Genomic DNA, 130153 nt, shown 5'->3' with positions numbered 1-130153 from the left:
CTCATCTCACCTCTGAACAGGAGCTGCCCATTTAGTCTCATGTATCTACTTGAGCTAAGAAGCACACTCTTCACAAGTATCATTTTATGTCCCATAGTCCAGTCTAATCTTTGACTGAAGAGTTGGCCTCAGGAATGCTTTTAGTGCTGGGTTGACAGAGAGTCTGGGGGCCATGCTCTCTAGGGTTCCTCCAGTCTCAGTCAGACCATTAAGTCTGGTCTTTTCCTAGAATTTGAGTTCTGCACCCCCCTCTTCTCCTGCTCCAACAAAGACTCTATTGTGTTCCCCGTCAGGGTAGTCATTGGTGGTAGCTGGGCACCATCTAGTTCTTCTGGTCTCAGGCTATTGCAGACTCCAGTTTATGTGGCCCTTTCTGTCTCTTGGGCTAATACTTTCCTTGTAACTTTGGTATTTTTCATTCTCCTTTACTCCAGGTGAGTTGGGACCAATTGATGCATATTAGATGGCTGCTCACTAGCTTTTAAGACCCCAGACACAACTCACCAAAGTAGGATGCAGAACATATTCTTAATAAACTTTGTTATGCCAATTGACCTAGATGTCCCCTGAAAGCAATAGTCCTCAGACCAGTAGGATGTAATTTTTAATACAAGGGTCCTATGGGCTCAGATGTCCCTAGGCTGTGGATTAAGGCAAGGGGAAATAATTGTTTTGACAAAGTCTAAAACTGTTCTCAGATGTATGTTTGTTTTTCACTCAGAGCACCTTTTGACAAATATTCTCACCAGTCAATTGAATTTGTTAAATTTTATTTTCTAGAGTTTAAATCTACTAAAAAAAAAAAATTAGAAGTTTTCTTTTCTATTTTAAATCTCTTCTGACTTCATCTTATGTGCAGATCTAACCCCCCCTTTAAACAACTTTCAGTAGACTTTTTCTTTACTAGCAAATGTTCCTTCTTGTCTTCTCAGTTAAGAATTTTGAATGAACTCCCATAACAGCCATATTTTTTCATCACCAATTCTCTCCAAAATTCCTTGCACTTTAAATTCTGTTCCTATCCCTTTACTGAAATACTACTGCCAAAATGTCCTCCATGATATCCTAACTATCTAATCCAAAAGCACATTTTCAACCTTCAGTTTTCTTGACCTCTCTTTTACACTGTTGAACACACTCCTTACTAAAAGAGTTCAACTCAAAGACCTGTTAATTCTTCATTCTAAATATTTCTTCTCTCAAAACCTTCCTTCCCATTTTTACTATCAGTATTTCAGTCCAACAGCTCTCAACTGAATTATTGCAGGTGTTTCCACACTCCCTGTCTCTCTCTTTCAATCCACCTTTTAGGCCACCATAAAATGAACTATCCTAAGAGATCCCTCTCATATATAACTACTGTTTAAAAAAATTCCAAGGCTCTCTTCATTTGTTCCCACTTAAATTATTTAACTGCAAAGAATAGTGTTTCTCAATACTGGGAGCTTTAAAATCTTACAGATTCCTGAATCCCACACCAGAGCAGGTAAATCAGAATCTCTCAGAGTGGGGCCCAGCCATCAATATTTTTTTTAAAAGCTCGTCATGTTAATCTAATTGCAGCTGAGGTTGAAAAGCATTGATACAGAACTAGATGAAGTCGAAGTTGGGAAATATTGTCCTAGGCCTAGGGCTATGATACAATGATACATCAAAATCACCTAGGGGAGCTTATTGACATTCATGGAATCTCTGGTGCAGGGTGCTGAGAATTTCTGTGTGTGGGTGTGTGTTTTTTTTTTTCAGTAAGTCATATTTTTATTTTTCAGAAGCGAAAATGACAAGTGGCAACTTGTCTTTGGAAAAGACATTAAAGAATATCAGGGTAATAAGCTATCTCATAGAGATAGTAGCCTCAGAAAGACTTAATTATACAACCCTCAAAAAACGTCCTATTAAATAAATCTCAGAATATGTTTTTAACTGAAATAACAAAAAAATTATCAATAAGAAAAAATATTTAGTACCTATAAAGTGGCATGTGAAGAAAGAAAAAGGAAAATTTGGAAATTGATGCACGAAGTTCTCTATTGAAATCAAAGAAGCTCAAATCTGTTCATTTTTTAAAATATTCACAGATAAAAGTGTTTTTCTAAACATTTCATTAGTAATACTCAATCTTATAAATCTGGTTCCATGGTAATCGATAATGTAACTATTTCCATCTGAAGGTCCAACAATCTGCAGTGAAATAAGAATGAAATCAACTAGGCTCCCAATTCTACAAAACCCTGTAGTACAAAACTTTAACAAACTCAAGGCAGGGCATCCAAGGTAAAATAGATCTACTCCCAACCATCCAAGAAAAAGAGACAGAGCAACTGCCATTTTGTACGAATAGCCATTTACATGTCCACAAGATATGGGCTTGAGAAAACCAACTTCACTTCCAGTAAAATGTGTTTCATTGCCACTGAAATCCTTACAAGCTATGTTGAGTGCTGGAAAACATGGAATATGAGCTGTGTAGTCTGTACAGTTAAATGGTTCTTGCATGGCATCATTTACTTTTGGATCTTTACAAATATATACTATGGAAGTGACACAAACCACAGAACACTCAAAAGCTGGGTGGTGAAAGCCTTTGGAGAAGCCAGGCTTGGATGGCCAGGCAGCTGCCATGCTGGGTGAGAATTTCTGTTTTTAATGAGCTCTTCATGGCATTCATGGAGCCCTGGTGGCATAATGGTTAAGCATTCAGCTGCTAACCAAAAGGTTGGCAATTCAAATCCACCAGCCACTCCTTGGAAACCCTATGGGGCAGTTCAACTCATTCAACTCTGTCCTATAGGGTCGCTGTGAGTTGGAATCAACTGGACAGCAACAGGGTTGGTTTTTTTTGGGGAATTCATATTCAATAAAAATATCCTACTTTGGTGGCCAGCATTTGGGAACCAAATACCTAACAATATTTTTCAATTTCTAACATGCATATGAATCACCCGAGAATCTTGTTAAAATACAGGTTTAGTTCAGTAGGTCTGGGGTAGAGCCTGAGATTCTACATGTCTAATAAGCTCCTGGGCTATGCTGCTAATCTGTAGATCATATTTTTTAATAGCTAGGGCATAAGACTACACAAATCTCATATTCCCAATAGGTAGGTTTTCGCACTTTTTCTCTTTTTTTTTTTAAATCTATTGTCTATCTAGTGTTTTTCCATCCTCACCCCTCCCCTCCCTCATAACCATCAAAGATTGTTTCTTTTTGTGTGTAAACCTTTTCATGAGTTTTTATAGTAGTGGTCTCATACACTATTTGTCCTTTTGTGATTGACTTATTTCACGCAGTATAATGCCCTCTAGATTCATCCATGTTGTGAGATGCTTTGCAGATTCATCATTGTTCTTCATCACTGAGTAGTACTCCATTGTGTGTATGTACTATAGTTTGTTTATCCATTCATCTGTTGATGAGCATCTAGGTTGTTTCCAACTTTTTGCTATTGTGAACAATGCTGCAATGAGCGTGGGTGTGCATATGTCTGTTCGTGTGATTGCTCTTATTTCTCTAGGATATACTCCTAGGAGTGAGATTGCTGGATCATACGGTATTTCTATTTCTAGCTTTCTAAGGAAGAGGCATATCATTTTCCAAAATGCTTGTACCATTTTGCATTCCCACCAGCAGTGCATAAGAGTTCCGATCTCCCACAGCCTCTCCAACATTTGTTATTTTCTGTTTTTTTTATTTGTGCCTATAATGCCAGGATGAGATGGTATCTCATTGTCGTTTTGATTTGCATTTCTCTAAAGATTAGTGATTGTGAGCATTTCCTCATGTGTCTGTTAGCCACCTGAATGTCTTCTTTGGTGAAGTGTCTGTTCATATCCTTTCTCCATTTTTTAATTGGATTATCTGTCTTTTTGTTGTAGAGGTGTTGGATTTTTCTGTAGATTTTAGAGATTAGACCTTTGTCATATTTGTCAGAGCCAAAATTTTTTTCCCAGTCTGTAGGTTCTCTTTTTACTGAAAAAAGTGAAGTCTTTTGATGAGTATAAGTTTTTAATTTTTAGAAAATCCCAGTTATCTAGCTTATCTTCTGGAGTTTGTGTGTTGTTAGTTATGGTTTGTATCCTGTTAATGCCATGTATTAGGGCCTCTAGTGTTGATCCTATTTTTTCTTCTACGATCTTTATAGTTTTTCATTTTATATTTAGGTCTTTGATCCATCTGGAATTAATTTTTGTGTATGGTGTCAGGTATGGGTCCTGTTTCATTTCCTTGCAGATGGACATCCAGTTTTGCCAGCACCATTTGTTAAAAAGATTGTCTTTTCTCATTTGATGGACTCTGAGCCTTGTCGAAGATCAGATGACGGTAGGTGGATGGATTTACATCTGGGTTCTCAATTCTGTTCCATTGGTCAATGTATCTGTCGTTGTACCAGTACCTCACTTTTTCTTACTAGCATCATTTGCAGCTTTGCTCTGGCTATTGTAACTTTCTATAATGCTCTTCTCCTCCCTTTGGGGCCACATACCCTACAATTCTCAATTTTTCAATTCTATAGGCAATTCTTGATCTCCATTCTAATTTGTAATAATAATTATGCAGCCCCTGAAGTCTTGTTAAGGGGCCCTGGTGGCACAGTGGTTAAATGCTTGGCTGATAACCAAAAGATCGGCGGATGTAACCAGTGGCTCTGTGGGAGAAAACACCTGGCAATCTGCTTCTGTAAAGATTACAGCCTAGGAAACCATATAGGGCAGTTGCAATCTATCCTATACGGTCGCTATGGGTCAGAATCAACTCCACGGCACCTAACAACAACAACAGAGTCTTGCTACCTCAGGTTGGAAATCCCATTTCTAAGGTATCACTCATCTCATCTTTGTGTGTATATCCAGTTAAGTATCAACTGGTTCATGGAGTTGTCACTCTGCTGTTGACTTCTAGAGAACAGCAGCAATTTCCCCAGAGTGAAAAGAATGACAATAGGACAGAAGAAGAATCATAACAATCCACATATCATCCAAATCTACTTGCAACCAAATATTAGTGTAGCTATGCCATTTTATAATTAACCTCATGCCATTTTAGATTATTTTAGATAGACCCAATATGGCAACTTCTACAATTCTGATTATTCCAGAATGAATACTTCGAAAACTTTGTAAAAGTATCCAGCTGAATTTAAGAATTCAGGTTCTAACATGTCTTCATCTGAACATGTAAGTTATTAAAAATTAATCAGAATATGTAAGAGTTACTGTCAAAAGGTATATATGGTGTTAGGATACAATTATCTGCATTCCAAAAATAAACTGACAAAAATTCTTAGACAATTTGTTAGAATATATTCATAATATATATATTTTTTCTAGCCAATATACCAAAAAAAAAAAACCAACCCTATTGCTGTCAACTAGATTCCAACTCACAGCAACCCTATAGGAAAGAGCAGAACTGCCCTATAGGGTTTCCAAGCAGTGGCTAAAAGATGCGAACTGCCAAGTTTTTGGTTTAGCAACCAAGCTCTTAGCCACTGCACCACCAGGGCTCCAGCCAACACAGACTGCCAAAACTAATAAAATACATGAGAAGAAATAAGCTACATAGACCATTTAAGCTAAACAATTCTAACTGAGAAAAAAACTTAGTTTATTTTTTGCTCTGCTTTGAAGTAGAGACTACAAACCCAACCAGGAAACCTTCATGGAAATACTCACTTCAAGGACAGAGTTTCCTGAAGATAGTATCTTTATAATTCTTTTAAAGATGCAAAACATGTTATTTTTAATTGATCAGATACAAATTAATGTTAAAAACATGATTTGTTAAATGACACATTAGCTACGATGGTAGCAAGGTTTTTCATATATATACAGTCAAGTGTCACTTAACATCCATGATACCTTCCACGAAATAGGACATTATGTGGTTTGAACATTGCGCAAACACCCTATTATATACAGGCAGTCCCTGGATTATCAATGAGTTCCATTCCTAAATCTGTCTTTAAGTCAAATTTGTATGTAAGTCAGCACAGTCAGGAATGGTCCATATCTAACATCAGTTAGTCAAATGTTTGTTTTAGTATATACTATACCTTTCTATGCATAAAAACATTCAAGAAATACTTCCAGATACACTAAAACATCTTTAACATAATACAATAATAATAGTAATGTTTCGATGTGCTTTGCAAAGTAGCACCCATTTGTTATCGCAAACCATTGTATGTACCTCGAATTTTTAATATAATAGGCTTTATGGGGATTGCCTCATAACTGCAGATTGTACGTAAGTACAGAAGTCTATTACAACCTTATGGGTCCACAGATGTACATGCGGTTGGACGTTGCCCGAATGGACGTTATGCAGTGCATGACTGTATATGTGTATACGTTGTGGTTATTGTGTGCTGTCCAGTCCATTCCGATGCATAGTGACCCCACGTGTTAGAGTAGAACTGCCCCATAGGGTCTTCTTGGCTGTGATCTTTACAGAAGCAGATCACCAGGTCTTTTCTCCTGTGAAGCAGCTAGTGGGTTTGAACTGCTGACCTCTCAGTTAGCAGCCAAGGACTTAACCACTGCCCTACCAGAACTAGTTCTCCCTTTCTCTATATAAATATATATATATATATATACATATATATATGCGCACATAGTGAAATCTGTGAGAGCCGGAATTCAACAGGACCGCATTGTTTTTCCAGGTCTCAAAAGTTTTCTGCCTTTAACAAGATGCAATCTTACCACTTTTCTATAGCTCTCTACTAGTGGAAAATATTTGAGTTTTCTTTCTCCAGTAGATTTCTGCCTTATATACCTTCTGGCTTTCTCAGACTTTACTGTATACAGATACATGTATATACAGACATATATGGATATATAGAAGATATATGTGTGTGTATCCAAAAAGAAGTAATTTTGTAAAACCTTGACCATCAAAAAGAGACAAATGGTTTGCTTTGTTTTAAATGCCCAATTAAATATGCATCTACTAGAGAAATGAAATAATGCCACTGGTAATTTTTCTTCTCTGTACTTAACAAAAAGGACATTCTTTTTTTTCTGAATATTAAAGGTTTTAGTACATTGGCTAATGAAATATCTGTATGCTATGTACAGTATAATTGTGTAATGCTTATCTCATATTCTCATTGAAAAAAATGGTGTAGTTGACCTTCTTTACTTTAATTATTTCAATGGAAACAATGCTTCCTTTGGATTCAGACAAACTTGGAATTAAAACTTGGCTTAACATTTTAATAGCTGGGTCACCTTGTGCAAGTCACCTGCCCCCTCAAAAATTCCGTCTCCTCATGTATAAATTGTGAACAATTACAGAGCATGCTATTATTAAAATGCCTGCCAAATGCTAGTTCCAAGGGAGGCCCTCTGTGAATGCTAATCCCCTTCTCTGACTGAATCTACCCTTCCCTTTCCAGTTGAGGCTTCTGTGATTAAAGTTTAGACATTCAGAACACTTCCCACCAGGGCTCATGGTAAGCTAAATTATATTAGATCAGTAAAATTGATCTCCTAAAGTACTTTTGCCTTCCTGATGGTGCATCTTTCTCCCCATCTTAAGTAACCAATATATTTTTCCTCCTCTCACTTCCCTAACCAAATCTCCTCTGCTCTAATTGGCAAATGAAGGTGAATATTTTATCCCTGCCAGGATAATTTGCATTTTATAAGACACAAAATCTATTCCATTAGTCATCAGAGCAATCTTAATATCATATATCATTTAATGATTCTGGACCCCATAAGGCTGATTTGAACCAATATGAACTCGATTTCACTGACTTTAGCAACCAGCCTTCCTAGAGGAAGTCAAAAAGACTTTTTATACCCTTCATTCTCTTATTTTCCACCAGGGAAATTTGTGGACTAGAAAATCTGCTGGTCATCACCAGAAGTCATTTGCAATCTGGGATAAGAACTAAAATATACTGTCTAGACATATACAGCAATACCAACAAGGGAAAAACATCTATTAATATAATTACATGGGTTTACTTTTTTAATCTGCTAAGATAATGATTTATATTAATAGATTTTCTAATGCTGAACTATCCTTGCAACCCTGAAAACCAAAAAGCTACTTGTTTACAGTTTATTCTTTTAATACATTGCTAAATTTACTTCCTAATATTTTATATATAATATCTGTATCTACATCACACATTTCTTATAATCACTCTTTAAGTTTAAATCCTAGAACTACAGAACAATTTAAAAAACCATTTTTTAAATATTTCTCATGACAGAAAGTTCTTAGATGTCAGACATTGATTTTTCTAATTTTTTTCAGACTTGAGCTTAAACTGATCGCTATAGCCACTCCAAATATTATAAATGAGTTCATAATTTGAGAAATGTCAAAAGGCCAAATTGCCTCAAATCTCAATCCCTCTGGTATAAAAACGCGGGGGGATGTTTTTAAGGGGTCATACTCCTGAAGGCAGAATTGCTCATTAGCATGGACCGAAAGAACACAGGCACTGGGGTCAGACACACCTCAGTTTGAATGCTGGCTCAGCCATTTTCCTTAGCTGTGTGACCTTGAGAAGTTGCTTAAGCTATCCGAACCGCAGGTTCCTTTTCTACAAATAAGACTCTAATCCTCATTGTATTCTTTTGAAGACTATTTGTGATAGTGTGGAGTGAGGGATCAGCATCCTAGCTCCCCTCCTATTGTTTCCCTCAGGGCACATTTCCATGCTGTACCATCTTCCCTGAGGAAGACGAGTGGGGTTAACAGAAAGGCAGCTCTCCACTGGACAGTGTTGACCAGAAGACAAGACACTACATCTCCATGCAGACAGGGGACTGCCTCTCTCTTGTCCTCTTGGTCCTGCTTGCTCTCTTATACAGTGGGCATATGTGTTTCTATGTGGTACGCAGACCAACACAGGTCTGTTTTCTCATCTCTGGAGCCCGGTGGCGCAGTGGTTAAGAGCTAGGCTGCTAACCAAAAGGTCAGCAGTTTGAATCCACCAGGTGCTCCCTGGAAACCCTACAGGGCAGTTCTACTCTGTCCTATAGGGTTGCTCTGAGTCAAAATCGACCCCATGGCAACGGGGTTGGTTGAGTTGGTTCTCATCTCCAGCTTCTCACCTGTAAGTAGGTAGATAAATCAGACTCAGGTGGATTCTAAAATATAGGCTTGAAGGGGATTACGAGGCAGTTCACATTCTTCAAGATCAGCGGTGGCGCATGCGCTAGGCTACTAACCGGAAGCTCCGTGGTTTGAATCCACCCAGCTGCATATCTGAAGAAAGACTGCTTTGGGAAACTACTTCCGTGAGATTCAAAAAAAAAAGCAGACCAAACCTGTTGCCATGGAGTAGATTCCGACTTACAGCGACCCTATAGGACAGGGTGGAACTGCCGCATGAAGTTTCCAAGGAGGGCCTGGTGGATTTGAACTGTCCGTTTTTTGGTTAGCTACCTTTTGGTTAGCAGTGTAGCACTTAACCAGTATGCCGCCAGGGTTTCCATTACAGCAGTTGAAAACCCTCAGGAGTGCAGTTCTACTCTGAAACGCGTGGGTTCGCCATGAATCGGAATCAACTAGCTGGCAACGAGTTTGTGGTTTTTGTTTATGTCACATCCTAAAGTCAGCTTTATTAGTAATATGGCTGAAATCTTGAGCCCTATTTAACTTAGGTTTCTGCTGTTAGATTTTAATGGCCAGAACACTGGAAGAGAAGAGAGATGAGTGGTAGGATTCAGACAACAAACGCCAACAATGAAACTCCAGCCTTAACATACGTAAAATACGGAGCCAAGCCGGCAATCAGCAAATGTTAATTCCTCTCTCCCTTCTTAATGAGTTCTTCAGGTTCACGTTACGTTCAGCTTTCTGTTAAGCTCGTGTCATGCATCAGAACTACGGCATTGAAGGTCAGCGTTTTCTCTATGTTCACCTTTCTGTTAAACTCGTGTCATGCATCGAAACTACGGCATCGAAGGTCAGCATTTTCTCCTGGTAGCGGAGCTGCTAGAATGCTTCATTTCAGTGACAGTACAGCTTCCATATACAGATCCCCTACGCCTTGTTGCCATTCCTAAAATACAGCTCATCAGGACAACCTTCAGGCACCAGGTTTTAGAAAACTTAATAGATTTTTATTAGGAGAAAACTTGGTACTTTATCTTCTAAAAAAGTCCTGAAGGAATATACTTTTGCTATTGGACCGTGAAATTCTACTCTTGGGAATCTATCTTAAGGTTAGAAATCTAAAACAGTAAAGGTTTTATGGAGAATGATACTTACAGCAGCATTATGTATATTAGCAAAAGAAAATCTGGAAACAATTTAGAAAACTGGAAATAACTATAGTGACTGGTTACATAAATTATGCTAAATCCGTTTGGTGAAATATTATGCACTGCTATCATTAAGTATGTTTATGAAGATGATAACATTGAAATTATTTAGGTTATGTCTTTGAGGAGAAAGAGCAGGATAAAAAAATGTTTCTTCTGTATTTTTATAGGTTTGTAAAACTAAATGATGCACAGAAAAGTGCCAGTAGTAATTATATTAGGGTGATGGACATAAAAACTTTTTTTTTTCCTACTCTTCTTTTTTATGCACTATGCTTATCACGGAAAAAGATTTACTTTTAAAGCACAGAGACATTTGCATACAGTGAGCACATCACATACTCTTATCACCAAGGCAAAGAGATAAAACTGCCTGGCTATGACTTCATTTTCTCATTAAGGCTGGCCTTAATGTTCATTTCAAGCCAATTTCATCTTTAAACATATTCATGTGGCAGAACATGAGAACACAGTGTATTTGGCCCTGGGACCTACAGTTCCCAAGGGATGTCTACAGACACTTGGCAGTACTTGTCAACTAGCAGGAGCACCAGGCAGTAAAATATTGCTTAGTCCTAAATATAAGAATAAATACTAATGCATATCCGTGACATAGCTCTTCACTAGTAATAACGGTTGTGTCATGATCCCTGTTTGACTCAAATCTTCATGATTATTCTATTTTGATCATAACTTAGATGGAAAGAGGGATGAACAGTAATATTCAGGACCAAACCTTCATAAAGGAAACCAGGCTAGGAATTATATTTATTGGGACCACTAATGCTTCTAGACAAAGCACTAATGATTGCGCACTACCAAGAGAAAGTTCACTCTGTTCTTTTCCCAGTAAAGAAATGGGTGTGACCAACTGTTTCAGGTTTACAAGGTACTGCGTTTTGGTAAATAACTCAAATTTCAGCACTAACTTTTTCTTACTCTGTAGTTTCTGAAAATTGATCTTATCCGTTCATTGAGGGGATCATAAAGCTCTGCTGATTTTAGTACACATAATACATTTTACAAGTAACTTTTTAAAACGAAAAATGCAGATTATTATTTTACATTGCAGGACATAGGAGGTTACTTAGAGTATGTTGAATTTGAGATGACATTTGCAGGCTCTTCAGAATTACTTCCATTAAGCTACAATAACATGATTAGTTACAATTCACTGCTCTAAGTATGCTCCTACATAAAGAATGTTTGTTGGTTTATTTGTTATTGTTGTCTTTTGTGTTATCAGTTGTTGAATGTTTATTGTACACCAGGCTTTTTAAAAGCATGGTCTTTTATAAATCTCAAGATAATCCTATTAAGTCAGCAGTATTATTATGATTATTTATAGCTAAGAAAACTGAGGCAGAAAAGAGTTTAACTGATTTGCCCAAGGCCAAACAGGCATAGCTAGGATTCAAAACGAGGTCTGTCTCTGTCTCATTCTCCTGCAATCTCTGCTTTTATTCACCACGTTCGACCTGCTACCAGTGTCATCAAGCTGTTTCTCTTCTCCTGGAGACAAGTGGACAAGAACTCATTCTTTAACTTTCCTTCCTCACGATGTTTTCAAGAGGAAAATCAGTCCTTTTACTTCTGTCACTGTATCACTCTGATGTCAACACATGCACTTTTATAGTAAATCACACTTCCCAAGAACAAAAATCAGTGGCTTTCTCTCCTGTTGGCTGCATTATGGAGACACCTCACTCTTGTTCCTAAATACAACATACGGCAAATGAGTTCTGGGAAATTTTCCCATAGAGAACCAATGAAATCCACAGAATGCATATACTTGTTAGTTTTCATTTCAGAAAATATCCCTTTCCTGTCACAAATATTCTGTTCATTTCTGACCTTTTGTCTGTCATTTTTTTAGTCATTTTAAATAGTGTTTGTTTCTCTCTTAAACCTGGGTTCAGATGACTAGGATGCTAGATTTGTCCCAAACCACCTATACTCTTTCACTTCTTCTGGTTATAGACGGGCTTCAAAGACATGACAGGAAATGGGAGTCCAGTGTGTGATCAAAGAACAGAGCTTTTATTCTAGCAAAACCAACTGACTGGAACAATGCTAACAAGATAACAATTGCAATTTTAATTATTGTTTAGATGGTTTTATACTAGCATTCTTATAAATAATACACAGAAATTAACTAGTTAATTAATTAAAGGAAGACTCGGTATTTTTTTTAATAATATTTTATTGTGTTTTCAGGAAGGCTTACATAGCAGTTTAGGTTTCCATTCAACAATTTCCACACAAATTGTTCAGTGACATTCATTACATTCTTCTCAATGTGTGAACATTCTCATTATTTCTGTTCTGGTTGTTCTGTTTCCATTAATCTAGTTTCTCTGCCCCCTTACATTCTCATCTTTGTTTTAAAGTAATTGTTGACCGTTTGGTCTCATATAGGTGATTTTTTTAAAGGAGCATCAGAGCTCTAGATTTTGAGGTCTAGATTCACTATAATAAAGAACCCAGTATAGAATTAAAATTTAAATTGTAAGAAAAACTTTAACATGTGTATCAGTAATAATTTACTCATATGATTACTTATTGGATGCACAATACGCAAAGCACTGTGCTGGTTTTAGTGAAGGATGCCGAGATAATCTTGTACTCTAGTGAGGGAGATGAGAAGTATACACAGAAGATAATATGTGATGCATATCATAAAATATATGCAATGAATTATTGTAAGGGATTAGAGAAAATAGAAACCCATTGTTTTCATAATTATAAAATTCATGATAAAAGATATTTCTGAATATCCGAATCAAACCAAACCCACTGCCGTCAAGTCGATTCCAACTCATAGCGACTCTGTAAGCCACAGTAGAACTGCCCCAGAAGGTTTCCAAGGCTGTATTCTTTACATAAGGAGACTGCCACATCTTTCTCCCATGGAGTGGCTGGTGAGTTGGAACCACCAACCTTTCAGTTGGCAGCTGAACACTTAACCACTGTGCCACCAGGGGTCCTTATTTCTGAATATGGAAATGTAATTGATTTAAATCAGTGCAATACACTTAAAAGCTATATTCTTAATTATTTAGGTTTATTATATTTATCATATGCCATCTTAATGATTTTTTTTAGACAAGCTAAACATTTTATCAGCAAGGTAGCTGGTGTTGCACTCTCCCTCCTTGATGTGACTGAGTTAAATTCAAATCTGTTAGAAATAAAATCACTCAGTAAGTGACAGTTAAAACATAGCAGTTTGGATTTGCATGAATTATTCACTATCTTCCTTGTGATCTTTCTGGCAGAAAATCACACCAAGTACTTTTGAAAGAATAACCATTAATTTTAAGACTTCAAGTTATAATAGAGATGAAAGTAAAGGAGAAATCAATAGAGACGAAAGTTAATAATATGATCCTGTTTACCTACTCTAAGTTGATTGTTAAAGTGGAGCTGAATCAACCAAGTTAGTCTAGATAGACTAATGAAAGCAAAATAGAATTTCTTTCTTTTCAGGGGGTAGGAGGGGAAGAATATCAATATGTGTATTTCATGTTATATGGCTCTCCATGCTAAAAGATGCCTGCTTACAATGTCTGTTTTCATGGTTGAGAACAGTTAAAATTCTGATTCTGATCAAAAAGATGAAATGATAAAAGAGGAAAAAGAATCCAAAAATAGTAAAGCAGGACCTAACTCCTGGATTGGGTCAAATTTATGCTTCTATTCTACACAAATGTGTTTATTGAACATCTATTATGGTCCGGACCTCCGCCAGTGTAAAATCTAAAGAAATGTTAGGAAAGGAATTGAAAGGAGTCTCCTGTTCAATGTGGCCCCAGGGCTACCAGGCCTAGCTGGAAATCCCAACGCTACCACTTTCTAGCTTTGTGGCCTTAAACAAATCATTTGATTTCTCCAAACCTAGGTTTCCTTGTCCATAAAATGGGTCTATTGTGCATAACTTCAGAGAAGCTGTGAGGATTAAAAAGACTTAAAGTAGCTATTATGATGTCTGATATATTCCAGGCAGTCTATGAATGATAAGGTTCTAGCTCAGGTCAGTTCTGGTTGCATTTATTACATAGATATGTGGGTTATAGGACAAATTTTATCAGTTATAAAATCTTAGGGTTTTTTTTGTTTAACTTTTTTTAGATTTGTTTTTTTTAATAAAACCTCAGTTCCTTTAAGTTTACAATTCCTACTCTTATCTCCTCATACCCCTCCAAGAAAATTTTGTTTATTGAGTCACCAAGTTGCCGCAAGTGGTCAGGGCTCTGTAAAATTCAGGAAACAAGGTAGTAGTTGATCTGGCAATGGCTCTGCAGCTGAGGGGAAAATGGCCTATATGTCATATAGGACATATGACCTAAAAATGGAGTTGAGGTCTTTAACATGAGAAAGAATGTTAGGTAAAAATTCAAGTAAACAACTCTTGAGATATAATGGTAAAAGTAAGTTTTCTTGACAATTAGATTTATCAGTGGTTCTCCAACTCTTTGATCTCAGGATGAATGTAATTTTTACCCTTAAAAATTATTGAAGACTCAAGGACCTTTTGTTTATGTGCATTGTGTGTATTGATATTTATCATCTTAGAAATTTAAGCTGAAAATTTTTAAACATTTACTAATTCATTTTAAAATAATAAATCCATTACATGTTAGTATGAATGTTTATGAAAAATGACTATATTTTCCAAAACCAAAAATTGTAATAAAGAAGATAATTTTACATTTCTGAGACTCTCTTTAATGTCTGACCTTATAAATGAGGACTGGATTATCATATCTGTTTCTGCATTCATTCTACTGTGATATCACACATTACATAGCCTCACAAAAACTACAGCGTACACTTATAAAAGAAAGATAGTGAATAAAGCAATTAACATTCATTATTATTATTATTATTACAGAAAGAGTTCTGGCTTCACAGACCCTAGCTTAGTTTCCTATGGCTGCCATAACAAAATATCATAAATTGGATGGCTTTAAGCAACAGAAATTTATTGTCTCACAGTTCTGGAGGCTAGAAGTCTAAGTCAGGGGTGTTGGCTGTGTTCTGAGGCCTCTGAGAGTGAGACTGTTTCATGCTTCTCTTCTAGCTTCTGGTGGCTCCTGGCAACCCTTGGAGTTTCTTGATCTGTAGATGCATGTTCAGATGGCTGTCTTTCCTCTGTGTGCCTCTCTGTTCTCTTCCTTTATAAGGACAGCACTCAGATGGGACTAGGAACCACCCTATTTTGTCATGACTTCATGTTAACTAATCTTAACATCCTCAAAGATTCTATTTCCAAACAAGGTCATATTCACAGGTATGGGGGTTAGGATTTCAACATATCTTTTTGGAAATCACAATTCAATTCATAACACTCTGTCCTCTGGCCCTCCAAAATTCATGTGCTTCCCACTTACAAAATACATTCACCTTCATCTGAGCATAAGGAGTCGCTAGGCTGCTAACCCAAAGGTTGGGGGTTTGAACCCACCAGCTGCTCTGTGGGAGAAAGATGTGGCAGTCTGCTTCCGTAAAGATTACAGCCTTGGCATAACAAAGTTTATTAAGAAAATGTTCTGCATCCTACTTTGGTGAGTGGCATCTGGGGTCTTAAAAGCTTGCAAGTGGCCATCTAAGATGCATCAGTTGATCGCAACCACCTGGAGTAAAGAAGAATGAAGAACACCAAAGACACAAGGAAAGTATTAGCACAAGAGACAGAAAGGGCCACATAAACCAGAGACTTCATCAGCCTGAGACCAGAAGAATTAGATGGTGCCTGACAGGGAACACAACAGAGAGTCCCTGATGGAGCAGGAGAAAGGTGGGGTGCAGAACTCAAATTCTAGTAAAAAGACCAGACTTAATGATCTGACTGAGCCTGGAGGAACCCCAGAAAGCATGGCTCCTGGATTCTCTATCAGCCCAGAACTAAAATGATTTCCAAAGCCAACTCTTCAGACAGATTGGACTGGACTGTGGGACATAAAAATGATACTTGCAAAGAGTGTGCTTCTTTGTTCAAGTAGATACATGAGACTAAACGGGCAGCTTCTGTCCAGAGGTGAGATGAGAAGGCAGAAAGGGTTAGGAGCTGGTTGAATGGACGTGGGATATCAGGGGTGGAAAGGAGGAGTGTGCTGTAGTAGTATAGGTAGAGCAATTAGAGTCACATAACAATGTATGTATAAATTTTTGTATAAGAGACTAACTTGAAATGTAAACTTTCACTTAAACTACAACAACAACAAAAAAAAAAAGATTACAGCCTTGGAAACCCTATAAGGCAGTTCTACTCTGTCCTATAGGGTCGCTATGAGTCGGAATCGATTCAACAGCACACAGCAATACAACAACAACAACATCCCAGCATCTCCAAAAATATTAACCCATTGCAGAATCTACCCTAAATACAAAATTTCATCTTCTAAATCAACTAAATCAGGTATGGATGAGACTGTGAGTGTGGTCCATTCTGGCGCAAAATTCTTCTCCATCAGCGGACCTGTGAAACCTAGAATACAAGTTATTTGCTTCCAAAATATAAAAGTAGTACAGCCTTAGGTTAGACATTCCCACTCCAAAAGGGAGAAATTGGAGGGAAAGAATGGGTCACAGGTCCAAAGCAAGTGCAAAATCCAACAAGGCAAATGCCATCAGATTTCAAGGCTTGCAAATAATCCTCTGTCCTCCAGACCCACCTGGGGAGAAGGCCATTTTCCTGGTCCACCAGGTCGGCAGCCCCTCCCCCTCAGCCCTGGGTGGCAGCCCCATTCCCTCAGCCCTAAACCAACTGCCTGTTCTCCTGACCTACCAGGGAGTTCTAGCCTGTCCCCTAGAACTATGGCAGTGGCCCCACCCTCCAAAGCCTAGGAAGCCGCAGCCCCATCCCCCACACCCATGCCAGCAGTCCTGCTGGCCTCTAAACTGCTTTCAGGATCATCCTTTCCTTTTCTTGAAAGAAAATAGATGTTCTCAACCAAGCAGCTCCATCAGCCCATTTCCTACTTGTAGAATTCCAGGAGTCAGACACCTTTCTTTCATTTTATCCAATCTCTGTTCCCTTCAGTCCAAGGTGGCAGAATTTCTGCTAAGACGGATCCAGAAGTCACACGCCTAGTCTCCTTAGCAAAGCATTGTCCAGTCACACTTGTTATTCCCTCAGTAACATGTTTTCTCAAATTTTACAAAATGGACAGGCTGAGAATTTTCTAAATATTTAAATTCTGGTTCCTTTTTGCACAGTTCATCCTCAATTTATCTCTTTCCTCTCTAAAAATCTCCTCAGCTAAATATCAAAGTTCATCACTTACAAGTTCTATTTTCCACCAAACATTCTAACATAATTCAGCCAAGTTCTTTGCCACTTTAGAATAAGGATTGCCTTTCCTCCAGTGTCCAATAACATATTCATTATTTCTTTTTAAGGCCTCACCAGAGGCACATTTAACATCCATAATTCTACCAACAGTCTCTTCAAGGCAATCTTGTCTTTTTCTGTCAAGTGCCTCAAAATTCTTCCAGCCTCTATCCATTAACTATTTACTAAGCCACTTCCCCCTTCTTAGGTATTTGTTACAGCAGCAACCCACACTTGGTGTGTTAGTTTCCTAGGGCTGCCCTAACAAAATACTACCTAGTAGGTGGTTTTAAACAACAAAAATTTATCGTCTCACAGTTCTGGAAGCTGAGAGCCTAAGATCTGGGTGTTGGTCATGTTGATTCCTTCTGAGGTTTTGAGACAGAATCTGTTCCATTCCTGCATAACATTTAAATACTCAATTGCGAACTGAAAAGTAAGCAGTTTGAACCCACCCAGTGGCTCTTTGGGAGAAAAACCTGGTGATCTGCTTCCATAAAGATTACAGCCTAGAAAACCCTATGAGCTAATTCTACACAGTCACATGGTATCACTGTGAGTCAGAATTGATTCAGTGACATCCAACAACAAGCTGCATGCATCCCTTGGCTTGCAGCTGCAGATACGCATGGCGTTCCTTTCTCTGACTGTGCTCCTCTTTTATAAGAACTAAGATTGGATTAATTAAGCACTAAGATTGGGTTAACACACAGCTCACTCTGATATGACCTTGTGTTAACTAATAATATCATCAAATACCCTATTTCCAAACAAGTTCACATTTACAGGTACCAAGGGTTAGGACTTCAACTTATCTTTTTGGGGAGACACAATTCATAACAGAGCCCTTGAAAAAGTCTTGGGAGCCTTAACCATACTCTATGAACCACTGGATTAGACAGAATACACACACTTTTGTCCTAATGATTAATTGAAGTATTTGAAGGAGACAATTTTTTTTTAATTCAGGTATGTCTTAGAGAATGTGACAGTGTAACATGTAGTTTTCTTGCTTTTGCAATTGTTAAGTTGATAAAGTAGAATTAAAATTAAGTAAGTCTTAGTGTTTAAACAGATAAAACAACTTGAAAGCTTTCAAGTATCCTGGAGGACCAAATATCATGGCTGGTAATTTTTTAAACAAATATTCTATATGAAGTTTTTCTCACTGGAAAGTCATTTTCTGTCGCAGTATACTTTGGCAGTTCATGTTGCCTAATTAAAAGTGGATGGCACCTTTTGCCGGTTCAGTGACATTCTTATGAATTGAACAAAAACAATGATAGTGGGGGCACGAAGGAAAAAGAATGGTGGCTTTATGTTTGCTGCCATCAACTTGACAGAAATCTTCTCTTTAGTTTTGTAAATAACAAAATATTTTCCAACCAATTAACAATGCTAATTAATAAAAGAAAAGGCATTAAAGAGAACATTTCTACAAAAAGTAGATTAGGTCTTCAGGATATAAATTAATCTTGAAAAGGGCTAATTCTTGAAAGGAGAAATTTGTGACAGAGGAATTAAACAGTTATACTTAACTATAGAAAATATTGTGTACTTCATTATTATGCTATAAAACACTCTTAAAAATGAAATAACTGCATTAAAGAATCCACTACTAATGACAGGGAACATGTTAGAATTTGTGGTCAGTGAGACTAACAGAATTGTTAAATCTATTATTAAGCCCTTGTTGAAAAGTCTTTCTTAAGAATTATAGTCTTTCAACAGAGAACAAGATAGAAGCCTATAACAAAATGTGAGAGGCTGGCTGTGAGGTATGATAAGTACACAAGGAGCCATTATCAGGTCAAACACTTCTATGTAGACAGGCAGGAGCAGTGTTTTGGTGTTGGAAGATCTCAAAGACCCTTTCAGTGTCTGCTTTCTTCCTTGAAATCACATTCCCTCCTTTGAGTACACCGTGTTTGCCTTGTTTATTTAGCATCTCCACTCAACGTTAAGCAGTGTTTTCTGCATATTAGTAAATAACAGAAATTTTAGCATTTTTACTTAATCTTAGCTTTGATTATATTAGTTTGGGCAAAATAGACAATCAGTTCTATTTGATGTTTTAAAATGTTGAGGAGGGAAAAGGAATACTCTCTGAAAGCAGCATTTAGTAAATAAATTACTCTAGTTGTAACATATATTCACCAAGAAGGAGGGAGTTGTATAACTTGGAGCTGGTTGGAATGAGTAACATATTCCAAGGTGGCCAGTGTAAACCTTTCTGATTGAAAAGGGCAATCACAAAAGCAACAAGCTTTTTTAAATGTCCCACCCATGTTTGTTCTTGTTTTCTTGCTCTGGCCACACATTTTTAAAAAGCGACATGGCTGCTAAAGCAAACAGAAGTTGCAAAACACAAATAGTTGTTCTCTCTTATCCAGAAAGTGTCTGGTTAATCAAAGAGAACCAAATACATGTTACGAATATGAGAAAGCCTGGGCCCTCAAAGCATTCAGATTTGATACTGGTGGTAACAAAGGAGTATCAAAGAGTTAACAGCGATTTAAATGAGTCCCAGTGTTTACAGTAGCAGAGGTAAGAGAAAATTTAGGTATCTCTTTAAAGCAGAATGAGGAAGCCTAAAGGAGCTCAACACTACATGCAAGCATACAAAAACACCAAAAAAAAATTTCAAAATCCCAAAATTCCATGTTTGAAGGTCTATTTCCTGGAACTACTATTGGTCCCAATTTATGTATTAGTTAGAAATTCAGGAGACAGAAGCAACACGAATTATGTTATCAGAGAGAATTTAAATAAAGAATTGTTAATTAAGTATTAAGAACTGAAGAAACAAAAACACAAAATTATTAAAGAGGCAGCAACTGCAAGAAGCAGCAATCAATCCTAGGGCAGAGGGAACAAAAGGAAGTGTTGAAAAGTTTAGAGGAAGACTTCCAGCCACGATGGAGTAACAGGGACTGGATTTACCCTCCCAAATGAAACACCCAAAAAATACATGACAAAATTGTTTTCACAACACTGGACATCAGTCAGTGAAGGACAGTGATTCCTAAGAAACAGGAAACAAATAGAGGCCAAGTCTTCAACAGGACATAACAATCCAAAGCATTTATGCACCTAATAACAGAGCTTCAAAATACAAGCAAAAACTGGTAGAACTAAAAGGAGAAATAGACAATTCACAAGTAACGTCAGAGATTTCAATACTTTGGTAACAGGTAAAGAGAAAATCTATAAGAATATAGAAGATTTGAACAACACTGTCAATCAGATTGACCCAGTTATTATTTATAGATTCTCTAACCTATAACAACAGAATACACATTCTATTCAAGGGTACATGGAATACTGACCAAGACAGACCATATTCTAGGCCATAACACAGGACCCAATACATTAAAAAAGATTGAAATCATACTAAGTATATTCTCTGACCACAATGGAATTAATTAGAAACCAATAACAAAAAGACCTCTGGAAAATCCCCAAATATTTGGAAACTGAAGAACACACTTCTAAATAATGCATAAGTCAAAGAAATGATCAAAAGGAAAATTAGAAAGTATTTTGGGTAGGATAAAAATGAACCACACATATCAAAATTTGAGGGATGTTGCTAAGCGGTACTTAGGGGGGAATTTATAGTACAAAATGCCTACACGAGGAAAAAAGAAAGAAAGGTCTTAAATCAATTACCTCAGCCTCCATCTTAAGTGACAAAAAGAAGAGCAAATTAAACCCAAAATAAGTAAAAAATGGGGAAATTATAAAGATCAGAAAGGAAATTAATGAAATAGAAAACTGAAGACCAATAGAGAAATATCAATAAAACAAAAAGCTGTTTTTTAAGAACATGAGTAAGATTGATAAACCCCTAACCAGACCAATTGGGAAAAAAGGATTAAAAACAGATTATCAATATCAGGAATGAGAGAGGTGACATCTTACAGATTTTACAGTTACTAAAATGAACAATAAGAAAATATTATGAACAAAAGTTTAAAAATTTAGAAGAAATGGACAACTTTCTTAAAAGACAAACTACTAAAGCTCACTCAAAAATAAATAGTACTTGAAGTTCTAACTAGTGCAATAAAGCAAGAAAAGGAGATAAAAGGCATACAGATCAGAAAGAGAATAAAACTCTCCTTATTTACAGATGACTTGGTAGTCTATGTAGAAAAATTCAAAGAATCTATAAAAACACTCCTAGAAGTATTAATGAATTTAGCAAGGTCACGAAATACACAACACATAAAAAGCAACTGTATTTCTATATACTAGCAATGAACATGTAGAAACAAAAACACAACACTATTTTAAACAGAAACTGTTGCTGTCAATTTGATTCCGACTCATAGGGTCCCTTACGACAGAGTAGAACTGCCCCATAGGGTTTCCAAGAACTGGATTTGAACTGCGAACCTTTTGGTTAGCAGCCAAGCTCTTAACCACTGCGCCACCAGGGCTCCGCAATACTATTTACAACTATTAAAAAAAGTGTAGGAAGCTTGTACCAGACTCATATGCTAAAAACTTCAGAACACTGATCAAATAAAGAAAATCTAAATAAATGGAGAGGTACACTGTTCATGGATTGAAAGACTCACCATAGTAAACATGTCAATTCTCCATGAAATTATGTATAGGTTTAACACAAATCCTATCAAATTCCCAGCAAGGTTTGTTTGTTTGTTTTCATAGATATAGACAAGTTTATTCTAGACTTTATACAGAAAGTTAAAGTAACTAGAGTAGCTAAGAAAAACATTTAGTACCGACCATGTGCTAGGCATAGCTGGGGAGACGAGTCAATAAAACAAAAATCTATGTCTTTATGGAGCTTACATTCTTGATAGGAGAAATCCCCAGGATTTTATGCTTGGTCCCACAAAACAAAAAAAAAACCAAAACCAGTGCAGTCGAGTGGATTCCAACTCATGGTGACTCCGTATGTTACAGAGTAAAACTGAGCTCCATAGAGTTTTCTTGGCTGTAATCTTCATGGAAGCAGATTGCCAGGCCTTTCTCCCGTGGCAACCTTCCCGTTAGCAGCTAAATGCAAACCGTTTGACCACCCCAGGTCCTCTACACTTGGTCCACAGCTCTTATTTTGCTCACTTTCTCTGGTTGATCTCATTCATTCTCAAGGGTCCAACTATCACGGATTAGCTGATTATTCCCTAATTTTTTCTCTAGTTTAGACATCTCCCATGAGCTTTATGGAACATACATTTGGACATAATTCAGGGACCCTGAACTAGTTATGTTCAAATCACCACCCTTCAACTTTTCTCTAAACAAGTCCTCATTCAGTCACCCAAACCAGAAGCTAACCTCCCTCTCCTTTCTTTTTCACATCCAACCAATCACTATTTCTTGCCAATTTTACTCTATTTAAGTCTCCTAACTGCTTTCCCTGTCTCCAGTCTTGAATTCTCTCTCCACATAGCTGCCAGCATGATCTAAAATGAATCTGATCTTCTCAGTCCCTTACTTAAAGCTTTAAATAGCTTCCTCATTACCTAAAGGATAAACTGCATGTCTTTATCATGGCATAAAAATTATCTATAATCTGGCCCCTACTAAATTTTCCATTTTGCTCTCTTTCTTTTTAATTCACTCTAAGCATTCTGTGGGTCCACAATAATATCACAAACTCTGGAGCCAGGCTGCCGAGGTGTGAATTCCAGATCTATCACATACTGTGTCTCAGTTTCCTCAACTGTGTAGCACTATTTCATAAGACTATTTGGAAGATTTGAGGATTGAGTTCATACATGTAAAATGTGTGCTTAGACCAGTTCCTGGCACGTGTTAACTACTATTACATCAGGCTGCTTCTAACATTTCTGCCTTTCTTCTTGCTACTTCTTCTTCTCTCCTACTATATATTAGTTTAGCCGTGGATCCTAGGTAGTCATCAATTTCTTATAAACTGACATTTACTACCCATGGGGAAAACAAACAAACCAAACAGGTTGCCAAGGAGTCTAGCCGACTCCTAGCGACCCTATAGGACAGAGTAGAACTGCCCCATAGGGTTTCTAGGGAATGGCTGCTGGATTTGAAATGCCAACTTTTTGGTTAGCAGCTAAGCTCTTAACCACTGCTCCACCAAGGCTCTACTATCCATGAAGATGTTACCAAATGTATTTTATGTTAGGATTGGTGCAGGGGCGGATTAACCAGTAAGCAAGATATGCATGGGCTGATTTGTGCTTACTTACTAATCTGTAGTGCACAATTTCATCTGTTTTTCACATCAGAGATTAGTAAGTAAACACAAACAATCCCTGTATGCACCTTGTTTATTGGGTAATCCATCCCTGGACTGGCGTATAAGCAGGCATCCTCTTCACCATGATTTGTTCTCTTTTGGTGACTGCAAATGTAGCTACTTCAGTTGTTCTAGTTATATTGCTGCAGCTCTGTACGTATCTTCGAGGTGTAAAGGTGAGGAAGTGAGAGAAGTTCCAGTAACTCCCCAGTTTCTATCTTGTATTTCAGGCAAGCCAGGAAATACTCAAGAATGCTCAATAAATGTTTTGTTGATAAACCAAACTAAAACCAAACCTGTTGCCATTGAGTCAATTCGGACTCATAGCCACCCTATAGGATAGAGAAGAACTGCCCCATAGTTTCCAAGGAGGGATTGGTAGGTTCGAACTGCCGGATCTTTTGGTTAACAGCCAAACTCTTAGACATTACGCCACCAGAGTTCCGCCCCATAGGGTTTCCAAGGCTGTAATCGTTAGGCAGGCTTACTGCCCCATCTTTCTCCCGCTGAGGGGCTGGTAGGTTGGAACCACCGGCCTTTATGTTAGCAGCCACCTCTTTATCCACTGCGCCACCAGAGCTCCTTATTGATACACACGCACTCGTAAATAATTTCTCCAAAGGTTCCTACTGCCTTTGCAATCCTCTAGGTTGACAGTGCTATCAATGCCACTTCAGTCAAGCTTCCCCTTTTCCGCAAAATTTCCCCTCCCTGCCTCACGCACCAATCAACCAGACAAATCCCGTCTAGAATTATAACCCGACTTCACTTTAAGAACAGGGTCGCTGGGAAATCGCACGCCAAAACCCGTCCTCCGGGTTTCCCGTCACCATGGCAACAAGACCAAGAAGGGGCGGGCTTCACAACTCCCTCCCTGCTGCGGCGCCGGCAGCAAAGGAGCAGGGCGCGGGCTGCGCAGCCACAGCGGTTCAGGTCCGGGTTGGAGCCGGATCCGGCGCAGATGGCCACGTCAACCTAACCCTACACTGCCCTTCCCGCCGCCTCGTCTACCAGGCCTGGGGCCGGTGCTCCCAACCCGCGTCCTCCACGCTTTTCCCACAATGCCCCGCACCAGGCCCCGCCCCGGCCCCGCCGTGCAGACCGGCGTGCGAGGAGCCAACGGGTCCTCGCCGTGCGCTGTCGCTGCGCCGCCGGTCCGGCTCGTCCTCCCACATCCCGATCGCGGCGGCCGGCCGGCCGAGGGTACGTGCTTCCCTCCCGCAGGCACTACCTGGGCTCGGCCGGGCAGGGCCCACCGCCTTGGATTGAGGATGCGGGAGTAGCTGCAGGATGCGACCCTGCAACACCGAGGTGGGCACGGGCAGGGAACCGGGGCTCTGCCGGAACCTACGGCGTCCTGGGCCCTTCGGCAAGGGAGGGGTGAAATAGATGTGTGCGTCTGAACCTCTAGCTCTACTCACCTCCCGCAGCCACTTTATTTTGTTCTCGCTCCTCATCTTCGTTATCCAAATTGTCTACACCACCTTCCTCTGCCCTTCAGTTCCCCGCTTTTTGCTCCAATTTCTCACTTTAACCTCACTTTCATAATCCGACCTGAGACTGCAGACGCCAGCAGCATTTGAAAGTTTCATTCCCATCTCCATCTTTCCCTCTCTCCGCATCCCATCCAGGAGTGGTGGCAGCTTGAGGGCTCCACATTGCATTTACCTGCAGTTTCCAATTGTCGGCTAAGTTCTGCGCCGGGCTGACCAGCCACACCCACCCTGACTGAGAGCAGTCTCTAAGCTAGGAGGACCATTTATTCCAAAGTGGTGATTGAGAATATATTCATTTTTTTTTTCTTCTTTTTGAGTCTCGATATTAATTTCTATCATATCTTACAAGATACGTATTTTGGGGCTCAAAAGAAGGGATTAGAATGATCTGAAGACCTTTCCCAGATAAGGAGAAAAATTTTAGGACTGAAGTTGTACGCTAGAGGAAAGGAGAAACAGAAATCCTAGGAAAGTTAGATTTTTCAAAGCACTAAGATCTTTAGAACCAAAGTATACAAGTTAAAATGTGACATGATGGAGATTCTTTTTACCCTACAGAGGTGAGCGTGTCTATAATTCCCTTTTCCTTTTTCTGTTTTTCTATTTTTGTTGATACCTAACAAACTTTGCAAAAAAATTGCACTGTTAACATTCAGTTATTATTCTACCATTTTTGTAAAATGCTCTCTCTTACACTTTCTGAGAAAAATTAGAAAAAGAAAATGGCATTCCATGTAAGTTACCTATTATTATAATTCAGTGCCATTTTTGGAAGGGTTACATGAAAAGTACAGCTCTTTGGAAAATCTTACACCCTGCGCTGCCTTGTAGTGCCCCGAAAGGACATTTCCTACAAGTAAAACTAATTAAAATGAAAACTGGACAGCCTTAAAGGGATAAAGAAGTAGTCAAAAAGGAGAAGATATTACCAAAAAAGACTACCCTGAAGCTGAGTAGAAAAAGGAAAGAAACATAGTTTTTTCCTATCCTTGTGTTCCGGTGTTGATCAGGGGCTTTTTCTGATTGTATAAGTTTTGTTTTTATTTTTAAATGTTCTACCTAGCTACAACAGTCACTGCCTTTTTTCTGCTATCTTCGGTGCTTTCACAAATCTAGCTGCTTGGAAGCAGTGAAGCATAGAGCCTGGGACACTCACCCTGATTTGCCATTTTATGGAGAGTGTATTATTGACTGTTATTTGATTAACAAATTTTGTTATTGCTATTTTGTTTGAAATGTATTTTAATTGCCTGGTTTCCTCTCTTTAGATTAACGTTTTTGGAGACAGTTTTGTAATGTTTGATTCACCCATGGAGTAGTGTGAACAGAAGTTCTCAGCCTTGTATACTGTATCAACTGGAACCAGTAGTGTGTCTTAATATTCACTAAAGTCAGAACTTGTGTAAGAACAAGAATGGGTGTCTGGTTATATAAAGGCGACTGTGTCAGAGACTTGAAAAAAATCATTGTCTGTGTTTTAATGGTGTATATGGCCATTTTAGTGGAAACGGATCAGGATTTTTATAGTTTACTAGGAGTATCCAAAACTGCAAGCAGTAGAGAAATAAGACAAGCTTTCAAGAAGTTGGCGTTGAAGTTACATCCTGATAAAAACCCGGTAGGTAACAATTTCTTTTTAAAACATATCTGAGTAATGTATTTTAGCAAGTTTTGATGTGTATTTAAATTATTTTAAATTAGTGATTCAAAATGCTTAAGAAAGTTGCAAGTCAAAAATCATAATTCAACTACTATGCTAGAAATAGAGCAAAATGTTCTAGTTTAGAACAGTGAGAAGGAATGTCAATACCTAAAATGCAATTCTGTCTTAATTTGTGACCTCATTGCCAAAATTTCTATTAAGGATATTAATCCTAAAACAGAAACAATAATGTCTGTGAACTAATTGGCATAGTTTACTTAGTAAAAAGTAGATTAAGATCAAGTATCCTAGAACAGTAAGAGAAAAATTATTTTTTTTTAGGACTTAGAGGACATGTGTTGCTAAAATGGCAGTAATGGCTAATACTAGCACGCTTGAATTTTTAGTATTTTCTCCCATGCACAAGTCCATAGATCAGAGTTAAAAAGTAGTATAAATTAAAACTTCAGTGTAGTCAAAATAGAGTAAATTATAAATATGTATTAATACTATAATCTTTCCAAAGTGAATTAGTTTTCATTTTTATGGTATTTTTATAATTTATTTTATTAATTTTTTCTTAACAAGGTTTGATACTCATCATTAGCAAGGAGAAAGACATGGTTGTGTTACGGTTTTTTATTTTTTAGTTAGAATTGTATAAATAGGATTATTTTATTTGGTTCCATAAAGCTAAGCAACAGAAACAATGTTTCTTTAAAAGCCTTGCTAGTTGGTAATCTTTTCCTAAGATCTACACTGTTATATTTAGGGTTTTGATTTTTTCGATCTTTTTTTTTAAATTTCAAAATATGTTTCCTTTTAAGTTTCCACATGAAAGACCTAAGACCTTCCTTATCCAAGCCCAGGCCCATTGCCGTTGAGTCAATTCTGACTCATAACCACCCTATTAAAAAACCCGTTGCTGTCGAGTTGATTCCGACTCATAGTGACCCTATAGGGCAGGGTGGGACTGCCCCGTAGAGTTTCCAAGGAGCACCTGGTGGATTTGAACTGCCAACTTTTTGGTTAGCAGCTGTAGCACTTAACCACTACGCTACCAGGGTTTCCAACTACCCTATAAGACTGAGTAAAACGGCCTCATAGGGTTTCCAAGGCTGTAAATCTTTACGGAAGCAGACTGCCATATCTTTCTCCCACAGAGTGCCTGGTGGGTACAAACCACTGACCTTTTCACTTAGCAGCCAAGCGCTTAACCACCCACTGGGCCACCAAAGCCCCTTTTGTTATCCAAGTCTTATTTAAGTGAAAAAATCCTTCAAGAAACCGATGCTATAAAAAAGCAAAGAGACCAAACCCACTGCTGTTGAGTGGATTCACTCATTTCTCTTAACAAATGAACATTTTCCAACCAGTTTTGAATTGTTCGTGTGATAATTAGTTCTTATTTAATTATCTGATGGATTGGGGCACATACCTTCGTTTAGTTAATCTGTTGATTTTGTCTCAAATAGAAAAAAGAATCTACAAATCTATTTCTTTGAAAATGTTTTAGGAGTAAAATAATATTTACAAAACTAAGAATTTGAAAATGTTCATTAATCAGTTTTTTCTGATACATTTCTTAGAAGGAATGTCTTACATTGTATGATCACATTTATTGACCTTTTGAAGAATCAGTTCTCATTTTCCTGTTATTATTCTTTTTTGAAAACTGTAGTTTCTTTGAAGTAGTTCTTTTTATTTCAACCCATGATAACTCATTTTATATTGTACTTCCCCTCCTATCTGGTATCTACCTGTTGCCATCGAGTTGGTTCTGACTTATGGCAACCACATGTGTTATGAAGTAGAACTGCTGTATAGGATTTTCTTGGGTGTGATCTTTATGGAAGCAGATCACCAGGCCTTTCTTCCTTGGCACAAGTGCATGAGTTTGAACCACTATCCTTTAGGTTAGCAGTGGAGCAGAAACCATTTGTCATACCTAAGGGCCTTACCTGGTATCTTTAATTAAATCTCAGGATTTAATTAAATCTACATTTAGGTTCTGAAGAGACTTGGATTGTGTATCTGAAACAACTGTCATATCTGATTTTTTTTTAATAGAATAATCCAAGTGCACACGGTGATTTTTTAAAAATAAACAGAGCATATGAAGTACTCAAAGATGAAGATCTGCGGAAAAAGTATGACAAGTATGGAGAAAAAGGACTTGCAGATAATCAAGGAGGAGGCCAGTATGAAAGCTGGAACTATTACCGTTATGATTTTGGTAAGATATGATTAGTACTTAGGAAATTTGTTTATTTTTTAATCTGAACGAGTTTAGAAAAGTTAATTTTGTTTCAGCATTTAGCTTACGTAGTTAATAAAATCACCTTGACCCTCCCTTTAAGATACCATGGGAGTGGAATACAGAAGGAAAGTAAGTCCTTATATAGGTATTATCTGTGTAGGTATGAAGGTGTTATTGATCATAATCTTGTTAAAAACTTTAAAATAAGGATTGCTGTTCAACTCAAGAAACTGTTTGCATTAGAAGTTAAATATTGAAGCCTCTTTTTTTTAGACAGTCATTTTTTCTAAGCCCTAATAGTGATCTCTTCAGTAGAAATGCTATTCTCATATAGAACCTTTATTAGTAAAGGTTCAAGGTGGTGACAGGAATAAGAAAGAAATAAGGCAAAAGAGGGAGGAAACAAAGACCAAGGGAGAGTGAAGGTAAACAGGAGCATCAAGGCAGGAAGCGAGCATACCAATATCGGTATTTCTCCTCATCATTAGTTAGCCTCAGAAGCAAGCTAAGGATTGAAGCATAGTTTTATATTTGACTAAATAAAATAAATATTGTAAACGTATATCTAGAAGTTTGTTTCTCAAGACTGTCTCGTCAAAATAGTGTTTTCAGGTAAATTTCCTACAGTTTGATAATCTGTATCAGGGGTTGGCAAACTACCTCTCACAGGTCATCTCTTGTAAATTTTTACTCCCCAGGATGTTCACAGTTTGATAGTCTATATCAGGGGTTGGCAAACTACATCTCACAGGTCAAATCCAGCCTGTTTTGGTAAATAAACTTAATGGAACACAACTACGCTTATTTGTGTATGTATTGTCTGTAGCTCCTCTTGAACTACAACGGCAGAGTTGAATAGTTGCTGCAGAGACCATATGTCCTGCAAAGCTTAAAATATTTACTGTCTGGCCTCTACAGAAAAAGTTTGCTGACCCCTGGTGTATAGCCATCATTAATATTATTTGGATAGGTTATATAATAATGAGAAATTTTTTCACAGTGGTGTTAATTATTATAATAAATAAAATTTGTATTTATAAGTTTGTCTCTACCTCTACAAATATTTGAATTATACGATTTTTAGTAATAGAAAATATTTTAAAGTGATACCACTTCTGCTAAAAAATGGTATAATCTGAAAACTGAATGAAGTCCGTAGTCTAGTTAACAGTATGGAACCAGTGTCAATTTCCTGGTTTTGATATTGAGCCACAGCTACTTAACATGTCATCATTGGAGGAAGCTGAGTAAAAGCTACACAGAAGTCTGTACTGTTTTTACAACTTTCTGTGAGTCTATAATTATTTCAAAATAATAAGTTTAAAACATATATAATAGAAATTTTCTTTGGAGGTGAATACCAAGATACCACCCAACACCTTTCACCTGTGACAGTGCGTATCAGGAAACTAGTATTATATGTTTAGATCGTTCTTCAAATGTATCACCAGTGGTATTGTTTACTTTGGCTTTTCTCTTTGCTATTTGTTGCAGATTCTTCAAGTCTGAGGTTTAGTATAGTAATCTAATTATAGGTTGATTAAGAGTCAAGAGTGAGTTATCTGTTTTTAGGTGAATCTTTAACCGATGGTGAAGTTTTCATTTTATAATTTTATGTGCTTTGAAAATTAGGTATATATGATGATGATCCTGAAATCATAACGTTGGATAGAAGAGAATTTGGTAAGTTTGGGGACATATGATTTTCTAAGATGAGTATAAGTCCAGTCTCTTTTCTAAAACTCTTGGGAACAAATGCATTTGATATTCAGAAATTTTTTTGGATTTTAGAAAGGTAATACGGTATGGTGGAGTCCTTTAGTGGTGCAAATGGTTAGTGTGCTCAGCTGCTAAAAGAAAAGTTGGAAGTTCAAGTCCACCCAGAGATGCCTCAAAAGAAAAGCTATTTACTTCCTAAAAATCAGCCATTGGAAAGCCTGTGGAGCACAGTTCTGCTCTGACACACGTAGGGTCACCATGGGTCAGAATCAGCTTGACAGCAACTGATGTTTAATGTGGTATATATTATATATTAAATAGCACTTCTAGCAGAATCTGAAGCAGTGTACCATAATAAGGACATTAATATTTCTGCAGTGAAATGCATTTTTATATATACTGAAAAAAGAGGAAAAACAATACATAGACTCATGTCATTTCAGGTCGGGTGTAGATGCCAGGTGAGCTTGCTGCAAACTTACAAAAAAAGTTTTAATTTCAGAGTTTTGGATAAGTATGTGGTTATTTTAGAAGCAGATTTAATTTGTGATTGGTGTGAAAATACAGTTCTACTGTAAAAATATAGTTGTATTTTCTGTTGCATTTTAGAAAATTACAAATATTGGAATAGATTCTTACACTTTCAAGCTTTGTACAACTATAATTAAAAACAACAGTATCCTAAAGTTTTATAGAAAAAGGCAGGGAAAGGTGGCAAGTACGGATAGTAGTATTAGTTTGTACTCATGTAAACATCACTTGAGCCTCTCTGGTGTGGGTTTTTCTATTACCATTTGTTTCTGTTAGTTTTTGGTTACGTAGTCTTGCCTTTTTGTATAACTTACAGATAATTGTAGAACTATTTTAAGGTTATGTGTGGTCTCCTCCTCCAGAGAGGAGTTACATTTTTCCTCTGGGTCACTGTCAATCTCAGATCAGCTTTATCCATACAGGGATTGAAATTATTCAAAGGCTGAGCTTTAGACCTTGAGAGAGCTGGTCACTTTCCAGTTCAACTTTATTTATAGGACCCTTCCTTAGATGTGCCCTGAACCCCATTTTTGGTCCTGTAGCCTCATGAGGTCCCTGGGTAGCATAAATGGTTAAGTGCTTGACTATTAGCCGAAAGGTTGGAGGTTTGAACCCCCTCCCCAGAGGCACCTTAGAAGACAAGCCAGGCAGTCTGCATCCAAAATGTCACAGCCTTGAAAACCCTACGGAGTGGTTCAACTCTGCACACATGGGGTCGCTATGGTCGGAATTGACTCCATGGCAACTGACAACAGCAGCAGCCTCATGAATCTCTTGGAAGTTCTGCTTAGCTTCCAGCCTCTCGACTGCGTCTTCTAGCATTGACAAACACTGGCTTTCTTGTTTCTGTATACATATGTATCTTGACCCCCTAGTTCTTCACTGCATTGATAACTCTGATGCTTTCAACAGAGGTGTTTCATATTTTGTCTAGTTTTCCTGTTGTTTGCAGTGGGAGAGTTCATCCAAATTACGTGATTCACCTTTGTCAGTAGTGGGACCCCAGAGTGTTCAACTTCAGTACAGAAGATAGTGTTTTGCACCTTTTCCAGTGAACATATTATCTTTATATATGTTACAATACAGTATTATATCAATATATCAGTTATTATAAACAAGTCATAGATAGTATTTCCAAAACAGAACATCTCACATTTGTATTGGTCATTCTAAATAGTACCTGCACTATACAGGTATCCTACTGAAGACAAGTTCAAGAAGTTAAAGAGGAGCTCAAAGCACCTGTGACTTTTCTTAACATTTGTCTTTGGCAACAGATATTAGCTGTTGTGATGTCTTACTATAATTTTAAAATGAATAAAGGTCATTTGTTTGCATCAGGTTATCTTAAAGATTATAATATATAATTTATTATTGATTAGACATGTGGTCTTCAAATCTGTTTCAGCAAATTTCTGTAATGTTTTTAATTGTCAAAAACCTTGATTTTATACTTTTCAAACAACGTAATTTTCCAAGGTAAATGTCTTAAGGGCAAAGGTTCTGTTTTATTCCCCACAACTCCCTTTACATGTTATCACATAACTCTCTTACTTGATTCTCTCAGATTTTAAGGCAGTTGTCAGAATTACTTGACTGACCACGTGCTTAACCAGTGCCACTTCTTTACGGCTTCACGGCCATATTTATCTTGGTGTTCAAGTATGGGCTTGAAAAAGTTTTAAAAAAGAACATTGTTTGACAGTTGAAATATTTTCTTTCTATAGAAAAAATTTTGTATAAAAAATGATAAAGGCAGGATGAAAGATTTATGACTGAGTATTTTTAATTCTGATCCCACCAAAAAGAAATTTTTTTTTTAAGCTAAAATATGCACATATCTTTAGTAAATAATTCTAAATTGGTTTGGTTTTCTGTATTTTAGATGCTGCTGTTAATTCTGGAGAACTGTGGTTTGTAAATTTTTACTCCCCAGGATGTTCACACTGCCATGATTTAGCTCCCACAGTATGTATTTTTTTCCATCTTGATTATTATTAAAGTTTTATTATTTCTAGTTGATCTGTTAAATTAAGTTTGATTTTGTTTTGTTTTTTAGTATACTGGGATTTTTTTTTCTATTGATATAACTGCTAGAAAGAATTATCAAATACTTTCAAATGTGTATGGTTTTTATTTCATTAAAAGTTTCCATATTAAGAATGTCTAGTTTGAATTTGGATACAACTCTGTTTGAGGAAAAATCAGAAAAAAGAACGAAGAAAAATGAAGAGACCCTGAGAATTATGTGGGATGCAATCAAAAGCAAAAATCTGCGAGTGATCGGAGTTCCAGAACGGGGAGAAAACAGAAGACACAGAGAGGATCAATGAAGAATTACTGACAGAAATCTTCCCCAATGTCATGAAAGATGAAAAGCTGACCATCCAGGAAGCTCAACGAACCCCATATAGGAATAGACCTCAAAAGAAAATCACCAAGGCATATCATAATCACACTTGCTAAAACCAAAGACAAAAAATTCTGAGAGCAGCTCAAGAAAAACAAAAAGTCACATACAGAGGAGAAACAATAAGACTAAGCTCAGACTGTTCGGCAGAAACCATGCAGGCAAGAAGGCAATGGGATGACATATATAAAACCTTGAAAGAAAAAAATTGCCAGCCAAGAATAATATATCCTGCAAAACTCTTCTTCAAATACAATGGTGAAATTAGGTCATTTCCAGATAAACAGAAATTAAGGGACTATGTAAAAACCAAACCAAACTTACGAGCTTTATTAAAGGAAGTCCTTCGATCTGAAAACAAACAGTATCAGACCACAAGCTGAATATAGGACATAGGATTGTACTAGCCAGATACCAACCTAGGAAATGAACTTTTAAGGACTATGCAAAACCAGAATTACAAAAGGGAACCAAAGAGGTTAATCTGTAAATGACAACAACATCAGAACAATAAAAGAGGGAAGAAACGGTGTAGATATAGAACCTTCTAATGGAGAGGAAGTCAAGTGATACCAAGTAATAATAGACTGGTTCATATCTAGGAAGATATGGGTAAATTTCAAGGTAACCACAAAGTTAACAAACCTACTCATCAAAATAAAGAAGAAAAACGTAAAAGTCTCAGTAAAAACAAAACCTACAAAACCAAATGAAAAGAAATCCTCAAACAAAAGGAACTCAGAACAGGAGAGTAAGAGGAACAAAACTGGAGGACATTATGCTGAGTGAAGTAAGTCAATCACAAAAGGATAAATATTGTATGAGACCTCTACTGTATAACTCATGTAAAAGTTTACATACAAAAAGAAACAATCTTTGTTGGTTACCAGGGATGGGAGGAGTTGGGGGGGGGGCAAAATAGATAAGTGATTACTTTGGTGAAGGGTAAGACAGTACACATTACTGGGGAAGCTGGCACATCTTGTACAAGGAAAGGTCATGGAAGCTCCATAGACACTTCCAAACTCCCTGAGGGACTGAATTGCCGGGCACAGGGCTGTGGGGACCATGGTCTCGGGGAACATCTAGCTCAGTTGGCATAACACAGTTTATAAAGATAATGTTCTGCATTCTCCCTTGGTAAGTAACGTCTGGGGTCTTAAAAACTTGTGAGCAGCCATCTAAGATACTTCACTGGTCTCACCCCTTTGGGAGGAAGGGAGAATGAAGAGAACAGGATACAAGGAAAAGATCAGTCCAAAGGACTAATGGACCACAGCTACCACGGCCTCCACCAAACTGAGTCCAGTACAGCTAGATGGTGCCCAGCTACCACCACTGACTGCTCTGACCAGGATCACAATAGAGGGTCCTGGACAGAGCTGGAAAAGGATGTAGAACAGAATTCTAACTCACAAAAAACGACCAGATTTGGTGGCCTGACAGACCGGAGAAACACTGAGAGTACGGCCGCCAGACACCCTTTTAGCTCAGTAGTGAAGCCCCTCCCGAAGTTCATCGTTCAGCAGGGATTGGACAGCCCTGTAAAACAAAACGGGACTTATGAGGCACAGCAGTCCAGGGACAAGGACTAGAAGGCAGGAGGGGACAGGAAAGCTGGTGATAGGGAACCCAAGGTTGAGAAGGGACAGTGTTGACATGTCATGGGGTTGTTAACCATTGTCATAGGGCAATATGTGTACTAACTGTTTAATGAGAAACTGTTTGTTCTTCAAACCTTCATCTAAGGGACAAAAGAATTATCTATATGAGATCGAATTCACAACAGCAACTCAAAAGGTTTGATGGGAAACCTAGGGGACAGTTGGAGTTGAAGATAATGGTGATGGAATATTTCGGAAAAGGATAGTGAGAATAGCAGCACAACTGGAAGAATGTGGTTGATGTCACTGAATTGTACATGTAGAAATTTTCAAAATGGTGTAATTTTGGCTATGTATGTTTTCACCAAAAAAAAGGTCCTCAAGGTCGAGAAGGGAGAGTGTTGACATGTCATGCGGTTGTTAACCGATGTCATAAAACAATATGTGTACTGACTGTTTAATGAGAAACTATTCTGTAAACCTTCATGTAAAGTACAAGAAAAAAATTTAAAAAAAAAAAGAATGTCTAGTTTGAAAGAGAAAGAAGGAAACCAAAGACTCAAAGAAGAAACTAGTCTGTAGAACTAGTAGTCTACACAAACAACTACATTGCCTACCTTGAGACTAGAAGAACTAGACAGTGCCCGCCTACCACTACCAACTGTTCCAACCAGGAACCTAATAGATGGTCTTGATAGAATGGGAGAAAAATGTAGAACAAAAGTCAGATTCCTAAAAAAGGCCAGACTTACTTGACTGGTAGAGACTAGATGAACCCCAGGACTGTCACTCTGAGGTACTTTTTAAACTCCCAGAGGTCCGCTTTCAGCCAAATGACAGGTTGGCCCGTAAAATAATATCACCCATGAGTACCGTGCTCCTCAAAATAGATGAGAAGCTAGGGTAGACAGGGAAGCTAGATTAATGGAAACAGAACAACCAAAATTGAAATAACAAGAATACTGACAAAGAATCAATGTCACGAAACAATATGTATAGAAATTATTAAATGAGAACCTAATTTCCTGTGTAAACTTTACCAAAAAACACAATATTAAATTTTTAAAAAAATGTATAGTTTGAAGAGTTTAAGGGAAAGAAAGTTATCAGGGGAACATATATGTTGCTTTTTCCTCACAGTGGAGAGACTTTGCTAAAGAAGTGGATGGATTACTTCGAATTGGAGCTGTTAACTGTGGTGATGATAGAATGCTTTGCCGAATGAAAGGAGTCAACAGTTATCCCAGCCTCTTCATTTTTAGGTCTGGAATGGTAAGGGATAATATTAGCATTTTTTTAATTTGTGAAACTTTATAACAAGTGAAATACTAGAAAAAACAATGTGTGAACTTGTAGAATGTTTTTATTTTTAAGTCTTATTTTAGGTGCTGTCATCAAGGCTCTAGTTAAACATTTTGAGGTATGTTATGAATGCTTTTAGATGCTATTACTTTGACTTTGCCTTGTTTCAGAATTAAATATTTGCCAGCTTCAATTTCCATCTTAAAAAGCATAATTTACCAATGTGAATACTTAAGGACTTACGAAGTATTTTACGGGTGTTGTCTCAATGAATATAAAGCTCTGATGTCTTTTTTTTTTTTCAGTGATGAAACTAAATGAAAACTACTGTACATAGTGTTGTTACAATGTTGCCCATGAAATCTGTACAGTCATATTCTTAGAGTATCATTTGGATGTATACTATACTATTGACAGATCTTACTGTATTATTCAAAATAATGCAGAAGCAAAAGTATTTGGTATTATTGTTAGTGAGCTTTAAAAAGAAAAAGTAAAAGATGTTTCTCTTTGTATTAAAAAAACAGGCTGCAGTGAAGTATCATGGTGACAGATCAAAGGAAGACTTAGTGAGTTTTGCCATGCAGCATGTTAGAAGCACGGTGACAGAATTATGGACAGGTAATTTTATTTTCTTGATATGCTGGATTTTCAGGAATACTTTGAAATCAATATTTTAAGTTTTCCAGTACCAATATTAAGATTTTGATCATAATAAAACCCAAAAAACTCATTGCCATCAAGTCGATTCCGACGCATAGCAACCCTATAGGACAGAGTAGAGCTGTCCTATAGGGTTTCCAAGGAGCACCTCATGGATTCGAACTGCCGACCGTTTGGTTAGCAGCCGTAGCTCTTAACCACTGCAGCACCGGTGTTTCCTTGATCATAGTAGTGACATTTTAAAATATCTTTTCCAAACTTCTTAAAGGGGAATTGTGTCATTGGCTCTGACCTGTGCTAAATGGTGGACATTTCACAAATGAATTATGTCTATACAGAAACTGAAACAATTAAGATGTGGAAAATGATATGAGATCGGCTTAGGTGGAAAAGTCAACTTTCAAAGTACATCTAAATGTTTAATAATACAAGGGTTTCATTGCTTCCATCAGTATATCAGGCAGTAAATTAATGCCTATCTAGTTTAATTTTAAAGTTTAAAAACTCTTGTAATCTTAGGCTTGTAATTCATCAAGTGACTTTAATTAGGTAATGTAACTGCTCTGAACTAACCATGAAATGACCTCGACAGTCTTCACAACTAAAAGGATGTTCATTTCATTCACTGAATACCAGTTATATCCCAGAAACTGTATTAAAATACTGGAGCTGCAGTGTTAAAATATATAATCCCTGCCTTTATCGATTTCATATTTTAGTGAAGGAGGCATTTGTAAACATTTAAAATGTAGTGTAGTAACTATTATGATAGAGGTGAGCTTAGGTAGTTAGGGAAGCATAAAGGACACAAAACAATCCAGTTGAGGAAAGGAAGGGTTAGAAAATACTTCTTTTAAAATAGGTCATATCCAATCTGTCTTGAAAATAAATAGTCTTAAGTGATCACTGTGTGTTTGGGGAACTGGCAATACATCTCCATGAGTTTAAAGATGACTAATGAGATAGCGTGGTATGGGGAGAAATAACGACTAGCTGAACAGGTAAACAAAGCCCAGATCATACGGGGCCTTGTTAGCCAGTTTGAATTTTTTTCTTAATGAAATAATAAAGATAAATTTTATATAAGAAAAGGGAGCCAGTGAGAAGGAATTTGACGTGCTCGAGGATTTTTAGAAAGTTAAACAGTAATACTCCGAGTGGATGGAAAGAGGGTGGAGATTAGAAGGCAAAAATCTTTTGAATAATGTTTCCATTATCAAGTAATAGATGATAAGAAATTTGCTTCATTTTCTTTTAAGGAAATTTTGTTAACTCCATACAAACTGCTTTTGCTGCTGGTATTGGCTGGCTGATCACTTTTTGTTCCAAAGGAGGAGGTAATTTTATTTGTTATTTTGTTGTGATGAAGAGACCATGACATTTAAATTTTAGGAGATTGTTTTTAAATGCTACTATATTGATTCCTCACTACTTTAAAATATAATTTATACCCAAGATTATAGTTTTTTATTTAATGACTATTTACCTTTTCCATTATTTTACATGTAAGTGGTTATAAAATTATTAATTTTTTAATGTATCAGTGGACAAGTTTATCAGCTTAACTGTGTGATAAATTGTACTTTCAGATAGCCATCCATCCATGTGTTTGGCAGATTGCAAAAATAATTGTTGACATATATAACCCCTCCAGAAATAATAATTTCAGAATTATGTACTTTGCCTCATACTTTTGCATATGAGAAATTAATACATTTGCCTCATAAAGTTATGTGTTTGAAGAAGACACCTTCCCATTTCTATGAACCTTAGTGAATTAAGTTGAAAATTCGGTACCCTGCATACCAAATCACAAGCTATAAATTCTATTCAAATAATGAGATTGGTTGAAAATAGGTCCCACTATCACAAAAGATCTTAATTCATTAATACATTCTCATATGTTTAATCCCAACATAAGTCTTTTCCCCACACTTCACTTCTTTACCTTTATGGTGCCATGAGACGGCATTGCCTTACAACTAAAATCACTCACTCACCCTATCCAGTAAGGTCTGTGTTAGGAAGATGTTGCCTTGCAGCAAAAATCCACCTTAACTTAGCCTGTCACTGAGAGGTTGTCTCATTTTGGCCTAACGCCTGCAGTTCTGTCCATCTGCACATAAACAAAACTTTAAACACATTCTTTTACTTTTCACTGCAGAGAAATTGCTCTTATCTATCTCTGTAGGCCCTGCAATGCTATCAGCTCCCTTTTCTCTAAATCTACCTCAATGTATCCTAGCATTAAAGATGTATAGAATTTTCATATAATTAATGAAGAAGCTATTTTAAGATTTTATTTTATTTTGAGGATCTTTTACATATCTTTATCAAATAGGTCCATACATTTTATTTCCCCAGAATCATGAGATCTCTTGGATAAAGGGAATTCTTGATAGGAGAGAATTAAAAGATCCTAAAGAGATCTCCTAAAGAGATGCTTGAGAGAAAATTATTCCTTTTCCCTGCTGCTAGAAATTCTGTGAAACTAAGGAGAGAGAGGAGCACTGGTGGTGCAGTGGTTAAGAGCTCAGGCTACTAACCTAAAGGTCGACAGTTTGAATCCACCAGCTGCTCCTTGGAAACCCTATGGGCCAGTTCAACTCTGTCCTATAGAGTCACTATGAGTCAGATTCGACTCGAAGGCAGTGGGTTTAAGGAGAGAGAATAAAAGAGTGACGGTGTGTGTTTGTGTGTGTATGTAGAATGAGACATTGACCTCAGTATCTACCTGGTAAATAAATTTCTCAATATTTATCAGTAAAGCCCAGTTAATTGCCTTAGAATCAGCATGGTGGTTTGGTGGAAAGGTAAATGAAGCTACAGTCTTAATAACTTAAAATTGCCTCATGAGTTTTTTTCCTCCCCCCAGATTGTTTGACTACTCAGACACGACTCAGGCTTAGTGGCATGTTGGTAAGCATCAGTCATTTTGTAAAACTTTGTCACCATGTTAAGAAACACATTTAGAAATTGATTTCAAATATTTTCTTCGGAACATTTAAGTCATTTGTTTGTAATCTTTCTTGTTTTCTGATAAATATATTCATAGCTGTAAATGTCCTTCTAACTAATCAGCTGTATTCCATAAATTTTGACATATGGTACTTTTATTGTCATTCACTCACAAGTATTTTGTGATTTAATTATGGTTTCATCCTTGACCTGAGAGTTATGTATTAGCGTTTTTCTTATTTATTCTGCTTGAGATTTATTGAACTTCTTGAATCTATAGATTAGTATATTTCATCAGTTGTGGAAAATTCTCAGCTGTTACCTTGTCAGCTATTGTGTCTATCCCTTTCTCTCTCTCTCTTCCCCTGGGATCTCAAATAAATGTATGTCAGACCTCTATTTGTTTACCAACTTACCTGGTCCAAAAATTTTTTCCAGAACTCGGAAGTCTTGAGAAGTGTACTTTACATGTAGGATTTTGTTGCTGATTAAAGGAGCTTAGCCCCAGTAGGTGAAAACTGGAAAGGTGTTCATTTAAATGTACATGCAGACACACACAGAGCCTGATAAACTATATGATAATTTTTCAAAGGACAGTTAAAAGCTTTACGTAATAGTTTGATTTTTCTTAACACCTGAAAGAGATTCTTGAATAGTCCACTTTCTGTACCAAATTGTAAAAACAGTTGTCTGAAAGTAGATTGTTAATATCTGGGAAAACTAAGAGAGCCTTGGTGGCGCAGTGGTTAAGAATTCAGCTGCTAACCAAAAGGTCAGCAGTTCGAATCCACAGGCTGCACCTTGGAAACTATGGGGCAGTTCTACTGTGTCCCGTAGGGTCACTGTGAGTCAGAATTGACTTGACGGCAATGGGTTTGGTGTTTGTTTGGTTTTTTTTTAGTTTGGGAAAACTAAAGTTCATTATCTCAAGAAGTTGAGTGCTCTTAAAAAAAGTTTAAATTTATAAAGGAAAAGTTGTAATTTTAGCTAAGTAAAGCCAAATTTGTATAACTTTTTTCTTCATTTACACCATGGCCTATACATATTTTTTCTTTCCATTTTAGGATGGTCTTGTTAATGTAGGATGGATAGACTGTGCCACCCAGGACAACCTTTGTAAAAGTTTGGATATTACAACAAGTACTACGGCATATTTTCCTCCTGGAGCCACTTTAAATAACAAAGAGCAAAGTGGTGTTTTGGTATGAATCACTTTAAAATAATTTCTTTACATATAAATACACACAGTCAAATGTAATACATCGTTTTGTAAACAGTAATGAAGGAAATGCATCAGTTTCTATTATCTGATTGTTAAACATTTACTTATTTAGAACAAATATTTTATTTCTGGGATTCTGTTTAAGGCATATTTAGTTTGTAATGTCTGTTATAAGGATTATTTTTAAACTCATATACACCATTACACTTTTAAACTCTTGACGGTATGGAGTACACTGTTATGTTAAATGAAACAACATTTATACCGTGCGTTTTCATTTATTTGTATATTTTCTAATGTTAAAATATAGATTATTGGTAGGTTTGGCCTAGCCCCAAATATCTATTCGTTTTAAAAACACCCTGTGAGATTCTGATATAAACTCAAATTTGGAAATCTGATGTGGCTTACCTCTGTGATTTTATGAATGAGGAAACTGAGGTTCTAGCTTGTTGTCAAGGAGCTAAAATAAATAATGGGATATAAAAGAGATCCATAGGGAATTACAAAAGAAAGTAAAGAACTCTGACAAAAGACAAACTTCCTTTAGTTTCTTTTCTGGGTTCTAATTTTGCCTCTGTTGAGATTAAGATGGCACATAATCATTATGGAAATTCATACATGGTTTAGAAATGTATAAAAAGGCAAAACTCCCTAAAATCAAACCACCCATAGACAACCACCATCATATCTTAGTAAATACTTTTCCAGCTCTTAAATATGTATGCGATTATGGCTTTATACTAACAACTGTCTAGTTTATATCTGTGGCTCAGATATCTGTCCTCCACTCCAGACATATATTCTACTGACTATTCAACATCTCCCCTGTGATATTAGTCAACATCTCAAACTTAAATATCTATAAGTTGATCATCCCCATAAATCCCCACCTACAGTTTTCCTCATCTCAGTTGATGGCAACTCCATTTTTTATTATTCAGGCCAAAAATGTTGGTGTATTCTTGACTTCTCTTTTTCTCATACCCTTTGTGCATCAACAAAGCCTGTGTCTTAAACTTTGTGGCTGTATCTTTAAAATGTTTCCATAATCAGCTTTCACTGCCCCCATCCTGTATGAACTACCATCATCCCTCACCTGAATTTACTACAACATCTTTTCATGGTCTTTCCGTTTAAAGCTTTTCCCCGCTGCAGTCTGGCAATCTATTCTTAGCATAACAGCCATATTGAACAAAGCCAGATCATACCACTCCATTGTCTAAAACTCTCCAATGGCTCTACATTTCTCTCAGAGAAAGTGCCACAGTCTTGCCAATGGCCTGTGCTTCCTCTCCCCCTCTTCCCTGTACCTCTCTCTTGTCAGCTACTGCCCTCACATCCACTGCTCCAGCCACACTGGCATCACTGCTGTTCTGCAAACATGCCAGGCACTCTCCTACCCTTGGGCGTTTGCAGTGACATTTCTCTTTGCCCAGAATGCTTTCCCCCAAGAAATCCACTGGGTCACCTGCCACCCCTTCTTTAAGTCTTTGCTGAAAGTTCTCTCTATAAATACCTTCATAATTGCAAACTTCCACCTCCCGTTCCACTTCCAGGTTGGTATCATCGTTCCCTCTTTGCCCTGCTCTATTTTATTTCCAGAGCACTTACCACTTTGTATCCCTGGGTGGCGCAAAGGGTTAAGCACTCAACTGCTAGCTGAAAGGTTGGTTCGAACCTATCCAGAGGTGCCTTGGAAGACAGACTGGTGATCTGCTTCCAAAAGGTCACAGCCTTGATCCAGCTTTCTTACTCAGTGTATCAGAAAAATCTTTCCATGTCAATGACTACATGTGCTAATGTGTGTATACATTGTATATACATAGGTATATGCATAATGTATATATACATTTATTTATATAAATGAGTATATATGTTTTTTATGTAAATGAGTATATATATATTATCTTTTTAGTAATGAACAATCCATAAATAGTAATTCATTGACTGAATGTGACATGCTTAGTTTAAACAATCCTCTCTTTTTTCATGATTATAAGCAAGGTTGTGTTGGGCACTTATATGATCACCTTTCTGCACTTCTTCAGTTATGTACTTAGAATGGAGCAGCTGCAGCAGTTTTAAATTCAGTTCAGATTGCCAGTTTGCCTTTCAGAAAAGTTGTGCTTGTTTGCACTCTTGCTGTCAGTTCATGCGAATTGCCTACACCCTGCCTGTCTTAGTCATTTAGTGCTGTTGTGACAGAAATACCACAAATGGATGGCTTTTAGCAAAGAGAAATTTATTCTCTCACAGTCTAGTAGGCTACAAGTCCAAATTCAGGCCATCAGCTCCGGGGAAAGGCTTTCTCTGTCTCTGTTGGCTCTGGAGGAAGGTCCTTGTGATGTATCAGTCTTCCCTTGGTCTGGGAGCTTCTCTGGGCAGGAACCTCAGGTCCAAAGGATGTGCTCTGCTCCCGGCACTGCTTTCTTGATGGTTGAGATTCCCATGTGTCTCTGCTTGCTTCTCTCTTTTATATCTTAAGAGATTGGCTTAAGACACTATCCAATCTTGTAGACCTCATCAGTATAACCTCATCATAGTGACAGAGCTTACAACATATAAGGAAATCACATATAACCTCATCATAGTGATAGAGTTTACAACACATAAGGAAATCACATATAATCTCATCATAGTGATAGACTTTACAACACATAAGGAAATCATATCAGATTTACAAAATGGTACACAGTCATACAATACTGGGAATCATGACCCAGCCAAGTTGACAGATATTTTTGGGGGACACAATTCAGTCCATGATGCTACCCAACACTTAACATAGGCTCTTCACTTCAGTACTGCAGTCTCATTTCTCAGTGAGATTTTTGGGCTTTGTGACATAAAATTGCAAGCTCAGATGCCATCTTAGAAAATATAAATGATTAACACTGGACATATAATAACTGGAAGTGATGATTTAAAGAGTCCGTTACCCTCCTTAAAAGCAGCCAGGTTTAAAAAAAATATAAAAGACTATGTCTGGGAGGGTGAAATTCAAAGGCTAGAAAATATCCGTTGTAGATGTAACTCCACCAAATTTTTCTTTAAGACAACAGGGTTATAATGAAGTTCTAGTGGATTAGTAATTTACATATTTATTTAAGCTGCTATAGAATTTTTTTTTTAAATCTTCATAATGAGAATGGGTAAAGTGAATGAGTTATAGGCATTAGGTAGGGAAGATTTCTGTTTTGACATTTTAAATGCTTTGATGGAAATTACTTCATACAAATCTTTAAGAATATTTATGCTATAGATTTTTTTAAACTTAAGGGAAAAAAAAAACTAATTTCTATTCTTAAGTTATACCAGTTTTTTCCTACTTATTCTCATATTGAGTATAATTAAGCTGTGAACTTAGATGGTTTATAATTAAATACGTATTTAAGAATTCCTGCTGATGAGGATAGGAATCTAAGTTGGAAGGGGAGTAAGAGGAGATGTTGTAAAATCAGAATTATTAAACTTCGTTTTGTCAACCCCTGTATATATTTCCTTGATGTCAGCATTGCTGCAGTCTAGCAACAGCAACTTCATTGAGAACTAGGCCAGCAGTAGAGTTCTGTGAGGAAAAAAAAGGCCAAGAAAAAATTAGGGCAGAAATACAGGAAATCTGTTAGGAGGAAGATGTGTCTCTTTCAGTTGTTTATGTTTTAAGTAAGACACCTAGATCTAAAACATATTTAAGTTAAGATCTTTGTTGGTGTATTTACTCTACAAAACTTGTATGTGGTTTGATTTTCTGAAAACATAATAGCACTAAGATCCATTCCAATTTTCCAGTTCTAAGTCCTTATCAGTATTTAAGGATTCTATGGGCAAAATACTGAAGGACGCCGGAAGCATCAAAAGAAGATGAAAGGAATACACAGAGTCACTGTACCAAAAAGAACTGATTGACATTTAACGATTTCAGGAGGTAGCATATGATCAAGAACCAAAGGTACTGAAGGAAGAAGTCCAAGCTGCACTTGAAGGCATTGGCGAAAAACAGGCCTCCAGGAATTGATGAAATGCCAGTTGGGATGTTTCAGCAAACGGTTGTGAGGCTGGAAACATTTCACCCATCTGTGCCAACAAATTTGGAAGTCATCTACCTGGCTAGCTTACTGGAAGAGATCCATATCTGTGCCCATTGCAAAAAAAGGTGACCCAAAAGAATGCAGAAATTACCAGACCAAACAATATCATTAATATCACACGCAAGTAAAATTGTGCTGAAGATAATTCAGAAACAGTTGCAGAAGTACATTGACAGAGAACTGCCAGAAATTCCAGCCGGATTCAGAAGAGGACATGGAACAAGGGGTATCATTGCTGATGTCAGATGGATCTCGGCTGAAAGCAGAGAGTACCAGAAAGATGCTTACCTGTGTTTTATTGACTATGCAAAGGCATTCAACTGTGTGGATCATAATAAATTACGGATAACATTACAAAGAAAGGAAATTCCAGAACACTTAATGGTGTTTGTGCAGAACCTCTACATAGACCAAGAGGCAGTCATTTCAACAGAGCAAGGGGATACTGCGTGGTTTAAAATCAGGAAAAGCACGCATTAGGGTTGTATCCTTTCACCATACTTGTTCAATCTGTATGCTGAGCATATAATTCAAGAAGCTGTCCTATATAAAGAACGAGGCATCAGGATTGGAGGAAGACTCATTAACAACCTGTGATACGCAGATGACACAGCCTTGCTTGCTGAAAGTGAAGAGGACTTGAAGCACTTACTGATGGAGATCAAAGATCACAGCCTTCAGTATGGATTACACCTCAGCATAAAGAAAACAAAGATCCTCATAACTGGGCCAATAAGCAGCATCATGATAAGCAAAGATTGAAGTTGTCAAGGATTTCATTTTACTTGGATTCGGAGGCAGGGCCAAGATGGTGGAGTAGTTAGATGGCTTTCTATGTCCCTCTTACAACAGAGACCTGAAAAAACAAGTGAATTGATTGCATATGAATATCTAGGAGCCCTGAACAAGGTAAAGTTGAAGAATCGGACTGAGTGATGGAGGGAGAGATGGTTTGGAAGCAGCAAGGAGTCACCTGACCTGACCCGGCGGGAGCCGCAGCCCTTCAATCCGGATCAGCTCAGGGTGCGCAGCTCAGTGTGCTCGCTCGCTGAGGAGGCACATTCCACATCAAGAAAGATCTGGCAGCAGAGAGTCTACTTGGACACTCCGAACCAGTGAAAAGCAGCACTCAAGCGGCTAAAGATAAGTACTTGCATGTGGTTTACTGCGGGGATTTAAAAAAAAAAAAACCATTTAGGAAAAGTCTCTCTCCCATTTACCTCCTCCCTCCCCGCTCTGCGCAGAGTCCTGGCCGGCTTCAGTGATCTGTGAGTCCCCTGGGCTGGAAGTAGATTCCATAAGGTACCCTGAACCGTTCTCCCGGCCTTGGAGAGGGAACAAACTAACAGGGAAAAAATAAGCTACCGGCTCCCCTAAGCCAGGACCTCAGGGTTGGCACAGCTCCTTTGCCTAGGCACAAGCATAAGGGGTCTGCATACTTTGAGTGCCTTCCACCCCAGCATAGACTTGTGTGGGCCCATCTCAACAGCGTAAGCCCTCACTACCACAGTACAACAGGGTAAATACCTGAAGTATAACTTCAACTGTTTAAGCTGTGAAGTGGCAGGTTTGTGACATTTGAGACTGCTCTGCCCTTTAAGCAGGTGCCTTACCTGTCCACATCAGGGGCTGGAGGACTGGTGGCTCCACCCACGCCACCTAGCCACCTCCTGCAGGGGTCCAAGAATAAGTGGTGCCCCCCACTCCTTACAGCCTACAGAGTAGGGTGCTCATAGTCTGGCTGTAAAATTCACCTACCTGGTCGCTCTAGGGAGCAGGGACACAATTTCCTTTCAGACACTCAGGGGCAGCCGTCAGCTCCCTACCTTGCTCAGCACATGACCCCCTACTGCAGCCAGATACCTGTGCCTTCACCAATCACCAATGTCTCTCTAAGACTGTAGGTGAGAGCCTGCACCACACACTGACTGCCTGGACACCAGAGCTGAATCCGTACAGGAAAATTTAAGGGACTCCTGGGCACACATACTTAGTAACAGACCTAACTACCTGGTGACAGGATGTTAGAGCTTCAAAGGCACCAATAATCAAACTAGCCCACACGAGCAGCCTATTTAGGAATATCAAAACAAAACCAGAAGCTAGGACACGCTAAACAAATATAAAATAAAGTTAAATAAAATAAACTAAAACTCATTTTACTTGAATCCATAGTCAGTGCCCCTGGAAGCAGCAGTCAAGAAATCAAACAACATATTGCACTGGGCAAATCTACTGCAAAAGACCTCTTTACAGTGTTAAAAAGCAAAAATGTCACTTTGAAGAGTAAAGTGCATCTGACCCAAGCCATGGTGTTTTCAGTCGCCTTATATGCATGCAAAAGCTGGACAGTGAGTAAGGAAGACAGTAGACGAATTGATACCTGTGAATTATAGTGTTGGTAAAAAACGTTGAATATACCATGGACTGCCAGAAGAACGAACAAATCTGCCCTGGAAGAAGTACAGCCAGAATGGTCCTTTGAAGTGAGGATGGAGAGATTTTATCTCGTGGTCTTTGGATATGTTATCAGGGGGGATCAGTCCCTGGAGAAGGACACATGCTTAGTAGAGGGTCAGTGAAGAAGATCCTTAAAAAGATGGATTGACACAGTGGTTGCAAGGATGAGCTGAAGCATAGCAACGTTTGTGAGGATGACACAGGACCGGGCAGTATTTAGTTCTGTTGTACCCAGGGTTGCTATGAGTCAGAAACAACTCGACGGCACCTCACAAGTTCTTATCAAAGTATTAATTATTCGTTGAGGTAAGAGGTGTCTTAAAACCAGTTGCCATAGAGTCAGCACCAACTCTTGGTGATCCTATATGCGTCACAGTAGAACTGTCCTCCGTAGGATTTTCAATGGCATATTTTTCTAAGTAGATTGCCAGTCCTTTCTTCTGAGGTGTCTCTGGGTGAACTGGAGCCTCCAATGTTTAGTTAGCAGCGGAGCGAGTTATTTGTTTGCATCACCCAGGGACTTCCCATGAGGTGTCAGGTCATCAAATAATCTAGTGTCATAAAAATTCTTAAAGAATTTGTAAAGCATTGGAATTCTGTAAAACATGGTTAGCATTAAAATTACACTGAAGATAATCCAGTTTTTTCCTGATGATGATGATTCAGAGGTCACACCAGGATTTTATGCTTTTCTCAAGGTTGTTAATAAGGATTTTCATGGAACACACTGCACAGTTAATAGAAAATTGCAGTTAAAGAAACCCCTAACAGTGGAATTTATTTTATAATTTATATCTCACGTTTTTTAAGAAATGGTTTAGTTATACAATATTTGTAATAATTGATGAAAATATGACATGCTTTTTCAGGGGAGAAGGACAACATTTGGAATAAATAACTTGAGAAACTAACTTCTGTGATTGTTTTCTTAAAAGTTCTACTATGGAAATAGAAAAAAAAATTAAAAATACTAAATACAATAAATGGATATTTATTCAAAAAGATTATATATATGATTCTCTTATTTTAGTTTCTTAATTCATTGGATGCTAAAGAAATATATTTGGAAATAATGAATCATCTTCCAGATTTTGAACTACTTTCAGCAGACACACTAGAGGTAATGTTTTGATTAATAATGTTAAATAGTAATAAATGTTGGTAACATTTTCAAGTCTTAACATTTTAAAACCAACGGCTGTTTTATTCATCACAAGACAGAACTGAGAGTGCCATTTCAAAGAATAACATATTCTAGGTTGAACTCTATTTGTTGGAATTGAAGATGTTGATAATTAAGCCTAAAATCCTTTTCCCAGGAAGGCAGCATCAGAAAGGCAAGATTTTAATCAGAAAGCAACTTTGGATTTGGATTTGGAGCATTATGCTCTTATTACAGAAATGTTTATATTGTTCACTGAGAATTGAGAAGCAGCTTTAGAAATATTCAATTTGTGGTGAAATCAATTATTTTTTTCTACTTATTGGTCCCAGAGCTTTTTAGGTCTATGTCCCTACTAAATCTTTTATTAAAACCTAAAAAAAACTAACTTCCCCACTCCACTATTAAGTATATTTTTTTAAAACCATATTTTTCTTCGTACAATTATCACTTTAGGATTTTATAATTTAGTAGCTCTTAACTCTCCTGTAATATTATATACTTGATTTACATAGCATTATTCCAAGTAAACTACAAAGTAACAGTATAAATTGGTCTAAATTTTAGGCAATATTATGCAATAATGGGTAGGATGGTTAAAATTAACTTGAAGTCAAATAAGAATCAGAATTCTAAGAATTTCCCATCTTTGACGTTTCTTTGTATCACTTTTAAGGATCGTTTGGCTCATCATAGGTGGCTCTTATTTTTTCATTTTGGAAAAAATCAAAATTCAAATGATCCTGAGTTGAAGAAACTGAAAGCTCTACTTAAAAATGAGCATATTCAAGTAAGAAAAATGTATTCTGCCTAGCCTTTGACTTGTGTGCTTTCTTGTTAATATATGTAATTTAATTTTAAATAACAAAAAGTAACGCCACTAGAGTACTATTTGAAATTCTAGATTAAGAAGCCCCTTAAGTGTTTTTGTTCTTGTGTTGTGTTTTCTCTTTTCCATTAAAAACTGACCTGGTACCTGAAAGTGGTTAACTTCTTTTCTTTTGAGTAGATGCCATGTGATAAATTTGTATCATGCAGTTTTTCCAGAATACATACTATAAAAGAGTATTTTTTGTTTTCGTAATCTTATTATTTCTATATACGTACTGTTTGCTCATTGTTTAAAAATTAGAATACGTAAATAAGCAAAATAATGAGTTCGAATAAGTATCTAAGAACCACCCATACTCCCACTACTGACAATAACCCTGTTAAAAGTTTACTATATAATCTTTCAAAGCTTTTGTGAGTGTGTATATGTGTGAGTATGTCTGAATGTGTATATTTGTGCACGTGCATACATATTATAATAGACACATGTAAATTATTATGTATACTTTTTAATCAAAGTGGATTCACTGTGCAGTGTTTCGTAAATTTTTTCATTCAACAATGTCATAAACTTCTTCACATGATGATAAATAAATTGTGTGTATCATCATTCCTAAAGGCTAAGTAGTATTTCACTATGTGACTGGTTATACCATATTGGTTTTTGACTTTTAAGTTGTTTACATTATTTTTTATATCAAACAGTGCAACAGTTGTCTGGTTATTTCCTTACTGTGAGGTATTTTTGACTCAAAGCTCATATATTTTCTTAAAGGTTTTTCATCCTCATTATCAGAGTCCTCCAGAAAGTTTATACCAACTTACAGTTCTCACTGACAGTATGTGAGTGGTCGTTTCTCCACACCTGGTGACCACGCTCACCTGATAGGCCAAACGTGATATATTAATAATATTCACTTTCATTTATTTGCTTTCTAGTGATATTTTATGATTAACCCATCATATTTATTTTCTAGTTTATTTTGTCTTTATGTCCCAGACCCATTTTCTTTTTCCTGATGGGATGTTTATCCATCCCTTTTTATTAATGGGTCCTTTGTCTTAAATGCTGCAAATGTTTTTTTCTTAGTTTATAATTTGCCTTTTAATTTTATTTATGCTATTTTCTTCCGCACTGTAGCTAAATTTGTCAACTTTTTTCTTCATTATTTCTGCTCCTGGTTTTGTACTTAGTAAGTAATCCTTCCTCAACCCAAGATTATGTAAATATTCCCTATATTTTGAAGGGTAGAGTTCTTAAGCAACGTCATACTTTTTTTGGAAATCTCTTCTCAGGTTTTAAACTCTGTAGGAGGCTTTTTTTTTTTTTTCTTTTAAACTAAATTGAGTTTTGATATTAAATGTAAATGAATTGTTTCCATCTCTTACTTTCATGGCCCCTTAATTTCTGTTTAGAACTGTGTTGAACAATGTCATTTTTTAATTATCTTTATGAGTATTTAAAAATTGCATGGATAAGATGTTATGTTTATGTCAGATAGTACCATAATCATCATCTTCTACTTTAGATTGGCAGGTTTGACTGCTTGTCTGCACCAGACATCTGTAGTAATCTCTATGTCTTCCAGTCATGTCTAGCAGTATTTAAAGGACAAGGAACCAAAGAATATGAAATCCATCATGGTAAGAGGAAAAATGATAAAAAATTATCTTTGTTTTCATAGAGTAATTTTCTAATTCTTCTTTTTGTCTTTTGTGTGAGTACATGTTTTGTAAATAACTTTGCTCTCATTTATTGTAAATATGTTTCTTGTGGAGAAGGATATTTTGAATTACATACAGCTATAGTCTTTATTCTTCATTTTAAAATAATTTTTTTCTCTACCCAATATTTGAATCAATGTTTCAGTAAAACTCTCCGGACATGTCAGGCTAGCGAGTAAGCTGGGGTGCTTCTTATTAGCCAAAGTAAGCAACACCTGCAGTTTCCGTTCTGTGAGATGCTAAGTGTAGCGTCTCATCCATTATAGACAATTTTCAGATGTTCCTCTGGATTTTTCCTCCAGAATGTTGTAAGGTATGGTCTCTGTTCTCAAGAAGTCTAGAATATAGTGTAGTATGTGAGGAAGATCTTTAAGAAGATTTGAACAATACTGTAATGGCCAATATGTATAAATTAGAATAAAATCAAATAAAGAGACTTCTGCATAGTATAGGTCAGGAGGTGACATTTGAATTGAGCATAGAATGCTCAAATTCCCAAAGCAAATAAGTGGGGGGAAAAAAAAAATGAAGCTTTCTCAGAAGGGTAAACCTTCTGAGAAAGGTTTTTTCAATGCTTTCTGTAAGTCAGACACTTTCCTAATGCTTTCCATACGTGATCCATTTTTATCTTTGTAACAACCAGTAACCCAGTGAGGGATAAAAATGAGTCCCAGAAATGTTAGATAACTTGCCCCGTGCGCCAAGTTAGACAGCTAGTAACTGGTCAAGGTAGATTCTGAATCCAAAGCCTAGGCTTATAGCCAGAAGACTGTACCACCTTCTCAAAGTGCTTGAAGTGACCTGATTTCAGTAATGGGATTCTGTTCTTTTTTACCTCTGAAATATTTCTGAGATTTCCCTCTTGTTTGCTGCCTTAGTTTAGGTCCATCATCCCCTTCAACTATTATAACATTCTCCTATAGGATTGCCCATCCTCTAGTCTTTCCTCTTTACAATTAATCCTTTGTTTTATTTGCAGAGTTATTGCCCTAGAACACGATCCTCATGTCACTTTTTCCCCAAGCACTTCCTTTTGTGTGCCATCACTAACTTTATAACACATGTTTTTTCGTTAGGTTTAAATAGGTTATCAAGCATCTACCTATGCTAGCTACAATACTAGAGAGTAGAAAAAATAGTGAACTGTATGTAATCTCTACCTTAACATTATGGACTAATAGTGAAAACAGACAAGTAAACGGGCAAATTAAAAAAATGTTTAGAGTTGGGAATATTTAGTTATATATATATCTGAGTAAGAGATAACTAAATATTCCCAACTCTAAACGTTTTTTTAATTTGCCCATTGGCATAGTAGTTAAGTGCTATGGCTGCTAACCAAAAGGTCAGCAGTTCAAATCCTCTAGGCACTCGTTAGAAATTCTATGGGGCAGTTCTACCCTGTCCTATAGGGTCGCTATGAGTCGGAATTGACTCAATGGTAATGGATTTGGGTTTTTTTGTTTTTTTTTTAAATGGCAGAGTAATAAATCACTCCAAAACTTAGTGGCTTAAAACAACAAACATTAACTCACACAGTTTTTGGGGTCAGGATTCTGGGAGTAGCTTAGCTGGGTAGTTCTGACTCAGTTTTTCACAAGGTTATAGTTAAGATAGGTCAGGGCTGTAGCCATCTGACTGAGGCTGGAGAATCTCATTCCAGGCTCACTGTAGTGCCAAGCAGGGTGCCTCATGTAGCAGGAAGCCTCATTTCCTCACTGGCGGTTGGCCAGAGGCCTCAGTTCCTCGCCACAAGACCTCTCTCTAGGGCTGCTGTGACATGGCAGGTGGCTTTCCTCAGAGACGAAAACAGAAGCTATGATGTCTTTTATAACCTGATTTTAGACAAGACAAACCATCGCTTCTGCCATATTCCGTCACACACACCAACCCTGGTACAACATGGAAGGGGACTATACAAGGGTGTGAGTACACAAGGTAGGGATCATTAGGGGCTATCTTGGAGACTGACTACTACAAGGGATAAACATGAGTGGTACTTAGGAAGAACGCCTAACCTAATCTTCTGGGGTCAGAGAAGGCCCTAGAGAAAGAAATCTTTAGCTGAGAACTGAAGTAGGAATAATGCTTACCCAAATGAAGAGGAGGCAAAAACATTCCAAGCACAGGATTAGCAACTGTATTAATGACCCCAGAGATAAGAGAGCCTTATTTGTTCTTTGAAAAGTAAGAATTTCAGGATAGCCGAAATGTTGACTGTTAGGGAAGGAATGAGACCTGAGGCTGGAAAGGGCAGCAGAGGTCCAAATTATGGATGTGTTTCATCTGCCAGTTAAATGAATTCAGACTTCATCCTGACGGCAAAGCAGAGGCATTCATGGATGTTAAACAGAGACATGATTTAACTAGTTTTATATTTTAGAAAGGTGACTGGCTGCATAGAATGGACGGAAGCAAGATTGGAGGAAGGGAGAGCAGTTAGAAGCCTGATGCCGTTATGTAAGACAAAATGGCTGCCATAACTAAATAATGGTAATGTGGATGAAGAGAAGTAGACAGACTTAAAATACCAAGAACACAAAATTATAACCTAGTGATTGTTTAGACATGGGGGAATGAGATGAGGAAGTCAAGGATGACACCCATGTTTCTGCCTTGGTGAGTTGGCAATTGAATGAATATACCATTCCATGAGAAAGAGAACACTGAGGAAGGAGCTGATTTGGAGTACAGACACCCAGTTGACAGTTAAGTATAGACCTGGCCTTGGAAGAGGAATTTGGATTGAAAAACATAGATTTAAATAATCAGCATATTGATGGTAATTAAAGCCTTGGAAAAGGATGAGATTGTTGTAGAGTGGCTAGAGAGAATCAAAATCAGAACCCTTTAAGGGATGGTCAGAGATAGAGGAATTTGTCAAGCAGTTTTAAGAAATAGCACCTAAAGAGTAAGGAGAAAGCAAGTTCTTGACTTTGAGTATTGAGTGGATAAATCAAAGGGCACATGGGAAAGTGGACTTGGCTCTGGTTGAGAAAACTTTTATTTTCCAAGCCAAGGAGTATATTCTTTAGACAGTGGCAAATCATCAGAGCCCTTTAAGCAACAGGACAACACAATCAGATTAAGGTTTTTGTAAATTGACTGTGGTGGCAATGTAGAAAATGGATTAGTTAAGGAATACTGGAAGCAGAAAGACCAGGTTGGTTATTGCAATAGGCCAGGCTCAACTCAGGCAACAGCAATGACTTTGGAGATGGTAAGAGACAGTGTGGATGGAATTTATAGAGAAATAAGTCAAGGATAACTCTGGGGTATGTTATGTGGCCACCCAGTGGATGATTACGCCGTTGGCAAGATAGAGAAGATGAAAAAAGGAGCAATTTTGGGGGAAAATCAATTTGCTTCAACTTGAATGTATTGTATCTGAAATGCTTACATAACATCCAGGTAAATTTTTCCCCTGGGCAGTTGGTGATAGGGGTTTTGAATTCCTAAGAGAGGTCTAAACTGAAGATACAGATTTTGGGAGTCAGGCCATAGTAATAGCTGAGGTAAGCATAAAGAACTATAAGAACACTTGAAGGAAGTGATTATTCAGCCTCTGAGGATGAAGGAACAAAGAGGTCTTGACATTTTAATTGGTTCTCTAAGAAACAAACATTGGCTAGGTAAGAGCACTCTTGACAACAAACCTGTATATAGAATAGCAAATAACTAAAACCTCAACTTTCTCTAGTAATTTGGGTGTAAAACTTTGAAATGTTTCTACAGATAAAAAAGGCAGAATGTGAATTTTAATTTTTCTCTTATTCCATCTCAAAGGAAAGAAGATTCTATATGATATACTTGCATTTGCCAAAGAAAGTGTTAATTCTCATGTTACCACACTTGGACCTCAAAATTTTCCTTCCAGTGAAAAAGAACCATGGCTTGTTGATTTTTTTGCCCCTGTAAGTTGTTTTTGTATCTGTCAGATTTCATTATTGTTGGATTTTTTCTTGTCATAGCAACAAAGACATTTTCTAGATAATCTTGAACTGTTAATATTATAACTGTTATCATTCATTGTTGGCCAGTGTCACATACTGCTTCTAAATGAGCACTGATGTACTTGCCCCAACAAATTTGCAGCTAAGTATAGTTCATCTTACTTAGGGTAGTGCTTGTTGAAGAAATGATATTTTTTATTTCATTTGGCTCAATACTTATGAAGGTTTTTTTTTCTTCTTCTCTTGTAGTGGTGTCCACCATGTCGAGCTTTATTGCCAGAGTTACGAAAAGCTTCAAAGCATCTTTATGGTCAGCTTAAATTTGGTACACTAGATTGTACAGTTCATGAGGGACTCTGTAACATGGTAAGGCACAAGTGTAAACATTTATTCTAATTTTTTTTAATTTAATATGGGTCTTTTGGCAATCTATTTTAATATAAAACAGTAAAATAACTTTCAAATGTACATCTTCCATTTAATGTACTAACAAATTATTGGAATATAACTTCAACAAAATGATACAAAATTATGATCAGATTAAAACATGAATAGATCATATGTTACTGAATGTAGATATGGTCTTATTTATCAAAATCAGGAAAACAGTTGGCTTGATAAAATGTTTACATGATATCCTAATCATTTAAGATCTTTATATGTCTAACTTAATATTACCTTTTGGTGGTCTGTGGTTCTTATTCTTTGGGTTTCTTCATACTTGTCTTCTAAGTATAGTTAATAGAAGGAAATTAAATCACTTATTGAGCTTTTTGAAAAATTTTCACAAGAAAATATTTTCTTAGGTTAATAAGTATTTACTCTCAAGTTCCAGGACAAACTGGAAATTATATACCTTATGATGAAAGTATATAATAACACCTGCGAAATATTTTTGGAGGAAAAAAAAAACCTAAATCAGACCAGCCCTCCAAATCTACCAGCGTGTAGGAAATTCAAGGGACAGAGGAACATATCCAGTGACACCACAGGCTTGAATCTGCAAATCCCAGCTTGTCGAGAGCTCTACAGAACAGACGACCCAGTTTGTTGTCAGTTGCCGTTGAGCTGATTCCAACTCATGGCAACCTCATCTGTGCAGGGTAGAGCTGCTTCATAGGATTTTCAAGGCTATGACCTTATCGGAAGCAAATCTCCAGGCCTGTTTTCCAGGGTACCTCTGAGTGGATTTGAACAACCAACTTTTCAGCTAGTAGTCGAGCACATAACCATTTGCACCACCCAGGGACTCCTTGATCCAGTTTAGTCAACAAATAAACTGAAAGTGGAGGGAAAGAGATTGAAAGAGACTTAAAAGGCATGTCAATCAAATGCAATGTGTAGAGATAGTTTGGATGCAGTTCAAACCAACCAACTGCAAAAAAGAAAAAACAAACACATGAGGTGATTGGGGAAATTTGAACAATGAAAGGGTATCTGAGGAATTTAAGATATTGTTACTTTTTTAGGTGGAAAGATGATATTGTGGTTTTACTAAGGGGAAAGCCTTATATTTTAGAGAGATATACTGAAATAGATGAAATGATCATCTGGAATTTGCTTTAAAATACTCTTGGGGTAGGAGTAGAGGGTATAGTTAAGAGTAGCTATGAGTTAATGATTATTGTAGGTGATCAGTACATTAGAGTTTATTGCTGTCTACTTCTGTGTATGTTTTAAATATTGTTATTAAAACCTAAATTTTTTTAAAAAGTTAGGGAGATAGAAGGGAAGGAGAGAAAAGGGGAAAAAAGAAAAAGAAAGCAATGTGTTTTAAAAATGTATGAGAAGTAATTGTAGGGAAAATCTGTATGGCATCTATGTGGGAAATAATTTCATACTTCAGATACACAAAAGTACAAACTCTAAGGATAAAAACTGATGAATTTTACTACATTTAATTTTAGAACTATTGCCAAAGAAAGAATATTTAAAGACTACAAGTCAGTTTTTTTTAAATTCAGTAGAAAAAAATGGGAAAGGTTATAGACATTTCATAAAAGAGGATTGTGACAATAGCAAGTATATGGATAAATGATCCAGTCACACTGTGGAATATTAGAGAGCATTTAAAACTAGATTCATCCTTACCAGCATTGCTGAATCTCAGAAGTACAGTGTAAAATGAAAAATGCAGGTTGCGTAATAGTATACAGAGTATGATAAAATTACAGAAAGTTTTTAAATACTCAAAACATAACAGTTTACTGCTTAGGAATACATACACGTGTCACCAAAGTATAAAAACATCAGTAGATTGTATGTACACTCATTTCAGGATGCTAATGGCCTTTGGACCCTTGGTGGTGCAGTGGTTAAGAGCTCAGCTGCTAACCAAAAGGTTGGCAGTTCAAATCCAGCAGCCGCTCCTTGGAAACCCTATGGGGCAGTTCTTTTCTCTCCTATAGGGTAGCTATGAGTTGGAATCAACTCCACGGCAGTGGGTTTGGTTTTCGGTTTTGGAGTTGCCCCTAGTATAGGGGCAGGAGGGGACTAGGACCACGGAAGTGGTGCTAAGAGAATTTCAGCAATCTGCCAGTATGGGGAAAAGTTCATCTTTGTCAAAGGGGAGGGGTATATAGGTATTTGTTAGATTTTTTCTTTCTCCTTTTCAGTACATTTGAAATTTCATTAAAAATATAAATCAGGACTTTGGTTGTGAGTGTCTTACATGTTACTTTGAAAAGAAATGCCAAACAAAAATATAACATTAATATGATGAACAATAATTATCTTAATGTGAATTCCTCCAGTTTTCTACTTTTCTCTCAACTCATTAAATATCATATACATAATTCAGTAAAGTGTTTTAACAGTATTAAAACTGGTATCAAATTCACCTGGATTAGAGGCCAGATTCACCAGATTAATTGGTAGAGCAAGTCACTTAGCCTCTCAAAGCCTGAGTTTAGTAATTTTAGCTATCAGATAAATCATTGTGAAGAACACATGAGAAGCTACATGTTGAATGCTTAAAATAGTGCTCAACATATAGTAAGCACTTGTTAAAATTTAGCTATAATTGTTGTTTTGTTAATCTGAATTATTTGAATTTGAGCTCATTTTTCAAAAATTGGATAAGCGTTTCCAGTGTCTATTCTAAATCTTAGTCAAAGATTCCAATTTCTAAATCTTAGTCAAGGATTCCATTTGCTAATGTATGCTTACCAACTTTAAGAATACAGCAAATTCACAGATATTGCTTGCCATCAAGTCAATGCCAACTCAGCAACTCTATAGGACAGAGTAGAACTGCCCCTTAGGGTTTCCTAGGCTGGGAGCAGATCACTATGTCTTTTCTTTCACAGAGCCACTGGTAGGTTCAAACCACCAACCTTTCAGTTAGCAGCTAAGTGCTTAACTGTTGCACTACCAGGGCTTCTTACTCCACAGATAAACCAAACCCATTGCCATCAAGTTGATTCTGACTCATAGTGACCCTGTAGGACAGAATAGAACTGCCCCATAGGGTTTCCATGGCTGTAAGCTTTATGGAAACAGACTGCCACATCTTTCTCCCATGGAGCAGCTGGTGGGTTCAAACCACCTACCTTTCGGTTAGCAGCCAAGTGCTTAACCACTACTCCACCAGGGCTCCTTAATGCACAGGTAGGGAGGGATCCTTTATAACTTTTTAAAATAAATAAAAATAAAAGCTTGAAGAAGATGCTTCCTGGGCTGGTGCCCATATTGATTCTGGGAAGGAAATTATAACATTTTGGACCATAGAGGAGCCCTGGTGGTGCAGTGGTTAAGAGCTCAGCTGCTAACCTAAAGGTCGGCAGTTCAAATCCACCAGCTGCTCCTTGGAAACTATGAGGTGGTTCTATTCTGTCCTGTAGGGTCGCTATCAGTGAGAATCAATTCCACAGCAACGGGTTTGGTTTTTTTGGTTTTGTACCATAAAGGCTATCGTGATTCCTAGAATAAAAAGTGACCACATTCTTTGACTTAGAATATAGTAGTGTACCCGTTACTAATTTATTTTTCTTCCTCCTTCATTTCCAAAATTTTCTTCTGCTTCTAGAAGAATTACAATATCTATTATGGTTTCCAAAAAAAGAATCTAGAGATAACACCTGCTTTCCATAACCTCTTACCACCTTGTTCAGAAGAGTAAAAAGGGACCAAGCACGCAAACTTCTGAGTGTTTGATGCCTGTGGATTTCATGGCTAATGGAGTAACCATAAATGAAGGTCATTTATTCATCAGTACAATCATGAATCCCTTTCCTTCACTAAATTTGGCTGGGCTAAGATTTTTCAGTCCCCCAGCAGCAAATTAGCAGTGAGTTTTTGGTTTTTAGGTGTTTTGTTTTTGTTTTGTTTTGTTTTGTTTTTTTAGGCATTTAAATAAAGGCAAGCTGGTTATAAATTCGAAACAATTAAGGTAAAATATAGGAAATCTTTATGTTTAATTTGTATTCTCATTCTTAACAGTATAACATTAAGGCTTATCCAACAACAGTGGTATTTAACCAGTCCAACATTCATGAATATGAAGGACATCATTCTGCTGAACAGATCTTGGAGTTCATAGAGGTATTTTAAATTATAGTCTGTGGCTATAAATCCTGTATGTATGTGTATACTTTATGTGACTGCTTAATAATGTTTGATAACTGGGTTTATTCTTTTTATGTCAAAACATTATTTTCTAAAAGAAAATGAATTTTGTTATTTTTTGATGTTTTACTCTTATTATGTATTTGATTGTAAACTGATAATAAGGGCTCTGATTTGTTACCTTTTTTTGGATAGTGCCGTGTACATAGTGGACACAACCATTTATTGATTATATGAAACTATACAGCTTTTCTTCCCTTGCCCTGTTTTCTCTGATGGAACCACCACAGAATTTTCTTCCAGGCCATGAATAGATGACGTAAGAGTGAGCCCAGTATTATCCCAGAAATGCATGGGTAATGGCAGTTGCCACGCCAGTGGTGGGCCTCTTCAAGCTGACACAGCTTAATGCTTAACCTGCTGCCTTATTAACAGATGGCCCTATGTCTTTGGTATCTCCATTTTTTCTTGCTAATACTCTTGAGTGAAAGAAGTGAGAATTCTGGCTTATTATCATCCATTTAATGACCATTTTACGGTGTTGTGTTTTGGTTTGGTTTTGATAGCTTTCCTGGTGAAGTTAACATCTTGGTTAATATTACCTGGTCATAATAGACTGAAGCTTTGTTAAGCCAGCATTTGGAGCAGATATCTGTAGGGAGGTAGTGCCGTACTGCCAGACAAATTACCAGAAAAATAGAATGCTAAGTTTTCCTTTAGTAATTAAGGGGTCATTTCCAAACCAATCACTCTTGGTTCCAGAACAGGAGTATATGGCCTGTGTAGACATCTAGGCAACTCTTTGACTTTTTGCTTCATCTACTTACAACATTAAATAAAGTTGCCTTTTTTTCCCTGCCGAAGATGATTTTAGTGATACAAAGAGATAAGAGAAAAATATAGCTTTATTTAAGAAAATTACTGGGCAAAATCCACACTTAAAAAATACATTAGGGGCTTGTTTCTCACTTTTTAAGATTCACCATAGATTTTCTTTAAAAATTTTTAAGTATCTTTTGATTTCTCCAAAACAAGAACTTTTCTAAATGATGTATACCAGTAATTTACCAAAAATGTATAAATGAGTCTTTTTTACATTTGTTATAATGGAAACCATATTCTCTTTAGGATCTTACGAATCCTTCAGTGGTCTCCCTTACACCCTCCACTTTCAACGAACTAGTTAAGCAAAGAAAACATGACGAAGTCTGGATGGTCGATTTCTATTCTCCATGGTGTCATCCATGTCAAATCTTAATGCCAGAATGGAAAAGAATGGCCCGGGTATAGTAAAATAGTTTATTTTAAATCTTAATACTTGCTAAGATTTATTTATTATTTTGAAACTAAGATGAATGAACCCACAAGTAGATTATCGTTTATAACAGTTTTGATCATTACACTTAATTCCAACTCTCTATGGCCCTGTTGCTACGTGAATGGTAGAGTGATTTGCCTGTTTTTTCCTGTGTCACCTGGTATGCTTTTGACCAAATTGTTGCTAACATTAACCCAAAGTTCCCCTTTATTTTCTGTTTAAATTTCTTCTGTCCCTTTCTTTTTAGAGCTTAATGATAGAATTTCTTCACAGTATTGTGGGACTTAAAAGTAAGGAAAAAATAGCCTTGATCATTAAAATATATGGATTTAGAAAATTTTCTACATATAGACACAATGTTATAAATAATGAAAGATTAGAAACAATATTAGAATGGAAAATGCAATTAATATTTCATATTTCTAAGATAAAAAAATAAACTTCAGAGTTAAAGTGATTGCCAGTATCTTAACATTTAAGATAATACATTTTTGTCTTCTTTTCAGTATTTTTTTTTATTCCTGTATGAGTCAGTACACCTACAATGTTTGTCTGCATTGTAAAATGTAACTCTTTTGAAACATCATTGCAAAGACATTAGTTCTTCATTTGTAACACTTTCAATTTTAGAAATATTTAATTTTCCCATGTAATAGATGAAGTCAATTGTTTAATTATATTAAGTTCTTGACTACAAAATTATATTTCCAGTTCACTACTGTAATTGGTATATTACGTGATAAACCCTTAACCATTTTTGTTTGGTTAAAACCACTGATAGATATATAACTATTTCACAGTAGCAATTTCTCTTATTGTAAACATATATAAAATAATTATGGAGGTAATTTTATTCTAATCACTTTCATGTAGTTATCTCTTTTTTTCTCTTTTATAGTCGTTAACTGGACTGATCAATGTCGGCAGTGTAGACTGCCAACAGTATCATTCTTTTTGTGCCCAAGAAAATGTTCAACAATACCCTGAGATAAGATTTTTTCCCCAAAAATCAAATAAAGCTTATGAATATCAGTAAGTATTCTCTCAAATTTGAAGACGTTTACCGTACTAATTTATTTATACAATTAAAAGTTAAAAGTAATACTAACCAATTAAAAGTAACCCAAGAAATATTTATTCGGGATCTGCAGTGTTTAAGACAGAGTGTTTATTGAGCTGCTCAGAAGATCAAAAGAAAGAATTGAACACTCCCACTCTTCATGATGCTTACAGTCTAGAGGAGAGGAAAAGCTGACATTTATTAAGTTTCTACTTGATTTCAGGTGCTGTACTAGATACTTTACAGTATTTCCACTAGTTCACACAAGTATCTTGTGAGGTAGAAAGTATTACCTTTATTTACAGATAAGTAAACTCTGATTCTGAGACATTAGACAACTTTCCCAGTCACACAGCTAATAAGGTTTGAAACTAGGGTTTGAACCCAGGTCTTTCTCAGTGCCCATGCTCTTTCCACAACACCATATGGTATTTCAGGTAGAAAACTCACATCCAAGGCAGAATATGAGTAAAGTTATTAAAGAAGTAAAAATGAGCCATGGATTTCAAAGAGGAAAGGAATCGCAGCTATTTTAGGATATCATGAAATGCTGCATTTACGAGGCATCTTGACACAGGTTTTAAAAATGGGTAGGAATTTGAGACATTAATAGCTTGAGTAAAAGTTCAAAACCTAAAGCCTCAGACAGACATTTAAGTTTTGCGGTTCTCATGGATCTGTAAGATGTCTAGTGGGCAAGTCTAGAGCTCAAAAAGACATCAAGACTAAATAAAAATGTATTTGAGAAGCCGTGTAAACATTAGTTGTAGCGGGATCTATCTGAGAAGAGACGTGCTAGATGAAGTCAATCAATTAAACTTATTTATAAAATTTCTACACTAAGATTGTTTTTTGTATATATCCAGTGATAGAAAATATTCTGTTTACAACTTACGTATTTTCTTCTTGCAGTAGCTACAATGGTTGGAATAGGGATGCATATTCTTTAAGAAGCTGGGGTCTAGGGTGAGTAATTAAAATATGTATCATTGTATAAATAGATTCAAAGCCATTTACCTTTCTCTTATGTCTATAAATATACTGTTGTTAAAGATTGTAACATTTTAATATACTTAGTGAAATAAAGAATTATAATTTACCAAGACACAGCTGTGCTTTCCATTCTTTGAGGTTATTTTTAACTTAGAAAACCTTGCAATATTACATTTTAGATGCTTGCTTGCTTTGTTTATAATGGAAAATAATTTTGATCCCTTTTCACAGATTTTTACCTCAAGTCTCCATAGATCTAACACCTCAGACTTTCAGTGAAAAAGTTTTACAAGGGAAAAATCACTGGGTCGTTGATTTCTATGCTCCATGGTGTGGACCTTGCCAAAATTTTGCTCCAGAGTTTGAACTCTTGGCTAGGGTAAGTCTTGTCTGTCGACTTAAAAAAGTTACATTACATGCATCTTTTAATAATTACATAAACCATTGTACATATAATTCTTAATTTTTTTTCTTAAAAGTTTCCTCTGAATTTTAAAAAACTATATTCCATTCCTATGACTATAATATTTGCAGTAGATTTCTTTCTTCTTTATTAAAGCTTTTAGATATCACCTTCTCTGCCTTGGTTGATGACTTCATCTGCCTAGCCATAAAAGTTAGAAACCTCACTCTTCCCTCGTGTCCCCTATTTCCTTCCCCTCCCACCAATTCTCCACTGCCCTCCAGGCAATCACTAGGATCCTGTCAGTTCTAGCTCCTAAATAATGTCTTACAGATCTGTCCTCTTCTGTTTCCACTGTTAGTCTCTGTGCTGAAACCTTCATCATCTCTCACCTAGGCTTACCATATTTGCCTTTTAATTAGTCTCACGTTGCAGCCTACCTTCTTTAGTGCTGCCCTGGTGATCTTTCTAAAATATTGCTTTCTCAGACGTCCTATTAACCAAGTTTCTGGACATAGGTCACTGACGTCAGATCTCTGATCTGACCCTTCCTACCTCTTCAGCTTTATCACCTGCCACTGCACCATGTTCTGTGAACACGACACTCTGGTTCACTCCTAAGCTAAGTACATGCTGCTCCCTCTCTCTCAAATGCCCTTTCCTTATCTTGATCATCCGAATTTTCTTCTCCTCATTCTACAAAACCCACTCAGATTGAACTTCTGTGTTCTCTGCTCTTCTCAGTTAATCAGTGCCACCTTAATTTCTTGTGGCCATTCGTAACACTTGCACAATGCATTTATTTACATAGCTGTCTCTTCCACAAGACTCTGAGCTTCTTGAGGGCAAGGTCAATGTCTTACCTATCTTTGTAGTCCCAGTGACTAACTCAGTAAATGCTTGTAAAATTAAGGTGAATACAGAGTTTTGGGTATTTCTTTTCTGTCACAGCAGTTCTGTTAATGACCTAATCCAGATCAATAGCTTCCTCGCCTACATGCTCAAGGAACTCTTTGCTGTACAAAACAATCATTAGAGTGAGCAACTCAGCACCAGTTCCACTATGCCAGAACAAAAGCTGAGTATCCCAAGCTACAGGAATTTTTTACTAAAGGTATTCAAAGCTCCCATAAGCTATAAAAGATTATTTTCGTTATTGACTGGTTCTTCACTTAAGAGGTTATTCATTCTTTCTACTTATTATATCTTCTTTTTCTCTTATACTTCCCTTTTCTCCAATAATTCTAACAAAATATTTTACTCCTTCATCCCTCCGGTATTGAAAACTTAGCTTGGTTATAGATTTTGTAGTGCAGCTATATCTTGAATATTTAAAAAAATTATTAAACATTAGAAAGATCATTCATTAAATATATCATAAGCAACAAGTGAGAGACATTATGCGAGGTACTGAGGCTGCAAAGAGAAAAAGACAAAAGTTCCATATCTTCGAGAGATTTAATCTAATGGGAAGATAAAAATGAAAATATATACAGTGCAATGAGACAATTGCTGAATTGTCTATAGTGAAATTAGAAGGAGGAGCATGGGAAAAAGAATGTCAAAACCATGCCAGGAGGAAGCAAAGACTCCACAGAAAAGTTAGTATTTGAGACGAGAATTACAATATGACTAGGAGTTTAGCAGTTGAAAGGGTTGACTGGAGAACATGCCAAGCAGAGAAGACAGTATTTGCAAAGGAGCAGAGATATGAGAGGGCAAGGCATGGTCAGGATCTCTACTCTCAGTCCAGTTTTACCAGAGTGTAAGTACAGAAGGGGAATAGCAAAAGCTGAGGCTCAGTAGCTAGACAAGGAGGAAAAGGTTCAGTCCTTTTCCTCTACACTATTCACACTGCAGACTCTCCCTCAGTGATTTCATACACTTCAGAGTGTATTCTGTATAAGCGTTGTTGTTAGCTGCTGTCGAGTTGGTCCGCAGCTTATGGCAACCTCACGCACAATGGATTCGAACTGTTGTGATCCATAGGGTTTTCATTGGCAGGTTTTTGGAAGTAGATCACCAGGCTTTTCTTTTTAGTTTGTCTTAGTCTGGAAGTTCTGCTGAAACCTGCTCATCACTAGCGCTGTAGGAGAATGACTGCGTATGGTAGGATCCATTTTCCATTTTAGAAAGATCACACTGAATGGACTGAATGAGGCTAACAGGCCAGAGAAAGGTATTTGGAGCACCAAAAACAGCATGGTGCCTTCCTATAAGTAACCGACAATACAAATAATATATAAAATAAACATTTTGGAAATGACATAAAAACTTATTAAAATAACATTTACGGATTTGCTGACCTTCGGTGTAAATGTATATGTCTGTGCATGTACACATGCATGCTTGAGAATGCTGCTTTGCTCGTGCCCTAGCACAAGTTCGTCTGCCTTGGGGACAAAACTCGAGGCAGCAAAGATACTTTAATTTCCCTAAAGTGAGAGATGATAGCCTGAACCAGAATTAGGGCAGTGGTGATAAAAAAAGAAGGGGACAAATACAAGAGAGATTTAAGAATAAATAAAATTAAGTGCTTGATTGATTTTGGTAGATGTGGGAGAGAGAAGAAACTAGGATGACCGTAGTTTCTGGCTGAACAGAGTGAATCATAGGACATGAGGATGAGCAGATTATGTGGAAAGGCTTCGTTTTAGACATGTTATGTTTGAGGTGCTTAGAGGCATCCAGCTAACAGAGGCCAGTACATAGTTGACTCTGAAACTGAGGGAAGAGGTTAGGGGTCATAAGTATATAGTTACAGGAAATCTCCCTGGGAGAATGTTCACAGTGAGAAGATCGTGAACTCTGAGTGGATATTATAATTTGAAGGACAGATAAAGGAGAAAGAGGGATCCCATGATGGAAAATAAGAACAGCCAAAGGGGCAGGAAAGCCAGGAGAGAGTAGTGACATAAATGCTAAGAAAGAAAACAAAGAGAGTAGTGACATAAATGCTAAGAAAGAAAACAAAGAGTGGTCACAGTGTCAGGTGCCCATTAAGAAGACTGGGAAGTGTCTGTGCAGTTTGGCCAAGTGGAGTTCATTGGTGACCTTAGTACAGTAAGAACAAAAGCCAGACTGCAATGTGCTGATAAATGAGTAGATGATGAGAAAGTGGAAAAGAAGAGACTGCTGCTCAGAAAAAAAAAGGAGGGAAGGGATGGAGGAACAACCGGGCACTAGCTAGAGGAACCAGTTAGGGAAGGATTCTCTTTTTGATCATATGTATATAAGCTGAAGAGAGAGCAAGAGATCTGACAGGGAAGGACCACCAAAGGTAGGTCAAGGATTCAGCCTTCCTCAAGACAAAGAATGCTACCTCAGCAAGTGAGGCCAGAGAAAGGAGGAAGAATGAAAACACAGACAGACGTTTGTGGGTGTGATGGCCAAAGGTGTAGGTAGCAGGAGGAAGTTGAAGTACTTCAACATGAAGCTTCTCAATTTTCTTGATGAGGCAAAGGAGATTTTATCTGCTTTTTGAAGAGGTGGTGCTGGGTGAGTGAGTAGCAGGCTTAAGGAACCCGGAAATACTTGGAAAACTATCTTGTTTGAATAAGAATTAAAATTTAAGTTTTTAAAACATCTAATCCTTAGATTTATAAAGATTTGAAATTTTTAGTATCATATTAGCTTTGTGGTTGCCAAAATAATTTATGCCGAAGAGGAAATGGCAAACTATGTGTTTTCTGTTTTCAGATGATTAAAGGAAAAGTGAAAGCTGGAAAAGTAGACTGTCAGGCTTATGCTCAAACATGCCAGAGAGCTGGTATCAGAGCCTATCCGACTGTTAAATTTTATCCCTATGAAAGAGCAAAGGTACGTACAGGCTTTCTTCTGTATTCCCTTCAAAAGGAGATTTGCCTTTTTCTAATTTCTTCTCCCTTTGGTTTTTTTTTTGTTTCATTGCATATTAATGAAATAAGCTTCTACTTATTTACATATATATCAAGTGATCTTAAAAGGTTTTTTCATCTCATAGTTGATATGATCTCTTATGTCTTAAAATTTTTATCCTCTTGAGTAGGAAGAATACTAGAAAAAGATACATCAAAATAGTAATAGTGGTTTTCTATGGTTGGTGGCATTCAGGGTAATTTATTTTCTCTAAAGTTTTGTATTTCCTACTTGTTACAGAATTAACATGTATTACTTTTATAATATTTTCTCCATGAAGAACAAAACATTTAAGAGAATATTACGATACTTTTTAAATAGCCTATACACCACTCCCCCTCAAAAAAGAAAAAGGCAGAGAGAGAAAGACAAGGAAAAACAATTTACTACTACTTTGAATCCCAGGAAAAAACATCGGATTGCTTGGTTGACTGACTTTTTGACACAGTGGTGGTTCAGATTTTTAAATATCTATGAGAAAGAATTGTTTCTTCTTATACATCTGGTTACTTCCTCTCCCAGAACTTCCTGTTCTCTGCTCTCTGAGCCTCCTCCCAAGTAAAACTTATTTTGGTGAAAGGTGTTTTCCTCACCATCCAAAATTCCGTCTCTAATCAATTGTAGTTCCCTACTTTCTGATAAAATGGAAAACTAAAAAATGAGATGAGAATTTATTTATATACACACATACACGTGTGAATCTCATCTCCTTAGAATGTGAGTAATATAGTTTATTGTATAATGATTAGCATATTGCCATTTAGAGCTTCAGGTTTTCCACTTGTAAATACCTTCAGTCTTAAAACAGCACCATGGTATAATGAAAACTGCAATAGACTAAGAGACCTGGCGTTAAGCCCCTGTTGTGTGATTTCGCAGAAACCACTCTCTCTGGACTTTAGTTCACTAACTTATGAAGCAAAGAGTTTGGTTTATATCATCTTTAAGAACTCTCCAATTCTAGCATTCCATGAAGATACTAAGTAAATAATTGTTTAAAATACCTGATTGGCAGGTTTGTATTTCTGTGATTTCGTTTTATGTTCTTATGGGGGGCAGAAGGGACCCGTCCATGTATGTCGCTGTCTATGCATGGTGGGGGGCGGGGGGGCAGTTTGAGCTTCATATCAGCACCCCTCATAACTGATTAACTCCTCTGACTTACCAAGAAAATCAAGAAGCTTAAAACCAAACTACCTCAACTCCTTCCCCTTACTCCCACCTGCGCCCATCACTGTTTATAAACTACCAGCATCTGTACTCATCCTTCCTCCTTTACTCAGGTGCTGTGGTGGCATTCTTCCTTGGTGTCTTTGTGACTCCAGTGTCTGTGGATGATTTCGAAATGTCGAGGATGAGAGTAATGGAAATAATTGTATTTTCCTCTTGTTATTAAGAGCCACAGCCTTAAAAGGAGATTTTTTTTCTTTTATAAATGAGCCATCGTCCAAGAATAAGATGACAGTTCTTCACTTGAGAGAAAGAGAGCTGGGATCACAAATTCACGTGCCTATAGGAGGGAAAAAAGCCACACAAGTGATTGCCCCTTGCCTGGTATAATATGGAGTGGCAGATGTGGTCATCTGGAGAACATGCCACCCCCTCAGATCCTGCGGGAGATGCAGGCCCTTGTCACAAGTTCTTCCCATGTTTCCAGAGAAGCCGGAATGTTAGACTTTGTTATGAAATCTCATTTTTAAATGTTGGCAACTAATCCAATGTTTTAAAACACTGTGAGTCAAGCAGAATTTGTCTGTGGGCCGTATTTACCTACTAGCTATTTCTGGCTTAGATGAACAATCTAATTAATAATTTATCTAATTTTTTAATAGTTTAGTTTATTTAATCATATTTAATTATCTTAATCCTTTCTCTAATCTATATATAATATTCCCCCCTAAGGAGAAATCGTTCATGTATTTCGTTCTGTTGTACATAGGGTGGCTCTGAGTAGGAACCAACTGACGGCACCTAACAAGGAGAAATCAGAGATAAGCAAAATATAACCTACAGTATGTTTTTACTCAGAGCAACCCAGTATTTGTTGAATAACTTGCAGAAGGTACACTGATGAGCGTATAAGCCATTACTCTTAAGCTCAGCAACGTTTGCCTGAGAAAAGTGAACCTTATGCCTATAAGGATGGATTACCCTTCCCTTACTCTTCACAATATAGTCAAGTATAGTGCTCAGAAGGAAGAAAGTAACCTGTTGATGCCTACTTAGCTACCTTACTCTGGAGGTGAATTTTCAAGGACCTGTCGTTATTAACATGAGTATTGTTTGTACACTACAAATTTAGTTAGCATTTGTACTCTTGAGTCTTAGTACCTGAGCATTTATATTGAAGAATATTTATTAACAGTTTAAATCAGAGAATAAAAGTTAGGGTTCCTTGGTTCAGTCAGGTACTTTTTAGGGCCACTGACAGTATTCTTTTTTTTTTTTTTCCTCCAGTAAGAACACTATACGTCTACCAATAGGTCATAAAGAAATTCGTATGATAATCTCTGTGATCATTGATACAAAAGCATGTCTTTCAGCCAGTGTAATTACTAACTGAAAGTACTCATGACCTTTGCAGTCTTCCTAAGTAAAAATCTAAGATATTTTCAACAATAGAGCTGTGATAAACTAAACAAGTATTTGTAATATACTCATGTTTCCTGGTAAAATATTCTAAATAATTTCAAATATGTTAATATATACATTTTGAGAAAGAATATGAGGTTAAAATCTGATATTATTTATTGGTAACTACATATAATACAGTTTGAAATAGAGCTAAATAAAGAAATTAGGTGGTCATCTAGGTATAGGCATCTAGATTTTTCAGGGGAAGTTTTGTGATTTGTCAAGAGACTATCTCTTTAAAAAAAACAGCTATCTCAAGAACAGTCTGAAATAGAACCCAGTGGAGATAAAAGAACTTCATACCAGAGCTTGAGTCTTCATTGCTTTGGAATCAACAGCTCTACTTCCCAATTCTCAGAACAACTGAGAAATGAGTGGTGTAAATACAGGGTCTTTTTCAGGTAGAATGATGTTAGGAAGTGTCATTATAATGAGTGGTCACAGAATTAACCAGCCCATTGGGAGCAGGGGGAGGGGGTGTTCACTTGAAAAGATGACACCATATGTCCTGAGGAATCCAGAGGACAGGGTTAGGACCCAAAATGTCCCCGTCCAAACTGAAAGATCGGGAGTGGCATCCAGAGGTCCAGACCAGACGGGAAGACAAATGCGGAATAATGATTGAAATAAACAGGCTGCTGCAAGTCAGAAACACAAGCCATACTGATATTTAACACAAATAAAATCTTAGCATATAATCTGGGGTCAGGGTTCATACCAGGCATGAGGAAATAGGTGGCTCCAGATTCAAAATAAGAAGTCTGGATATGTTAATCTGTGCCCTTGCCTGCTTTTCAGCCCGTTCATGCTGTGGGCAAGTGAGAACCAGGAGATAAACATCACTTTCCATTACTGTAGTCGGTCAGCGTTTTGTCACTGCCAATGACTGTGTTAGATTAAAGTCACTTCAGTCCTCCGGGCACATCTTTTCTTAAATTAGATGTCCTGAGGTATTCTGAGTTAGAAGTGTGTTTTCTCAAGGAATTATTTTACATGTTCCCGTAACACTGTTATTAGTATTCATTTCAGGTACATCACGGGTAAACTGTGCTTATGCAGCATTATTTCTTTGAAGAAATTTGAGTTTCAGACACTTAAATTTTTGTAAAAAAAAAAAAAAGGACTATTTATGGCATATTTAATCTAGTTTCTTAGATGGAAACTGAAAAGATTATAAGAAGAGTGTTTTTCATTTTAGAGAAATACTTGGGGAGAGCAAATAGATGTTAGAGATGCAAAAGAGATTGCTGCCTTGATATATAAAAAACTGGAAATGCTGCAAAATCAAGGAAAGAGAAATAAGGTAAGGACTAAGCTTACAGATGACTTTAGTAAAAGTTATTAAATTTCATTCTTGTTACTCATTATGTGTGTCAATAAGCAGGTGAAATGAAGCTTCAAAAATAATAAAAATACTTGGAAATTTCTACTTTGGAAAATATGACATGCAAAATGTGACTTTTAGGCACTGAAATGCTTAGAAATTTGGACAAGTAAAACCATAAAATTTTTTAAAAAAACAAAATAGTGACTATGGCCATAGATTATTTAAATTTTAATTAAATGTAAATAAAGCATTGAATTGTTAGAAGTAAACATACTGTAGCCTCATAACACATTTGGATAACAAATATTATTTTTTCTTGGTATAGGCAGGATGTATTAGACCCCATATTCACCTTGGTCTGCCTTTGAATTTTTAATCTGTCAAGAAGCAGTGCAACCTCTCTCCTCCTGTTCCCTTAAGACAGGCAGTTCATTTTTTTTCTCATTTAAAACATTGTCATTCTAGGGCATACTTAGAAACAGACCAAAGTGTCCATGAATGTTGGAGTGCTTTCTAAATGGAATTTAAAACAATCACGTATGAGGTATCTGAGATTCTTCCCCTGTAGGCAAAAGGACAAAAGAACAGCCCAGCCCCTATAAAGATCTAGAGGAAATCTGCTTTGTAGAACCATAGTAGAATATAGGTTCTGCTGTAATTCATTTATACTGCAGAACCGGATATATATAGCCTTACAGCCTGCTTTGAGAATTATATTTTACCTAAATCAAAGAGATAGGTATGAATGTGAATTTTCTTGGTTTCAGTAAAGAAAAATATGTTTTCTAATGTTTTGGTTATGTTAGTTTTCTTAAGATTATTCTAGAATTTGTGACTTTTATCTTAAGTTAAACATTTGAAATAGAATACATTATTAATTATAAACCAGAATTTTATAACTAGAATTAAGTTAAAGAGCATGTCAAATATAACTTTGAAAGTATATAAAACTATAGATGTTGGTATCTGCTGTGGGCAGGTAAAAACTATTTTTGAGATATTCTTTTTTTCCCTATTATTATAGTAAGGCAAGGTGTATGTCATATATTGATCTGTTAAATAATAATACTATGTATTTTTGAAAAGGTAACATGTCAATTAGTTTTTATTCTCTTTCCTTGTTTTTAACATTATAAACTCATGCTTATTCTTTTCTCTCTTGACCACCTTTTACATTATTATTATAGGATGAACTTTGATGAAGAAACTTGAAAGAAAAAGAAATTTTGACAAATGACATCAGAAGGCACCTTGTTTATTCATGGTGGGAATGAACATTATCTGAGACTCATAATTGCACTGCCTGACTTCTGTACAACATTGGTATAAATCAGGGGTCTGCAAACTTTTTCTGTAAAGAGCCAGATCATAACTATTTTAGGCTTTGCAGACCATATACAGTCTCAGTCACATATTTTTCTTAGGTGGGTTTTTCGTGTGTGTTTATTTTTTAAATAACCCATTTTAAAAATGTAAAAATCATTCTTAGCTTGAGGCGATACAAAAATAGTCCATAGACCAAATTCATTCCCTGGGCCATCGATTTCTGACTCCTGGAAATGATTTTTAAGGTGGCTGAGTTGAACATGAGCCTGCCCTGCTGTATCTACATACATGTCTAAGATGTACAAAGTGGACTTTTTCACATAAAGTTTTATGCGTCCTTAAAAGGTACAACTTGGTCTTCAGTTACCTGGTTTTCTAAAAATTTTATCTCTGGCCATATATTTCATTTGAAAAACATACGATGTGGAAAAATAAACAGATACCCTATTTTCATATTATAGTGAAAAGATTCTTCGTTTTCTTTCTTTTTAAATGTTGAAGAATTGCTTTAAATTTTTCACAATTGAGAACTTTTTTTTGCTACAGTAAGTAAACAAATCCTATAAATGGCTATTGTTGTTAGGTGCCTTTGAGTCAGTTCTGACTCATAGCGACCCTGCCTACAACAGAAGGGAAAACTGCCCAGTTCTGCACCATCCTCACAGTCGTTGCTATGTTGAGCCCATGGTTGCAGCCACGGTGTCAGTCCATCTCATTGAGGGTCTTCCTTTTTTTCACTGACCCTCACTTTACTAAGCATGATGTCCTCCAGGGACTGGTCCCTCCTGATAACATGTCCAAAGTACATGAGATGAAGTCTTGCTAACACTGTAATTCAAAGGCATCAGTTCTTCTTCGGTCTTCCTTATTCATTATCCAGCTTTCGCATGCATATGAGGCAATTGAAAATACGATGGCTTGGGTTTTTTTTTTTTTTCCTGGATTCTATAACAATAAATACGAAGCCCTGGTGGTACAGTGGTTAAGAGCTACAGCTGCTAACCAAAACGGCAGTTCAAATCCATCAGCTGCTCCTTGGAAACCTCATGGGGCAGTTCTACTCTGTGTTACAGAGTCACCATGAGTTGGACTCGATGGCAGTGGGTTTGGTCTGAGCCCTGGTTGCACAGTGGTTAGGAGCTCAGCTGCTAACCAAAAGGTCGGCAGTTTGAATCCACCAGCCGCTTCTTGGAAACCCTATGGGACAGTTCTACTCTATCCTTTAGGGTCGCTATGAGTTGGAATTGACTTTATGGCAATGAGTTTGGTTTTGGTTATAACAATAAATTGTTAAGCATCCAGAAAAACTTGAGAAAAAATTATAGCAATTAACTGGGCATTGTAGAGTATCCTAAATATATCAGGTATTTTGAGTTCCATATTTTAAAGATACATGTGTTTATTTTCTAAAATTACATTTATGAAAAATGTCCCTGTAATAGTTCATTTTTCTAATACTTGTCTTCTAGGCTTTCTGTGTTTTGAGCTGTATTTTTTATTTACATTTGCCTTTGTCTTCATAGTTCTGGTTATTCACTCTTGTTCAGTGTCTTCATTATTCAAACAGGAAAAATGACTTAACAGATGTTTCACTAGAGCTCATAATGATCCTGTGGTTTTTCCCAATGATTTAATTATTTAATTAATTACTGTACTGTCAGAGATTGCCTTTTTCAGATAAATATTGTCATAATAATTGAAGTTATTTTTATTAGAAAATCAAATATAAATATAGGATGGCATCTTTTAGTTTCTCAGTTGTTCAGAATCAAAGAATCAGAAATTTTTCTCCTTTGCATTGTAACAAAATATGAATAGTAACTTGTGGTTGTAAAGTTATAATTCAGACTGTATGGAATCGTGAAAAAGCCAATTGATCAAAAGAGGCCACTGGGAAAAAAAAAAAAAAAAAACACTGATTTTTCCAAAAATCCATTAGAATTATGTTTTGTTGTGTTGTGTTTGGCAGTTTTCTTTTCTTCAGTATCACTCTACCCCTCCCCCATAATTGTCATTTTATAGCTATAATTTATATAAAAATAGACTTTATTTTCAGCTCAAACTCTGTTCTTCATATTCTTCCCCATATTTTTTTTCTAACATACACTTACTATCCACATATCTTGGATTCCACTTTATACACTCAAGGACATGTGAAGTAGTCACCACTTCTAACCTTAATTTAATACCTTTTTGAATTATGTTCAGTTTTTGGCAAGTGCCTTTCATTTGTTAGGCTAGTTTTTTGTTTTTTTTTAATTGGCTTGTTTCTACAGAAATCCGAGAATGGAATGTCTAAAGAAGTCTTACTTGATATTTACTGAATATAATGTACCAGTACACAGAGTAGTGTGCAGAAGTCATTTAAGGCATGGTCCCTGTCTCCCAAGTGTCTGTAATTCACAGTTCTGATGGTGATCTCATAAGTAAGTTTATAGGTACTTATATTACTTTTTTTTCAGTTGCCGTCAAGTTGATTCTGACTCATGGTGACCCCAGGTAGGTCAGAGTAGAGCTATGCTCCAGAGGGTTTTCACTAGCTGATCTTTTGGAAGTAGATCACCAGGCCTTTCTTCTGAGGCACCTCTGGGTGGACTTGAACTTCCAGTCTTTTGGTTAGCAGCCAAGCACCTTAATCATTTGTACCACCTAGGGACTCCACTTGTATTAAACAAAAACCAAACCTGACACTTGTATTACTACCCATAAATATATTTCCTGAACTTATTATTGGGAAACTTATTAAGTAGTAAAGGAAATAGTAAATATTATGACTCCTGTAACTGGTAACGTGGCCTAAGTTATGTGCCTTGGAATCAAACCTAAAGCCAGGGCCACCTGGGAGTCATGTAAGTTAACATGTATCATATAAGTAACATACGTCAAGAGACCATCTTTTGCACTTAAAACAGCAGTGTTGCTGGGTATTTCAGAAACAGCTGGCAGAGTTAGAGGTTTTAATGGACACGTCGACCCAATAGAGGAGCCCGGGTGGTGCAGTGGATAAGAGCTTGGCTGCTAACCAAAGGGTCGGCAGTTCGAATCCACCAGCAACTCCTTGGAAACCCTGTGGGGCAGTTCTGTTCTGTCCTATAGGGTCAGTATGAATCAGAATCAACTCGACAGCAACTGGTAAGGGGTGCCAGGTGAAACATGCCATTTCTTTCAGCAACAACATTTTTGTGTGCTTCTGGCTTTGGTAACAGGGCACCAGTTCCAGCAGGCCAGAGTGCATTGTATCAGGCAGCCAGCCTTGAAAATTAGGTATAATTCATTTTGTTGGTGTGTTTCATAAAAACCTAGAAAAACCTAAATGATAAGAAATTCCTTTCCCATGTTTATGAGCGTATTCCATGATAGAGGCCATATCTCTTACTTTCTGCTGAGTTCTCAGAACCTAACACGTTATTTGACTCATAGGTGTACAGTGTACACTTGAACAAATAACCACAAGTATTGTTGTATATTGTTGAATTTGTTTAAAATTATAAGTATTATACTACTAAGCTGCCAGCAATTCATCTGTGATAAGAATTGTTGCCTAGAAATTATAATTTCATCATTTTATGACTTCTAAATTGTAGCTGGTCTCAGTTTTAATTGACAGCCCTTATAATGCTTAGGGATTTTACAGTAACTCTTTTAGAAGTTGGTAATTTTTATTATGTAACTTAAGGTAGTTTCACCTATCAAAGTAAGTACATATTCCTTGGAAAGGAACTACCCAAAAAAATGTCTATGATGTCATAATTTGTTTCTCCTTTATGTATAGGAGCCCTGGTGGCACAGCAGTTAAGAGGTTGGCTGTTAACCAAAAGGTCAGCAGTTTGAATCCACCAGCCACTCCTTGGAAACCCTATGGGGCAGTTCTTCTCTGTTCTGTAGGGTTGCTATGAGTCGGAATCGACTTGATGGCAACGAGTTTGGTTTTGGTTTGGTATGATAGGCTTCCCTGGAGGATTTTAGTCACAAACACTAGGCGCCAGTAGATGGCAGTGAAAAATAAGCAGAGACGTAGAAGGTAATTCATTATTCTTAGAAAACACTATGGTTAGTTTCTACCTCAGTATTGAACCAGAGTTCACACAGCCTGAACTTGCCTTTGTTTTGGCACTAATAAGATCCTGAATATCAGTCATATACATTTGGTTCTGAGAAGGTACAAAGAAAGTAAAACTGTATTTTGCATGCAAAAGTTTATAATCTGTTATAACAAATACATAAACGTGACTACTATTAAAGAATAAATTCAAGAAACTCGTATAGGTACATATATTACTGTAGATATGTAAAGATAATGAGTTTCAGCAGATACCCCTTCATGAAGAATGGTGCCTAGAAAATATATATGAATCACTTTTAAGAAATCATAAAACATTTATAAAATTGTACTGAACATAGTTTTTTCTTTTTTGATTCAAATGTCTCTTCAGGATATTTTGGTGCTTTTAGTATTGCTCTAATATATGAAATACGAGGCCCAGTCTCTCTTGTCTGTGGAATGGGTTTCCTGAATTCGAGTCCTAGTTCAGCTACTTACTAACTCTCAGTTTGGGCAGATTGCTTACTTCATCCCTCTGTACCCTAACTTGCTAAATGGAAAAATTATCTCTCCTACTTAACTTCATAGGGTAGATATGTAGACAAAGTGAGATAATGTGTTGGGGTTTTTTTAATCATGCAAAAGTATATACAGACAACAAAAATAAATGTGGGACATTTTGTAAGATAAGTGACATTTCTTCAATGAAGTAATGACAGGAAAAAAAATGGAGGGAAAAGTAACCTATAAATTGAAACAGGCCTTAAATAGAAGCTTTTGAGTCATATCAGCCAAATGCAATGTATAGACTTTATTTAGATCTTGATTTGAACAGACTGCAAAAAATATATTTATGACACAGTTTGGGAAATTAGAACACTAACTAGGTGTATGGTATTAGCCACATAGTGTTTTTTGGAGTATTCTGTTTACAGGTGTGATAATGGTATTTACAAAATGACACAATGCCTGAGATTTGCTTTAAAATAATCCAATGGCCAGGATGTGGGGTCACCCCCCAAAAAAAAAAATTATAATAATCCAGGGGCTGGGGCTTGTTAAATGAGACAACGTTGAGTGTATCGTAAATATTGGAGCTGAGTAATGGATAAATAGGGGTTATGATTAGTTTATTTTACAATTCTATTTTTTGTTTGAAATTTTCCATAATATATTAACAACTAGGTCTTAATTTTAAAAAGAAATACTATCTTTTTGGCTAAGATATTGTTGAAATTCTATGCAGTATCCCCGAATAACAAATTTATAATGATCTGCTTGCCAGATAAATCATTTTACTGAATCAGGAGAGATAGGAAAGTTACAGGATAAAATGGAATTGGTTGGCACTAAGGATTCCTTTGGAAGAGAATGTGTGTTACTCATTTTCCTTTCCTCACTCCCTCCCAGCTTGGAATCTGAAAGGCAGTTTACTATGTAGAGCCTATGTAAGTGGCTCACAATCTCAGAATGCTGGAAAATTATAATCCTGTTCCTTCACTGAGGTGATAAGACTGAATTCTCAAACAGAAAGAATTGACTAGAGATTGTCTAGTCAAACTAGACTGACAAAAGTAAAGACCGATAATACAAATAGGTCTTTCCATCTTCTGCAAGGATGATCTAACTGAATCTGTCTGAAGGAACAGGGCCCAGCGTTTTCCTCAGGTGACCTCTGCTGTTCCCCTGGCTGGCTCTTCCTCACTCTTGCCCTTGCTGGAGACCCCCCAACTTCAGTGGTTGTTCTGAGGGGTGTACTTTTCCTGCACTGAATCTCTTTCCTGTCTTGGATTGATGGTTTGATAAATCCAAATTTCTGTCTCATTCACTTACTTGATAACTCCATGTTATTCTTTTGGTACCACTTCTGGACAAAAAACTCTTGCCTACTAGAACCTACACGTTTTTTTCCCCCCAGGAAACAGCTCTTTAAAAGAATTTTATGCATTTTTCAGCATCTATCCCAGTTGATTCTAGAGAATCTTGATTGGAATAGGTATATTACTCCTTCAACAAACACTTACTGTATACCTAAAGCATTTCGGATACAACAGGAAATAACTTACATGTGAAAGGGACTCACATCAATTCTAATCTTCTGTGTTGTAAGGCAGAGCACAAACTTGCCCTTGGTTTCAGATGTGCTTCCAGTATTCTTCAGGGCTGCAGTCTGACTCACACTCACCCTGTGTTGTAGGGTAGAACCCACGACCCTCTTCATATTACCTGAATTCAGTTCTATAGGGAACCTAGGAGCAGCTTTCATGATACTTTGCATACCCCGTCTAAGAGGTACACCTCCCTGTGTTGCTGTGGAGTTGATTCAGACTTATGGAGACTCCACGTGTTACAAAATAGAACTGCTTCATAGGGTTTTCTTGGCTGTATTCTTAACAAGCAGTTCACCAGGCTTTCTTCCATGGAGATACTTGGTGGGTTTTAACCACCAACCTTTAGGTTAATAGCTGATCACAAACCATGTATGCCATCAGGCTCTTTCCATGAGGTATACATGTGCATGTACGGATTGGACCATACGCCACTGTGCCTCAGGTTGGAGGCACAAATTTAGTAGCTTTCAAAAAAGAAATAACCTTGGTTTGGGAGGATGAAATTAGAAAAAGTCTTCCTAAACTTTTGCTTTAGTATTGTTTTCAGATTTCACAACAATCTGGATAAGTATTATTAGAAACCATGAAGAGAAAGTGCTGCTCAAGTTGGTAGATGAAAGTCTCAATGGAAATAGTAGGGGTGAGAGAGAATGAGTAGGAGCTTTGCTGCAGAGACGAGTTCTTTGCAGGCCTGTTTGGAAGAAGTAGTGGTAGTGGTAATTTGGTCCTGATCGTCTGTGTATACCTTTTTGGAGAATAAAAAACTAAACGAGTGGCAGTTGATGCTCATGGTAAAGTTCAGTTTTAACCAAAATTATCTCAAGAAATGACTCATTGATTAGGATTAGTCAGGAACCATAATCACTTTAAGCACCAGTGTCAGCCTAACCCTTAAGTGTTGCCTACAATTACATGTCCCACAATCAAGATCACTTGCAGACCTACTGGTCACCTGGACACCAGATGAAATTCATAGTCATGAGTGTTACCACTGTCTTGGAGGTCTTCCCATATAGAGACAGCTCTGGGAAAGTGCTTCTGCTTCTTAAGGCTCCGGAAATTGTGGGAGGAAGTAATGTGAGCCTACTTTGTCTCTACTGTTTACCTGGTGTTTTGATTCTGAATGATTTGCAGTTTCCATTGTTGAAGAACTTCAAACATAGGAACTACTACCAAGCAGTACATTAATTAGGACAAAGTGTCCACCAAAGCCACAGACTACATTAGGTCTTTCCTGGGCGAGACTGAAGGCTCATATGCTTAGTCATGAGCAGTTTCAGCATCAAACCAACTGAAAAAATCAAAGAGATCCAAATCGTCAAAGTAGGAATAAATAAAGGTGTAGTGAGAATGAGATTCAATATGCGGAGGATGATTTGGGAAGTTAGGTGTCTCTAAGTAATTATTAGTAATAAATGCAGAGTGAAAAACTAAGACTTGCTGTCCTACTGTAATCTCAGAAATAGGTATAACAAATATTTGAAGAACCACTATTTAGGATAAATGAGAGGAAACTGGAGTAAAAATAAGGGATAAATAAAATATTGAAAGGTGAAAAACATCTAGAAAGTAAGGATAGAGAGTTGAAATATTTATCTCAGAAGGAAAAATGTTAGCAATGAGTAACAAATCCTGCAGGTGATGGTCTGCAGGTTGTGTTCTTCATTCCCACAGGGGAAGAAGAAGGGAAGTAAGCTTACTTTCACCCTAAGTGACATCAGTATATCGCAGAGGAAAACTAGAAACTTTTTCCTGGGAAAGTGAAAGAGTAGAATATTTAGAAGTGTTAAATGGCCTTCCACTCTAGGACTTTAGGATCACTTACAATTAGTGGTTATTTTTCTTGTAGAACACAGATAAGAACTACTGTCCACTATTCTAGAAAAGTATCTACTGGCTTTATGGAAAGAATATTAAGTATATCTAGGATGTGGGGGTGGGGGTCCAAATTAATAAAGGCCATTTTGTGTCTTTTTGTAACTCTTGATTCCTTTTAGAGTTCTTAAATTATTACTTTTTCCATACCAAAATATTTTGTGGAAAGTTGCTAACTTCAATTTTCATACCTTGGTTCATGTTATTTTTCCCACCCGTTGTCATACTTCACCTCATCCTTTAAACCCAAGCTCCGTCTTCCTCCATGAAGCCTTCACTGACCACTCCATATTGATTTCTGAATTTCTAAAAGTAACTCACTCTCTACCACATAACTTAGTATTTGTTTATAAGAAAACTTAAACTTTAATTCAGCCCTGTATTATTCTTGAGTTACTTCATATATTGTCTTCCAAACTAGATTGTAAGTTTTTCAAGAGCAGAGGAAATATACTTAATACGTACGTCCTCCAAGAGTTGCCAGTGTACTTCAGGGTGCTAAATACTTGGTAGTTTATTCATTTAGTTTGCATGACTGCATGTGAAACCTAAAAAGAAACATTTGCAGAGTAAACACTTTGGTCTTACAGAACTGAACAATACTTAGATGTGTTTAAATCATATAAAATCATGTAAAATGTCAGGAGTAAAAGCCATTGCACATATTCCCTTAAAGCAAATTACAACAGTAATAATCATGGCTTCCAGCACCAAAATCAAGTAAGTAACCTTAGTTATTTAATATATCAGGTACACGGGTACATTGCCTACTACACTAACTGGTTTTTTGGTATTGCTTTTGCATTATTTAGTATCTTATGTCTTCCACGTAGCCCTAGTCCCTTCTCCCCTCCTGTCCAGTTATCCCTACTCTTTTCTCCCTTTGTTCATGAGTCTGGTATTTAAACTTTATGACTTGTTTTCAAGTAAATATTTTTTGAAGTTCCGAGTTTGGGATAAAATACACACTGTATAAATTCAGTGGTAAATACCTACACACAACACAGGTTTCCCGTAAATGAAATGCATTCCCTCAGAATTAGCCAATTCATCCATAAAATTTAAGTCATAAAATCTGAATCCAAGCAATAATTCTCCAGTTAAGAAACTCTACAGCCTAGTTTTCAGTCCTCCTGAATCGTAAATTGTTGGCAACAAAAGCTGACAGGACTTGGTGTGAATAAGCCTTAATGTAAAAACTCATCACCCAGCCTCAAAAGTTAGAAAGTATGGGAGAAATGTATTCAGGTAGACATTTATACACAGTATTTGTGAATACCATTTGGGTCAAATTACTAACAAATGAGTTACTGTAAAGTGAAATTTAAAAAAATAATAAACATCTTGTACTTTAAAATCTCAACCAGCTAAATGTCTGTGTATGTTTTGACACTATGCTGGGGAAGATAGATTTTTCCGTGATGATTATATAGCTGATGGCAAAATGCTAGCAGAACCTGCTTCAATTTAATGTCTTCAGAAGACTCTTCACATTGACCTCCTCCATGAAATCTTCCTTGACAAGTGAAACCTGGCTCCAGTAATCACTACTTTATTCTTTTTTTTCTGATTAATAAGTCCAGGTATACAAATTCTAGACAGTGTTTCAAGACACTCTAATGTGGGCAGGATACTTCAAAAACAGCAATTTAGTCATTTATAATATGTGATAAGATTTCTAGTTAGAATTAGTAGTTATCATGTTTTAATAGGAGTCCCTGGTGGCACAAATGATTAAAGTGCTCAGCTACTAACCAAAAGGTTGGCAGTTTGAATCCACCCAGAGGCACCTTGGAAGAAAGCCCTGGCAATCTACTTCCAAAAGATCACAGCTATTGAAAACCCTATGGAATGCAGTTCTACTCAGAAACACATGGGGTTGCTGTGAGTTGGAATTGACCCAACAGCAAATGGTGTGAGTTTTTTCGTTTTAATATGAGTATAAAGCAGATACAATAAAACCTGCAAAAGCTGGAACCTGTGTAAGGCAGAAACCAGTCAAAGAAGGAAAACAGATATTTTCCACTGATGGAGAGCGATAGAAAAGTGGTAAGACTACCAAAAAAAAAAAAATCCAAAGCCATTGTCGTCAAGTCAGTTCCAACCCATAGTAACCCTAGAGAACAGAGTAGAATTGCCCCATAGGGTTTCCAAGGAGCAGCTGGTGGATTTGAACTGCCAACCTTGTGGTTAGCAGCCATATCACTTAACCAGTGCAGCACCAGGACTACACCCTGTGTCATGGATTGAATTGTGTCCCCCAAAAATGTGTGTATCAATTTGGCTAGACCATGATTCCCAGTATTGTGTGATTGTCCACCATTTTGTCATCTGATGTGATTTTCCTGTGTGTTGTAAATCCTACCTCTATGATGTTAATGAGGTGGGATAGGCAGCAGTTAACGTTAACGAGACAGGATTCAGTCTACAAGATTGGATTGTGTCTTGAGCCAATCTCGTTTGAGATATAAAAGAGAGAAGCTAGCAGAAAGATAGGGGGACCTCATACCACCAAGAAAGCAGCACCAGGAGCAGAGCGCCTCTTTGGACCCAGGGTTCATGTGCAGAGAAGCTGCTAGTCCAGGGGAAGATTGATAACAAGGACCTTCCTCCAGAACCAACAGAGAAAGCGTTCCCCTGGAGCTGACACCCTGAATTTGGACTTCTAGCCTACTAGACTGTGAAAGAATAAACTTCTGTTTATTAAAGCCATCAATTGTGGTGTTGCTGTTACAGCAGCACTAGATGACTAAGACACGCTGTCAAAGGCGGAAAACTTGAGACCCAGAAAAATAAGGCAGTCTAGTCGAGTACTGGCTCTCACTGGTTTCACTGTATTTAAAAGTCAAAATTACATCTCACATTTCAAGCATGGAAGTACATTATGTTTTGTATTTCACAGAGTGTTGAAGATAGGAATTTGAATTAAACTCCAAACAATATTCTATGGAATCAGAATTGTATTCTAACACTCAAACTTGTATCTTTTTACTTGTCTGTTTCTCTGCCCTAGACTGCATAAGCCTTGAAGGCTAGGACCGTATCTTGTTCACTTTTGATCCCATAGCTTCAGCATTCAGTAGTATTGGGAGAATAAATGAATGAAAGAAAAAATAGGTGCACAAGTCGATTTATAACAGATAATCCTCACAAATGCATATACATCACCAGTGAATAATTGTTCTTTAAACTGTATGCCATACTCTTCCACAATTTTCATTAGAAATAAATACATCAGCTAAAGTGTATGTTCTCTTGAATTAAGATTACACTAGTGTATAGTTAGTAATCTTTGTGAAGTGGTTTTTGGAGTGTGGAACAGAATAATATTTTGAAGTCCAAAAATACATAAAAGATATTCTGTTTTCTTCCCCAAAGCTTTTCACTAAACCTATTGCAAACACTGATAGATTTGATCGGTTTCATTCCAGTTTCTTATTCAGTCCCTCAAGTTAATGGCCAAAAAGTCCCATTCAGTGCACTTACTATTTAATCTATGTCAATTTTTGAAATGACAACCCTGTTCACCCCACAATTTACAAACCTGTTGGCTTATAGGCAGCCATCTAAAAATGCATGCCAGTTTCTTTATAAATTGCAAGCCTGTAATCACAGGCCAGTTATCTACAGGAGAAATAGGTGGATGTTAGGTTCAGCTTTAATGGAACGTTGTGATCCTGTTTGTCATCTTTACTTTGTACTGCCTAAATGGAAATCATTTATAAGTAAGCTGAATGAGCTCAACATGGACCCCCTTATCACTCAACAAAACATTTACTGAGCACTTAAAATGTGCTAGACTTTGTTCTAAGAGTTTAAGATATATCAGTGAATTGAATTTGCTGCTCCTGCAATTTTCATTCAAGCAGGGAGGAGTTAGACCAATATTAATAATAACAAGTAAATATAGTATGTTAGAAGAAGATGTATTATGAAATAAAGGAAAAGGTTGAACAGGTTAAGGGATTGGGAGCAGGGAGGTTGAAGTATTAAATAGGATGAGCAAGGTAACTCTAAAAGTGAAAAAGTTAACCACAGGGTATCCAAGGAGCGTATCAACCAAGACGGGAACAGAGGCTTTAAGATATATTTGGAAAGGCCCAGAAACAATGAGGAGACTAATGTGACTGGAGTGGAGTATGCTAGTGGGACAGTGAGAATGGGGAGCCTGATCACGTAGGGCCTTGTTTTACTCAAATGGGAAACCATTGCAAGGTTTTGAGCAGAGGAATGATGTGATCTGACTTAGATTTTAAAAGGATGATTCGGTGGCTATGTAGGCTACAGGGGAACAAGGATAGAAGTTGGGAGACCAAGCAGGAAACAACTACAGTAATCCAGAAGAAACAGATGGTGGTTTCAGATAACAAGAGTTAGTGAAAAGTGAGGTGATTGTGAATACATTTTCAAAGTAGAACAGGTTAAGTTTCCTGATAAATTGATGTGGAGTAACAGAGAAAAAGAGGAGTCAAGGATAAGCCAGGTTCAAAAACAACACCTTTGTTCCACCTAAAGCACTCTCATCAGGAGCAGTGGCCTTTTGACAGGCCAGATAATGACTTCTGTTTGGGTGAACATCACAATAAAGACAGTAATGAAATTACAACCCATTGAGTAAAACGTGAATTCATGAGTCCATACTGGAGAGAGAGAAGAACTGCTGGAGTTGGAAAATTAATATTTTGCTACCATCTTGTTAAAGATTAGTTTGGGAAAGAATTATTACCCGTTGCCATGAAGTCAGTTCCGACTCATATTAAGGGATGCTCAGTCTAGGGGAAATTTTGATGAGCAGCAGGAGTGTTTCCATGGTCTCAAGGTATCTCTCCACGGATTGCTTATCAGTTTCAAGGGGAAAAAATAATTATAATGGAGAAGCTGGACCGCACTTTGACCAGGTGAGTATATTACCAATGGAGAACTGTAGATAAAAGTTTGCCTCCAGATATGATGGCGATACCATTTTTTTATGGTATTCCAACTGGGGATGCATAACCTGCATCTAATAAAGAGGATCCATCAGACAAAACCCAAACTGAGAAAGATTCTATAACATAGTAGGCCTGCATTCTTCAAAAATGTTAGTATCGGGAAATATTTGAACAGGTACTTCACAGAAGACAAACACAGATGACAAACACATGAAAAGATGCTCGATCAGTCATTAGGGAAAAGCAAAACAAAACCATAATGTGATATTACTACACACTTACTAGAAATGACTAAAATTAAGAAGACTGACCTTACTAAATGTTGACAAGGATATGGAAGATCTAGAATTGTCATACACTGTTGGTTGGAATGTAAAATAGTACAACCACTTTGGAAAAGTCTGACAGTTTCTTAAGGAGTAGTCCCTTCTAGGTAGTTACTGAAGAGAAATAAAAATATATCCATACAAAGCCTTGTACATAAATATACATAGCTTCATATGTAACAGCCAAAAAATGGAAGCAACCCAAAAGGATAAATATAGTATATTCATACAATGGAATACTGATCAAACAATAAAAAAGAATGAACTATTGATATATGCATCAATATGGATGAACTTCAAAATAATTATGTTGGAAAGAAAAAAGAACAGTGCATACTGTATCATTCCATGTATACAAAGTTCTTAAAAACCCAAACTAATCTAGTAATTGAAATCAGATCAGTGGTTGTCTAGGGAATGGTGGCTGCAGGGAAAAACCAAAGGGGGCACGTGTAAGCTTTTGGGAGTGATGGAGATGGTCACTATCTTGATTATGGTGAATGTTTCACAAATGTATATATATTTCAAAATTTGTCAAATTGTACAATTCAAATATATATAATTTACTGTGTGTCAGTTTTATCTCAATAAAGCTTTAAAATGTTTTTTTAAGTATAAAAATGTTAATATCATGAAAGACAAAGAAAAAGGCTGAAGAATTGTTCCAGAATAAGGGAGATACAGAGGAATGACAAATAAATGCAATACTTGGTCCTGAACTGAATCTTGCACTGAGGGAGAAAATAATGCCCTAAAAAACATTATTGGAACAATTGATAAAATTAGAATATGAACCAAATGAATATACAATTTGTCCTCAGGAAATACATACTGAAATATTTAAGGGTAAAGGGCCATAATGTATATAACCTACTCTTAAATGGTTCAACAAAATTAATCATAATATGTATTTAATATGATACGTATACACATGTGTATGTATATACATAGAATAAAACAAATGTAGTAAAATTTAAAATTGGGATAAATCTGGATAAAATATATAGATAACAAAACAAAAAGTTTTTTTTAAGTGGTGGCCTCTGGTAAGTGGAACAGGAGAGGGGAGAACTGGTGCAGAAAACTAATGCTGTTTTGTTACGCTTTTTAAATGCTATTTTATTTTTTAAGTTTAAAAATTCTAGGAGTTCTTTATTCGGACTTTTTTTTTTTAAACACCAAGGTAGGCATTTAGTTGCATCTGCTTTAGAATTCCAGAATAAAATCATTGCAGCAATACTCTATGGAGAACTTTTTGATGACCAGAAAATCATTTTGGCTCCATATATTTTGGGGGTGATCAAGGCCCCAAATTCTATTCCATTGAATACAGTCATGTACAGACTGGGTGGCCCTCTATTCAAACAACATCCTTGCATTTCCTCAGCTTTTATAAGAAAATACCAATCTTCTCCCAGCTCAGTTGACTTTTAAAGCTAAAAGCTTCACACTTAGCCTACAGCATAGAAAGAGCTGTGCTCCAGGTACTGGTCAGGAAATAACCTCAAGCTCCCTACCACTCAAATTTTCACAAAAGCTCAATTGAAGGGAGTAATAATTATGGACAGTGGCCTGAAGGTTATACAGTCCATTCTTCCCTCTAAGTAGCCTAAAATGTTTTCCTAAATTAAGCCAAACCAGCAGAGGTCCACAAACCTGACCACGTCTTCTAGAACCCCCATCCCTACAGAATTGCCTTTTACTGAATTTGGCTTTGGTGTTAGTTACACATTATGACACACTGAAGGATGTTGTAAGAAACAGCCCTGTGAAAATCTGTTGGGTTTACTGTCGAATAGTGTCCACTTCATTACATAGTGACTTCTTTGTGAGAATTTACAAGAGAAATTTCTTCCTGGTCTCCCAACCAGAAATAATTATGCTACTCTTGAGAAACCAGCTTGTTTTTATCTCCTAAACACCGTGAATCATGTAACTGATCGTTTTTCCTTCTTGGTTTTGTCTGCCAAAATTCTTAGAGGCAAATTTGTGGTTGGTCTCTAGCAACACCACAAGGCCTTACAATATATACTTTGTGTATTAACCTTATTTCCAGCTTCATTGTTGAGTCAGTAAAACTTCGTGGAGGCAGAGGGCCTGAGTGAGCCCCAGAGCTCTAAATGATTTTAGTAACTTCTCCATGCCTCAGTTACCTCATCTGTAAAATGGAGATAATGATAGTACCAATCACATGGGGCTGTAGTCAGGATTAAATGAATTAATATATGCACAGTCTTAGAACAATGCCTACCACACTGTAAATACTCTATGATTAGGTATTATTATTATCGTCTCACCCATCCTACTCTCACTTTTATATTGGTCTCCTCTTCTGCCACTTTTTAATGTAATCTTTTTTGTTTGTATGTGTGTGTGTGTATATATATTATATATTATCTTATAATGTATTTAAATATATATATCATCTTAAATGCTTTCTGAAATAAGACTAGTGTAAAAAAACCAACTGGGTGCAAAAAAATCTCAAAACGTATGCAGCAATTGAGAGGTATTCAATATGAACAGATTGGTTAATTTTTATAAAAATAAAATAATACCTGCAATGTGGATTATCATCTAGATAGACTTTAATCTGACACTTGCATATTTCAGAAACTACCTCAAGTCTTATCATGCCCTAATTTGCTCCCAATAACAATTTGTCCAAAAGATGGATTTCTGTGAGGAAGAGCTCATCCACAGGATAAGCCAATAGGAAAGGCATTTTTCTGCATTATCTTTGATTAGATGAGGGTCTTAGACTGTAAAGAAACATCCTGTTATTTGCTCAGCCAACAAAGGCAAGATCTCCTTTTTCTGTGTATGTGGAAAGAATTTGTCCAGATAAAATAAAAGTCAGATACCCAGCATAAAGAAAGATGTAAAACAAAAAGAGATGTTGTTAAAGTATCGAAAGGTTTTTTACTCCTGATACTAAATATACTTCAGTTAAGTCACGGAAGCGTTTCTCCTATTATACTGAAAGTAACTCCCAGAAGACGTCTTATATTAAGCTTTCTCAATCGCTTTGAAATGACTGTATTGGACTCCTTATTGGGAGCAGGTTTTAATAGTTGAAAGGATTTAGTCAGCAAATATTCACTCCTTACCAACTATGGGCTCAATGAGCACTGGAGATACAATAAATATTCCCTCAGGAGCATTCTAATGAAAGAAGACCAGGAATAAGCAGTATGTCAGGGGATAAGAGCAAAAGAGAAAGTATAAGGCTAGAGAAGTGGGGAGAGTGATGCAGGGATTGGAAGGACGCTACTTAGATAGGGAAGACCTCACCGATGAGAGAAGAGCTATCACAAGATGCCTGTGGTGAGTGAATGGGTTACAAAAAAAGACCAGGAAGAAAACCACCCAGAAAAGGGAAAGTATGGCTACTGCAGTTAACTTTGCTGATGTTGCCAAACGGGGGTCAGATTCTGAGTCCTCATCTTGGCTCTGTTGACTTCCTGCCCTGCTTAACCTATCTTTCAGATGAAGGCAATAACACTGTCCCTGTGTGTACATTGGAGCTACTGAATTTTGAATATTTAGAGAGTATTTTGAGCCCCACAGGCAAACGACATTAGTAAAGCCCAGGGTACAATTATGTTGTTTTCCCTGTATTTTTCTCCTGCTTCTCTCAGTTCTGGCTGTTAAAAAGAAAAAGAAAAAACAGAGCTGGTGGCCTATTCCTCCCTCTCTGTAAGCCAACCTAATCAGTCAGTGTAAGCATGCCTCATCTATCAAGAGCAGTCTTGAAATCATCCTCTATACTGTAGGGTCAAGGTTAGCATGAAACTAAAAAAATGTTCTACCATTTAAGGCAATCAAACTATCTAAGTCAACCATTGCTGGACTTGGTGTATAAACACTGGGAAACACTAAGTAAAACACACATCATGACTTATGCTCTGCAGCTCCAAGAAAAATTTTGAAAACAAATTATAATAGTGACTATTATTAGCTATTATAAAGGACCATAGCAATGTTAATACAGCCATTTAACTGTTAACCAGGAAGTTTCCCTTAAAGAATTTAATCTCGGAACGGTAAAGGAACATAGGATGTCACCAAGGCCTTGAAATAGGGAGGAGAGTTACATAAATAAAAACTCCGGCAGCAGCTCACTTATTTAATATGCCCACTGTTCTAGAGAGGTAGACAGACTCCTACAAGACATCATACTTTTTCTAAGTTGGTGAATTCCAATAACCTCTTTTCAAAGCCCTCAGATTTTAGTCTAGTGTCCTTCCATTTTATTTAGCTACAATAGTAGCCTCTCTTTCGGGAAAAGATTAGACATGGAAGAAACAGGATTGATAGAGGAGAGGAAAAAATTAGGGAAATTTTGAGTCACCTACTAAAATTGATTTGGGAACAACAAAAGTTTGTGAAAATGTTTGGAATTCAAGTCTTTACATACTTACAATGGGATTTTTTTTAAATGGCTTTTTATCATGGAAAATGTCAAACATATACAAAAATAAATAGTTTAATGAACTCCCAGGTATTCATCACACAGCTTCAACCATTTTCAACTCATTGCTAATTTGTTTCATCTATGCCCCTACCCCTACGTCCCTGTACCTCCCTTGATTGTTTTTAAGTAAACCCCATATAGTTTATCACTTCATCACTAAATATTTTGGCAAGTGTCCCTAAAAGATAAGGATTATTTTCTATTAGTATAACCACATACCATTTTCTCACTTAACAATAAAAATAGGTGTTTTTAAATGGTATTTGTCGTTCCTTCACTAGTCATTTAAGTGCCTACTACATGCATTCTTATTAGACTTAAATGAATTAGAGCAGTAATTGTATAATAATGTCCCATCCCAAATATGACAGTAATTTTAAATATATTATTATATCTAGTTTTTTTTTTAATTTGTTAATGTTTTTAGAAGGGCCAGATTCTCAAGAAGCATGGAGCATCATTCAGTATTTCTAAATTTATTTGATGATGATGATGATAAAGGAGAAAGCACTCTAATTCCTCACATTCTTGAGTAGATGTTAGCTAACCAACCACTGAACAGTTCATTTTTATATTGCTGTCTTTTGTATTGCTAGATAAAAACCACACGTCATGAACTTTGAGATGTTTTAGTGTCTGCTTAGCAAATGTCCGTTGGTGGCATGGCTGAGATCCTTACTTTGTAATGGCAAATTCTATTTTTTTAAAGGTAGCAAAATGCAAGAGTTACAGCAATATGATTTATCACGGAAATTTATCTCAAAAATGTCAGTAAAGCAATTTAAAATATGTGGAAAGTAGGTTTCTTACGGGCATTCTTGATGGCACTTCTCTCAAAGCACCCTGGATCCAGTTTTTCGGCTATATCTAAAAACACTGAGAAACACTCTGAGTAAAACACACATCGCAACCTACACTCTGCAGCTCCAAGAAAAGTTTTGAAAACAAATAGTGACTATTATTATTGTTAGGTGCTATCGAGTCAGCTCTGACTCATAATGACCCTGTGTACAACAGACCCTATGCACAACAGAACAAAACACTGCCCAGTCCTGCTCCATCTTCACAATTGTTGTTATGTTTGAGTCCATTGTTGCAGCCACTGTGTCAGTCCATCTTATTGAGGGTCTTCCTCTTTTTCGCTGACCCTTTACTATACCAAGCATGATGTCCTTCTCCAGGGACTGGTCCCCCAGATAACATGTCCAAAGTATGTGAGATGAAGTCTTACCATCCTTGCTTCTAAGGAGCATTCTGGCTGGTGTACTTCTTTCAAGACAGATTTGTTCATTCTTCTGGAAGTTCATGGTATATTCAGTATTCTTCGCCCACACCGTAATTCAAAGACATCAATTTTCCTTTGGTCTTCCTTATTCATTGTCCAGCTTTCACACACATATGAGGCGATTGAAAATACCATGACTTGGGTCAGGTGCACCCTAGTCTTAAAGTGACACCTTTGCTTTTCAACACTTTAAAGAGGTCTTTTGCAGCAGATTTGCCCGGTGCAATACGTTGTTTGATTTCTTGATTGCTGCTTCCATGGGTGTTGATTGTGGATCCAAGTAAAATGAAATCCTTGACAACTTCAATTTTTCTCCATTTATCAGGCTTATAGGTCCAGTGATGAGGATTTTTGTTTTCTTTATGTTGAGATGTAATCCATACTGAAGGCTGTAGTCTTTGATCTTCATCAGTAAGTGCTTCAAGTCCTCTTCACTTTCTGCAAGCAAGGTTGTGTCATTTGCATATCGCACGTTGTTAATGAGTCTTCCTCCAATCTTAATGTCTCGTTCTTCTTCATATAGTCCAGCTTCTCGGAGTATTTGCTCAGCATACAGATTGAATAAGTATGGTGAAAGGATACCTTGACGCACACCTTTCCTCACTTTAAACTGCAATATCTCCTTGTTCTGTTTAAACGCCTACCTCTTCGTCTATGTACGGGTTCTACATGAGCACAATTCAGTGTTCTGGAATTCCCATTCCTCACGATGTTATCCATAATTTGTTAAGATCCACACAAGTCTAATGCTTTTGCATAGTCAATAAAACACAGGTAAACATCTTTCTGGTATTCTCTGCTTTCAGCCAAGAGCCATCTGACTTCAGCAATGATATCCCTTGTTCCATGTCCTCTTCTGAACCCAGCTTGAGTTTCTGGCAGTTCCTGTTGATGTACTGCTGCAACTGTTTTTGAATGATCTTCAGCAAAATTTTACTTGTGTGTGATATTAATGATATTGTTCAATAATTTCCACATTCTGTTGGATCACCTTTCTTTGAAATGGGCACAAATACAGATCTCTTCCAGTCGGTTGGCCAAGAAGCTGTCTTCCAAATTTCTTGGCATAGATGAGTGGGCACATCCAGCACTGCATCCATTTGTTGAAACATCTCAATTGGTATTCTGTCAGTTCCTGGAGGCTTGTTTTTCATCAATGCCTTCAGTACAGCTTGGACTTCTTCCTTCAATATCATCAGTTCTTGAGCATAAGCTACCTCCTGAAATGGCTGGAAGTCAACCAATTCTTTTTGGTACAGCGACTCTGTGTATTCCTTCCATCTTCTTTTGATGCCTCCTGCATCATTCAATATTTTGCCCATAGAATCCTTCATAATTACAACTCAAGGCTTAAATTTTTTCTTCAGTTCTTTCAGCTTGGGAACTGCTGAGCATGTTCTTTCCTCTGATTTTCTAACTCCAGGTCTTTGCACATTTCATTATAATACTTTACTTTGTCTTCCTGAGCTGCCCTTTGAAATCTTCTGTTCAGCTCTTTATTTCATCATTTCTTCCATTCACTTTAGCTACTCTAATTTCAAGAGCAAGTTTCAGAGTCTCTTCTGACATCCATTTTGTCCTTTTCTTCTTTCCTGTCTTTTTTAATGACCTTTTGCTTTCTTCATGCATAATGTCCCTGATATCATCCCATAACTCATCTGGTCTTTGGTCATTAGTGTTCAATGTGTCAAATCTATTCTTGAGATGGTTTCCAAATTCAGATGGGATTTACTCAAGGTTATATTTTGGCTCTCGCAGACTTGTTTTAATTTTCTTCAGCTTCAGCTTGAACTTGAATGTGAGCAATTGATGGTCTGTTTCACAGTCGGCCCCTGGCCTTCTTCTGACTGATGATATTGAGCTCCTCCATCGTCTCTTTCCACAGATGTAGTCGATTTGATTCTTGTGTTTTCCATCTGGTGAGGTCCACGTGTATAGCTGCTGTTTATGTTGTCTATTGCAAAAGGTATTTGCAATAAAGAAGTCACTGGTCCTGCAAAACTCAATCGTGTGATCTCCAGTGTCATTTCTATCACCAAAGCCGTATTTTCCAACAACCGGTCCTTCTTCGTTTCCAACTTTTGCATTCCAATCACCAGTAATTATCACTGCATCTTGATTGCATTTTTGATCAATTTCAGATTGCAGAAGTTGGTAAAAATCTTCAGTTTCCTCATCTTTGGCCTTAGTGGTTGGTTGGCAAATTTGATGAATAGTTGTATTAATTGGTTTTCCTTGTAGGTGTTTGGATATTATCCTATTACTGACAGCGTTGTACTTGAGGAAACATCTTGAATGTTCTGTTTGACAATAAGTGCAACACCATTCCTCTTCAATTTGTCATTCCCAGCATAGTAGACCATACGATTATCTGATTCAAAATGGCCAATACCAGTCCATTTCAGCTCACTTATGCCTCGGATATCAATCTTTACATGTTCCATTTCATTTTTGATGACTTCCAGTTTTCCTAGATTCATACATTATGCAGATTATTAATGGATGTTCGCAGCTGTTTCTTATCATTTTGAGTCAGCAAATGAAGATCCCAAAAGCTTTTCTCCATCCTCATCATTAAGATTGACTGTACTTTGAGGAGGCAGCTCTTCCACAGTCATATTTTGAGTACCTTCCAACCTGAGGGGCTCATCTCCTGGCACTGTATCAAACTATGTTTTGCAGCTACTCATAAGGTTTTCACGGACCAATTTTTTCAGAAGTAGATCTCCAGGTCCTTCTTCCTAGTCTGTCTTAGTCTGGAAGCTCTGCTGAAACCTGTCCATCATGGTGACCCTGCTGGTATTTGAAATACTGGTGGCATAGCTTCCAGCATCACAGTAACACACAAGCCACCACAGTGCAACAAACTGACAGATGAGTAGTGGCTATTACTAGTAGTGACTATTTGTTGTTAGGTGCCTAGGTGCCATCAAGTTGGTTCTGACTCATAGCGACCCTATGTACAACAGAATGAAACACTGCCCAGTCCTGTGCCATCCTCACCATCTTTGCTATGCTTGTGCCCATTGTTGCAGTCACTGTGTCAATCCATCTCTTTGAGAGTCTTCCTCTTTTTCGCTGACCCTCCACTTTATCAAGCATGATGTCTGTCTTAGTCATCTAGTGCTGCTATAACAGAAATACCACAAGTAGATGGTTTTAATGAAGAGAAGTTTATTTCCTCACAGTTAAAGTAGGCTAAAAGTCCAAATTCAGGGCATCAGCTCCACAGGAAGGCTTTTTCTCTCTGTCAGCCTTCTTCTCTTTGGTGTTCCCCCAGACTAGGAGCTTCTCTGCACAGGGACCCCAGTGGTCCAAAGATTGCACTCTGCTCCTGGCACTGCTTTCTTGATGGTATGAGGTCCCTGTCTCACTGCTCACTTCTTTTATATCTCAAGAGATTGCCTCAGGACACAATCCAGTCTTGTAAATTGAGTCCTGCCTCACTAACACAACTGCCGCCGATCCTCCCTCATTAACAACCTAGAGGCAGGACTTACCACACATGGGAAATCACACAATACTGGGAATCATGGACCAGCCAAATTGATACACACATTTTTTGGGGGACATAATGCAATCCATGACAATGTCCTTCTCTAGGGACTGGTCCCTCCCGATAACATGTCCAAAGTACGTGAGATGAAGTCTCGCCATCCTTGGACTAAGTGCCTGACCCAAGCTATGGTATTTTCAATTGCCTCATATGCATGAGAAAGCTGGACAATGAATAAGGAAGACCAGAAAAGAACTGACAACTTTGAATTATGGTGTTGGTGAAGAATACTGAATATACCATGGACCGCCAGAAGAACGAACAAATATGTCTTGGAAGTACAGCCAGAATGTTCCTTGGAAGCAAGGATGGTGAGTAGTGACTATTACTAGCTATTATAAAGGACCATAGCAATGTTAATACAGCCATTTATAAGCTTAATGAAGAATATTATAAGAAATAAAGGCATGTCAGTGTAAGTTGGACTGGTCACTCTCAAAGGCAGGACCGCCTCCATCCTGAAACTACTCTTGTCAAGGTATCAACAACCTGTCTCCTAGGGTCCTTGTCTGCCCTTTGTGTACTTGACCTCTCAACAGCACTGATTATTCTCTGGTAAAGCAAGCTCCTCTCCTAGCTTTGATGACAGTACACTGTCTTGTTTTTCCCCTTCTTCACTACCCATGCCTAACTAGTCTGCTTGCTTCTTCTCCTGCTTGACCTCTAAATATCAGAGTAACTAATGACTCCATCCTCAGCCTTCTTGTCCTCTGTTCTTCTCTATTTCTGTTGTTGAACAATCTTATTCATTCCCATGGCTCCAAATACCAACATATTTGTCAAAGACTCCCACATTTAGTTCTCTAGCCCTGACTTTTCTGCTGGGCTCCAGACTCATTTATCCAACTGCCTATTTGGCATCTCCTCTAGGAGACTCAATAAACTTTTCAAATGTAACATGGTAGTAACTCTCTATTTTCCTTCCTCCCAAAAAAGATTCCTGTTCGTCCCCCTGAATTCTTCTTCTTAGTAAAATGGCTCCACCATCTATACAGCAGTCCATGCCAAAATCCTGAAAGTAATCTTTGATTTCTTTTTTTTTTTTTTACCCCACCCTCTACGTCCAACTTGTCAGCAAATCATATTGATGCTGCCTCCAAAATATATCCTGATTTCTCCTCCTCCTTGCATCTCCACTAATACTATTCTTTTTCCAGCCATCACCATCTCTTGCCTGGATTACTGAATAGTGCCCAACTTGATACCATGTTTACACTCTTGCTCTTCTACAATATGTTCTTCATATAGCAATGACATGATCTTTATAAGATGTAAATTGTTACTCTCCTGCTGAAGTATAGCTCAATGGCCTCTCATTTTACTCAGAATAAAATTAAATCTTTTCCATGACCAATACAATCTTGGGGATGTAGCTCCTGCCAATTTCTCAAGCTCATCTAACACTGTTCTCCCTCTTGCCCACTGCCCTCCAGTGACACAACTCTTCCTTCTGTTCTGTGAACTCCCATCCCCAACTTCATTCTCTACCTCAGGACATTTGCACTTCTGTTCCTCTGCCTGGAATACTCTACCCCCTTATATATTCATGTGATTGACTCCGTCTTGTCAGTTAAACATCAAGTCAAATCTTACCTATGTAAGCTAGTTCTTGAAAATCTTGCTACTCTTATTTAGAACAGCCTAGTTTAGGTGATCATGTGTATGGTAGTTCTCCCAAGTAAGATAGGAACTACATAAGGATGGGCCATGTGAAAGTGAGTTCAATTTAGAACCTGCTGAGTTTGAGATAGACTACCAGCAGGCAGTTGAATTGTGAAGAGATGGAACTGGTCCTCAGGAAAAGACATGGGTTGGATATGTAGTTTCTAGTGCATAGGTAGTAGATGAATACATGAGTATATGTGGGTTTACCTCAAGAAACCAGAGAAGAAGAACTATAAAAGGGCTGAGGATACAACCATTTCATTGATGAGTGGAGGAAAAGAAACCAAAAGAGTGTGGTAAATAAGAAGTAAGAAAACCAGAGAAGAATGGGGACAGAAAGCCAAGGAGAAAGAAGTTCCTAGAAAAATGAAGGGATAAATTCCAATAAGAAATAAAAGTGTAAAAAACTAAAAAGCATTCATTACTTTTGGAACTGAGATGTCATTGATGGCCTGGGCTAGAGCATCAAGCCCCATTTCACTAGACTGGAAGCAGAGAGTAAAGGCAGTAACTGTTGACGGCTTATTTATGAAATATCTCTCTATCTTTTCACCAGTTCATAAGTTCCATGAGAGAAGAGCCCAATCTTTTCTGTAAATTCATGTATCCTGGAACTCAGTACAATGCCAAGCAATAGTAGGCACACTCACCCCTACCCCACCCCCAATAAAAAGCACTTATACCATGAGTGAATGAAAGGAAGAAGTAGGAGGGAGGAAAGGAAAAAAGAGAAGAGGGACAGGAAATAAGGAGAGAAAAACTGAGAAAAGAAGGAAGGGAGGAAAGTAAGACAAGGAAAGATACAGTGGTAGATAGATGAGAATTGTTTTCAGGGTAGAGGCAAAAATAATCCAATAGCAAGAGTCTGAACACACAGGCAGCCTGCCTGTGCCACAAGTCACTCATCTCCACCTCAGGCTTTCTGCCTGTGGGGGCCTTGCTGGGAACCTCTTCTCTTCCACTTCCACTCCCCCTCATCCCCACACACACATAACTGAAGTGCAGGGGCTTTCATACGGCAGGATTTCTTTTGACCAATCAGAGAGAGGAGCTGTGGAATAAATTTGTCTGCCCTTCCCTCTACTCTCCTCTTGAACATGGTCCCTTCTAGACTCAAACAAATCCCTTCTTCAAGCCCCAAGTATTTAGTCTTTTGAGTGTTTGAAACCTCATCCCTTCTAACTCTTGTTTCTTCAGGGAGTTGTCAAAGTTAGGTTGCTGTGGTTCTCCTACAGAGGAGAATGAAGAAGAAAAAATAATTAAAAGACTATGGATGTAATGATTAAAAAAGCACGACCCATTAATTGGCCTAATAACATGTTTAGTCTTTCTGTTCTACCTCCCACTTCATTGCATAGTGCCTGGGGTCTTCAAAGCTTGCAAGTTGCCATTCAAGGCACAATAATTGTTCCCTATTTGCAACAGAGGAAGAAAGAGCATCAGGAACAAAAGGAGGATATGGAATATGTTGGTAATTGCCTCCATGAACAACTGCCTCCTTTGCCATAAGAACAGAAAAACTGCATGGTACCCAACTATCGTTACTAAACATTTTGATCAAAATTCTGTAGAAGAAACCTGATCAAAAAGGGGAAAATGCAGAACAGAATTACAAATTATCATGGACTCCAGACTTTCTGGAGTCATGATGGTTGGATGAACTTCTGAAACTATTATGCTGAGACAATCTTTATGCCTTAAACGAAAAATATTCCCAGAGGTCTTCTTAAAACCAAATAGTTAAGCTTAACTAGTAAAAAATGTCGGCCTTGAGCATTATGCTCTTTTAAGAACTATCTATATAGCATCAAATTGACAACAACAACTTGAAAGATTAGGTAAGAACCTGAGGGGCAGTGAATTTATGTTAATGGGGAGGAACAACTCAGAAAAAGAGGGGAAAAATGGTTGCACAAGTTGAAGAATGTAATCAATGTCACTAAATGGTATTGGTGGAAACCGTTGATCTGGTGTACATTTTGCTGTGTATATTCTCAACAATAATAACAAAGTAAATAAAAAAGAGAAGGGGACGGTTTCTACACAAGGTTGTCCTCATCTATGACTAAAAGAAAAGCATAGTCCATGTGCTCCAAGAGAGGTATGGCACAGATGATAGCTAATAACCAAAAATTGTCCTTTACTTATACTTCTTGGCACATTGAGGGAGACACAGAGAATCCAACAATACTTTTTAAAAATCTCCTTTAAACCCTCTTACATCCACTATAGCTTCTCCTAGTTTGCTCTGGTAAAACTTCTCTGCCCAGCCTATACCTTTAAAATTCATAAATGTCCCCCCTCCCATCTTTTTAACATTTTCACCTTAATTTTTTTTCTTAACGTCCTTTTCCTCCACTTCTGCCCCTGCTAACTCTATGCCCCTTCTCCAAATCTCCACTATACACAATAGCACTTCGGGAAGTTTTCTAGGCATTAAGATACCTTAGAAAGTGCCGAGTGACTCAGGATTCATATTGCGGTAGAGGTTTTCAACGTGCAGTCCCTGGAGCAGCATCGACATGCACTGGAAACTGATAGAAATGGGAATTCTGGGGGCCCTTTCCAGGCCTACTGAATCAGAAACTGAGAGTGGGGCCTAGCAACCTGGTTCCACAAGGCCTCCTTGTGATTCTAATATACACTAAAGTTTGGGAGTACTGTAGTAAGCATTGCCACATGGTTCTCATTCAACCCTCATTGGATATTAGAATCACCTGGGGAGATTTTACGACTTATATATTCACAGGAGTCCCCCCCCCCCCCACCGCCGCCGAGATTCTGTGGTGGGGCTCAGAGTTCCTCGGTGATTTTTTTCCCCCCAGGTGATTTTAACGTTCAGCAGGATTCTGAAACACTGCACTGTCTTCAAATAAGAACTACACAGGAAAACAGCTTTTTCTATTTTAAGAAGGTGCTGGTTTCCTCATTTAAGTTTGCAATGTTTAAATGTTTGGCTATCTTTAAAACCTTAATTCTAAAGTGGAGTCCCTGGGTGGTGCGAACCGTTAATGCACTTAACTGCTGACTGAAAGGTTGGTGGTTCAAGTTCATCCAGAGACCTTGGAAGAAAGCCCTGGCAATCTACTTCAGAAAAATCAGCCATTGAGAACCCTGTGGAGCACAGTTCTACTCTGACACACACAGGGTCATCATGAGTCTGAATCTACTCTAGAAACTGATTATTGGTTAATCCTAAAGTTGTCATGAACATGAGTATAGAACAAGGCTACAGTCTAATTGTTTAAAACTTGCTTCATTGAAATATATAAACGGTCTTTAGTATTTCTGAGAAGCACATGTGGTAGAACTGCTTAAAGTAAGCAGAACTATTCCAAGCATCATGGACACCTAGAATGGCTGCAGAGTGCTTGTGGCTCATTGATGGCTGGCTTGCTGCCTTCCGCCTTAACAAATTTAGCAACTCTTTAGGTTGGTGCCCTGGGCAACTGGCCTTCTCACACCCTCCTCTCCACCCCCATTTTTTGGAACACGAGTACAATTCTGCTAATGTCTTTAGACAAAGGCATCATTTTATTCAGCTTTTATTAATAGCAGCAAGTGTTAAAGAGACTTTGTAGACTGAACTCCGTGGGGAGAAAAGTCAGAGAACTGGTGTGGATTTAAGCATTATGCCACTTCATCAGGCCATTTTTCTACTTTCTTTTCAAAAGTACCAAAATAGACAATGGAAAAAACACCAACTGAAGTTTTCCGAATGGAAATGAGACATTGCTTTGGGGGCTCATTAGTGAAATTTATGTTTACATAAAACAACATATACAATCACACAAATCTCTACCTTTTGCGGGTTAATTCACCTACATTTACTGCCAGCTGACTTGATTTAGGGATTTTCTTTCAGTTTAAGTAATCATAGGGCAACTAGTTATAAGCAGAATAACCTTCCTGTTTTAAGAAAACTAAGGGTTGGCCAATGCATTCAAGTTTCAGTATTTTAATCTAGGTTGCATGAATCACACTGATGGTTTCCTGATAGTAAAATTAGCCAAAAATCCAGAGTGTTCTCTGGTTACTCCAGGAAAAATTGCCAAGCTGCAGCTATGAAAATCCCCAAATGGCATGTGGTATTTATGAGGAACTTGGGTGCCGACTTGTCTCTATGTCAAGCAACAATGAAATAGTTTTGATATCTCTTACGTGCTTGCAGTGTGCAAAAGGAGGAGAAAGGAAAGATAGAAGCCGGGCACTGTGGTTATCCTCCAAGTGAAAGGACGTTGTACTTTTTCTCATGATATTCTAAACAGTACTGGGAATGGATAAACAAGAAAAAACGCATTGCCACTGAGTTGATTCCGACTCCTAGTGACCCTGTAGACAGAGTAGAACTGCCCCATAGGGTTTCCAAGGCTGTAATCTTTACAGAAGCACACTGCCACATCTCTCTCCAGTAGAGTGGCTGGTGAGTTCTAACCACTGACCTTTCGGTTATCAGCCAAGCACTTAACCACTGCACCACCAGGGCTCCTTTGAGAATGGATATTCACTATAAAAACCACCTGCTGAGCAATCCATCAAATCTTGAAACATGTCTTTGAAATTATCTGCAAAACTCTGGGAAAACAAAAGGTAAAGGAAATAGTATAGAGGCAATTTGAGGCCCGGTTCAAGTTAGACACAGACTATTGTATCCCCTAACAAGCAGCTGTCACTAAGTTTTCCGTGTTATTAGACATGTAGTCAAGTGTTCAATGAGATGAACCTGAAGTCCCCCCACCCCACCCAAACTAAGTGATGTGCAGACGTTGAAGGTAGCTGGGGAGGAAGGACAAGTGGACAAATTTGCTTGAGGAGATTCCAGCTCCTTCAGAGCTTCCAAGTGAATGGCATCTGTCAGAGGACCGGTGAGGACTTGACCAAAGTCCCAGTGGCAGGAAAGGCCCCTGAAATAAAACCACACACTGTGGTGGTAGACCAGACGAGTATCACGGCCACTCTACCTCGCCAGGTCACCAAAGGGAGACAGAGCTTCTGGGCCATGGTGGTAGCAGACCCCACTCCTCCACCTGACGCAGAGGTGTAACACTTGTGAGGAACTCCTCTGGCTGAGGCGGCATCTAGGTGGAGATTCTAAGCCCTCATGTGTGGAAAATCCACAACAAGGCAGGGATCATTATTCAACCTGTTAAGACAACCACAGCAGGACACTTAACCCTAGTCACATGTCCTGAGGTGCATGCAAAGGACCCACACACTATAAGGGAGAACCTCTTCAACTTAGGTATCTGTTAAAACACCTGTCTCTAGCATGGGAGTGCAGGGTCCCATTGAGGTGTTGTTAGCCCGTGGAGGTGCCACTTGAGCCCCACTCCAGTCGTGAATCCAGAGCCACCAGATTGCAGATTGATCCTTTTCTTCCTGGCAGGATGAAAGCACATTCTTTTGATAGATAAATTGAGAGCTTGAGATACTTATTTGGAATGTTAAAAGGAGTCCCTGTTTAACAATGTGGTTCAATTCCATCCAGAGGTGCCTCAAAAGAAAGGTCTGGCAATCTACTTCCAAAAAATCAGCCATTGAAAATCCTATGGAGCACAGTTCTACTCTGACACATATGGGGTCACCAGGAATTGGAATCTACTCAACAGCAACTGGTTTGTTAGCTAATATAAACAATATATTTTGTTTGGTTTTTATATAGACCAAGTGTATGCCCCCTTACCCAAACAAAGTCTACCTACATTTACAGTCACTTCTAATAAAATTACAAATATGAGGAGCTACAAAGTAGTGAAAATTGGTATTTGAAACATAATGGGCTTTTAAAGAGCTTCTGTTGAATGTAGGCAATAATGAACATCACCCCCAGAAATTGAAATGTGAATTTCACCCTTCGCCCTTGACCACTTTCTGTTTACTCTTATTGTTCTACTAATTTAGTCAGATCTATAGAGCTAAAGGAGCCCTGGTGGCACAGTGATAAAGAGCTTGGCTGCTAACCAACAGGTCAGCAGTTTGAATCCACCAGCTTCTCCTTGGAAATCCTATGGGGTTTCTACCCTGTCCTATAGGGTCACTATGAGTTGGAATCAACTCAACAGCAAAGGGTTTGGTTTTGATTTTTATTGAGCTAAAGTTAAAATTGGACATTTTATACCTAAAAAGTACATGAATATTCAATACACAGCGATGACTTTGTAAATATTGGTAGAATTTAAATGCAAAAAGCAGAATACAGAGGAGGCAATACCTGAGTTAATCTTGAAAGAAAGGGCAAAATTGCTGGGCTCTGAGAGGCAGCAAAAGATAATACCCTGGCATCATTGTTACAGGGTATTAAAAATATTTTGTGTCCACCAAGGATCTTTAAATAAGATTGATTATATATTTTATAATAAAAATAAACCTACAGATTATAGTTGATAACTGGGAAAAATAAAAATATAGACATTTTTAAACTCATAAAAATAGGTGACAGTTATTGAATTTTACCGGTAGCCAGGCAGTGTTTTTCAGGCACCATCTCACATAACTGTTTAAAGTCCTGCTAGGGAGGATCTCGGACAGAGCTGGAGAAAAATGTAGAACAAAATCCTAACTCACAAAAAAAAGACCAGACTTACTGGCCTGACAGAGACTGGAAAAACTCCGAGAGTATGGCCCCCAGACACCCTTTTGGCTCAGTAATGAAGTCACTCCCGAGGTTCATCGTTCAGCCAAAGATTAGACAGCCCCATAAAACATAATGAGACTAATGGGGTACAACAGTCCAGGGACAAAGACTAGAAGGCAGGAGGGGACAGGAAAGCTGGTAATAGGGAATCCAAGGTTGAGAAGGGACAGTGTTGACATGTCGTGGGGTTGTTAACCATTTTTACAAAATAATATGTGTACTAACTGTTTAATGAGAAACTATTTGTTCTGCAAACCTTCATCTAAAGTATAATAAAAAAAAAGACAAAAAAAAAAAAAGAAAAGTCCTGTTAGGTAGGCACTGCTATTACTTCTCCTTTATGGATGAGAAGGAGTCCCTGGGTAGCGCAAACAGTTAACACTCTTGGCTGTTAATCAAAAAGTTGGAGATTCGAGTCCACCCAGAAGTGCCTCGAAAGACAGGCCTGCTGATCTATTTCTGAAAAATCAGCCATTGAAAACCCCGTGGAACACAGTTCTACTCTGACACACATGGGGTTGCCATGAGTCGGAGTCAACGGTACCGCAGCTAGTTTGGTGTTTGGTAGATGAGGTACCTGAAGATGTGACAAATTTGACACCAGATTTATACCCAGTTCTGAATGACTCTGAGCTCACCCTCCTCACCATGATGCTATCATAAGGCCTCATCTTTATTACCTGTTGTGGATTGAATTGTGCCTCCCGGAAAATATGTGTTGGAACCCTAACCCCTATACCTGTGGATGTAGTCCTGTTTGGAAATAGGGTTTTCTTTGTTATGCGAATGAGGCCATCTCAGTGTAAGATGTGTCCTTAACCTAATCATTTCTGAGTTATAAAAAGAGCAGACCAGACACACAAATGGGGGAAGGCAGATGCCCTGTGAAGATCGCCAAGTAACCAAGGAACGTCCAAGCTTCCTACAAAGAAGGAATTGGCACAGGTGATTCAGACTTTCAGCCTCCAGAACTGTGAGAAAATAAATTTCTGTTCTTTAAAGCCACGCACTTGTGGTATTCCTATTACAGCAAGCAGCACCAGGTAACTAAGACACCCTCCAAAGATAACCAGCAGTATTAAAATCCCCAAGAGTCTGTATCACCAAAGCACATGTAGTATGGGAATGAATTTGTCAGCACAAGTTGTATAAGTGAGTGCCTGGGCTCTCAGATCCCCCTCCACTTTTTACCGCTTTTTTGCATTTGGCTCGTTTCACTTTTTGATGCCTTTATATATCATTTTTCCCCTGCATATTTCCCAAATTATATGCAGACTGCCAAATACACGTTTTTAGTCAATGCATTCGGCTTAATAGAAATGGCAACCAGAAGAAAAGATGTTTTGGTGTTCCAGCATTTTTTAAACTCAGTTTTTTTATGCAGTTGTAATCATCACATATATAATATTGTCCCGCTTTAATTATATCATAAGCATTTAAACATTATTAAACACTTTCAAAAAAATATTTTAATAGTTGATGATATTCTATTAAGTGAATAAACCATAAATCTCTTAAACCAATCCTCTGTTATGTGACAGAATGCTAAATTTGAAGTATGAAGGTTAACCAATTCTTGTTTTAGTCCTAGAGATTCAGAAACTAATCAGCATGCCCTGCTCTCAGAGTTGGTACCTAAAATGCTATTGCAATCAGTAAATTGCATAGCATGTCACACTTGATCAGTTTTTGCCGTATTAACAGTGATTACACGTTTCTCGACTTTCAGAGGGAAGTCAAATAATTGACCACAGCTGGTAATATTTTATTTTACATGGACCGCTACAGCTGGCGGAATTCCAGCCTAACCTTGAGCAGGGCTTTCATTGACTACAAACATTCAGGGACACTGTCTTGTGCTAGCTGGTTTTCTCTCTTCTGCTAACCTTTCTTTCGGTGTCTGAATATTTTCAAAATTAATCACAGCCAGGAGTTACATATCCTTCACTGAGGCCAAAAGAAGACCCAGGATCCTGACAAGCTTTATTCAAGAACAAAAAACAATCCTGTGAACATTTAGGATACATCACAGGCATTTCTACTCAGCAATGTTTTGACCCTGGATTTGATCCCCTCAAGTTTTACAGCTGCTTCACATCAATAACCAAGGACAGTAACTTCAGAGAACATGTTTTGAATGTCAGTAATTCTTGCCACAGAATTTTTATAAGCAAGAATGACATAAAAATGGGAAGGGTAGAAGAGAAATAAAATACCTCTCCTACCACTTAGGTTTACAACCTCTTACTAATCTTTATCATATTTTACCTGAATCAATTGATTAAAAACAAAAGTTTTCTGTGTGTACACACACACGCACACACACACACACTTCTCATATACTCCAGCCTTCTATAATGTATAGTATTAATTTTAAAACTTCAATAAATCAGAATTTTAAAATTTGTATATATATTTTAACTATGTGCATGGCAACGTAAGAGTGATTATAAATTATTTACTTTTAATTTTAAAATGAAGGTTTAAAATGTCTATTTTCATGGGGAACAAATCTTAAACTGCTCTATTTTTAGCAGGCGTCAATCTGTGACACTCAGTATTTTTCAAAATTTTACTTAAAACAAAAAAAGCTAAATCAGCCTCCAGTTTATAGGGGCCATTTTTCATTGCTTCTCCTGGGTTAGTGAGGACATTGCTGTCACACACACAGCACAGCAGGGGCTAGCAGGAATAGCTTTCAAGGTATAAGAAGTTTCATCGTTATTTTATCTCAGGGATTATTGCAATGGCACCTAAGAACTGAGGCATCATTTGGAGTTCAGAACCGTTTATAAATAATTTTTAAGTGGTAAAATATATGTCAAAATTGCAAGTGATTAGTAACAAGAGAGCAACTTCACATAGTTTGAAAAACTAGTAAGTTTATATTACTATGGCAGATCTAATTGCTAGCAAATGCAGCCTTTTTTTTTTTTTTTTTTTTTTTTTTAACTCAGCCTATAAGTCTGCAGTTGCTTCCTTCCACTGGTGTCAAATGGAGCTGTTGTGCTGGTACAGTGTCTTTTGTACTATCACATGTGGGAATTTAGTAACCTTTTCACCATCACAATTAGCAATAACAAAGAGGTATGTATTCATTCGGTATAAATTCCTAGCATTAATACTTGGCCCAGGACTGGTAAAGTTATTAGACTGCTTCATATCTGGTTCATCGTGTTTCCGCCTCGGTAAAATAAGCATTCAGCTAGGGTTCTCATGCTTAAGGCTAGACACCAGTTTGAAGTGCAAAAGGCAACAGGGCCATTTAACTTTAGTTAAGTGTTTTTCCATTAATTAGGCCACACATTCTTACAAGCACCATGGCACACAACTTTGTCCTGAGAAGATTTGCAAGCGTTTTGTGTGTCTTTTGTTAGTTCCAACATACAGCTTAGCCTTGATTTAGCAGACTACAGTTAGACAAGACTTTTCTTAATTGCTTTTCATGCATAGTTGTGAGAAACAGCAGGCAGCCTTTAAGTAAAGTTTCTGTAACTTAAAGAGCCTCCGTTCCTGTGTTTATTGTTGACAATTCAATTAGCGTGCCAACGCAGCTGTGTGCTTTAGAAGGCAGGGTCAACCAGACTGCAGATACAAGTAATTTTATTAACATAGGAAACAGGAGGCAAAATTAACTGTGATGCGTTTATCTTGTGCTTATTAAAGAACACAATGGAGAAGGAAAGATCTAGCCAGTTTTCCCGAATTTAAAGTCATCTTGTGGAAAGTCACAACCTTAAGCCATTTTTCCATTAGCGACTGATGAAAAGTTATTCATTTTCTCACTCTTCAAGTTTTAACAAAAGCCCCACTTGACAACAATGAGATGAAGACCCCATAGTCATGAGAGGTTTTCTTTTAATAAAAAAGTGACTTTTTTTAAGCAAAAATAAATAGTATAAAACTTATATTTTATATGTATTTTATGGTTAATTCAGTCAACGGTAATATTTGGGGTAGCCACAAGCATACAACATTATTTAGGTGCTTGTGATAGTTCAAATGTAATGTGTGAGAGATAGCCCAAATAGTGAGAACAGGTTATATTTAGGTACCAGCCGAGAGGACTTGAGGGGTAACACGGGAGAAGCTTCTGGGAGTAGAATCTGCTCAGTAAGCAAGATTCCAGGGCACAGTACTGGGCCTGCTAACTGAAAGGCTTGAGAAAAAAACTTGGCATTCTGCTCCCCTAAAGATTTACAGCCTTGGACACCCTGTGGGACAGTTCTATTCTGTCCTGTAGGGTTGCTAGGAGTCAGTCGACTCCAGGGCACACAACAATGACAGTATGGGGGCAGTTTCTGGGCAGATGCTCCTGGTTCTGCCAGTGCATTCCCTAGGATGCGTGCTAGAGAGTGATGGTGACTGCCTGGTCTCTGAATTCTGTGATGAGATTGGCCACCACAGCACGTGCGATCCGTCAGACCCTGGTGTGTCACAACCAGAAGCCAGAATAGGAGTCACTCTTCAGAGTTCACGCTCATGCATTGATGACTTCCCAGGTGGCATCACTTACTTCTCAGTGACTTTGGTTTGACTTTGGACATCACAATCGGCTTCCAACTGCAGAAAAGTCTGAAGTGGAGGTAGAGACGACAAAGACTGTAACTTCGCAAGCAAACAGCGTGGTGTAGCTGTTTGTTTGATCTGCCCTATTTAGTAACATAACAAAAATTCTACAAGGGTACAGAATTTGAAAACTGTATACTTTTCTTTCCAGCACTATCAGCAAAGGGAAACCCTGGAGGTGTAGTGGTTAAGAGATAAGAGATATGGCTTGCTAACCAAAAGATCAGCAGTTCAAATCCACCAGGTGCTCCTTGGAAACTCTATGGGGCAGTTCTACTCCCTGCTATATGGTCGCTATGAGTCGGAATCCACTTGGTGGCAATGAGTTTGGTTTTTTTGGTTTATCAGCAAGGTCTCTTGAATCATTCCATTATAATCCTACCACAGTCTTAGCCTCTTGTCCTACCTTTTTAAAAAATGTTTTAATTTTACTATTAATTTTTATTTCTTTAGGGCTTAACACTGACATGTCCAGCAATCCAAAAAGTATTATTTTCACTCATAAAACCCTCATATTGGCTTACCTGTTGTGCTTACAGCTCCTTTTATCATTTCTACCTTCCTCACTCCTGCATTCTTTTTTCTTTTTCCTGGATTAGCCCTCTAGTCAAATACTACTAGATTTCAAAGTAAATATTTCAGGAAATGTGCATGTTAGGGGTGCAGGACAGAAGTCTTACAAAAATAAGACAGAAAACTCCTAGATCACCAATTCTCATCAAAAAATAAAGGGGGGGGGGGGGTCTGAAGAAAGAAGGTCCGAAATAAAATGGAAACTAATTCATGAAAAATCTGGTCGTGGAAAATTTAATATGTCATTCTTCATGTTGATAGTTATAGATGTCATTCTCTAAGAAACTTACTTTGCAGCCTGATGATCTCCTTCCTAGATTCCAAAATTATATCTGCTATAAACTGTTTTTAGAATAATACAATTTTTAGTGCATTTGCAATTACTGATTATGTATCTAAAAAAACCAAACCAATTTCCGTCGAGTTGATTCCGACTCATAGCAACCCAATAGGACAGAGTAGAACTTTCCCGTAGGGTTTCCAAGGCTGTAATCTTTATGGAAGACAACTGCTGCATCTTTCTCCCTCAGAGTGGCTGGTGGGTTCAAACCATCAAACTTTTGGTTAGCAGCCAAGTTCTTAACCACTGCGCCACTGATCACGTATACTACTCTATATTCCTTAAGAAAAAGGTAAGCATTTTTCAGACCAATATGACAAATCACTTCCCCTTTATGGTATAATATCTACTTCAGAGCTATAATGCTACAGACACCACGCACAAATAAGGATTTGTCAGGCATCCTCTACCTCAGATTACGCTGAATTATAGTTGACATTCAGAACTTTCAGTTACACTTGGAAGAAGATAGAAAACCAGATTAGCCAATACTTCTTACTTGCAAAAATGTGTATTTAACTTTCATAAAACATCTCCATCTGAATCTTAAAGTCAAGGTCTTAATCCACAGACAAGCACAATGTTGGCTGCATTTCAGGTATGCTTTAAAAGTCTGGTCTGTTCATTGATTGGAATGATTCAGTGGTGGTCATATAATTGTTCCTCACAGACCACTAAGAAATGTAAACTAACTCAGATAACAAAGTTAAAGCCTGGTTTATTAAGACGGTGTACATATTTCACATACCTAATTCATTCCTGCACTCTCGGGTAGGATTAAAAGATGCAGAATTGTGTCTAAACCCATAATCCTTTTATATTACCTTCAAAGAGATGTCAGCATTGACATATTTATAAATGTATAGCTATATCCATTATAATATTAATAAATATCTTTCTAGGTATTCCTAGTACAACTTTCTGTGATGGTTGCAGCTCCCTGTCAGCTCTTCTACTTAACCCCTCCGTTCCTTTACTAAGAATACTGTGATTCCACATGAAACTCTTCAATTTAACATTTCCTCTTAACCCAGTTTAGAGGCTTTGTCTTGCCTCAGTTAAATTATGGAATGAGGGACCAGTAGTTAGAACCTATACTTATAGCTCTCTTCTAAGTTGTTAGCCTGACCTCCTCGCTGCGAAACATTTCCCCTCTCTCTGGGATGAGGTCTGAGAAGGGACTGTAGTTTCTCCAGCCCTTCTCCAAGGAGAGTTAACACCTGCACCCAAGTATATCTGGAGCTAACTCACCCCTTCCTGAGCTTGAAAGAGAACACTGGTGTTTAAAACTTTGCTAAAACTTACTAACACGATATTCAATGTAAGTTTGAAATATTTCCAAATTTGGTATGAAAATGTAAAATTTAGAACAAATACTTTTTTAAAAAAAAAGCACAGCTTTTATAATTATAGCTAAGTGTTTCATGGGATTTGACATTTTCTTGTGCTAAAAACTACAGTATAAGTTTCCTATAGCAGGAATTATTATTAAATTCTAGAATTATCTATAAATGGAGCTCATTAGATGTCTTCCAGTGATAGATAAGCCTCTAACTTACATGGTTTATATTTGGTTTTACCTGCACTAGACATGAGTTAGTGAGGTTGCATCCAGGTCTATAATGCCATAAAAATCTTGTTTGCCTCTTATCAAAAATCCCTTAAAGTCCTCAAAAAATAAATAAATAAATAAAGTCTGCACAAACAAAAATAAACTCTCAAGGGTCTTATGTATTTATATAAACAAGCTGCATTCCATTTATTGAGTAGCTCACAATTTGTGCCATTCATTTATTTGTGACAGATTAACCAGTCCACTGGAATGTATATTTTATGGTTAAATTGATCTGAGCTAGGTTAATTATGGTGACAACTGAACCTCAATCCAATACTCTGCAGATAGCATCCTAGCGTGACCATATGCAACTCTAAGTTACAGTAGATCAAAGACAAACTTCTGACTGGGAGCTGTTTCAGAATCAATCTGCATGCAAATAAAAAGGCACTCCAGTGAGAGGCACATTAAGATGTTTAAATTATGGGGCATGTGGTATTCATCAAGCAACGAAGGCAGTTGTAAATCAAGTCTCTGGTGAACGGGTTAAACACACAAGTGTTTTAGTGCAGGCGCTACACTTCCTAAGATCTTTTTTTAGTTTTAGCAACTTAAATGTAAGTTTTAAGAAAACAGCAAAGAGTAAATGACATCTTTAGAAACAGCAACTACCAACAATATTTATACAATATTTCACTATTACTGGCATGTCAGCTTTAAAAATAGGTGATAATTAACACTCGGAACACATCTCAGCACATCAAACTGGAATGAATGGGAGAGAGAGAGCAAGAGAGAAATGAAACCAGCAGTTTGAGGGACTTTTTAAAAGAATACCTTTTGTTCTTGCTTCTACTGTAGATTTTATCATTTTGTATTATATGTGGATTTTTCCCTGCTGGATTATCCTATTCCACTTCTTACTTTCAAATCCTAGCACTGAGCCTTAAAACAAAATAGGTGTTTGCTAAACCCATGTGCAACGAAGTGAGCACTCATTTATGCAGGACTTTATTCCTCAAAAATGTGCCTTTGCAGGACCAAAAAAAAAAAAAAACCAAACTCATTGCTGTTGAGTCAATTCCAACTCATAGCAACCCTATAGGACAGAGTAGAACTGCCCCATAGGGTTTCCAAGGAGCGGCTGGTGGATTTCAACTGTCAACCTTTTGGTTAGCAGCCGAGCTCTTAACCGTTATGCCACTATGCAGAACCAGAATATATTACTGGGTGGCTAGATGGGTCTATGAGTAATTGTTTAAAGGAGAACGGTGGAGGGAATGGTTAATATCTCCCTTTCGTGGCTCTTCCTCCCCTTTAAACCTCCCTTTCTCTACTCCAGTCACCGTGTACTTTCCTGCAGATTCTAGGGCCTCTTTGGGCCCAGCTACTTAATATGCTAATTAATACTAAGGAAAAGTTGACTAGATATATTTCATAAACTCTTGCATTTAAAGTAGGTCCTTGAATGGAAAGGTCATGGAAGCTCCATAGACAAATCCAAACTCACTGAGGGGCTGAATTGCTGGGTGGAGGGCTGTGGGAACCATGGTCTAGGGGAACATCTAGCTCAATTGGCATAACACAGTTTATAAAGACAATGTTCTACATTCTACCTCGGTGAGTAGCATCTGGGGTCTTAAAAGCCTGTGAGCAACCATCTAAGATCACTGGCTTCACCCCTTTGGGAGCAAGGGAGAATGAAGAATACAAGATACAAGGAAAAGATTAGTCCAAAGGACTAATGGACCATAACTACCATGGCCTCCACCAGACTGAGTCCAGTACAGCTAGATGGTGCCCGGCTACCATCACTGACTGCTCTGACCAGGTCACAACAGAGGGTCCTGGACAGAGCTGGAGAAAAATGTAGAACAAAATTCTAACTCATAAAAAAAGACCAGACTTACTGGCCTGACAGAGACTGGAGAAACCCCAAGAGTATGACCCCCGGACACCCTGTTAGCTCAGTAATGAAGTCACTTCCAAGGTTCACCCTTTAGCCAAAGATTAGACAGCCCCATAAAACAAAACGAGGCTAATGGGGCACAACAGTCCAGGGACAAGGACTAGAAGGCAGGAGGGGACAGGTAAGCTGGTAATAGGGAACCCAAGGTTGAGAAGGGACAGTGTTGACATGTTGTGGGGTTAACCATTATCATAAAACAATATGTGTACTAACTGTTTAATGAGAAACTATTTTTTTTGTAAACCTTCATCTATAGTACAATTAAAAAATAAAATAAATAAAGTAGGTCCTTGAAGAGAAAGAACACGGTTTGACCCAAAATACTGAATCTCTAGTGGTAAGATTCCAGGCAAAGTCTTATTTAAACACACACTTAAACTTTCTGAGTAGTTATGTCTCTATGACACCAAAACCACTAATTTCAGTAAGTCCAAAAAATGATAAAATAATTCAAAGTACTCAGTAAGCATTTGATCAGGCACACAAGGGTGAGCATACAACAACCTGTGGGCCAAATCCGGACTAGTGACTGTTTTTGTAAATAAAGTTTACTGGAACATAGCCACACTCATTCATGTATGGATTGTCAATGGCTGCTTTCAAGCTACGTGGCAGAGTCTAGTAGTTGAGGCAGAGACTGTATGGTCCACAAAGCTTTAAATATTTACTATTATATTTACAGAAAAAGTTTGACGACCCCTGGATTGGGGTGTTGTTTTTTGTTTTTGTTTTTTTTTTCAGCTGGTTTGTTAGTTATCTTCTGTTGTTTCAGTAGGGGCTACTCCAAGCCCTTATGAGTTGTCTTTATTTCCCAAGGTTCAGTAAAATTTGCCTCTCTTTTGAGAACCCTCAGGGTGTAGACTGGAATGCAGAGCCTGCCTGCACTTATGAAACATAAACACTTTGTCTCAATATAATTTTGGTACTTCTGGAACTCCCTAGGAAATGAAAAACACCAAGAAGCTCTTCTGACAAAATTCAGCTCTTATTGAGAACACGTATCTTCCCAAGTCGTGTCTCTTCACAGACCTAAACTATGAACAATAGTCTATTTGGGGAGCCAAACTTTCACAAGTAACATTAAGAGAAAATTGTTTTACTTGCTTTGGTCTTTTACATGAACTAATCTATAATTTACAATGAATAATAGTAAATTATGAAAACCATTCCACTTAAAAGTTCAAGGGTTAAACAGATTAATCTGGACCAGCATGAAGATATTCAACTTTCTAGAGGTTTACCATCCTCTGTATTTAAAAGTGGTCGGAGTGCCATCTTAATTGATTTGGTTTTCCCATTTCTAAAACGAATCGTAGTATTTGGAATAACCAAAAGTTTGTATTGGTGATAAAAACATTTGTAAAATTGAATGCTATATAGTTTTTCCAAATTTTTATTTTGTTTAAATTGAGTGAGTATTCATCCAGTTTCCTGATCATGCTACTTTCTACTGTTTAGCTGGTGGGGAAAAGAAGAAGAATTTTAATCTTCCATTTGAGCATGAGTTGAGGAGATTTTGAGTCTGGCATCTTATGGACGGAGGAGGGAGAACAGGGAAGGGAGTAGGATCTCTTTTTCTTCTAGGCTTGGTAAGTACTCACTGGAGCCCCGGTCGAGAACTGTGTACCTCACAGAGAGTATTTGGGAGCAAAAAGTGGAATAATCCTGAAACTTGTTGAGCACTTACCATGCCCTAGGCTCTGCTCAACAGACTCTGCCCAGTTCAACTCACTCGATCCTGATGCTTGTCTTGAACTCAGAGAGTAGATTAAATAACCAGTGTGTTGCAAAGCAAGAATTTTAATGAGGTGCCCTAACTCCAAAGGTCTTTTCAAGGTGGGTAAGGGAGCCATTTTGAGTGATTGAATGTCTCAAAATACCATCCCTCAGGACATAGGAGAGTGTGGGCAGCTGTAGTTTCAGGCTGATGGGAAATGTGCAAGAGAAGCTCTCTTCAGAATGTGAAAGTTTTGCTTGATAAAGGACAAGACTGCCTGAACTGGTGATCTAAAAGAAATGGAGAAGAGCTTCATGGATATTGATCAATGGATTTAAAGAATATCAGTTTCTTCTATTTGCTTTGTGTTTTTTTTCTTCCCCCTGGCAATTCTGAATATACTCACTGCAGGCATGTGTTTGATTTAATTAGCCAAGCAAATATGAGAAGCAGGGTAGGTGAAAATGGCCAGAAGTGAAAGAGATGAATGTGTGTGGATAGGATAATGCAGACTTTGCGGGTAGATTATTTTCTGGGTTTTGTGGTTCTTTTTTAAATTGTATTTTCCTTGTGGTTCTTTTTAAAGCTTTGGTATATTACTTAGTTATAGGTCATAGGGAAAGAGTTTTTTCAGTGAGGATTTTATTCATATTGATCTCTTCTTTTGCCCAGTTCTCCCAGTTGGGTTATACCTATTCACCCCAAATTCTGTTCATTGTTAGTACAAGGATTCCGTATCTGGAAAGCCATGATTCCCCCAGAATCACCAATATAATGTAGAAATAAAGACAGAGTGAACCCGATCGGCTTTATTTAGCATGCAGTATAGATAAGAAAGGAGCCCTGCTGGCGCTGTGGTTAAGCTATCGGCTGCTAACCGAAAAGTCACGGTTCAAACCCCCAGCCGCTCCATGGGAGAAAGATGTGGCAGTCTGCTTTGGTCAAGATTACAGCCTAGGAAACCCTATGGGACAGTTCTACTCTGTCCTATAGGGTAGCTAGGAGTCAGAATCTACTTGATGGCAACGGGCGTAGGCAAGAAAGAGGCTGTTTCCTGTTTCACAGAACATTGAACAAGAGCTATCTTGAGCCTCATAAACCACACCTGATCCAACCTTGTCAATGTATCAAACTTTCTCAAATTCCAACCCTATAAATGTAACATCAATCCCATTTCATAATGTTAAGTGGATGGGTGGGTAACTGTTTCCAAGAATGGCCACATCTCTATGGTTGGTGGGAAGTTCTTTTCTGCATTTTCTTTCATTTCTGTGTCAGCCTCCTTAACAGTTCACAGTTTCTTTCTTTTTGGATGCACAAGATTTCCTGAGCACATTTTTTTCTTTCTTCATAAAACCATTCCTTGAGCTCTCAACACCCACCATTCAAATCAGAAACAGAGAATGTTTGCATTTTACTCGAAGAACAACAGCTTTAGTTGTCTTTCAACAATACATTGAATCTGTCATAAGGAAAATAATAAAAGTAGGGGGAATTAGGTAATATAGAATAGTTTTCTTTCCAGATTCTGAAGGATCCTGGTGGTGGGAGGGATAAGTGGAACGATCTAAGAACAAGAAATGAGAGTTGCCAATGGGTAGTCATCATTTTGATTTTATTCGTAGTAACCATTAACTTTTAATTTCAATTTTCCTCCTGGCCTTGTTGAATACTATTAAATTTATATTTTTGTCCAAATTCAAGGGAAAAAAGAAACTTAGAAATTATCATTTTATTCTCCTGAGAATCATGCACCTTTAAATTATTAATGCCAAAAGATTCGCTAATTTGTTCATTTACCTGCCTGTCCTGTACAAGAATCAGTCCATTGAAATTTTGAATTGATAGGCAAGGACAACTGAAGAGCTGATGTGACAATATTTTGGGTCAGATTTGGGACTAAGTTATATAGACTTTATGACATCCAGTGGGTAGACCTTAATTGAAGAAAAAAATATCAGTAGCCACTATATGTCTGGCACTATGCTTTTTTACGAGGTCAGGATGTTTTCACCTTTTTTTGGCAGTTGCAATAGTGGAAAACGTATACCTTGAGGAAAAAGAATAAGAGAATATGAGGCCCAGCTTTGCTCCTTACATAACTCTGAAGTTCTAAATCCTCAACGTGTTCATCTGTAAGATGGGAATAGCTTCTTCACAGACTTTTAAGAATTAAATGAGTTAATACCCGTGCAACTGTTTTGTATAGCGCACTAGCCACTGTGAGACAGTGTTATTACCCAAAACAGATAATTATCAAAAGGTCTGGCTATACTGTTTTTGTTAATATTAATACAGCTGGGAACAATATTTTAAAATTCTAAAAGCTTGACTTCAGTAACACAGTATTAGAAATCTATGCTTCACCTCATTTTTACCATCTTCTTGAACACTGTGTGTGTTAAATACCACCACTAACTGCTCTGATAGGGATCACAATAGAGGGTCCCAGACAAAGCTGGAGAGAAATGTAGAACACAATTCTAACTCACAAAAAAATACCAAACATACTGGCCTGACAGAGGCTGGAGAAACCCCAAGAGTATGACCTCCGGACACCCTTTTAGCTCAGTAATGCAGTCACTCCCGAGGTTCACCCTTCAGCCAAAGACTAGACAGCCCCATAAAACAAAACGAGACTAATGGGGCACACCAGCCCAGGGACAAGGACTAGAAGGCAGGAGGGGACAGGAAAGCTGGTAATAGGGAACCCAAGGCTGAGAAGTGAGAGTGTTGACATGTCGTGGGGTTGTTAATCAATGTCATAAAACAATATGTGTACTGTTTAATGAGAAACTAGTTTGTTCTGTAAACCTTCCTCTAAAGTACAATAAAGAAAAAAAATATTAAAATTTATACTGTTAAGTAAACACCAATCTTGAAATATTTCTTTTTAGTCATTTAACCTGTTGAAATGTAATAGCAAATAATTTCTTGCAAAAGTCAATAAGTAGTGCTATTTATTCGCAGTGATTGTAGCTTTTATGTTTGCCTTCTTAAATAATATATAACAGATGTGGAAAAACATAAGTTTGTCCCACCCCTAAGTGCTCGGTGTAACATATGGCACTGAATCAGATTACTCTCTCTATGTGACACAGTAAGATACTCATGCATCAATGAATAAGAGAGTCCAAGTCTGCTGTTATTTTAATTTCTGCCAGATTATTTAGCACACATCTGGTACTTTAATTTTTGGATAAGAAAAGTGAAATCCTGACGGTGAATAAAATGTTCCAAAAATTTTAAAATTAATCCTATAGATCTCAAGGTTATTAAAATTTTAATTGCTTTGAAAGTGAGTACCTTCCAGTAAAACTTGTAGAGAGACATTAATGAGCTATATTTGTACTGTGGCAACTACAGCATAGGAATGGCTTTGCAGTCTGATTAGAAATGTGACCATCATCATACAATCATGTCATCCCCCAAGAGACACCCGCACATAATTTATTAATGCAAAATACGGCAACTATCAAACTGGAAACCAAATGTGCTTTACTTGAGGAATTTATGTCATTAGAAATTTGAAATCGCTGACAGAAGCCCAATAGCAATGAGCAAAACCAAACATTGTCAGTTTAGATCATTGAAATGGAAGGTGGTAAAAACACTGCTGAATCTAAGAATCTGGTCCTCCTTGGCTTGTATTTTTATACTTATTGAGCATAAATTGTGTCGAATCTCTACACAGGAACTGAATATATGAAAACAAAAAAACTTCAGGAGGTAGAACCATCTGTGGCTTTCATCGTACACCAAAACATTTCATCACTTAAAATTGTTCTTACTATGCTTTGAAAGAGTTGATTACATTTTGTGGATTTGAGATACCAGTTCCTTTAAATTTCATGCAGTCAATTCTTTGTCCTTATGCCTATACTTAAGATGAAAAAGGCAGGGAAAAAAAGGACCATGCAGAAGCATTACTTTCCAGTCCTCGAAATCAGCTGAGGCATAAACACCTCAGTTGAGGGTCATGTTTTCATGGGACATCCCAGTAAATTGGCCTAATGACATGCTTCTGCTCTACTTTCTAGTTCATTGTATAGTGCCTGGGGTCTTAAAAGCTTACAAGCAGCCATCCAAGGCACAGTTGATCTCTATTCACCTAGAGCAACAGAGGAAGAAGAAGAGTTAGGAGAAAGAAATGGAATATGAGTTTAATTGCTTTATGAACAACTGCCTCCTTTGCCATAAGACCAGAAGAACTGGATGGTGCCCAGCTACCATTACTGAACATTTTGATCAAAGATTCTATAGAAGCATCCTAATCAAAAGGGGAGAAATACAGAATTTCAAATTCTCATGGAATCCAGGCTTTCTGGAGCCATGGAGACTGGATAAACCCTTGAAACTATTGCCCTGAGATAATCTTTAAACCTTAAACCAAAAATATCCCCCGGAGTCTTCTTAAAACCAAACAATGGTTTAGCTTAACTAGTAAAGCATGTCTGCCTTGAGCCTTATGCCCTTTTAAGATCTATCTATACAGGATCAAACTGACAACAGCAACTCAAAAGATTACACAGGAAATTTAGGGGGCAGTGAATTACTGTTAATGGGGGAGGAACAACTCAGAAAAGGAGGGTCAGAATGGTTGCACAACTAGAAGAATGTAGTCAATGTCACTGAATTGTACATGCAGAAACTTGAATTGGTGTATGTTTTGCGGTGTATATTCTTAACAAGAACAAAATAGAATTAAAAATTTTAAAAAAAATACCAAGGAGAGACACTGAGGTGCAGTTCCTCCAGTGTGGCACTTCATTACTACTCTATGAAACCCAAATTCACCTTTTTAAGGCCACAATAGCAGCATCTAGAGGAAGACGTCCTTGCCCTAGCCATCTGAGAATAATGCCTAAATGGCAGACATCGAAATTGTCTGAAAACAATCATATAGTAATCCAAAAGATTATACAATCTTCATGTTGGCAAAGGTGGGATCTCTTTCTTCTGGGATTGAGGAAACTGTTGGGGGCCAGTCAGAAGTTGGGGCATTCTCTTAATTCCCAAAGAGAATTTAAATTAATCATTATTTACCATTTTAGAAAACTTGTTCAGGAATGAATTTCATCCTTGCATGATTGTCCTTGTAAAAGGAAACACGGTGCCATTTTGCTTCATAATTGTTTTATTTTTAGCATACCATAAGCTTAGAAATTTGTTTCTACTAATATCACACACGTAAATTAAAGGGAATGAAACTTCCAAATGATTGGCACAGGCTCTAAAGAATCCTGCTGGAGGAAGCAAGTAAAAGCAATCATTTGCTCCCCATGATCACTGGGGATCATGCTGCAGTTTAGGTAATGAGAATGTGCATTTGGTTCAAAATGCAAAATAACCTCTCTCCTGACAACCACGATTCCTTTTATTAGACATATTTCACTGAGTATTAAAACAGCGCAAATCCAAAGGATAAAGTGCAGGCCGGCACCAGCACGTGGCCTGGTATTTCAGTTCAGCTGGGGTGTGAGTGCACAGACATGTACACAAGTACAGACACACACACGTTAAAAAAAAAAAACTTGCACATTTTACCATCCTGCAAACAATAGTATCTTATAGAGCTACATACCTTTTAAAAATAACACCCTGTTGCACATGCATACAGACTTTCTTTTCCTGGTCAATGCACAAGTCAGATTTGTTCTTAAAAAAGAAAAAAAAAAAGACTTACACCAGTGGGTTTATTTAAAGGGAAGCAAATTAAGGGAGCTATGCTGACAACAGCAAATGTCTAGTTATAATTCACTTCCTTAATGCTGGTTAATATATGCATGAACAAAGCAAATGGATTGCCGAAAAACAAGACAAAAAAAGCTACTGTTAAAGCCCCAACTGCTACTGGTTTCAGTTGTGCTCCAATCAGGCAAAATGTTCTTTCCACAGATCTTACCACTATTTATTTTGCTTCCTGCCAATCTTGGAGATAAATCATCTGTGTGTCATTTCATCATAAATGCTTCCTGGTGCTTGATTGCTTTGCCTATGATTTGATTTCAAACTGCCATTTTGCCTTTATAAACATTTAAAACATCCCAAGCAGGAGGAGAATGCCCAAAGGCAGAGGAAAATGAAGCTGTAATTAGATCAGCAGAGTATGTTTTACAGCCTATCTGGTTTTCTGTGTTTACTAGAAATCTCTCTGCATTCAATATTGTATTCCCAATCTGGGTAAATTAACATCTGGGAACTCCAACAAAGAGGCCCTGGTATCAACATGTTTAATTTATTATTATTGCAAAAGAGCAGTTTTCCCATGATTAGTGAAATAGAAACTATATAATTATTTAAGGATCTGCAGCCAGACCACCAAAAAAAAGGGGCGGGGGGATGGGAGGGAAGAGAGAAAAGCAGAAAACAAAAGAGGAAGTAGAAGTAGTATAAGTTACCACATGATTTTTGTAGTAAACAATAGAATATGATGTGCAATAGTGCAATTTTCCTTTGCTAGTACAGCAATGCAAGTCTTAATAGAAGTCCACGGATCATACTTTTTTGCATTTCAGAATTTAGCTGCGTGCTTGCCAGGGGTTAGAATTCCTGCCAGACTTCTGACTCTGAGTGGAATTGCCATGACTAGAGTCATTTTTATTCAGTCCAAGATGACGGAGCTTCATATCCCAGCGCTGTGAAATTTAAAACAGAAAATGTTCACATGCACATACACCAGGGTTATCATTTCTATATTATTGTAACAACTGAATTTTAAGACTGCACAATCAGATTGCTGAAACATTTTACTATTGTTCCAAGAGGATAAAATCCGTATCCTGAGGCAACAACTAAATCGATGTTAGATGGACATAGTTCTCTGATGTTAAAGAGCACAAGTGAAGTTGGCCTTCCATAACATAGTTTAGTAATGCTTTCATAAAATTTCATCATCTGTAAGTGGGAATACAAATATCTGCTAAAATCTGTGGGGTTTCCTTGAAATTACATGACCCTGGTCTTCAAAAATTCTCAGCAAATGGGAGATTTACTCAGAGAGTTCAAAGAAAGGGCTATTCTTCATCTTCCTCTTTTAAGCCTCCTAAGGTAAGAACACAAACCCTGGTGGTGTAGTTGTTAAGAGCTATGGCTGCTAACTGAAAGGTTGGCAGTTTGAATCCACCAGGTGCTCCTTGGAAACCCTATGGGGCAGTTCTACCCTGTCCTAAAGGGTCATGAGTTGGAATCTACTCAATGGCAATGGGTTTGGTTTAAGATAAGAACATAGCCTTCTAAAACTTGTGTGAATTGAGCAGTTAAAAAAAAAATATTTTGGGAGTATGGGAGTCTGTTGAAAATATTTTTCTAGATATGTTCTCTCTCTCAAGTACAACAAACAAATTAGACAAGGTCCTGCCCTCGATTCTAACTTTACAAAGAAGGCATTACCAATACTGGTTGATAGCCATGATCAAGTTTACTAATATGTCATATTAATAATGTTAATAGTGTTTACATGCAATATAATAAATTAAAAGGAAGTTATATTATGGGTAGTATAGATAGTGAATAAGAACACAGGACTACAGCATTACTTCGCAAACTTTAATAGACATAGAAATCACCTCAGGATCTTGTTAAAATGCAGATTCTGATTCGGTTCTTTTGGGGTGAAGCCAGAGATTTTCATTCCTAACAAGCTCCCAGGTGATGGCTAATGTTGCTAGTCTGGGGACCACACTTTGAGGAGCAAGGAGCTAACATCAGACGGCTCGAGTTTAAATTCTAGTTTCACCTCTCACCGTGAGAAGTTTCTGGAACTCACTAGTCCTCATTTCCATCATTTATAACAATGAAATGAACAAACGAATCTATTATAAGACTGTTCTGAAGATTCACTGATGAAAATGTATAAAGTGCTTAGCACATAATAAATATTAGCTACTGGTAGGGTTTTTCTATTACTGAAAGTAACAAATCTTTCTTCATTTAGCACACTTTACTCTGAAATTTAAAATTTATTGTTTTTCATATCTAAAAAGGTTACGCAGTGTGATTATCAACTCCCAAGGAAGCCCAAATATTTTCACTTGAACAATCTACATTAACAAAGACTTAGGTAAATAACCATTTGCATGGCAATACGTAAGGTCTTTTTTAAATTTTTGATCCGCTGCGAGCAAAAATCAGTTGAAAAGGGCACTACTTATTTAAAACAGAAAAAGCCGATATCCTCCATAAACTCTTCCTTACATTCCCAAATTGACTGGAACATTACAGTAAGGATCTCAATCATTCTAGCCAAAAGAGATTTTTCCACCCACGCCAGTTAGCCCTAAGTATCTGGATATGAAATAAAAATTGTTTAAGTTATTGGTTCATTTCTTCCCTTTAGCATGGTTAAATCCAGACATAACATAAATGACCTCACAATAATAACTTCTGTGAATTCCTTGTAGAAGGCAATAGGAAATATGTTTCCCTCACTAAGAAACGGGACAAACGAGTCACGTGTTCCGGGTCTTGACATGATGACATTGTTTTGGTACCAAGAGAGGAGCAATGAGCCTTGTTACAGGCTTTGCAGCAGGGATGTTGAAAGCTCTTCCAACTGGTACAGGAATTTAGGACAAATTCCTGTTCTGTATTAGCAAGCAGAAAACCGAATTAAAAGGACACAGTTACAGATTCCAACATACTGAAGCAGAGCCACCTTTTCTTTAACAAACACCAAACTTATTGAAGAGAGATACAAATAAAGAACTCCCAGAAGTCTGTACTTGAAATAGATCTCACTTTTGACAAAAGTCCTAGGGGTGTGGGTTAAAGTACTTGCTGGACGGTGGTTTCTCCATGAAAAATAATTCTCTGTATGTTTCTGTAGGTCACTTAAACCCAAATGTGTCTGCTGTGCCAAGTGCCAAATGTATAAGATAAACTGCCCAGGGGTGTTTAACCTACCCTGCAAAAGTTTCCCAAGCCTTCCAACTTCAGAAGGAAGAGGATGTATTATGTTTGGTACAGATCCCACTTCCCTCACACATATCCTTTTAGACTCTTTGCCCCTCTATGCAAACTCCCCCACATTCTTTTCTTTGAAATGGATTTGCTTAGGGCGGTATGAAGAAACAAAACCTTCTATAACAGTTTACTGTATGATTTTTTTTTAAATGTATCAACTCCAGATCTAAGAGTCATCAGCTTAAAAATAAAGCTACATTACTGCTTTAAGGGTCTAATTTGGTCCGATCTCATACCCAGATGGATGCGGCTGTACCTTATACACAGGAATTGGTATCTATGTATTGGGACAGACATTGGCAGTTTCCTACCCATCGTCTACTCTCCCCTTCTTTGACTCATGGAGTCCTTGAGTGGTATAAACCGTTTATGTGCTTAGCGGCTAACTGAAAGGTTGGAGGTTCAAATCCACTCAGGGGCACCTTGGAAGAAAGGCCTAGAGACCTACTTCCAAAAAATCAGCCATTGAAAAACTCTATAAAGCACAGTTCTACTCTGACATACATGGGGTCACCATGAGCAGAATTGTCTCCAAGGTGACTTTTTTTTTTCTTTTTCCTTGGCTCACAGAAACATAATTTTATTCAGGGAAGCAACATGCCCAGTTAAAAAACTATCTTTTCCAGCTTTTCCTGCAGTTAGCGATGGACATCAGATTCAGTCTTAACAGAGATATAAGCAAGAGTTACTGGAAGGGGTGCCAGGGAACCTCTTTTCTCCCCCCTTTCTTTCTGTCTGTAATGGAGACGTGATGATGGAGGTGAGCAGCCATCTTGTGACCTCCAGGTGAACTTGAGCATGGAAGCAATACCCTTAAGAATGGCAGAGCAGAACGCCAGAAAGAGCCTGCAGCCCTAATGGCAATGTGGAGCCACCCTATTGGCACTGGACTGACTACCTCTAGAGTTCTCATTCTAGGAAGCTAGACAACTATAGTTGGTCTGTGATACACCATGCTGAGGAATTTGTTCCTTAAATGAAATTACCATCAAAGACAAACTCAGTCCTTGAAGTTTTAGACACAATTAATCTCAGATTTTAGCATTTCCCATGTAGTTGAGGGAAACTATCTAATTTAAATGACACATGGATGGTTTTCTACTTCGTGTGCGTGATACTTTGAATATGAAATATAGGCTTACCTTAAATTTTTTACCAAGTCGATCCTTCCATTTCTCAGCTATAGAACCTTCCAACAAGAGTAATCTGTATATTGTAAAGAAGCAATCATTTTTTGAAAAATTAAAACATACTGATAAATACAAGAAATTGGTGCTAAAACTTTTGTGTTTTAATCTAGACTGGAACCGCAAGTTTTAGAACAGGAATTCTTAACCGTTTGGGAGTCACTTTAAGAATCAAATAAAAGTTATCGATCTTCCCCTAGAAAGAAACCACACCCATAAAAATGTATACATACACTTTGTATCCAATAGATAAAATTGTGGGACCCAATGAAAACCCATCTATGATCCCGTAAAAGGTACACAAGTCCCAAGGGTAAGATCTCTAGAGAGAAATGCAATCAGGGTGGGATAGGCAAAGAAATTTTTCTGAATCCTTAAGGAGTGAATTACCTGGAGCGTTCCTCATCTTCATAGCCCATGATGATATATTCCTCATTAACACTGAGTGGAGGGCACAGACAGCCAGATCTGGTGTAAAGGTTCACGGTGTCCCTTGGAATGTTTACCAGAGAAGCCTTCAGAATCTCCTTCACTTCGACTACTGCAGTCACATCATGGCACTTAGTCTTTACCTCTTTAACTTTGGCCCGAATAACTGAGATAAAAGACAATAAAGCGGATAGAGTAATATGATACACAATAGGTAACTCATCTGAAAACAAAAACGTAGGCTCCTTTCTTGTAAATTATTATCTACTTGATGCTCAATGAATGGAGGGGGAAAGTCATGCAGATATTTTTGCCTTAGACTGTAGCAAGCAACAAACTAAACAACACACTTGCCCCCTTAATGCTCAGCCCCATCCCCTTCCAATGGTATGTATGCATATGTTTGTGTGTATATATACACGTGGGTGTGTGTTTCATTGTGAGAAATATATTTAAATAATCAAAAGTTAAGTGGATATCCTGATATGATTTTCTTCCAATTCCAGTTGAGGCCTACAGAAACTTAAACTATGTCAACTTCACCATAGGTCAAGACTTAGTACTCAAATATGCTTTGTTTTTTTGCCGAAATGATTTCATCTGGTCTCTTAATGTATTTTCTAAAGAGTTGGGGCAGGAGGGATTCTTCAGTGTTATAAAGTTGTCCTGTCTTACAGTGTTCTCAAATTGAATCTATGCCGTTTTCACTTTCTTCATCTTAGCTCATTGTTCAGACATCTACTGCATTGCTCCTTTGTTTCAGTATTTTTTTATACATTTTATTTATGAATAAAAATTGTCACAGTAGACCTTATTTCATTCATCTGCTTTGAAGACAGACACTCCAACATTCCTTCTGCTACGGAATACATTCAAAAACATCAATTCCATTCATCTTCCTCTCAATGGATATTCTAGGGCCCAATTTATATCCCAAGATTCAGCTGACTCCTCAATCTAAAGACAAACTACCTTAAAAATCAACCCATTTGCAAAGCCAAAGTATTTGACTCAGAAGCTAAAATGTACAGCTCTGCTGCTTTTCTGTATCTCTCTCCTCTGAGGAGAGCCAAATTCTTTAGATTCCTACTTCAAGTAAATAAGCTTTTTTTAAGAAAGGACAAAAAATAATACACGTGAGGAATGTGCTTCGTAGTTCAATCAGATATACAAGACCAAATGGGCAGCTCCTGTCCAAAAACAGGAAACGAAGACAGGAAAGGACAGGAACTGGTCGAATGGACACAGGAAACTCGAGGTGGAAAGGGAGGAGTGTGCTGTCACATTGCAGGGATTGCAACTAGGGTCACAAAACAATACATACAAATTTTTTTTTTTTTGCATTTTTTTTTATGGTACTTTAGTGAAGGTTTACAGAACAAATAGTTTCTCATTAAACAGTCAGTACACATATTGTTTTATGACATTGGTTAACCCCACGACGTGTCAACACTCTCCCTTCTCGACCTTTTTTTTTTTTTTTGGTGAAAATATACATAGCCAAAGATACACCATTTCAAAAATTTCTATATGCACAGTTCAGTGACATCGATTACGTTCTTCCAGTTGTGCTGCTATTCTCACTTTAGTTGAAGGTTTACAGAAGAAAATAGTTTCTCATTAAACAGTTAGTACACATGTTGCCCTATGACTATGGTTAACAACCCCCCTACATGTCAACACTGTCCTTATTCAACCTTGGGTTCCCTATCACCAGCTTTCCTGTCCCCTTCTGCCTTCTAGTCCTACGTATACATTTTGAATGAGAAGTTAACTTAGCTGTAAACTTTCACCTAAAGCACAACAAAAAAAAGAATGGAGAGTTCAAAAATGCCTGGGGAGAAGTAAAACTGTCAATTAGCGAGAAGCCAGTGGCTTTTGTCCAGGTACCCTTATTGCTCTAGTTCAATATCCATAGAGATTGTACAAAAGAATCCACTTTTTGAAAGCTTCTTAGGCACATATGTGCAAACCACTTTCATCGGAGTCCCTTTCCACATATTTTAGGGGTTTTGGACTACAAAGGAATGAGAAAAATAATCCATGAAAATATAAAGCCAGCTAAGAAACCATCTGCCTGTCAATTCCTCAGCTTCATCAGAAATTGACTTGGCAACATTCTAACAGTACAGCATACAAACGAGAGAAATTAAGTTACTAATTAATTCTAAAAACTTTAGCACCAAATCTTATTTATGCTTCAGAGAATTATTCGCCTGAAGTATGAGAACTTGCAGCAAGCTGTCCAGTTGTCCCTGCTTGGTGACATTTGCAAGGACTTCCTTTCTATTAGCATTCTCTCTATTCTGTATTTTAATAAAAAATAAGATTGTTCTTTTTGAAATGCCATTTGGGAGAGCCAGATGATAAATTCCCAGCCCCAGCTAGCAGACATTTTTTTGTGTCCTGGCTTAAGTGAATGAGCTTCACAGCATCCGTCAAATACTAGAGATTAGTGAACTGTGTAATGTTCTCAAGCTAATGATTTATTTACCCAGTGTGACTATTTTCATTAGAAATGTTTAATGCATGTACCCACTCCAAAATAAATATCGCTCTACAAGACCTATTTTATTATTCCAGTAATTTTGCTAAAGCTTAAGAGTTTTTGACTGAATTAATCTGAATGAAGCAGTATGTTGCGTTTTGGAGTATTTTTTTCGTGTGTGTGCGTCTGAATTATCAATTGCTCCCAACCCCACTTTGATTTCTTGATAGACACAAGCAGAGATATGATAAGAATGATAAAATTTAACATATTGTAGAAGTAAAAATTTATTTTCTTTTCAGATTTTTTTTCTTCTAATTAATCATTTGAGTTCCTGTCTTCCCCAAATAAGGTGAAAGCTCTAGACAAATTAAAGTCCTTATTAAACTATGGGCAATGTGGTTATCATTTGGCTATGAAAAAGAAATTATCTACTCCTTTCCATTTACTGTGATCTGTACTCCAAATTATTTTATAATATTCACTCAGCTACTTTCTTTAAGATTGTCCCTTTCCATGACTTGTAAACATTAGTATTTTAACTTTTATCAAAAATATCAACACTAACCATTGCAGCATAAGGAAGTTGAATAAAGTAAAAATTAATAATAAATAAAGACACATGAAATAAATACCAAGTCAACTAAATTTCCCTGATTTATTTTTATATCTGTACTTTTGTTTCTAGTATATTCATATTGCATTTTTAAATCTTAGAAAACTGAACTCTTAAAAATTAAGACCCTTGAACGTTTTCACATCAATTTGTAAGGGAACAGGTCCTCAGATAAACAGCCAGGCATTTCGATTCTTATATAAACATAACCTTTCCACCCTGGAAACTGCATCCATCATTGGCTAAAAGAAAGTAGACCACTCTTAAGATGAGTGTAAGCCCTCCCTTCCCCCCCAAAAAAATGATTCCACTGAAGAAAAATTTGGTGCATTTTAAAATTATTTTATTTATTGTTGTAGTTTAAATGAAGTTTACATTTCAAGTTAGTTTCCCGTACAAAAATTTACAGACACGTTGTGACCCTAATTGCTCTCCCCATACTATGACGACACACTCCTCCTTTCCACCCCTGATTGCCCATGTCCATTCAACCAGCTCCTAACCTTCTCTGCCTTCCCATCTTACCTCCAGACAGAAGCTGCCTGTTTAGTCTCTTGCATCTACTTGAGCTAAGAGGAACACTCCTCACGAGTATCACTTAATATCCCACAGTCTGGTCCAATCCCTGTCTGAAGAGTTGGCCTCGGAGAGTGTTTTAGCTCTGGGCTGATACGGAATCCAAAGGCCATGCTTGGGGTTCCTCCAGTCTCTTTCAGACCATTAAGTCTGGTCTTCTTACTAGAATTTGATTTCTGCACCCCACCTTTCTCTTACTCCATCAGGGATTCTCTGTTGTGTTCCCTGGCAGGGTGGTCATTGGTGGTAGCCGGGCACCATCTAGTTCTTCTGGTCTCAGGCTGATGAAGTCTCTGGTTTACATGGCCCTTTCTGTCTCTTGCACCAATACTTTCCTTGTGTCTTTGGTGTTCTTCATTCTCCTTTACTCCAGGTGGTTGGGACCAATTGATGCATCTTAGATGGCCGCTTGCAAGCTCCCAAGACCCCAGATGCCACTCGCCAAAGTAGGAAGCAGAACATTTTCTTAATGAACTTGTTATGCCAGTTGACCTAGATGTCCCCTGAAAGCATGGTCCCCAGACCCCTACCCCTGCCACTCTGTCCCTCAAAATGTTTGACTGTATCCAGGAAACCTCCCAGCCCTGGTTTAGTTCAGTTGTGCTGACTTCCCCTGTAGTGTGTGCTGTCTTTCCCTTCACCTGAGATAATTCTTATCTACTATCTAGTTAGTAAATAACCCTCACCTTCCCTCCCCACCCTCATAACCATCAAAGGAGGTTTTCTTCTGTGTTTAAAACTTTTCTTGAGTTCTTATAATAGTGGTCTTATACAATATTTGTCCTTCTGTGACTAAATTCACTCAGCCTAATGCCCTCCAGATTCCTCCAT

General features: G+C 37.4%; 2 protein-coding genes and 1 pseudogene across 4 annotated transcripts in view; 1 reads left to right on the top strand and 2 right to left on the bottom strand.

The window, feature by feature from the left end:
* Positions 1-2046: 2046 nt before the first annotated feature.
* LOC111820416 (TM2 domain-containing protein 1 pseudogene) lies at positions 2047-2622 on the bottom strand (annotated as a pseudogene).
* A 22389-nt stretch (positions 2623-25011) lies between these two features.
* Positions 25012-74113, top strand: DNAJC10 (DnaJ heat shock protein family (Hsp40) member C10). Of its 3 annotated transcripts, XM_023730505.1 has the most exons (23): positions 25014-25195; positions 26649-26998; positions 29093-29258; positions 30915-30965; positions 33418-33500; positions 36687-36818; positions 37376-37469; positions 38771-38848; positions 40387-40430; positions 41534-41671; positions 49273-49362; positions 50081-50194; positions 51765-51879; positions 55747-55874; positions 56163-56279; positions 60354-60455; positions 61608-61763; positions 62696-62829; positions 63770-63823; positions 64082-64229; positions 67953-68072; positions 71983-72087; positions 73299-74113. In XM_023730505.1, the coding sequence occupies exons 2-23, from the start codon at positions 26795-26797 to the stop codon at positions 73308-73310; spliced, it is 2385 nt and encodes a 794-aa protein (XP_023586273.1). In that variant the 5' UTR covers positions 25014-25195; positions 26649-26794; the 3' UTR covers positions 73311-74113. The 3 variants fall into 3 exon arrangements, 2 of the variants coding, with proteins under 2 accessions (XP_023586273.1, XP_023586274.1); XM_023730506.1 differs by lacking the exon at positions 25014-25195 and having other exon boundaries at positions 25271-26998; XR_002823953.1 differs by lacking the exons at positions 64082-64229; positions 67953-68072; positions 71983-72087; positions 73299-74113 and adding an exon at positions 62949-63080 and having other exon boundaries at positions 25012-25195.
* A 46628-nt stretch (positions 74114-120741) lies between these two features.
* Positions 120742-130153, bottom strand: part of FRZB (frizzled related protein) — a 29931-nt gene continuing 20519 nt past the window's right edge. Inside the window, exons 4-6 of the mRNA XM_004375446.1 lie at positions 125604-125808; positions 125169-125232; positions 120742-121700 (exon numbers count right to left, since the gene is read on the bottom strand). Coding sequence (XP_004375503.1) covers positions 121584-121700; positions 125169-125232; positions 125604-125808 — 386 coding nt within the window. The 3' untranslated portion in view covers positions 120742-121583. The remainder of the gene's footprint in view (positions 121701-125168; positions 125233-125603; positions 125809-130153) is intronic.

This window comes from Trichechus manatus, unplaced genomic scaffold (assembly GCF_000243295.1).
Source record: "Trichechus manatus latirostris isolate Lorelei unplaced genomic scaffold, TriManLat1.0 scaffold00037, whole genome shotgun sequence".
NCBI classification, from domain to species: Eukaryota; Metazoa; Chordata; class Mammalia; order Sirenia; family Trichechidae; genus Trichechus; species Trichechus manatus.
This window is presented reverse-complemented; position numbering and strand designations above follow the sequence as displayed.

Coding starts and splice junctions, on each gene's coding strand:
- DNAJC10 (XM_023730505.1), top strand. CDS start 26,795: ATGGGTGTCTGGTTATATAAAGGCGACTGTGTCAGAGACTTGAAAAAA. Junction 41,672..49,272: donor AAGAGCAAAGTGGTGTTTTG/GTATGAATCACT, acceptor CTCTTATTTTAG/TTTCTTAATTCATTGGATGC. Junction 56,280..60,353: donor ATGAGGGACTCTGTAACATG/GTAAGGCACAAG, acceptor CATTCTTAACAG/TATAACATTAAGGCTTATCC.